The sequence below is a fragment of the Prionailurus viverrinus genome, chromosome A3, assembly GCF_022837055.1.
Source record: "Prionailurus viverrinus isolate Anna chromosome A3, UM_Priviv_1.0, whole genome shotgun sequence".
Lineage (NCBI taxonomy): Eukaryota > Metazoa > Chordata > Mammalia > Carnivora > Felidae > Prionailurus > Prionailurus viverrinus.
In genome coordinates this window covers 47,012,220-47,156,398 of record NC_062563.1, presented here as the reverse complement: position 1 = coordinate 47,156,398, position 144,179 = coordinate 47,012,220, and positions in this window count along the sequence as shown.

The following is a 144,179-nucleotide window of genomic DNA, read 5'->3' as shown; positions in this document are numbered from 1 at the left end:
ATAAAGCATGCAAAGTCACTTCAACTCAGCCTCTCTGGAAAACTCTGTGGATTGCCCAGTAATGTCATTCGTGACTCAATGAAAGCCAACCCAGAGTCCCTTCAGTGCACTGAGTATACGGCTTTTCCAGTAAGTCACTGGGGGAGCTCACCCGGGAAATGGAATCTGTAGAAATAGCAAGGCAGTGTGCAAGATCACTTTTAAAGTCTTTTGGCTACTCAGCCAATCCAGAAAAAAAATCTAATTTCCTCAAAAGTTCTTGTAACTTGTTATTGTTTTTAGTAAGTCTCTAAAACTTTATCACAATTGCTTATGTTTAAGAATTTTGACATTGGCTTCAGCAGCAGAGTAGCCGGGGGAAGTTTAAAATTGGTCTTGCATAAGACAGGTTTAGTACTTCCAAGAACCAAAGAAGGTTTTCCTTTTTTTTTTTTTTTTTTTGGTAGAAGTGTTTATGAGCCCTGCTTTGGCCTGCAGCCCATATATGATTATTAAATAAAAGTATACTAGTATTATATCTAAATATGCACTCGGGTGAAAAATATCCTAGAAAATTAAACTGTCAGGGAGTAAGGAAAAAAAAATGGTCACGAAGTATCCCAAAATGTTTGGAGAGAATTTGTTTTTAAGACTGATGTTTGATGTTGTAACCCCTTCCCCCTCAAGAGTGGTACTTTGTGGCTATTGGAACCTCTCAGGGTTTCCCAAATTCACATTTTTCTTTGTGTTATCTGAGCCTCTGCAATATTGTTCCAGTTGCCCAGGGTGCTCACTGTCTCTTCCCAGCCTGAGCACTCATCCTTTCAGACATGGACCAGAAAGCCCAACCTCCCAGACACCCCCCTCCTCCAAGGACCGGCAGTACCCTCCACAGCTAGTATAAAGGACACATTATATTAGGCACCTATGCCTTGGCTTCCTGTGGCTCTGTGCATGCATCTTTTCCCCAGCGGCCAAGTTCTCAAGGGAATGAGTTAATCTACAACTTAGTGTCCACAGTATCACTAGCACCCTGAAAAGTGCCAGGTTAAAAGGCATTTGTTAAATGAATAAAAATAAAGTAATAGTGGAAATACAGACATACATATTTATATACTATTTTTATTAGGTAAATATTTTCAAATCAGTTGCAGGAAGAGACTCAGCACACAGTTCTTAATTCACTGTGAGAAGCTCACATTTTTCATTTTTTTAATTGGAAGACCAGTGGTTTTCTCAGAAAAAAAAATTGTTTCAGAAGTAACCATTATAGTGTCAAAATTATTATTATTTTAAGTAGGCTCTACACCCAGCATAGAGCCCAATGCAAGGCTTCAATTCATGACCCTGAAATCAAGACCTGAGGTGAGATCAAGTCAGACGCTTAATTGGCTGAGACTCCCAGGCACCCCTCAAAGTTATTTTTTAAATACACGTGTTTTATCATCAATTTCCAGGCTCCATTTGATTGTTTTCTTGTACCTTTTTTACTTGGCTTACACCCTCTCTGCTGGAAAAATGTTCATTTGAACGTGTGTGTGTGTGTGTGTGTGTGTGTGTACGTGTGTGTGCATGTGTGTGTAATCATCAGCACTTCCTACATAATTTGTCCTAGCACAGATGGGTCAGATTTCTCAGAATAATTAAAAATGTGACATGGAAGTTAATACTCATGTCTCTCATTATAGAAGAAGTATAGGAAGGAGAGGGAGAAGGAGCAGGGAGAGAAGAATGAGAGCAAGAAGATGGAGGAGAAAAAAGAGGAGGAGGAGGAGGAGGAAGTGGAGCAGCAGGAGGAAGGGAAGGGGAAAGGAGGAAAAGAAAGACAGAAGTCTCCTCTGATCCCACATATAACTGCATTAAGTGCTAACATTTATTAAGCCCTTGTAAGCCAGGCACTGTTTTAAGTACTTACCATGTACTGTCTTATGCAATCCTTACACTCTGTATGGCAAGTCCTACATTGTCCTATTACTACTCATGAGATAATGGAGTCATTAATAAATGGTAGTGTCAGAATTTAAACTTGGGCTCTTGGCTCCAGTGTCTATGTCACCCCTACTCTTTTGAAAGAGTCCTCCATACTTGCTCTCTCAATGTCCTCACTCCTATGCACCATTCACCAATTCCACACTCCCTCTGACCCTATTATTAAAATGAAACAGGGGCGCCTGGGTGGCGCAGTCAGTTAAGCGTCTGACTTCAGCCAGGTCATGATCTCCCGGTCCGGGAGTTCGAGCCCCGCGTCAGGCTCTAGGCTGATGGCTCAGAGCCTGGAGCTTGTTTCCGATTCTGTGTCTCCCTCTCTCTCTGCCCCTCCCCCGTTCATGCTCTGTCTCTCTCTGTCCCAAAAATAAAATTAAAAAATAAATAAATAAAATAAAATAAAATGAAACAACCCTTGGGATCAGTTGTAACCTGGAAGTCAAAGGGGGTACTGCTCAGGCCTCATCAGAACCAATTTGTTGACCAAACTCAACACTGCTGACTTCTTTGTCCTGCTTCTATTTACTCTGGGTCATAGTTCTTTCTTGTTTTCCTCCTACTTCTCGGCCAGCTCTTTCTCTGCCTCTTTGCATACTCTTCTCAAAGCAGCCATTTAGGTGGTATAGTCCAGGGGCTCCTTTTCCTCTTCTTACTCATGTTATCACCTTAGAACCCAAGACTCAGACCATCTCATTTTCATCCAGTTTTAATTATCATGTACATGCACATAATGCACAAATATATAGTCCCAACAGAGATGTCAGACCTACATCCTGAGCTCCCTATAATATATGTCCAAATGACTACCTGATATGTCCAAGAGGATGTCATGAAGATACTGAGAACTTGCTCATCAAATTATGTATTGCTGAATCTCTAGGGCCAGCAACAATGCCTGATACATTGCACACAAGCAGCACATTTTGGCTGAATGAGTTAGTAAGTAAATGGATGAAACTCCACATGTCTAAAACTAAACTTGTAATCTCCTATCTCCCTGAATGGTACCACTTTGAAAATTCTGTTTTCTGTTATCATAACACTGACTTCTCTCAATTTTATTTCCTACAAATGTTTAAAATCAATCAATCCACTTTTGAGTTACCTGGGTGGCTCAGTCAGCTGGGGGCATCCAACTCAATTTTAGCTCAGGTCATGATCTCCAGGTTCATGGGATTGAGCCCCATGTTCTGCGTTGACAGAAGGGAGCCTGCTTGGGATTATCTCTCTCTCTCCCTCTCTGTCCCTTGCTCACTTGCACAATCTCACTCTGTCTCAAAATAAATAAATAAACTTAAAAAAATAAAATAAAACCGGTCCTTTCTCTACCTACACAACCATCTGTACATGCTACCTCCACTAAACCCACATCCACTCACACCCTTTCCAATCATCTTACCACAATGCTGTCAGAGTGGTCTCCTTAAAAGATAAATTTGATCATTTGCCAACATGTTTAGAACTCTTCAGAAGTTTTTGATTGCTCTTATAACCAGGATTAAAGATCATTAACATGAGCAACAGAACCCTGAGCTACCTGACTCTCCTGCCCAAGTCTCCAGATGCTTTTGTTACAAAAAAGTTTGTGATTCTCTATAGAAGCCAATGTTCCTTGTGCATAAGGGTCTTTACATACAGAACTGCTGTAGCCTAACACCCTGAGCATCCCCCACTACCCTACCTCAATGAGTTGATTCCCACTCATTTTTCTTTGTTTTTCCAGACTGGTACCATCCCCCTATTAAAGCTGTAAGTGATCATATTACATTTATTTGTGTGATTATTTGATGAATATCTGTCTTTCCCACTTGACTGTAAACTCCGTGAAGGTAAAGAATGTCTTTATTCTGCTTAATTTTATCCTCATTTCTTATTACAGTGTTAGTTCAATAAATAATTACTGTACTATTGAAGGAATATGTTGATGAGTAAAACCAAAACATGAGTTGAAAAGTTACTGGAGCTTGAGAGATGTGGAGAGAATACAACGATCAAACAGAAGAGATCATTTGTAAAGGGAAAAGCTTCCAGATTTGGCTCGTTAATGTCTGGAAACAGTTTACACTAGAAGATATTATAATATTTTAAGTTTTGAGGAAAAAAAATTCACCCAAAGAGATACAGTGAAGATTCCATTACATTATTAAAATATAAAAACAATAGAAAGCCTTTCTTAAATATATGAAACAGAATCATGTTTATTATTGTTCACTTTTCATGATTTATTTTGTGCCTATACTACCTAAGAGTTGGAAAAAAAAGCAGAATGGCCAAGAAAACAGAAATATACAAAAAATAAAGTAACAAATAAAATTCAGCGTGTCTTTTATGATGGTAAGTTAAAAAATAAATTGATTTAGGCAAACAATTATTCTCAAGTTGAATACAGAAACAAACCCTATTTTTCAGTCCACAGATCAGTAGCATGAAGTACATGCCACTAAATGATTAGAAAAATTTGCAAGCAAAATAAAAGAAAAAAAAAAAGATGAAAGATCCAAATGTGAAAACTAAAGCCATAAAGCTCTTAGAAGAAAACACAGGAGAACAATTTCATAAAATTGTATTTAGCATTGGTTTCTTATATATGATACCAAAAGAACAGGCAACAAAAGAAAAAAAAAAACAGAAGTCAGACTACATCAAAATTGTACATCAAAGAACACAAAGAACAGACTGAAAAGGCAACCTATGGAATGGGAAAAATATATACAAATAATATGTATGGTAAGGGATTCATATACAGAATATATAAAGAATTCCTACAACTCAACAACAGAAAACAAACAATATCATTAAAAAGTGGGCAAAGGACTTGAATTGACACTTCTCCAAAGAAGATGTACAAGTGGCCAATAAAGCACAAGAGAAGATGCTCAGCATCACTAATTATTAAGGAAATACAATTATAAACCACAAGATACCATCTCAAACCCATTAAGATGTCTAGTATCAAATAAACAGAAAAGAGCAAGTATTCATGAGGATATGGGGAATTTGGAATCCTTGTGTATTATTGGTGAGAATGTATGGTGGTACAGAGACTATGGAAAATAGTATAATAGTTCTTCAAATAATTAAAAATAGAATTACTGTGTGATCCAGTATTTCCATTTCTGGGTATAAAACCAAAAGAATTGAAAGCAGAAACTCACAGGAGTTATTTTGTACACACATGTTCATAGCAGTATTGTTCAAAATAGTCAAAAGGTAGAAGCAACCCAAGTGTCTATTGAATGAGTAAACAAATGTGGTATATACACACAAGGGAATATTATTTAGCTGTACAAAGAAAGGAAATCCTGACACCTACTACAATGGGGATGAACCTTGAGGACATTATGCTAAGTGAAATAAGTCAGTCACAAAAGGAAAAATACTGATTCCACTAATATGAAGTAACTAGAGTAGTCAAGTTCATAGAGACAAAGTAGAATAGTGGATGGATGGTGGTGATTCACAGAACAATGTGAATGTACTTTATTGCCTCATTTTAAAAAAAGTAAAAAGATATAACATGTAAATTGGAAGTAAAGAGAAAGTAAAGGTCATGAGGTGAATATCAGATAAACCCAAGGAAAACTGATTTAAATTGGAGAGAAAGGCCTGTTTTGTAATCATGATAGTAGCAGTCCTCTGCAGTGAAGAGAGAACTTGGAAATTTCTATGCACCAAGTAACCTGACTTCAAAATATATATGTAAAAGCTGCAGGAATCACAAGGAGAAAAGAAAAGAAACAGAACTTTAAACCAACAATGGGAATCTTTTTTTTTTTTTATTGTTCATTTGTTTCTGAGAGAGAGAGATACCATGAGCAGGGGAGGGGCAGAGAGAAAGGGAGACACAGGCTCCAGGCTCCAAGCTGTCAGCACAGAGCCCAATGCGGGTCTCGAACTCACAAACTGTGAGATCAAGATATGAACCAAAATCGGACACTCAACTGACTGAGCCACCCAGGTGCCCCATAAACCAATAATGGGAATCTTAAACCTTTTCTTGTTCTTGGAAGACCAAGTAGATAGAATATAAGAAAGGATAGAGAACTTGAGATTTTTTTTTAAGACAGAGAAAGAGAGAGAGCAGGAGAAGGGCAGGGAGACAGAAGAGAGAGAGAGAAGCCCAAGCAGTCTCTGCACTATCAGCACAGAGCGCAACATGGACGCAAACTCATGAACCATGAGAACTTGACCTGAACTAAAACCAAGAGTTGGACACTTAACTGACTGACCCACTGAGGAGCCCCAGAGGACTTGTTTTGTTTTGTTTTTAATTAAATTGAAGTATAGTTTGTGTACAGCAAGATATACAATAAATCATTACTGATTATATACATTTATGTAAACTCTACTCAGGTAGAGGTTACATGGAGACATTTTCACTTCCCATAATGTTTCCTTGTGTTCCTTACCAGTCAGTTTCCAAGGTAATTATATTGTGACCTTTATCACCAGAGAATAGTTTTGACTGCTATTCACTTTCATATAAATAGAATTATACAGTATGTAGTCTTGTGTATTGCTTCTTCTAGTCAACATTGTTCTGTATATAAACTATTCATTTTTATTGTTGTATGTATCAGCTGTATGAAATATAAGATTGTTTTGTGCAAGGCTTTTGTGAATGTACATTTTTTTTTCATTTCTCTTTGTGTATAGCTAAGAGCCAAATGGTTGGGTGTTCAGGTAAGTGTTTATTTGTCCTTATTAGAAATTGCCAAATAGTTTTTCAAAATGTTTGTTCCATTTTAAACTCCCAAACATCAAGTTACGAGAATTCCATCTGCTTCACATTTTTGCAAACACGTGGTATTATCTATCTTTTCCAGTAGATGCATATACTATTTCAGTGTGTTTTACTTTGCATTTCACTGATGAATATGACATTTGAACATCTTTTCATGAGTAAACTATTTGGATGTTATAGTCCTTTACCCTTTTCTTAAAAATTGGGTTATTTGTCTTTTCCTTGGTTTATATTTCTCTATTCTAGAAAAAAAATTCTTTGGTAAATATATGTATTGAGAATACTTCTTTTGGTCTGTGGCTTGCCTTTCACTTTCTTAAAGGTGTCTTTTGATGGCCAAGTATTTTCAGTTTTGATAAAATCAAATTTACCAATTTGTGGGTTTTTTAATGGTTAATGCATTTGCTTCTGTTCCAAGTAATCTCTGCATATCCCAAGGTCTTAAATATAATCTCCAGTATTTTCCTCCAGAAGCTTTATGGTTTAACCTTATATTTAGAACTATGATTCACTATTTTATTTATTATAAGCAAGTGAGCCAGGAGGTAAACATATCAAATTCTCTACTTGAAAAAAAGGGGAAATAAAGGTTTTTGTACATCAACAAAAATTTACAAAATGACCATAATTTAGACCACTAAAAATCCCTCAATGCTGAAACATGAATAACAAAACCACATTCTGCATCTTCAATGCAATAAAATAAGAAATAAGTTTTAAAATGTTTAAATCTACTTATAAATCTAAAACATGATCTCTTATTTACATTGGGTGAAAGAGAACATCAGTATTCCAAAAAGAAATGTCTAAAACATAATGACTCAAATTTTTAAAAAATCCCTGGAACAAAGTCAATTTTGTACTCAGATGAAAGTTTGTCTGAACTAAAAAAAAAAAAAAAAAAAAAAGGAAGGAAGGAAGGAAAGAAGGAAAGAAGGAAGGGAGAGAGAAAGGAAAGAAAAAGTGAAGGAATTACTAACAGTAACAACAAAAAAAAAAACCTGTGAATTTGAAACTAGAACAGCCCTCTCTAAACTTTTCTCTCACACTATGTATGAAATGTAGAGAGCTACCATAAAATACAGAGAGTTATCTGAGCATCCCTTGAAATTATAGAGAGCCACGAGACCCTACTTTGATTCATATGATGGGGTCAGAGCCTGCTAATGATGACCCTGCCCTCTTTCTTCCAGTTTCTTGCCTTGAACAGGACACAATGGCTATCCTGTCACCATGTTGAAAAAGCGAAAAGATTCAAGGTAAAAAAAAATGAACTAATGAGAGGGCATGAACAACCACCTTCTTCTTGACTCTGTACCTCTATAGTTGGCCAGAAAGCATTCTTAACTGACAAGAGTAAGCCATGAGATGAGAACTGGGGCCATATCCATGGGACAGAATGGGGTTAACAAATAGAGGCAAGTACAAATGGGGGTTTATTTTATGATAAAGCAGTTGTTTCAAATCAATGGTGTTAAATTGGGACAACTTCCTAGCCAGGTGGTGTGAAGAAAATGCTAATAATGTCATATTTTGCTTCTTACCACAGAATATAATCTAATGGATCTGCCTGGAATTTTGTCATGCAAACATTAGTAAATGTTATTTTCTCCTAAAACACATCTCTCACAACATTTAGAAGAAAATCCCTGGTTTAATGTCCATTGTTTAAACAATTGTAACTGCTTTCCAAGTATAGAAGAGGTCAATGGAGAGTATTATATTGGCTTATTATGCATTTAAAATCAGATGATTTTACTTAAACTCTATTAACCACAAAGATGACTCAGTAGTACTCTGAAGTGAAATCAGCAAGGAAATGTGCTGTTTTCTTTGTATTTATAGTTTTGAAACAAAGGCATGCATACTTGTGTTTCTCTTTTCCAATTTTCATAAGAGCATACTTCAACCTTACAAAATGACTTCTGTGGCTTCAATTTTTTTCTTTCAGAAACAGTTAAGATATAAGGAGAAATACATTTCTTGAATTTTTGCTAAAAAGTTGCTAGAAAAACCATCATAGCCTGATGTTTTTGAGATGAGATATCATGCACCACCATTTTGATAAGTATTATTATTTACTGATCATGAGCCTTCTTTGTTGTCTCCAAGACCAATCTTGTTGGGGCGCCTGGGTGGCTCAGTCGGTTAAGCGTCCGACTTCGGCTCAGGCCATGATCTTGCAGTCCGTGGGTTCGAGCCCAGTCCATGGGTTTGAGCCCTGCATCGGGCTCTGTGCTGACAGCTCAGAGCCTGGAGCCTGTTTCAGATTCTGTGTCTCCCTCTTTCTCTGACCCTCCCCTGTTCATGCTCTATCTCTGTCTCAAAAATAAATAAATGTTAAAAAAAATAAGACCAATCTTGAAATTTATACTTTCTTAGAAAATTGTTCATTTCGTGAATTTTTAATTTATTAGTATAAAGTTGCTTATATTGACCCTGCATTTAAAAAAATACACGTCAGGCTCTGGGCTGATGGCTCAGAGCCTGGAGCCTGTTTCCGATTCTGTGTCTCCCTCTCTCTCTCTGCCCCTCCCCCATTCATGCTCTGTCTCTCTCTGTCCCAAAAATAAATAAACGTTGAAAAAAATTTTTAAAAATACTTCTGCATATGTTTGTATCCATTTTTTATTACTAATATTATTTATTTGCTTACTCTCACTTTCTCCTTCTTTTTTTCTTCCTACCTCTTTCTTTCTTTCTTTCTTTCTCTCTCTCTCTCTCTCTCTGTGTGTGTGTGTGTGTGTGTGTGTGTTTCATCTCTCTTTTAAATTAATATTTGGTCTTGGGCACCTGGGTAGCTCAGTCAGTTAAGTGTCTGACCCTTTGTCATGATCCTGTGGTTCATGAGTTCAAGTCCCACATCAGGCTCTGAGCAGACAGTGCTGAGCCTGCTTAGGATTCTCTGTCTCTCCCCCTCTCTGTCTCTCTCTGTCTCTCTCTCTCTCTCTCCATCACTCTCTCTCAGAATAAATACATAAACTTAAAAAATAAATAAAACATTATATGGTCTTATCAATCAACTGTACTTTTTGTTTATTTGCTATTTAATTAACTTCTGCTTTTATTCCCTTCTTGCTATTTGATTTAAATTTTTGTGTTTTTCCTTTTTCCACCTTTTGAGTTTGAGATCCTAGTTCAGTCATTGTAAAATTTTCCTCTAAGTCCAGCTTGGTGCATATCACTTGTTTTTATATAGGGTGCTTTTGTTTTAGATATTTTATAATGTTTCTTTACATTTACTCTTTAATGAAAGATTTTTTTTTAGAAATACACCTTATAATTTCTCAAGGATATTTTTGCTATTCTTTGTTATATTCTAATTTTGTGTATTTTGTGGTCAATGTTCCCTCTCCAAAACCCCAGTCTAACCATGAGAAATGACCCCAGTCCCATCATGAGAAAACATCAGGCAAACCCAAATTGAAGGATATTATACAAAATTCTGACTCGTATGCCTTAGAACTGCCAAGGTCATCCAAAACAAGAAAAGCCTGAGAAACTGTTACAGTCCAAAGGAGGTTAAATTAAGGACACGTGACAACTATATATAATGCAGTCCTTAGATGGAATCCCAGAAAAAGGACATTAGGAGAAAACAACTGAAATTCAAAGTAAGGGTGGAGTTTGTTAGTATGACTACACTAGTGCTAGTTGCTTAGTTGTGACAAGCATACCATGGCCAGTGTAAGATGTCAACAATAAGGAAAACCAGATGAATGTTATATGGAGCTCTCTGTACTATCTTTATCACACTTGAATAGATTTAAAACTATTCTAAAATTTAAAATTTATTTTAAGAAAGCTAGACAAAACAAAACAAAACAAAAATCCTCTTGTAGTTTGCTTCCTCCATCAGTCTATAATACCCTTACATCATTAACATGGCTCTTAGGACCCCAAATGGCTTGTCCTTCTGTCTTTGACTGTATTGTCCTCCTCATACATTACCCATCCTTCAACTCATCCTACATCACCCCACCCACATGGTGGGTACCCCTTCTGCTTGTTCCTCCAGCATGCCAACCATGATCACTCTCCAGGGTGTTCACACATCCTGTCTCTTACTCCCTTGTCCACTTATAATTTTATAAAAATGTTGTCCTTGAAATGATGGCTTTCTGACCACTTTATTTAAAAATATAATTCCTTCAGGCTTCCCCCTCCTTATCTCTTTTCCCTTGTTTTTTCTCCATAATACTAATCACCTCCATCTAACACACACACAAACACACACACACACAATTTTCTTTATTGTCTGTCTCCAATCATTAGAATGCAAGCTTCATTAAGGCAGAGATCTTTTTGTGTTTTTTCCACTGATGTATCCCCAATACTTATCACACATCTGGCACACCGTAAGAACTCAGAGTATTGACTGAATACAATTAATTAGGCAGGACCCTTTGGCAGTCACCCAGTGAGAAATGGTGGTGGATTGCACTTGGTTTATAGCAGTGGAGATGAAGGGGAGCGGTCTGCTTTAGCATGTATTTTGGATGTGGAGCAAACAGGACTTCTGGATGAGTTAGACACAGGTGTTTTGGAACTGAGAAGACTAAAAGATGACCGTTGAGTGTGATAAAGGTGGCACCATTTAATGAGAGAGAAGAAATTTCCAAGAAGTATTCAGAAGTACAGAATCCAGAGCCAAGTTTGAGACATGTTGGATTTAAGATGTATCTTATACATCCAAATGGGGATATTCAGGATGAGTTTGGGGTTTGAGGAGACTGGAGATAGAAATACTGCCATGGGAGTCATTAACATGTAGATTATGGTCTTTAAAGCCATGATTCCAGGTAATATAACATAGGGATAGAACATAAAAGAGTAGAGGACCAAAGGCAATGCCCCAGGCACAGCCCACAAATTTAATTATGTGATTAGAGGAAGAGTTAACTGCAAAAATACCAGGAGGTAAGACAAAGAGAGTGGGGAAAAAAAAAACTAGATAGAAGTAGCACCATGAAGATTTTCAGATTTTTGAAGAATAAAGCAGTCAACCAGTCAAATGCAGCTAACCAGTCACTGGTATGAGGACTGGAACACTTCTCTTGGCTTGACAAGATGCAGATCACTGATGTGAATTATGAGATTTGTTTCACTGATTGGATAAGAAACCTAACTGGCACAGATCAGAAAGAAAATGAGAAAGATGCAGAAGTGCTGGCAGGGATTATATCCAGGGAGGACAGAGAAACACAGCACACCTAGAGCTTCTATGTTCTCCTATTGAAGAGGCTGGCAGATGGTATGTTTTGTGACAATGCAGTGGTCAAGTAGAGAATAGAGTCTAGGGACACAGAAGCATAAAACTTGGGAGATGTTATGGCGGAAAGTTAAAAAGCTATATTCTTGGGGTGCCTGGGTGGCTCAGTCAGTTGAGAGGCCAACTTCGGCTCCGGTCATGATCTCGTGGTCTGTGAGTTCGAGCCCCGCGATGGGCTCTGTGCTGACAGCTCAGAGCCTGGAGCCTGCTTCGGATTCTGTGTCTCCCTCTCTCTCTGCCCCTCCCCCGCACATGCTCTGTCTCTCTCTCTCTCTGTCAAAAATAAATAAATATTTTTAAAAAGCTATATTCTTTGTAGTAAGAGAAGAAACAGAGAGAAAGAAAACAAATGATTCATCAAAGAAACATTACAAAGAGATTTCAGATTAAATGAGAGACAAAATTAGTAATTTATATACAGGCCAAAGTGAGTTAAATACTTCCACTAATACAAAAGTTTCTTGGTTTGGATTTAAAAACGGCTCTACTCAGTTTTGCTGTCTATAAAGGCAATACTTTATACAAAATAATGAAGCTGTTATAAACAAAATGGTGGATAAATGATAATCAATACAAAAGCAAAGTAACAGGAAGCTGGAATGTCAACAGTGTCCTCCCCAAAATTTTACTTCTTGGTTGGAGTTTGAGACAAAGGATAACTGAAAGAAAAGTACTAACCTTGTTGGACTCCACCCCCTCAGATACAATGGAATCCACGTGGGTGGGGCATGCTAAGGCAGTGGGGGTGGAAGGACATACCCAACTTAGCTCTTGCCAATGTCAGCCCCAGCCCTTTTTGATTTGGGGTGCTATAGAACCCAAAATCAAGGCACAAAGAACACTCCCTGGGGCTCTGGGGTTATAAAATATACACGGTAAGAAATAGAGTTGGGATGTGTTTGGGAGATAGAATTTGCAAGAAATATGGATATATTGGATATATATTTGTAATATCAAACCCAGGACAAACTTTTATTTCAGTGTCCGTGAAACATTACTGAAAATTGAAAATTACAAAATTCCCAGGAAGAATGTTTATGGATTCCTAAAAGTATCAACTTATAAGCACTTGTTTATAAATGCAACCGACTCAGAAATTGATACAATCAGTAATGACAACAAAATCTAACCCCTTGGAAATTGGAAAATAAAATATCCAAATTAAAGCAAGGGTCAAAAAAGAAGTTAAAAATTCAATTATAATCCCCTTAGAAATAATAATGTTTGGAAAACAATAAATCTCAAACCATGCCATGTGGTAAAATAGTACTCAAAATAAAATTTATAGCCTTAAGTATTTTTATTAATAAAAAATAAGAAGAAAGATAAATGACATGAAAATGTACCTTAAGAAACTAGAGATCAACAGGCAAATGGAAGTTAAATGAAGGAATCAATGAAGACAGATGCTGAACTTAGTGAATTTAAAGGACAGTCAAGTTCATAAATGAGTTCAAATGTTTTGGGGAATTAGAAGAACCTGACACCAATTTAATGGGTACATGAAGATGTACGTGACTGTGGGAACCAGGGCACCCCAATGAGGGAGCTGGTGAGGTGAGCTGTATCTCATCATGGCTCCGAGACAGGCCCAGACCCCATGTGCCTCCCTACCCCTACCACAGTCCTGAGGCCATAATGGACCTCACCTCCAAGAATCTCAGGTACCATCACAAGAAGAAAGAGGAAAGTGTGGAACTTGAGTATAGAGAATTTCAAACAAGAATGGACCATGTTTACATTAGTGAATTGAAGGGAGAAATTCCTGGATTGGGCTGATTTTTAAGCCTGAAAATAAACAGAATCCTTCCATTGGGCAATAGGAACTAGGGAACTAAATTAAGCCCAGATATATATATATATATATATATATATATATATATATATACTTGGTTTTCATAGCTGGGTTAAAAGATACATGAGCATCATACCCGCCACAGTTATGAGACTAAACGTTGAACTTCTATAGTAATGAAGGAAATCCAACTTACGGTTTATGAAAGTCACAATTGTCTTCCCCACTTGCCTGTGAGCTCCATCAGGGCAGGAGCCATATATCTGTTTTGTTCAACATGGTAGGTGAGGTGTGTGGAAGATAGTGGTGCTCAGTAAGCATATGTTGAAAGAAGCAAAGAAATCAGGTAATAAAGAGGGAGAGACAGAGAGGAGGAGGCAGGGAGGGGAAGCAGAAGGAAGAAAGGAAGAGAAGGAGGAAGGAAGAAATGGAGGAAGGAAAGGAGAAGAGAGGGAGGCAAGTGAGTTGGTTGGTTCTGTGGAATACCATTTGGAAAACATGGATTGTGTTTTCTGAAGTCCTTTGCCCTATAAATATTTATGTTGGAACTCTCGCATGTGTGTAACACCCAAGGGAATTTGGGGTGGGATACAGAACTGGAGTTCAGAGTACTGGAATTCTTACTTAAGCATCTGGGGTAATGGCAGGAGTTAAAGCTTTAAACCTTGACAACCGCAAATTATGGGTTGCACCCAGATGACATTTACAGTGGTGAGGCCGTCACGAGGCGTATGTATCTGCTTCTCCTAACTTCCATATTCTCAGCCCCTTTCACAAATTTTCTTCTCTCCTTTTAAGCTTATTCATCTCCACTTCTGAAAAAAAGATTCTCTAAATCATAACCACATGTCATCACTTTATGTGCTTTCCTCATTCCTTCCCTCTCTCCCGACCTCCTTTCTCCTCTAGTCATTCTGCTTCTCCCCCTTCTTTTCTTGAACAAATATTTATAGCAAATCAACTCTGTGTCCATTCCTGTTCTGTCCCCCCTCATCTGCACATTCTTTTACTTTGTCTCCAACCATCCTAAATATGGGACTTACGGAGGTACTACTCCAGACGTGGTCAACCAGCCCATACAGTGGGGTAGTCAGATTTCTGAATTTGACTGTTAGGTCTTTATTAATTCAGGCAAAAGCACACTTGCATTGGGGCAGACCATCACATTTTTGGCTCAAGACGTGCTCACAACCAACAGAACTCTCTTGGATGTTTCCGGGACACCAGTGTTTCCATTCTGGACTCACAGGACCAACTCACTATCGCCATTATGTCCTGACAGCCTATTGATCCCTGTTACAGTTCACCTTGTAGTTTTCTGTCTTTCTGAAGTCAATGAAACCCTTTGTAATATTACAAAGTTTATTACAGTTTATAATATTACAGTTTATTTTCCAGATGACAGAATGGTGTGAGAATTGAGTTTTGTAGCCTGATAAAACCAGAGCGTAGAGGGTTGGAATATTTTATTCATATCATTCCATCATGGATGCCATTAGTTTTCTAATGCATTTGTGGTAACTCCAGGCTTTCGAAGGGGAAGCATGGGCCACTTCAAGGCAGGAGAGGCTAAAGATGCATCTTCTACTCACCTTAACAGAAACAACCTGGATCCCATTTTTGTGTACTTCAGCATTCTGCAGGAGATATGATATAGAAAAAAACAAGGACTGCACCAAGTGAATTTTACAATGCACTCCCTTATTTACACTTAAAAGTCCAAATCCCTGCTCTCTTTTCTTGCAGGGCTGGGACGAGGGCATGTCTTTTCTTTTTGATTGTCCCCTGCTCCATGCCGTCCAGCCTCTTTTGCATCTGTGATTTCTTTCTGTAAGCATCTTCTTCTCAACCACTCTGTGTCTTCACCCAAGTGCACCATATCTATTTCCCAACACTTATTTTCCTAATCCCTCTGTAGGACCTCTTAAAATATGTAAGTAATGAATCACTAAATTCATCTCCTGAAACCAACATTACACTATATGTTAATTAACTAGAATTTAAATAAAAACTTGGGAAAAAATCCAGCCACCAGCCCTGCTGCCTGCTACTAGATCTTTCTTGAAACCTCTCCTCTCCCACAACCTACATGCACATGTATTACTACAGGAGTGGCCCATGTTTCAATGTCATCACAGGTACCTGAATGCTTTACAAATTTAGGATATATCCACATAGTCTAAGCCAGCCAAACTTGTGATTTGGGGCATCTATCTATAATGTACTACATTGGAGCATGTAAAAATTACCATTATGTAGATAAAAAATGCACTATAGTTTTGTAAGATGTACAGATAAAGGGTAAAGGTATGATTAAAGTATACATATAATCTTTATTAATTCTCACAATAGCATGTTGTATAAAAATGTATATTTTTTCTATAAAAATTTTAATTAAAAATCATCAAATAATTTCACATGATCCAACCTAATAGCATCTTAAAATGTTCAAAACAAATGAATTTTTTTTCTCCTTGTGGATTGTTCCATGTGCTATAAAGTCCTAATTCAGACAGCCTGACTTTACGAACTCTAAATAATTTATAAAGATAGAGAATTTTTCTAGGAATAAGTAAACTTGATCATACAGTAATTAAGTTTAAACATTTAGTAGAAGTATGGAATTTACTCAGTGCCAAATTCTTTTTACAAAGAGCTTCCCTTAAAGGATTTTCATTTTGTTTACAGATATGTTTTTCTCATGTGTTACATAATTTGTAGGACACAGGAATCAAATGTCAATTGCATGACCCTAGCTTGGTTTTGGATAAAAGAATCTAACCAATTTGTTTTTATTGACTTATTGTTTGTAAATTTAAAGATTAAAAAATTGACTGTGGATTGGGTCAAGCCATGGATCAAATGTTCAAGGCAATTACAGGTTCTCAGTGTAAATGGGACATTAAGGTTGTATAATCTGACCACACATACCTTTCCTACAACACCTCCAGAGCATCTCAAACCATCCTTGGACACTTTCAACTGCTAGAAGTGTGCTTTATTCCTCATAATAAGGGTAGTACCTATCACCATAAAACTTTAATTCGCTATTAACTACTCCTTGAGTCAAAGAAAGTTAAGTTCAGAACTCTCTCCCTATCAGGCTTGTGAATAGTCCTACACAGCCATCCTGTTCCCTTTATTTTAACTCTTGGCCAAGTCCAGGGCTTCCTAAGTTCCTAATCATTTCTAATATGGCAGGGCATTCAGTTTCTTCTTGTTTTGCTCATTCTTCTGGGATCGGTTCCTGTCTGTGTTTGTTCAGTTAAATGCACAGCCTGGAGTCCCAGCTGTGGTCTAAGCAGTGCACTGGCCCCTCCATTTGCCTAGACACTATTTATAATTAATCAATACTGAGATGATCATACCTGATATTCTTGGCTTTAGCACTCAAATTGCAAATTAACTCTTCCAAATACAACTTTAAAACCAAGGTCACCTCCCCTTTTCCCTCCTCTCTTCCATTTTCAGGCCTGCTGTGAGTTCTTGATAGTTAAAAATGATCAATAACAAGAGGAAACAACTTGGTCCAAATTTGAATGTCACCAGTACATCTCATGCCCTTATACACTTCTAGGAATATTGCACACATAGGCAGTTACACAGAACATATCAGACCTGGACCCTCCCGTTTATCTTCTATGATTTTCAGGTTCAGATTTCTGATTAGTATAGAGGAGATCAAAAAACTCTTTGAAGAAAACAGTTTAGTCAGTGACCAGCATGATTGCAAGATGATAGAGATCATTCCTGAGCGTTTTCCATGGTGGGAGGGGAATGCCAGCCTTTCTCTCGAATTATATAGCGAGACAAACAGTTCTTATTATTTCCAGACAAACAATGAGGCAAACACTGGAACAAGTTAAGGTTCCTAAATAACTACGTTATAGAGATGAAAGGACACTAAGCAGCAAGATGATGGGCCAGGCAGTTCTGGTAGGGCCAGTGGGTGCCCGGTGCCCTGGGGCACTGCCCACCCTGACCTGCCCAGTGGGATGCTGGATGTTATGGTGGAGCCTGATCACAGCTCTGGTGCTTTCCATCCCTGAATTAGTTCCAATCTCAGGTGTTCTTAGGGGTTGAACTCCTCGGACCCATGCAGCCCTGCTCTTCTTCAGGTGCTCCCTAAGTCCTCACCCCAAGCTTCACTATCTAACCAACCCCATCTCTGGAAAGCTTAGATTTAACTTTCTGTTAAGTAACATTTGGAAGGCATCAACACACAAACCGTGTCTGGGGACTTGAATTCTAAGGAAAGCATTCCCTCTTTTTCAGCAGGTGGCACTGTTGCAGTAAGGCTGTATTCCTTCTGGTTTCCTGAGAAACCAGGGGAAGCAGCAAGTCTTAACCATATAGCATATTTAATTCAAAGATCTGATTTAAAATAAAAGTAACTGCCTTAACCAAATGATGAAATTATTTGCATCCAAAATGGGACAAACCAACTTCACGTGCCTCTGGGTAGGATGTGCTGGGGCAAGCTACCTCATGTGGTATTGTCAAAAATGCATAACTCGAACCTAATCTTAAGGAAACAGACAAACCTAAAGTAAGGAACTTTCTACTCAATAACTGGCTAGAACTCTGTAGGACGATGAAGAATCGTTAAGGTATTGTTCCAGATAAATGGAACTAAAACACATAATAACTAAATGTCATGAATGATCCCTGATTAGATCCTGGACAAAGAAAATAAAACCGCTGTGCAGGGCACTGCCAATTATTGGAACAAATGGCAAAATCTAAATGTGGATTATTCTGACCATAGGACTGTGAGCAGTAAGAGAAAACCCCTGGTTCTTAAGAAATGCACACGGAAGTAAATGGAAGAATAAGTGTCATAAAATCATGTCCTCAACTTATTCTCAAATGTGTGGGAAAAAATGTATGGTTTTGTATATTTTGTATGTACTAAGATTTTACCAAAATTTAAATTACAGGGGTGCCTGGTGATTCAGTCGGTTGGGCATCCAACTTTGGCTCAGGTCATGGCCTCAGAGTTCATGGGTTTGAGCCTTGCATCAGGCTCTGTGCTGTCAGCGTGGAACCTGGAGCCTGCTCAGATCATCTGTCCCCCTCTCTCTCCGCTCCCCCTCACTCATGTGTGCCCTCTCTCTCTCTCTTTCTCTCTCTCCCTCTCTCTCTAACATAAGTAAACATTAAAAAATTTTAAATGACAAAAAAGTCACATTTTCCCACCTCCTTACTCACTTTCTCCAACCTACTGAAACATGCATCCCCAAAATCAGTCACACTGAGAATAACTGTCATGTCAGTCTTTCAGCAAGTATGTGAATTGTTTTCCTTACTTACTGTTCCCCTTTGGTTCTCCAGGTTGTCAGTATCTTCAGAACCGGCCCCTGGGATGTGGTTTGTTCAACGATGTCATCCACTGCTAAATCTTTTACTCTTTTAAATACTTTTTGTCAATTCATTTCCAGTAATAGTTGTATGCTCAGTTTACTTAAACGTGAGATCATATTTGTAAAACATAAGCAGAGCATATCAAATCATACAAGTTATGATTAGAATGATTAGAAATTATCACTCAAATATTGTCCCATCCCACCCCACCCCCACCTTTTGGCTGATGAAGAAAAGGAAGAAAATAGAATCACAATGAATACTTACTCAAATTCCCAAGGTTGCAAATGTGCAGACCAGGTAAAATGCCCCCAATTCTACATTGTCCCTTACTTTGTTTCTCACACTTGGGAAATAAAATGATACAAAGTCAATTGCCAAGGACATGAAGCCATAGAACAATATGATGTAAGTCCTATTTAATGACATTTAAAATATTGTATTATACTAAAATTAACATACACAAAATTTACCTAAGTTTTCAAACATAAAAAGAACCATCTTGAAAGACAGTTCAAACTTGTCAGGGTAACCTGAAATTGTATGTACCCTCAGTGCCCCAGGAGTAAAAGATCATTGTCCTTCTCTGCCCTAAAAGTTCTCAGTTAGAAACACTAAAAGGCCCTGGGACCATATAACCAACAGAATGGGACTTCAACCAATGATTCAATCTGCAGAGCTCCTCTTTGGAGGGCAGCATGCTAAGCCCTCCTGAGTCTCCAGTGCACCAGCAAGAGCCCCCCATGCTACTAACAAAACAAGATTTTCAGTACTTAGAGGCACTGCCTGAGTGGCGTTTTCAGGAGTTTGTGTGACCAGGAATGGAAGGAAGGGCCTCTTCCATGACAACTAGCTTTGCGTGTAAAATGCCTGCCATCACCACACACACACACACACACACACACACACACACACACACCTGCGCTATATTTTCCCCTCTCTGGTCTGAGGTATTTGAAAACCTGGAGCTTGTCAGGCCCGGCATGTTGGAAATCCAGAGGGGCTTCCCCTGCTAATCTTTAGGCAAATATTTTCTCTGCTCTGCTGACTTCATGGTGAGTTACCAACCTTGTGCCTCCGTGACGAATTGAAGCAAGCCAACTTGGGTGGCAAGGGCACCAGTGCTTTCCATTAGCAGGGAGCCTTTCCATGGACTGTGGTGGGGTCTGCCCTGGTCTCCGTCTCCCTGCCCCAGCTTCCCAGATGGGAAAGGACAAAGAGCTCCTGCCACCTTCAGGGTAAACTAGGCAAAGACCATGGGAGAAGGGCAGTCCTGTAGAATGGATGATCTCCACTCATGCATCAGAGAAGGCTGGTGCTCAAGGCATGCTGTTCTTACTTGTTCCCTGCCTGCCTCTCAAATTTTTAATATAAGAAACAGGAAACTGCTGGCCCCTCATGGTTTCTGCAGTTACTCTTGGTCTTTATGGCTGGCCTACTCACTGAGTTAGACCAGCCAGGCTTCTGAACTGGAGAACCTCACACTTCGGCTTCTTGGGTGTTTTGATTTATCTCTCTATTTGAAATGGTCTATTATATTTCCACTATGAAGTGCCTCTATACACACAGACACACACACACACACACACACACACACACACACACACACCTGTCCTGCCTCTGCTCTCCCACCCCTGCCTGGGTTACTAACTGACAGAGACTCTCACTGCCTCCTCCACCCCCAAAATCATCCTACCTTCCAGCCATTAGGAAGCATATCTTACAATGCCAAACAAATTCTTTCAGGCGTTCTGGTAAGCAATTTTGTTGCCACCATTACCAACACTTTGCTAAATCAAAGGCATGGTTTAATCTGGCATTGGCAACCTCTGTTTCTACCATACCACTCCCACAGGTACCAGCCTGAATTCACGTTGTAATACCACAAATGGGGGTGGGGAGGGGGGTGTTGGTGGCATGTGTTTGTAAGACCCCAAAGTGGAAGAGGCTGTGTCTCAAATTGGGTAATCCCCAAAGCAGTCCTAAAGCAGGGCTTGGGGGCAGGTATTGATTTGAGAAGTGATCCCAGTTATCTGGAGTGGGAGACTTGGGAAACATGACAAGGAAGGAGACAATGCCAGTAAAGAGGGTATTAATCATAGTGCTGCTGCTGTGAGCAGTTGGGGCTCAAGCCCCTCAGGATAGGACATACCTCAGAATAAGTAGAACACAATTCAGTTGTCCCACCAGGAGGCTTCAAGGAAGCTAGGGGTGTTATCCTCAACTACCATCTGTTACTGCCTTAGTGTTGTTCCAGGGCTGAGGTGGGCCCTGCCTACAAACCAGTGGAGAACTTGCTGGTTGGCAGGGAAGAGAGATCAAGAAAGACAGAAGAGACAGAGGTCAAGAAAACAGAACAGCCTTGTCTTGGGAGCCTGAATAGGTGGCAAGACCCAGAGTTCTTCTGATTCTTTTGGCATGATATGAAATTAGCAAAACTTAAAAAGGCTTCCAATGGTATTTAGATAGATGAGCTAGTGAGACCGCCCCCCACCCCCCCACCCCCCGCCACAGAGCCTCGAAGCACCCCAGTGGTCCTGGTAAAGGCCAGTCACCACTTCTCCAGGCAGCTGAGGACATGTGGAAGTAACTGATAGAAATGAACTTTAAGAGTCCTTAAAGGCATGAAGACTAGAACAGAGCCAAACCTATGTGGCAGGAGGCTTGAAGTCATCATGAGGCCATAGGCATATTGTTGGATGCTGCTAGAAGGGATGCTGACGGTGAGGGTACAAACAGGCACTGTTGCTCAGCAACTGCAGTGGACAGGCGCTTGCCATTGGCCAGGTCCTCACATCCCGCCCCTGGGAATTGGTGCCTTGTAAGTTTCCTGGAATTTAAACACAGCCCCAGAGAGACAAGCAGAGGTGGGAGAGGAGAGGACCAAATCAATGGAGATTACCTAAAATGGGTTGAGATTAAGCGCTTGTTACTTGATAAAATGAGGTGTCAAATCAAAGTTAAACTTAGTACTAGAAAAATAAAGTTCCCTTTTTTTCAGGGAAATCCCCTGGATTTGGGGCCTGAAAAACTCATTCCTGGGGCACCTGAGTAGCTTAGTTGGTTGAGTGTCTGGTTCCTGATATCAGCTCAGGTTATGATCTCACAGTTTGTGGGATTGAGACCAGGGTCGGGCTCCGTGCTGACTGTGCTGAGCCTGCTTGGGATTTTCCCCCTTTCTCTCTCTCAGTCTCTCATAATAAATAAATTAACATTTAAAAGGTTACAAAAAATTCATCCTTACTATACCTGAAATGGTACTACTTTCTCTCTTTGGTCATGAATTTTACCAGCTCAACTACATTTGAGTTTTTTTGTTTGAATTTGGTTGGCAGTTAGGTTAGATTCCCCTACCTTGAGACAAGGTGGCAGTACTTAACTTGGGAGTGATCCCTGTAACCACTCATAAAGTAGTATGAAAATGAAACAGAAGGGAAGATAACAAATAAAGGGTGTAAATCAAACCTGCTTCTACATTAATCCTGCTGAAGACCTCTGAGAGACTGTGTCAAACGTGCCTCAGCACGGCCATATCCACCAATCACATTGGCAAATCCACTTATTCCCAGAAGTTATTGTCTGAGGGCTGCTCCTGGCAGACAAACGTGAACTCCACAGCCTTTCTGGCCTGCCCCAAGCATGGGCTAAGAAGCTCTGGTGCAGTTCCAGCACTTGAGGTAAGAAGCCAGCAATGATGCAGAAGGAGCATGTGTCAAGGGGGTGTGGATGGAGCACTGGCAGTATCAACACTAGTAAGGCAAAGCATATTCTATTAAAATGGCAGAGCACATAGAGGTCATCCCCTGGATGTCATAGCATCAGTTTACTCTAGGTGTGTTTTCTCCCCACCTTCAGATTCAATGTGGAAAAATGAGAAAAAAAAAAAAAAAAAGAAATCACCAGGGTAACAAATCCCAATCCACTCTGCATAGTCTTATATGACATTTTATTCCACCAATGAACCGTGTGGCCACAGTAAGAAATGGTTCTTGGAGCCTGATTCAGGGAACATAAGGAGGCCACTTTTGCATTCTAAGGGGTAATTCACTAGAGTTACAGAGCAAAACATTTGGAAATACACAAGGTTAATAATCGCCCACTTAAGGCTTCCCTTGACCTAGGGCACCTTCATGGCTCAGTCGGGTAAGCGTCAACTCTTGACATCGGCTCAGATCATGCTCTCACAGTTCGTGAGTTTGAGCCTCACTTTAGGCTCTGCACTGACAGTACCTGCTCTCTTTTCCTCTCTGCTCCTCCCCTCTTCTCTCTCTCTCTCTTTCTCTCTCTCTCTCTCTCAAAATAAATGAATAAATAAGCTTAAAAAAAAAAAAGACTTCCCTTGGCTGGCAGGACACAATCCACTAGAGGTATCCCTCCAATGTAAATGGAAGATTCAAGAAGTCACACTCACTGAACTTGTCCAGCTTGAAGTCTCAGGAGAGACTTTATCTGATAATTTATCTTTTGTGCTTATGACACTAAACATAGCCTCCATAAGGTCTATGTAATGCAGGGCTGTTTGTCATTGAGTCTCAAACCCAGCCCCTTTGAGGACTCCTTGTCTTGCTTGACCAATCTGCAGAATATAAAACTAGCCCCATGTGTCTTAGAGCTTTCTCTGCTCTTGCATTTGGGACTTTATTCTCTGCTGGCTTTCCTCTCTATGTGCCACCCTCTGATGGCTTTCTGAGTTTCTCCACCACCTCAGCCTGATCTTAGTACTGTCTAAGACTTTGTCCCCAAGCCTTGTTTCTTTTCACTTGACTTTTTCTCTTTGGTCTGTTTCCCTCATCTATACTCCAGATTATAACCATTGCCCATAGACTAATGACCCCCCCCCACTTTATCCTCAGCTCAGAATTATGTTCCAAACTGTCTGCCAACCTTCCTAGCATAGGCACACATCTCATTTTATTACCTTGCCCTCCACAGCTTCCCTTCCCTCCATCCTTGTCTGATCAGCAAGAATGGGGCATTGTCCCCCATGCCTCCATCTCTCCACCCAACCACTCGGGCCCTGAGCCCCATGATTCTATTGCCATGAAGTTTTTCAGTGCATCTGCCCCAACTCACTTCTCACTGTGATTACTGTGATGACCTCCAGAGCCATCTCCCTCATCTGGCTTCATCTTTGCTCCACTCCATTGTCCACACATCTCCAGGTTCTTTCTAAAATGTAAGGATAGTATGTACCTCTTCTGCTTAAAACTGTTGGTGGCTTTGGCTTTCTGGCCCCAGTCTGTCTGCCTCCTCCCCATTTACTATATAGGATTGGGAACTACCACTCTGCCATCTCTGTCTGTCGCTGCCTTTCTCTCTCACTCTCTCTCTTTTCCTGTGTCTGTCTCCTTCTCTCTCTCTGTCACAAACACACACACACACACACACACACACACACACACTCCACACCATTGTCCCTGAGGTTTTCAGTCTAATGCGCTGGTCCTTCTCTTTGCCCTTATTCTATATCCAAACCTCAAGGCTGATCTCACTTGTTGCCTCCTGGGGAAAGCATTCCCAGACAAACTCTCTAACTCTTCCAGACTTAATGAGATGCCTCTTTTCAGTGCTTCCATAAGATCCTTTACATATTTTAAGGAATCTCTATGACATGATACTGCAATTGGCTGTTTAATTGTGGTCATGTTGTGATTCCATCTCAATTTTCCCAGCCTATAGCATAGCACTGGGCACAGGGTTGGAGCCTCAAAATGTTTGATGAATAAATGAAGAAAAAAATCAATGAATGAATGCCACCCGATAGTTCCATGCATGGACATGCAGAGACTGACAAGGGGCTACATGCATGTTCCTCACCCCTTTTCATTCCTGCTAGAACCTGCTCAAAACATCTAAGACTCAGGACTGACCCAGGCCTCTGGAGTGCCTCCCAAGCCTGCTCTGAGTAAGAATCAGCAGGAATGCTGTCTGCCTCGACTATGGAAGACTTCACAAGTTCCAGAAAATTGATTTTTCCAGGCCTGCATGGCTTGGCATAAAATCCAGACAGATTTTTATTGAATCTGGCCCTAGATGGCTAGATTTTTGACCTTAGCAATGTGGCCCATAGATTCAACCATGAATACTTTGTCTTTTCTCATTTTCACCACACGGGCTGGCTTTCACAGATTGGCCAGTAGGTTCAGCCATCATTGTTTTCTTCCCCGGGCATCTGTTTCCCTGTTCCTGTGGCATCTATAATTGTGAATAAGCTGTGGGTGCATTTTTGAGGAATGGCACAGTGGCATGTGCTGCAGGAAACGAGTGCCCGCTGGTGCTGAGTTGCTGTTTATGTTTGTCAGTGGTCCCTGTAATTGGAAGGCTGCATTGCCTTGCAATTATGCGAAGGGTAATAAAAAGAAAATTAGGGAAAACATGTGAGTATAACATCAGATCTAGACCACTGATACTTTGTAATTTTACACAAATACAATACAGATTTTCACCCCCCCAAATCCACTCAACTGTAGTGAATACCAAACAGAGAGAGCTCAGAAAGCTTAAAACCAGGCACAAATGAATATCTAATCTTTCGGTCTTTGAACATGATACAGTCCACCATAAGCACCAATTCAATTAAAACAGAAACCATAGGTCGTCATTTCTTTTGATGAAAAGCATTAATTAAGAGGACTCAGAAGGCAGCATGCTTGCTACAAGGAAAACAGATACCTTTTAGTGCTGTAGGGATTCCACCACATCTTATGATTGTCTCTGCAGTATACCTCATGCGTTCAGCCTCCACTGCTCAGACACTACCTACTGTAGAAAGGAAAGAAAAGAAACTCTCTCATTCTGAGAAGATGCAAGGTTCAACTTTTTAAAAAGGAGAGAACAATCTGAACATCCATCTTATCAAAATAAAAACTGAAAATTAAGGTTTTAGCTGACAGTCTGTCCCCTGTGGATTCAGCAAAATAATATCATTGAAAGAGGTTATTTCTTGGCAAGGGCCTGAATCTTATTAGCAAATAAGATGAATTATAAATTACCTAGCATTTCTTACAGTAGGTATTTTGTGAAAATTTATTTGTTTAATTTAACTTAGCTCTCTTTTATATTATACTTTATGATATGAAATCCCATTGGAGGAAAAAGATATACCTATAAGTGTTCTATTAAAAAAAGTTGTTAGACAGCATCTCACTGCCTGCTTGTATGCTTACATACATTTCCAACATTCCTACAGAATTTTTTTTCTCTTGCTGTACAATTGTACAATTTTCAGGATAGTTCCATAGCTAAGCATAAAAAACAAAAGCTATTCATTACGGTCCTTTTCAGTGATACTGGTCAAGGTTTTAATGTTCTCATTTATTATGCTGATGGGGCAAGAAGTGCCTCTGTCATTATCTATGCATTTGTTTATACTTAAAATATTTATTTTTACTAAAATAGCAAATATTTATTTGTACTGATTTATTGCTCTGGTGGCTTTCTCTCCTCAACACTGTCTTCAAGGGTAACACATGGAACTCTGAAGAATGGCTCTGTCCTGAGATGGTGGGCTGCTTCCTCTGGCTGTGATGCTCTCCTTTCTGGAGGAGGCATTCTTAACCTCTTTAACTCCCACCCACATCTTTTCCAGAATTTTCCTTCTATGAACCAGAATAAGGAGAAGGCGCCAGCCTCACTGGGCTCAAGCCTAGTTCTTGAACTCTACAAGCAAGTTAGTTGCCTGCCCCTAGAACCAACTGGAAACTAACCTAGATGAAGTGCGACCCTAACATTTTCTTGGCAGTCTGTAGAGTTTCTGAACTCCTTTAGACTTAACGTTCTTAGCATCTGGACTGGTTTAACTTTCTCTCAGCAATGTTTTGGATACTTTAATGGATAGGAAGTGCCTTCTCATTTTCTCTCCTTTGGGGAACCAAGACTCACACACAGATTTTCCTCTCAGGTTTGAGTGAGAGGCCTCAAGTCAAAGCCAGGGTTTCTCTTCCTCTGAAGCATGCATGATGCCCAAAGTCCAGGAATGTGTCTCTGGTGAAGGTGGAGGGCAGCACTCAGCTCTGATGTATGTACAGCATTTAGGGAAATGGGCGCCCACTTTCCACTCACAAGGCCCCTGATACAGGTGTCAAGGGGAGAGGGGAGCATGAGATTAGACTTCCTGCTTCATTATAATTATTTTTAAATTTATGATTCTTGTCCCTTTCAGTTTTGAAGGGGTGTTCTTAAAAGTATTTTTCTTGGCTACCAGCTAAGGTTTGTTGAAAACCAAAGCCAAAGTTAGGGAAAAATTTAGAGGATAGGGAAGTATATGTCCTCCTGGGGCCAGTAATACTCATTTCCCGCTCTTGTGTAGAGGCTAAAGACAGAGGACATTTCAGAGTTGATTGTCTTCAGCCATCAAAGATGGCCAGCGTTGGCAGATGGATTAAAACATCTAACAATGATTTCAAAAATGGACAGAGGACCTGAACAGACATTTTTTCAAAGAATAGATACAAATAAATGGCCAACAGTGACTTAAAAAGATGCTTAACATCACTCATCATCAGAGGAATGCAAACAAAAACCATAATGAGCTATCACCTTACATCTATCAGAATGGCTAAAACCCAAAACACAAGAAACAACAGGTTTTGGCAATGTTGTGGGGCAAAATGAACCTCATGCACTGTTGGTGGGAATGCAAACTGGTGCAGCCACTCTGGGGAACAGTATGGAGGTTCCTCAAAAAGTTAAAAATAGAACTATCCTACTATCCAGCAATTGTACTACTGCTATTTACCCAAAGAAAATGAAAACACTAATTCAAAAACATATTTGCACTCCTATGTTTATTGCAGCACTAATTACAATAGCCAAGTTATGAAAGTAACCCAAGTGTCCATTGATAAATAAATGTATAGAAATGATGTAGTATAAATGTATACATAATGGAATAATATATAACATAATATAAATGTAATATATAATATATAGTGAATATTACTCAACCACAAAAAAAGAATAAAATCTTGCCATTTACACCAACATGGATGGACCTAGAGAGCATAATGCTAAGTGAAACAAGAGAAAGATGAATACCATATGATCTCACCCATATGTAGAACTTAAGATACAAAACAAACAGACAAACAAAGAAAAACATGCAAACAAAAAACAAACTCTTAAAGACAGAAGAAACTGGAGGTTGCCAGAGGGAGGGTAAGTGGGGGGATCACTGAGATTAAGAGTACACTTATTGTGATGAGCACTGAGAAATCCATAGAATTGTTGGGTCACTATATTGTACACCTGAAACTAATATACCATTGTATGTATGTTAATTATACTTCAATAAAAAATAAATAATAAAACTCAAAAAAAGAAAGAAATCTCACAATGAAATCAACTTCAACCAAATGCAAAGAGGATTCTCTCCCCTATTTTATGTGGAAATAACCCCAGAATGAGAAAGAAAGGCCGCTCAATAAGGAACATGAAATCTAGTCTCTTGAAGGAAAACAAAATCCTGAAGCCCCAGGACCAATGGTCAGTGTATGTTGGTGGGGCCTCTGATGTGGAGAGCTGACCCACAGCAAGGTCCCTTCCAGGGGAGAGCTTCAGCCTTCTGAAGCTTCTTTAACCACTTCTTTGCATAGCAGATACAGCTCAGAAACCCAACGGGACTTTTTTTTTTTGGAAAATGACTTCAGCTTTGTTCCTTAATTTGTCTGCTTCAACATCAGTAACAGAGCCAGAGAGCCCAGTGTGACAAATGCCACTGAAAGTTTCTCTCCCCAGGGGGCCACCTGTTCTACCAGATGAAAGCAAGGTCTAGTGACAAAAGGCATCCCCACTCTGGAGGACACTCAAGAAATTCAAAATACCCGGGGATTTTGACAGAGGACAGAGGAAAAAAAAAAGGAGCAGAGTGGTGGGAAATTCATTTCCAGAGTAAGTAGAATTGAATGGAAGTCATTTCAAAAAAGAATGACACATGCCTATACATTGTATAAAACAAACATAGACTGACAGAAACATGTTTGGCTTGCTTGCTGGAACACCTTTTATTAGACTCTCATGTAATAATTAATGGTTGCATACAAATTTAATCAAACAACTCATATCAATTCCCATTTCTGTTATTTTAAAGGTACAGTCTTGACCATATCCATCTAATTTTTAAAAACATTTTTCTTTGAAAAATAGATGAAATGAGTTTCATAGTTGTATTTTTATTTTTTTTTTAATTTTTTTTCCAACGTTTATTTATTTTTGGGACAGAGAGAGACAGAGCATGAACGGGGGAGGGGCAGAGAGAGAGGGAGACACAGAATTGGAAACAGGCTCCAGGCTCCGAGCTATCAGCCCAGAGCCTGACGCGGGGCTCGAACTCACGGACCGCGAGATCGTGACCTGGCTGAAGTCGGACGCCTAACCGACTGCGCCACCCAGGCGCCCCCATAGTTGTATTTTTAGATGAATTATGGGTCAACAAAATTCCATACCTGAGAAACTTCTCAATGCATGGTTATGAAATTTTATGTTTACTTTTATACAGATAAATATCTAATTTTAAAAGTATATTTAGATTAATGGAGGATGAGTTCAATTATTTGAAATTCATAGATTTTTGTAAGCTTAAGAAATACCTCCTATCTAGAGGTTGCAACTTCATTGTAACTGAAATAGAAGAGAAAGAAAAAGTGCAAAGTAGGAAAAAGAAATCTTATACTGGGGGTTGAGAGGATTTGAGGGAATTTTCTAGGTACAGGACGTGATTTGCTCCAACACAGACATACTCTGAACTCAGACTTTGTCCAACACATTGATGAACTTAGGTGTCAAATCTTTTTGTTTTGTTTTGTTTTTTGTTTTGAGGTTTTTAGGGGGGTTCTATTTATTTATTTGTTTGTTTATTTAAATTCAAATTAGTTAACATACACTGTACTATTGGTTTCAGTGATTCATCACTTACATATAACACCCAGTACTCATCCCAAGTGACCTCCTCAATGCCCATCACCCATTTAGCCTATCCCTTCACCCACCTCCCCTTCAGCAGCCCTCAGTTTGTTCTCTGTATTTAAGAGTCTCTAATGGTTTGTCTCCCTCTCTGTTTTCATCTTGTTTTTCCTTCCCTTCCCCTGTTCACCTGCTGTGTTTCTTAAATTCCACATATGAGTGAAAAGATATATCTTTCTCTGTCTGACTTATTTCACTTAGCATAATACACTCTAGTTCCATCCACATTGTTGCAAATGGCAAGATTTAATTATTTTGATCGCTGAGTAATAATCCATTGTATATATTTGTCATGTGTTATTTATCCATTCATCAGTCTATGATGGACATTTGGGATTTTTCCATAATTTTGCTATTGTTGTTAGCATTGCTATAAGCATTTGGGTGTCCAATCATGAACTGACTTTTAAATATTAAGTGAGTAGCTCAGGAAAGTGTAAAAATTTGCCATAATGGCAGTTAATGATTACAACAAAGATTTATTGATCTCAAATTCTAAATTTCAATAATACTAAATTAACTGGCAAAGGAAAATAAAAATTCCAAAGGTAAAATTTCCAAATAAACAAAGATGGACGTTATTGCTAAAAATTTCCCTTTAAAGAGGAAAAGTTATTTGGCAATATTAGTGATATTTCATCCTTGTGATGTAGTGCTTTCTTTTTAAATATATTGTTAAATTGGTTTCCATAAAACACCCAGTGCTCATCTCAACAAGTGTTCCTTCCTTGATTGGAATACTGTAAGGTATCCAACACATGAAAGAAATTAATGTGAACTGCTGTGGCTGCAGCAAGATCCCAGAGACCAGAGTCCACACCTCAAGGGCTGAGGTCCCCAAGGGACTGTATTCCAGTCACCCCCACCCCAGGAGTCAATTATGCAGGCACATCTCATTTTATTGCACTTCGCCTTATTGCACTTCACAGATACTGCATTTTCCTACCAATTGAAGGTTTGTGGCAACCTTGAATCCAGTAAGTCTTTTGGCACCTTTTTTCCAACAACATTTGCTCACTTGTATCTCTGTGTCATATTTTGGTGATTCTTGCAATATTTCAAACTTCTTCATTATTATTTTACTTGTTATGGTGACCTGCGTTCAACGATTATGATTCACTAACAGCTCAGATGATGGTTAGCAATTTTTAATCAGTAAAGTATTTTTAATTAGAGTATATACTTATTTTTAGACATAGAACTATTACATACTTAATAGACTATGGTGTAATATCAACACAACTTTGGTATAAACTGGGGAAACCAAAAAGTTTTGACTCACTTTTTTGAGATATTCACTTTATGGCAGTGTTCTGGTACCAAACCCACATCTCCGAGGTATTCCTGTATTCAGAATTATTCATGAATATGGAAGGAAAAATCAATTCCAGCAAATAAGCCATAATAAATGAAGGTTATTTCTATATATTACTATAGACTGTATTCTAGGATGTATTAATAAAAAGGAAAAAAGCAAAGTACAGAAAAAAATGTATTTCATTCTCATGATACCCAGAAAAGTAATATGAATACATGTGTACGTGGACTTTCTTTTTTAAGAAGCACTAGAAAAATAAAATGAAATAAGTTAAATGTCAATCTATGAAGAAGGAAGAGAATAAGGTGGAGGATACAGGGTTACCAATTAAACTATTCGAGGGGCGCCTGGGTGGCTCAGTCGGTTAAACGTCCGACTTCAGCTCAGGTCACAATCTCACGGTTTGTGAGTTCGAGCCCCGCGTGGGGCTCTGGGCTGATGGCTCGGAGCCTGGAGCCTGCTTCCGGTTCTGTGTCTCCCTCTCTCTCTGCCCCTCCCCCGTTCATGCTCTGTCTCTCTGTTTCAAAAATAAATAAACGTTAAAAAAATAAATAAATAAACTATTTGAATCCTTTTTTTTTGTAGATTTGATTTTGAAGCCATCTAAATATTTGTATATAATTTGAATAAAGAAATAAATGATCCCTAAAAATCAAAGGCAATTGTGTAATTAGTGGTATAAACACTCTAAGAGGAGGTATTGCTACGTTAACACATTATTTGACTGTACATCAGTAGTTGGATATCACCTAAGGACAAAAAGAACTAAAAAACAATATTAAAGAGATTTATTTCTATTCTGGTATTATTGGTGATAACGATGGTGTTGTGTGTGTGTGTTGAGGGATAAAATACATTGTTGTGTTAGTCTTGTTGAGAATAAGTCTTTCCAATATGGCCTCATGATGTATTTTACCTTAAAAAAAAAAAAAGCATTTCCTAGTTGTATAAACTGCAAAGGACCATATATAATAATATGCCTAAGAAAAATTAGCAAATCTGTCAACCAAACTATGATCTTTAGATACTGTTTCTAATTAAAACGAACAAGGACTCCTTTGGAAAATGAGTGCAGGTCTCGTAAAAGAACTGTACCAAATGAACCTGAGATACGCTATTATATTAAAAAGTAAGAATGTAATCAGAGCTTCTGGAATGACTATATGAGGACTTCTACACATTCTCCCCAGAGTGAAACTATTTAACTTGTAAAAATCATAAATCACAATCATTTAGAGTCTCTGGAAATTGACCTAAGGTCATACAGCAAATTGAAAAGCACTTATTCAATAAAAAATACTAAACCTTGGAAAGAAGACTGGGTGTCTATGGTGTTTGAGTCAGGACCTATTTCCACCAGCCACCCCCAACCCCACCTGTGTTACTGAAGCTCTACTCCTGGTAGGTGTGACCAAGAGGACGGGGTCTCCTTTTATCCTTGTCCAGCTCCCAAGTATATAGCTATGATTTCACCCCAACAGGGGTTGCCAGGATCTTCCTCCTCTCTATTCTAGGAGGGGGCAGCCAAGAAGACTGAGGTTCCCTTACCCCAGCCAACTCCCAATCCTCTGATGGAGAATGGATCCAAGCTTTTGTAGACCAAGAATACTGGAGCCCTCATCACTGCCCCTCTTCAGTTTCTGCTTGTAAGACCTAGGTTCCACTTGAGAAGGGCAAGCTGAGAATACTACTTGTCCCTCCCAACTCTCATTCCTAAAGTGAAGGTATCGTTCTGCAAGAAGTGGGACACTACCTATATATCCAGTTCTGATGCAATAATGCACCAGAGGTTCTGCCCAGGGACAGAGGCAAGATAGCTGTTGCTGGTAGTTCCACAGATCTGTTAAGGAAATTATTTTATTAGGTACAAGATCTGGAGAAACAAGTGGAGGGAACTGAGCTGTGAAATCACAGGCAGCCTACATTGGAAGAAGTATGTTTCAAGAATTCATCCAGGCAAACACTATACAAATAAAATAACAAAACCCAGAAACATCAACAAGCCTCTGGTGAGAAGAGGGCAGTAATCAGAATCCAGAATTGCTACCGTATATTATTTTAAATGTCCACTTTTCAGAATAAAAAGAGACATGCAAATAAACAGCATAGTGTGACCCTTATAAAGGAAAATGGTGGGTAATAGAAACTGCCTTTGAGAGGGTCAAAGATTTAGTGGAGCAAAATTTTTTAAAGTAGCTATTATAATAAGTTGAAAGAATGAAAGGAAACTATGTTTAGAGAATTAAGGGAAGTTGTGACACTGATGACTTATCAAGTAGAGAATGTCAATAAAGAGGAACTATTTTAAAAACAAATGGAAATTCTGACATTGGAAAGAATAATATCTGATATTGAAAATTCATAGAAGATATCAAATGATTTGAGCTGCTAGAGGAAAATAAAAGAATCAGAATACTAGAAGACTTATCATTTGAAATTATTAAGTTTGAGTAATAGAAAGAGAAAAGAATGGTTAACAAGGAATCAATCTCCTGAGAGTAATGGGAAACCTGTCAGCACACCAATACACATGTATTGAGAGCATCAGAAGAAGAAAGGTAAAAAGGGACAGAAAAAATATTTGAAGAAATAATGCCTGAAAACTTCCACATACAAAGAAAACCATTAATCTTTACAAACAAAAAGCTCAACAAATTCCAAGGAGGATGAACACAAAAGGATCCACATTCAGATATATCACAGTCAAAATGTTTCAGGACAAAGACAAAGATAAAATCTTGAAAGCAATAGGGTAAAAACATAGCTTCACTATAAGCGAACCCTAAAAATGTTAATAAGTGACTTCTAATTAGAAATTATGGAGGTATAAGGCAGTGGGGCAACATACTCAAAGTGCCGTGGTCAGGGTGCGGTGGGGGAAATTTGTCATCCAAAAATCCTACATCCAGCAAAATTATCTTTAGAAAAATAAAGGCCAGGGGAAATCAAGTTGTGGCATGACAACATAGGGAACTCTTGTGACCTGCTCCCCCAGAGAAAGTGATGAAAATTATTTTTTAAAAAAACATATAGAGTTTCTAGAAATGGCCCTAAAGGCAAATAACAAAAGAAGAAAATCTATGAAAATTCAGTAAGATATGTGAGAGTGTGTGGTGGATGAACCCTCTTTGCCCCATTCCCATTTCGGGAAGGCCAAGAATATAGAATTTCCTCTCCCCCAGCTCCCAGTCACAGGGCTTTCTTCCCAGAAGGAGCAGGACTTCATTTCTCAGCCCACCTCCAGCTTCTGATGGCCCATGCAAATGTAGTGGAGGAGTGGGGGCTCCCTTTTTGCACCCACACCCCACTTATAGAAAGAAGGCTCTGTCATAGGCACTTCATGCTGAGAATACAGGGAACCCATTCACACTTTATCTGGCTCATGAAGTGGTGGCTCCATGACAGGAGGGGCAAACTCAGAGGCTGCTGTCCCCCTCCACCTAGTGCCAACTTGCTGTAATGAAGGTGTCACTCAGAAGGAAGATTTCCATTTCTGCCTACCATCAACTTCAGACCACTGGCACAGAGAACTTGCATGGGGAGACAAGCAAACTATAAAACAGGTAGCTCCTAATCTCCTCCCAAAGTAAATGACTTCATTGGCTACAGAACATGGAGAAGCTCAAACCTAAGATCACCTACTCTCAGAACAGTGGAGGCTGTGGTGAAAACAATTAAGAGAACAATCTTGGATTTAATGTAAATACAGCCTAGACTTCAGGCCAGTTAGTTTGCTAGATAGAAACATAGAATAAGACAACTGAGGTCAGAAGTGGGGTCAGAACAAAGATCACACATGGGCACTGGAAAACATTCCTTCAAAGGAACCACAGTTGATTGGATCACTCCAATCTGTAGAGTTATTGCCCCAAGGCATTATTGAAAACAATAAAGAAATCAGCCAGCATTAGTGGAACATAACAGAGAAAGAGGGAAAGAAAACCCAATTAATACCACTGTCATCCCAGATGACTGTATACATACCCCCAAATGACACCTTCCTGAGAAGAAACAGCATTTACAGTGTGAGTGGTAAATAGACTTTCACAAAAATAGCCAGTCACTAAAACATGAACAAGTAAATAACAATGACAGGCCTGGGGTTGGGAGAGAATTACTATCCAGATTTCTTAAAATATATTATCTAAAGTGTACAGTTTCCAACAACAACAAACTGAGACAAGCAAACAGGAAAGGATGGTTCATGTACAAGAAAAAAGCAGTCAACATAAAAACTTTAAACAACAAAAAACATTAAAACAGCCATTATAAATATATCAAAGAATGAAGTAAAGAATGAAAAAAGAATTAAAGGAAGGTATGATGAGAATGTTGTATTAAAGAGAATACCAATAAAGAAGAAAAAATTCTGAAAGAGAACCAAAAGGAAATTCTGGAGTTGGAAGTACAGTTAACTGGAAATTTTAAAATTCATTGGAGGTTTCAATGGTAGATTTGAACTGGCGAAAGAAAGCATCAGCAAACTCAAAAACACATTGAGAGAGATGGAACAAACTGAAAAACAGAAAGAGGAAAGAATGAAGAAAAATGAACAGAGCCTGAGAAAAATGTGGGACAACATCCATTGCACCAACATAGGTGCACCTGAAGAAGAGGAGAGACAAAAAGGGGCAGAAAAATATTCATACAAATAATGGCAAAAGATTCCCAAAATTTATTGAAAATCAATAATCCACATATTTAGGATGTCAACTAGGATCAACAAAAAGATCCACAAAATAATATAGTATAAATGCTGAAAGTCAAGGGCAAGGAGAAAATCTTGAACACAGCAAGAAAAAAATCTCATCACTTATGATGAAACCCCAATAATATTAATGGATGAATTTTCAGCAAAAATAATGGGACACAGAAGGCAGTGGCATAATATACTCAACGTGTTTTGAAAAAAGAAGTCAACCAAGAATCCCATATCCAGCAAAGCAAATGATATCCTATATCATTCAAAAATGAAGGTGAGGTAAAGACTCCCCCTGTTTTAAAAAACAAATAAAATTGGGAGAAGTTGTTGCTATCAGACAGACATACAGGAAATGCTAAAGGAAACCCTTTATAATGAAAACAAGTGACACTGAACATGAATTTCAGCTGATATGCACACACACAAAAGAGCAGTAGTAAAGGTAATTTTGTCATTATATGAAACAGAATAAATGCATATTTTTCTAATTTATTTTTACATGGGATTTAAAAAGCAATTATATGAAGTAATATGTATATAATATAATAATGGACTTATCACATATAGAAATGTGACATGTGTATAATATATTTGCCAGTAAAACACAAAGGAGATGAGAGGGAGCAAAGCTGTACTGTGCCTAAGGAAGTGACCACAGATGATAAAGGAATAACTATAGTGTATTTTTTTTACTTTTAAAATTAAACATATAATACACGTAAAATATCACAAAAAGAGGAGATTGAATCTATACAGACTACAATAATGCAACTGTAGGGGCACCTGGGTGGCACAGTCGGTTAAGCGTCCGACTTCAGCCAGGTCACGATCTCGAGGTCCGGGAGTTCCAGCCCCGCGTCGGGGTCTGGGCTGATGGCTCAGAGCCTGGAGCCTGTTTCTGATTCTGTGTCTCCCTCTCTCTCTGCCCCTCCCCCGTTCATGCTCTGTCTCTCTCTGTCCCAAAAATAAAATAAAATAAACGTTGAAAAAAAAATTAAAAAAAAAAAATAATGCAACTGTAATCTAAAGATAATTCCAATACATTAAGATGTATAAACTAAACCTAATATAAAGTTTAGTTTTTAAAAAAAACTCCAAAAATATAATGAAAATATCACTTACTGAAACTGAAATGCTATATCAGAAAATATTCACTTAATAAATCAGTGAAGGAGAAATAGAAGAATAAAAAAATATGAGACAGAAAACAAAAACTAAGGTGGCAGATATAAACCCAACTGTATAAATCATAGAATTAAATATGAATGGGTTACATAGTCCAACAAAAAGTCAGAGCCTGTCAAACTGGATTTAAAAAAATGACCCAGCTCTATGCTGGCTACAAGAGACATAGGTTCAAAGATAAAAATAGATTTTAAAAAAAGAATAGAAAAAAGATATAAAGAGGTATAGAAGAAGATTAAAAAAATTCTTGTGTACCTTATGGGATTAAATATTATATACTTATTATTACCAATTATTATCATTAAATATTAAATAGTAAACAGTACTACCCTTTGGTTGAGCAAGAGATATCACACTTTAGAGGTCCTAAATATCACAAACAAACCAGGGCAAGCGAACATATGCCACACATTGATCCTTCCATCTTGAGATGAACAAAGTTCAGGCCCCAGGCAAATGCTTCTCTACATTTCTTGCCTTACACCCTCAAAACAAAGAATGACTGATGTAAAAGTCATGAAGGTTTGTGGGTCGTGCCATTGCCAACATCTGAGGTTGAATAGACTTCAAAGTATAAGGTGGATTTAATCAGTGGAAGCACAGAGCCAATATAAGTAAGTAAATAAGGACCAATTAATTTTCTCTCAGAAAGCATGAACGTAATAAATTCTCAGATAGCAAAGCATTATCTCCCAATGATGCCAAACACTCACTTTCTTCCTTCTGTCTGTGTTCCATTTGTTTCCAGAAGTATCCATGAATTTTCATGCTATTTGCCACACTTGCATTTTTGTTGAGGATGAGTTATAATATTAAAGAATTCATGACTTTTAAATTTATATATATAAAATGTGTATGCATAAAACATGTATGTATAAAATATATATTATACACATCTATACATATATACATGTATGTATATATGTATACATTTGTATATGTACATATTTATGTATGGATATAGCACATATGATTCTTTATATTTAGGAATTATGTGAACATTGAATGTATCTATTCTAGGAACTGAAAATAACATAATCAAAGTGGTCCAAGGATGCATATGTAATCTGCTTTTTTGCTTAATATGCTAGAATGAACATTATCTCTTACAACATGACTAATATATAACTAATTCCCTATTTCTGGACATCTATGTTTTTTTTCCAATTTTTGCTTCCATAATCAGGGTTCTGATAAATAGCATTACTGTCAAAACTTTGCAAACATTCTTGGGATAATTTTCTAAAAATTACTTGCTGAGTTAAACACAAAATTTTTAATATGGACTATGATACTTTACAGTGATTAGTACTTATTTTAGTTAAGTAAGTTTAATAGACATTTGAGTAATAGTGTCTTCATTATAAAAAGTCTTGTGTATGACACTCCATCATCTTTTTTGGATTTTTCACATAAATAACCATATTTAATTCATCACAGAAAAAAATCACAAAAGCCAGAGAATCAAATTATATCCCCCCAAAAATGTCTCTCCCAGACAATCCTAGATTCCTGGGGTGGCTCAGTTGGTTCAGTGTCTGACTTTTGATCTCAGCTGAGGTCATGGTTCCAGAGATCATGCCCCAAATCAGGCTCTGCATTGATGGCTCAGAGCCTGCTTGGAATTCTGTCTCTCCTTCTCTCTGACACTCCTCTCCTTGTGCTCTCTCTCTCTCTCTCTCTCTCTCAAAACAAATAAACTTAAAAACACATACACAAAATTATGGGGCATCTGGGTGGTTCATTCAGTTGGTTAAGTGTCTGACTTCAGTTCAGGTTATGATCTCAACATTTGTGACTTAGGATCCTGCATTGGGCTCTGTGTTGACAGCTCAGAGCCTAGAGCTTGCTTTGGATCCTGTGTCTCCCTCTCTCTCTGCCTGCCCCTTCCCTGCTCATGCTTGCTCTCTCTCTCTCTCCCTCTCTCTCTCAAAAATAAACATTAATTTAAAAAAAACAAAATTAAAAAAAGATTCTCTCTCCTACTCCTTCTGCCCCTCCCTTTTCCTCTCTCTCCCTCTCCCCCATCGCCCAAAAAAAGAAAAAGTAAAAATAAACAAATAACAATGGACAATCCTAATAAACTTGGAATCTTTTAAAAGATGTCACACACACTTGGACAGAATAAGTGTGCATATATCACATGTGCATGTATTTGTATTTGATATTGCACTGATATATTTTATCTATTCATTTAAATGACCATTACAATACATATGTCTTATAAAGACATTTGAGTGGGCAGCTACACACAGAAATGAGCTGTGACTTGGAGCATTTCTCTCATGTGAAGCTTCTGTAGTTCAAAGAGAAATTTTATGCTTTGGGTAAATATTTATTTATGAAAGGAAACTAACAACAACAAAACTTCTTACCACTTCTTTTTAAAATCAAGCTTACTTTAAGTGAAAACACAATAAATATTCAGTAATGGAGAACAGAACCTAAATTCCTGAATAAAAACTATTTAATACCAGATAACAAAACAGTCATTCAAAGGAAAGCTCATCTTAAACTATTTATAGCATAACCATCTTGGGTTGTAGGAAGGCTTTTATGTGTTATTTGGTTCTTCGGGTTATTTCCACCAACATATGTATAATCCTTTTGTGTGATTTTGAAGGGAACTATACAACGAAATAAATATATTGGCTAATTCATCTATTAAACTTTAAAGTTCATTTACACAAAAATATTATTGCCATATTGGCCAAAATATGGCTCATCATCTATAAGCATCATCTGTATTTTGCTACTATGTTTTTTAACAAGAGAACAATTAATACTTGTCTTCGTGTAACACCATACTAAAAACTAGTGAGCATTCGCTCATTAATTAGGAGTTTCAAACAAAAGCATACCTGATACAAAACTGCATTAAATAGAATTCCTGCAAAAAATGGGCACCTTTTGGGATGAGCACTGGGTGTTGTATGGAAACCAATTTGACAATAAATTTCATATATTGGGAAAAAAATGTGCTGATTTACAGGTCATATAGTTTAAATATTTGCATATGAATTTGGCACTCATCCTTCTGACTTAAGTATGATAAACATGCAGAAATGATGCATAGTAGACAAAATGAAGATGTCGTTTTTCCTCATGCCCCCACAGCTCACTCTGCTACCTCTTTTCTTCAAAAATCTCTCTGCTAAGGTCTGAATGTATGTGTCCCACTAAAATTCCTCTGTTTAAATCCTATGATGGTATTCAGAGGTAGGGCCCTTGGGAGGTGCCTTAAGCCATGAGGGTGGAGCCTTCATTAATGGGATTAGTGCTTTAGAAAAGAGACTCCCCTTCTACCATGTAAAGACACAGCAAGAAGGCACCTTCTATGAACCAGAAAAAAGGGCTCCCATCAGAATTTGACATGTTGTTGCCTTGATTGTGAACTTCTCAGCCTCTGTAACTGTGAGAAATAAAATCGTTGCTCATAAGCCACTATCAGTCGGTAGTGTTTTCTTAATGACCCAACCACACTGAGAGACTGACCCTATGCTGCTCACTGAGAAATCCTCTGGTTAAATGAAGTGGTAGTAAGTTATTGAAAGGGGACTTCCATTTGCCAGACCATGTCGTGACTTTTAGCCTCATCTTGGACTGTTTCAAAACAATGCTCATGGTGAATCTAGTCCAGGTTAGGCCACACCTCACACATCAGTAAAACCCCATGAGCTGTAACTTCAGTCAGGAAACCCTATAATCAGAACCTAACAACTAATCTAATGCAGGCACACTTGGGGTAATAATTATCAGAGTGAGGGTGAGTATGTGAGTGTGTGGCAGGGCAGGAGTCTTGATTTTAGTAAGAAAAGCTATCTGTGAATATTCTGTTCTCAGATTATTCAGGATTTTCTCTGAATTCTAAGACATTTCTCTGCTAAAGCTTTGGCTTCCCAAAACAGTGGTTGTCCTGAAAATAAAGACCCTTTATATCCTGGCTTCACTGTGACCAGAGCTACTTACACTTGTCCTTGGCCTTTTTTTTTTTTTTTTTACTCCAAGTTAATTTCATACTACACTAAAATCAGAAAAGCACACTGAGTCTAGATGCCTTCCACCCGCATTAGTGGTAGCTGGACAGAAATGTCACCACCTCAAAGAAATGGCTCTGCCAGAGCATCTAGCAAGGTTTCATATAATGTTTTAACTAGGCAGAACTGTATAAAAAAGTATTTTTTTAAAAAGCAGAGCATTAATATAAAAAGCAATATTTTTAGGAACTATAATTATTTTTTGATTAACTTCATACTATTGCATTTGAAGTAAAATGGTCCAATAATTACATCCCTAGACATTTCTAATCTATATTTTCATAAAGCACATAGTGCTTTTGTTCCCCTCCTAAAGTAAGGAAATCATACTGCAGAAAAAGTACAGATTAAAAAAAAAATGGACACATTTAGCTTCAACTTGTTACAAACTGAAAACATTTGATGCATTGTAAACTTGTCTAATAGGAAGCAAAGGTTTTTATGGCCCTCTTGACATGCTTTGAGTTTCTCTTTAGACGTGTCCTCTCATAGCTAAGAGAAGAAAACGTGTTTAAAATTTAAATGGCTATTTATTTGTTGAAACTAAGATGTGCTGTCCAGTTTCAGCAAGGATGGCAGACTGAGAATAGAAGCTGAAACACTGACTTGGTTTCATGGGGTGACTCAATCCATTTTCCTTTGCGTTGCTTTGGATTCTCTATGAAATATGGAAATAATTACATTGATCAATGTGAAAATAGTATGAGATCACATTGTCTCATCAGAAGATCAGTAGAATAAGAATGGTGATAAAAGCCTAAACTGTCCTTCCTTCCACATGACTGTAGATAGATGAGCCACTTTACAGTGAGGCATCCCTATTTTTTTCTCAGTAAAATAAAGAAGTGGAATTTAACATTGACCTTCACCCCACATTTTTCAACTGCTGGCAAAGTGTGGCAATTATGAGGTCCTGGGACAAGTCAACTTGCTTGTACTTGACCTTTACAGTCCTTCCCAGCCTAATAATTGTATAGTGTTTATGACAGCCAGCCTCTGAGATGATCCTCAGTGATCTCTACCTCTTGGAATTCATATCCTTGTGTAGTTTCCTTCCATTTCATCCCAGGATTGGTCTGTGTCAATAATGCATATGACAGAAATGATTGCCTATTATTTCTGAAATAAATAAGGTTATGAAGGATTATCCCTTCTCTCTCTTCTCTCTCTCTCTCTCTCTCTCTCTCTCTCTCTCTCTCTCTCTGTCTTTCATGGATCTCTTGCTCTGGAAAAAGTGAATGCAGCTACCAGAGCAGAGACTCACAAGTGGAAACTACCATGGGAACTACCATGGGAAACTACCAGGGATGGAGAACCTGAATTGTAACTGAAGAATTGCTGAAAGTTTAGCGCAGACAACTCTGAGAGTTAAAAACTCCAGGGGAGGGGAGGCTCACTCAGTTAAGTGTGCAACTCTTGATTTTGGCTCAGGTCATGATTTCACAGTTTGTCACGCTCTGCACTGACTGTGTGGAGTGTGTTTGGGATTCTCTCTCTCTGCCCCTCTCCCCCCCCACCAAATAAATAAATAAACTTAAAAAAAAAAGCTTCAGGGGACCTAGTCATAGAGGTGACTCACATATTATAGGATTTAACTCCACGAGTTAAACCAGGCTCCCACAAAAAATATCAGAGAAAAATCACTTGGGATTCTGGCAGGAAAAGTGAAGGAGAAAGAAATTCCTTCTCAGATAAACAAAAATTGAGGGAATTTTTTTCAAAATCTGTCTTTTTAATTTTTTAAATGTTTATTTATTTTTGAGAGAGACAGAACACGAGCAGGGGAGGGAGAGAGAGAGAGGGAGACACAGAATCCGAAGCAGAGTCCAGGCTCTGTGCTGTCAGCACAGAGCTCGACACAGGGCTCGAACTCACAGACAGCAAGATCATGAACCTGAACCGAAGTCAGCCGCTGAACTGACTAAGCCACCTAGGCACCCCAAAAGCTGTCTTTTTAAAAGATCAATAAAATTTATAAACATCAGCCAGGTTAACTAAGGAAAAAAGGGAAAGGACAGAAATGTTATGAATGAAAGAGGGGATGTTACTACAAATTCTAAAGACAATAAGAGGATAATAAAGAAATACTACAAACAACTCTATGCCCATATATTTAATAATCTACATGAGATGGAATAATTCCCTAAAAGATCCAATTTGCCAAAATTCACAGAATAGAGTATCTGAATAAGCATATATCTATTAAACAAATTGGATCAATAATTAATAATCTTCCAAACAGAAAGCAGTAAGCCCAGATGGATTTACTGGTAAATTCTACCAAACATTCAGGAAACAAATTATATCCATCCTCTACAATCTGTTTTATAGAAGAGAAGCAGAATAATAATTACTAATTCATTATATAAGGCCAAGATTATCCCCAAACCAATACCAAAGACATTACAAGAAAAGAAAACTACACGCTAATATCTCTCATAAACATAGATGCAAATATCATCAGCAAAACAGTAGCAAAATAGCAAATTTAATACAACAATATATAAAAGTAGTTATATACCACAATCAAGTGGAATTATCCCAGATATGGAAGGGTAGTTCAACATTCAAAAATTAATAATATGTAATCCATTACACCAGTAGGCTAAAAAAGAAAGCTCATGGTCATACCAATAGATGCAGAAAGAGCATTTGACAAACCCAATACTCATTAATGATACATACTCTTGGCAAAATAAAAATAGATGGGAACTTCCTCAACTTGATAAAGAATATCTACAAAAACCTATAGCTAACATCATATTAATGATGACTAATTTGAAGCTTTCCTGCTAAGATCAGGAACAAAGCAAGGATATCCCCTGTCACCACTCCTTTTCAATATCATACTGGAATTTGTAGCTAATGTAATAAGATGAGGAAACAAAAAGTATACAGATAGAGAAGGAAGAAATAAAACTCTCTTTATTCACAAATGAGAGAATTGTTAATGTAGAAAATCTGAATCAACAAAAAAGCCTGCTTCAACTAAGTGATAATAGCAAGGTTTCTGCATATAAAATTAATATATAAAAGTCGAAAGCTTCCCTAAATACCAGCAGTGAACAAGTGGAATTTGAAATAAAAAAACAGCATCACTTATATTAACATCTCCCCAAAATGATATACTTAAGTATAAATCTTGTACAAAATATGTACAAGATCTATATGAGAAAAACTGCAAAACTCTAATGAATGAAATCAAAGAATAAATAAATAGTTACTCTATGTTCATGGAAAAGAAAATGTCGGGTGGCGCCTGGGTGGCTCAGTCAGTTAAGTGTCCAACTTCAGCTCAGGTCATGGTCACATGGTTCATGGGATCGAGTCCCGTGTCAGGCTCTGTGCTGACAGCTCCAAGCCTGGAGCCTATCTCAGACTCTGTGTCTCCTCTCTCTGCCACTCCCACTCATTCTCTCTCTCTCTCTCTCTCTCTCTCTCTCAAAAAATGAATTAACATTAATTTTTTAAATAAAAAAAGAAAAAGAAAGAAAGGAAGGAAGAAAAAAGGATATCAAGATGTCAATTATTTCCAACTTGACCTATATATTGTGTTAAATTTCAATCAAAATCCCAAAAAACTATTTTATGGATATCAACAAAATGACTAGAGTTTATATAAGCCAACACAATGCTGAAGAACAAAACTGGAGGGCTGACATGATCTGACATCAAGTCTTATAATAATGCTACAATAATCAAGACAGTGTGATACTGGTGAAAGAATAAACAAATAAATAAATGGAACACAATAGAGAGCCCAGAAATAGACACATCTAAATATAGTCAGATCTTTGACAAGAGAACAAGGGCAATACAATGGAAGAAAGATAGTCTTTTCAAGACTATCTTTAAAGGTCTTGAAGCAACTGAACATCCACAAGGAAAGAAAGAAAAAGAAGAAAGAAAGAAAGAAAGAAAGAAAGAAAGAAAGAGATAGAAAAGAAATAAAAGAAAAGAAAAAAACCCAGAAATCTAAAGACAGATTTTACCCCTTCACAAAAGTTAATTCAAACTGAATCATAGACTTAAATGTAAAACACAAAACTATAAAACTTCTAAAAGATAACATAGAAGACCTAGATAACATACCTATAGCACCTATATAGGTGTTTAGATACAACACCAAAAGCATAATCTATGAAAGAAATGGTTGATAAACTGGACTTTATTAAAATTAAAAACCTTTACTCTGTGAAGGACAATGTGAAGAGAATGAGGGAAAAAAGCCACAAACAGGGAGAAAATATCTGCAAAAGACACATCTGATAGAAGATTGTTAGTCATAATATGCAAAGAACTCTTAAAAGCCAACAATCTGATTGAAAATGGGCCTATGATATTAATAGACACCTTATCAAAGAAGATATACAAATGGAAAGTAAGCATATTAAAAGATCCTCCAGACCAAATGTCATCAGGAAAGTGAAAATTGAAATGACTATAAAGTACACTAATACCCCGAGAATAGCCAAATTCTAGAACACTGATAATATCAAATACTGGTGAGGATATGGAGCAGCTATTTCCGAATGTTGGTTCAGTCATGCTTAAATTCTTCTGTCATTTTTATCAAGTCTAATCTTAAAGACAACCCCTCCAGGTAGGTAGTCCTTTATTATTTTTCAAACTGAACCATCATTCATTAAGTGCTTATAGTATGCCCTGGACAGTTCTCAGTGTCTATGTGCATTTTATAATTTAATTGTAAGCACTCAATGAAGTATATGTTCTTACTGTTCTTATTTTACAATTAACTTTATGAGAAGTAACTCTGAAAGTCACATAACTAAGAAGTGCCAGAGCTAAGTGGGCTTGTGGCCAGAGCCCATACTATTTAGTTGTATGCTAAGAAGCAACCCTCAGTGAATGTAGCCACAGAAAGGATTATGTTACTCTATGCAATGCCCAACAGTTTTGCAGAACATATGACTTTGAGTGGAAGAACTCTATCACAAGTATATAAACAACTTACAAAGGTCAACACCCAAAAAACAAATAATCCAATTAATAAATGGGCAGAAGACATGAACAGACATTTCTCCAAAGAAGAAATCCAGATGGCCGGCAGACACATGAAAAGATGTTCATCGTCACTTGCCGTCAGGGAAATGCAAATAAAAACTACAATGAGATATCACTTACATCTGTCGGAATAGCTAAACTCAACAACACAAGAAACCACAGGTGTTGGCAAGGATGTGGAGAAAAAGGAACACCTGGGCACTATTGGTGGGAATGCTAACTGGTGCAGTCGCTGTGGAAAACAGTGTGGAGATTCCTCAAAAGGTTAAAAATAGAACTGCCTACAATCTAGCAATTGCACTACTGGGTATTTACCCATAGAATACAAAAACACTAATTCAAAGGTATTCAGCATTATTTGTAATATCCAAATTATGGAACTAACACAAGTGTCCATACATTGATGAATGGATAAAGAAGATGTGGTATATATACACACAATGGAATATTATTCAGTCATAAAAAAGAATGAAATCTTGTCATTTTCAACAATATGGATGGAGCTAGAGAGTATAATGCTAAGTGAAATAAGTCAGAGAAAAATACCATATTATTTCACTCATATGTGGAATTTAAGAAACAAAACAAATGAACAAAGGGAGGGGGTAGGGAGAGAGCGAGACAGAGACAGAGACACAGAGAAATCAAGAAGCAGACTTTTAACTACAGAAAACAAATTGATGGTTACCAGAGGGGAGGTAGTGGGGGGGGGGGGTGAAATAGGTGATGGGGATTAAGGAGTGCACTTGTGATGAGCACCAGGTAATGTATGGAATTGTTGAATTACTATATTGTACATCTGAAACTAATATAGCACTGTATGTTAACTACAATTTAAGTAAGAACTTTAAAAAATAAGCCCTACCATGATCAAGCAATAAAGAGGCTTTAGTGGTGAGATTATTGAGTAGGAAGGAGGGGCACCCTGACTGGGCAGTTTTTCTCCACTAGAATCTCAGCTGGTGATACAATAAAGCTGACTGAGGATTGGAGATTTTCTGATAAATATGATCCTTCTGGTTGAAGTCCCTGGCTAAAAAAACAAACAAAAAAAAAAAACAAAAAAAAAAAACAACAAAAAAAAACCCCTAGTTAACACATAAGTAGTGACTTCAATTTATAAAAAAAGGAATTAATTTTGAATTTTTTAATTTTTTTATTTGAGTTTAATAAATAATATTACTTTAGTTTGGGTGTACAACAGAGTGATTCAGCTTCTCTGTAAGTTATGCTATGCTCACCACAAGTGTAACTACCATCTGTCACCATACAAGACTATTAGAATATTATTGACTGCATTCCTTATGCTGTGCCTTTCATCCTTATAACTTATTCTGTAACTGGAGGCCTGTATCTCCCACTCTCCATCCATGTTGCTAATGCCCCCATCCCCCACTTCTCTGGCTACCATCAGGTTGTCTTCTGTATTTACAGATCTTATTCTGCTTTTTGTTTGTTTGCTTCATTTGCTTTGTTTGTTTTTAAGATTCCACATGTGACTGAAACAATATGCTGTTTGTCTTTCGCAGTCCAACTTATTTCAGCATAATACCTCCTAGGTCCGTTCATGTCACAAATGACATAATCACATCCTTTTGTGGCTGCATAATATTCCATTTTATTTCTATTTATGTGGTATATATAACATATCTTTCTTACCTACTTGTCTATTGATGGGCACTTTGTTTTTTTTTTTTTTCAATATATGAAATTTATTGTCAGATTGGTTTCCATACAACACCCAGTTGATGGGCACTTTGTTTCCAAATCTTGGCTGTCGTCAATAATGATAATGCTGGGTTTTTTTTTGGCCATTCCGAGAGTGCCACGGCTGGAGCGTGGGCAGCGCGGAGGATCGTCCTTTGGCTGCGGTGGACGCGTTCAGGGCGCTAACGGGGCTTCGCTTTATTTACTCCTGTGGTTACGGCTCCCTGTAGCGTCAGCAGGGGGGCTGCGTGAGAGGCCCATGATTACACACTACGCTGCCACCTGGACAAGAAGCCCAGCCTCCCACCCTTCAGTGAGTCTGGGCTGCAGCTGAAGGTGAAAGATGGAATTTAGGAGCCGGTGCACGGTTTCCTGGGCCTCTTTACTGCGTCTCATCTCTAAAAGGTTTGCAGTACAGCTCAAGTCTGGTGGGTTCCGGGGGATGAACTCGGGCAGGGAGCAACTTCCTGCGAGCTAATGCAAAAAGTTGGGAAGCTGCAATAACCACGTGGAGAAGAAACGGTACAGAGAAACTGAGTAGTAAAAGGAATGTGTACCGCATCCAGAGAAAGGATCTGGAGAAAAGGAGAAATGAGACAGGAAAAGGCAGATAACGATTTGCTTGTTTTGAGCTTATGGAAAGTGGTTTCTTTTTTAATTAATGAAGGACTTGGTAGAGGGCTTTAACATATTGACCGATAGCATTAGGTCCCAGAATACTAACTCTTCAAAATCGAATAAAATTACAGAATTTGGGGGGGGGGGGGGGGTGGTCCCTGGCTGGCTCCATAGAACATGCAACTCTTGATCTGCGGGTTGTGTGTTCCAGCGCTATGTTGGGCGTAGAGAGATTACTTTAAAAATTTTACTGAGGGGTGCCTGGGTGGCTCAGTGGGTTAAGCGCCGACTTCGGCTCAGGTCGTGATCTCCCCGTCCGTGAGTTCGAGCCCCACGTCGGGCTCTGTGCTGACAGCTCAGAGCCTGGAGCCTGCTTCTGTTTCTGTGTCTCCCTCTCTCTCTCTGCCCCTCCCCCATTCGCGCTCTGTCTCTCTCTGCCTTTCAAAAATAAATAAATGTTTAAAAAAATTTTTTTTAAATAAAAATTTTACTGAATTCATGGGGCACCTGGGTGGCTCAGTCGTTAAGCGTCTGACTTTGGCTCAGGTCGTGATCTCACAGTTTGTGAGTTCGAGCCCCATGTTGGGCTCTGTGCTGACAGCTCAGAGTCTGGAGCCTGCTTGGGATTCCGTGACTCCCTACCTCTGCTCCTCCCCTGCTCACACTCTGTCTCTCAAAAAAAAGATAAAAAAAAAAAATTACTGAATTTCTTGTCTCAAGGCTGATGCTGCTACAGTATGACTACTCGACTTTTACTCTACGAGCAATGAAGTCTTAAAAAGCAAATGCGTTGTATCTTTGGGTTCCCACAATACCTACACATAATAATCCTCTATGTAAGCAGTTATTTTAAACATTTCAGAGGCTATAAAAAAAGAAGAGGCAAACTTACTGACTAGTTGAATTTTTAAAGGCATTTCCAGTAGTTAAGATTAGTTCTCAGAGACCAAAGTTTTAAGATGAAACCCCTTGCCCTGGAATCATTACGGAAGTAACAAAATGTAGTAGTTGTTTGGCAACATCCAGCACATTCTGTCAAGAAGGGTTGCAGAAGAATGTGTGTAAATGAGTTTAGTAGCAGTTATAAAAATACCTCTTTACCTGCCACTCTGATAGAAGTTTTGGGATGACGGAGGGCCTCGTGTGGTCCAGAGTCAACAACCAAGAAAGAATTCTTGAAGATGGTGATTGTATTAAAGCACAGGGGCAGGGCCTGTAGGCAGAAAGAGCTTCATTACTAGGGGGGAGGGGGCAGCCGTGACCTTTGTATGGAGTCTGGGGAAATAAAGTCCAGAGGGAGTTTCCAAAGAGTCTTTCACATGCTGAAGACTTACTGGAGTCCTAGCTATTGTCAAGCTAAGGTTTTTCCCTCTAGCAAAGCGTTAACATTAAGACCGTAGGGAGGGGCACCTGGGCTTCACCTCAGGTCATGATCTCACGGGTTGGTGGGTTCGAGCCTCTGTGCTGACAGCTTAGAGCCTGGAGCCTGCTTCGGAGTCTGTGTCTCCCTCTCTGCCCCTCCTCTGCTCACGCTCTGTCTCTCTCTCTCTTAAAAATAAATAAACATTTAAAAAAAAAATAAAAATAAAATAAAAAAAAATAATGATAATGCTGCACCAACACAGGGGTGCATATATCTTTTTGAATTAGTGTTTTTGGTTTTTTTTTTTTTTTCAATAATTTCCCAGTATGGAATTATTGGATCATATGGTATTTCTATTTTTAATTTTTTTGAGGAACTTCCATACTGTTTTCTATAGTGGCTGCACCAGTTTGCATTCCTAGCAACGCTGCACAAGAGTTCCTTTCTCTCCACATCCATGTCAATGCTTATTATTTCTTGTCTTTCTTATTTTAGCCACCCTGGAATTAATTTTTTTAAACAAAAACTTCCATGGAACACAAGATCAAAAAAAGATAAAGCAAACCTACTCTGCTCTGTTGAAACAGATACGGGAGGCTTGGAGCTTCATCTGTTAGTTTCTTCATCTCCAGTTTCCAGAAATCCTTGGGGGACTTTAACATATAAGAGAATACACAAGTTTTTATAAAGCAGGAGTTCTTCAAGCTGGCTACACGTTAAAATCTCTTGGTGAATTTGTTAAAATACAATTCAATGAGTTAAAGAAAACCAGGAGTACAATGTTGAGCAAATAGGAAATATCAATAAACAGAGATAAATTATTAAAAGGAATCAGAAATTCTGGAGCTGAAGACATGGTAACAGAAATGAAAAACTCATTAGAGGATTTCCATAGAAAGTTTGAGGAAGCAGGGGAGCCTGGGTGGCTCACTTGGTTAAGTATCTGACTCTTGGTTTTGGCTCAGGTCATGATTTCATGGTTCATGGGTTTGAGTGAGGAGCCTGCTTGGGATTCTTTCTTTTCCTCTCTCTCTGCCCCTCCTCTGCTCTCTCACTTTCTCTCAAAAACAAATAAACTTTAAAAAAAAAAGAAAATTTGAGTAAGCAGAAAAATGAATCCACTAACTTGAAGATAGATCAATTGAAATTATCCAGTTTGAAAGGAGAAAGAAAAAATGAAGAAACATTAAGAGTCTAAGAGACTTGTGAGACACAAGTATATACCATATACATGATGGCAATCATGGAGATGAGAGAGAAAAGCGGGTAGAGAGAATATCTGAAAACTAATTGCTGAAATTTTCCAAATTTTATTTAAAAAAAAAAAAAACCTGAATCTACCATTACAAAGCTCAATGAAACTCAAGAATGACAAATGAAAGAGATCTGCACCAAGGCACATTCTAATCAAATTATGAAAAGGCAAGGACAAAGAGAAAATATTAAAAGTAGCAAGAGAAAAATAACTCTTTACATAAACATAATCCTCAATGCGATAACCAGCAGATTTCTCATCAGAAATCAATATGATGAGAGGGGAGGGTAATGATATTTTTTAAATGCAAGAAAAAATCAGGGGCGCCTGGGTGGCTCAGTCAGTTCAGCAGCTGACTTCAGCTCAGGTCATGATCTCGTGGTTTGTGGGTTCAAGCCCCATGCCGGACTCTGTGCTAACAGCTCAGAGCCTGGAGCCTGCTTCAGTTCTGTGTCTCTGCCTCTCTCTGCCCCTCCCCTGCTTGCACTCTGTCTCTCTCTAAAATAAATAAACATTAATTTTTTTTAATGCAAGGGAAAAACAAAACCCTGTCAACAAAGAATTCTATATCTGTGAAAACTGTCCTTCAAAAGTGAAGGAGAAATGATAAGTGAGTAGCAAAAGAATAACTGAATGAAGGAATCATGTATCCTTTACAAAAGTTCCATTACCTTCACTGACAAATATATCAAAGTCCGAAAAGCATTTTTGATGGAAATTGGCAAACTGATTCTCAAAGTCATTTGGAAATATGAATGACTAGAAGAGTCCAAATAACTTTGAAAAGGAAGAAAATGTTTAGTGGACTAAAATTCACTAATTTTAAGACTTGTTTAAAAACTACAGGACCCAGCAGTAGCACTGCTAGGAATTTACCCCAGGGATACAGGAGTGCTGATGCATAGGGACACTTGTACCCCAATGTTTATAGCACCACTCTCAACAATAGCCAAATTATGGAAAGAGCCTAAATGTCCATCAACTGATGAATGGGTAAAGAAATTGTGGTTTATATACACAAATGAGTACTACGTGGCAATGAGAAAGAATGAAATATGGCCCTTTGTAGCAACGTGGATGGAACTGGAGAGTGTGATGCTAAGTGAAATAAGTCATACAGAGAAAGACAGATACCATATGTTTTCACTCTTATGTGGATCCTGAGAAACTTAACAGAAACCCATGGGGGAGGGGAAGGGAAAAAAAAGAGGTTAGAGTGGGAGAGCCAAAGCATAAGAGACTCTTAAAAACTGAGAACAAACTGAGGGTTGATGGGGGGTGGGAGGGAGGGGAGGGTAGGTGATGGGCATTGAAGAGGGCCTCTTTTGGGATGAGCACTGGGTGTTGTATGGAAACCAATTTGACAATAAATTTCATATATTAACAAAATAAATTAATTTAAAAAAATAAAATAAAAAAATAAAAAATAAACTACAGGAATTGGGGTACCTGAGTGGGTCAGTTGGTTAAGTATCCAACTTCAGCTCAGGTCATGATCTCACAGTTTGTGAGTTTGAGCCCTGTATCGAGCTCTGTGCTGATAGCTCAAAGCCTGTAGCCTGCTTTGGATTCTGTATCTCCCTCTCTCTCTTCCCCTCCCCCACTTCCACTCTCTTGCTCTCAAATAAATATTAAAAATAAATAAATAAAAATAAAAGCTACAGTGATCAACATAGCATAGTTGGTACAAAGACAGACAAGTAGGTCAATGAAAGAGAATAGAGAATCCAGAAATAGACCATACACTGGACAATTGATTGTCTACAAAGGTTCAAAGGCAATTCAGTGGAGAACAAATAGGTTTTTCAACAAGTGGTATGGAGCAAGTGGATAACCATATGCCAAAAAAAAAAAAAGGAACTTCAAATCCATATACAAAAATTAATTAAAAATGGATTGTAGCCTAAATGTAAAACCTAAAACTATAAACCCTCTAGAAGAAAATATCGAATAAAACCTTCATGGCCTTGAGTTACGCAAAAATTTCTTAGGTATGGCAGCAAAAGTATGGTCCATGAAGAACAAATTGGTCATTGTATTTCATCGAAATTAAAACTTTTGTTTTCTGATCCACATTGTGATATTCATAAAAGAATGAAAAGGCAAGCCACAGATTGGGAAAACATGTTTACAAAGCATGTATCTGATAATGGAGTTGTACGGAATATAGAACGTTCAAAACTCGATAACTTTAAAAAAAATTAACAAATGGACAAAACAGACACTTGACCAAAGAAGATATATGAGTGGTAATCACATGAAAAGTTTATCAACATTATTAGTCTCTAGAGAAATGCAAATTAAAACCACAGTGACATATCACTAGACATATGTTAGAATGGCTAAAATTAAAAAGGCTGATCATATCAAATGTTGGCAAGAATATGGCCCCATTCACCACTGGTGGGGATGTAAAATGATACAATCACTTTGGAAAACAGTTTGGTAGTTTCTTCAAAAGTTAAATTTACACATTCCATTTAATGCAGTAAAGATGAAACCATATATCCATTAAAGACTTGTAATAAATGTTCATGGTCACTTTATTTGTGTTAGCCTAAAACTGGAAATAAACCAAATGTCCATAAACTGGTGAATGCATAAACAAATTATGGTCTATCTATACAACAGAATATTACTCAGTAATCAAAAGGAAAAAGGAATATTGATAAATGCAACAGCATGGATAAATCTCAGAACAATTATGGTGAATGAAAGAAACCATATCAAAAAAAAAAAAGAGAGAGAGAGAGAGAATACCCTATATGGTTCTATATGTATAAAATTCTAGAAAATGCTAATTAATTTACAGATCTATAGTGTCATAATGCAGAAGGGTGGTTGCCTCTTGTGGAGTGGTGGAGAGGGGAGCAGTTGCAGGAAAAGGCAGATGGAGGAGTATACAATGGTGCACAAAAAAAACTTTTGGAGATAATAGATTTGCTCATCATCTTAATTGTGATGATGGTTTCATATGACAAAAAGAATCATTTTACACACTTTAAATAAGTATGGCTTATTATATGTCTACTAAACCTCAAGGATGCTCTTAGAAACATGTCAGAAAGAAGAATGCAAGTCTTCATTGTTCATCAAACATTTACTAAATTTCTGTTCATTTGTTTCTGGTCCTAATCTTCTCTTTGTTTCCTATTGATGCCTTGAGGGTGACAGGTTTAATACTTTATATTTTAATCCTTCATTTTGATATTTAGTTCTATTTACAAACTTAGGTTTCACTATAATATGAAGCAATAAGTAGACATATCTAAGCCTCTAAAGATTGTTAGGACCATGTCCAGCCAACATCAAGGCCAATATTCTTGATGCCTAGATCTGTATACTAAAGTGTTACTGAAAATGTATATTTCTGGACCTCAGCCTGAGCTACTAAGTCAGGATCTACAAGGGTTGGCCTCAGGGTGGGTATTTTTAAGTAAGCAACCGAGATGATCCTTAGATACAGTGAGGCTTGAGAGCATTTGAACTCCCTTTTCCTTTCACTGTGAAACTACTTAATCCAGATACTTTTCTGACCTCTACACCACAGGTAAATAAACTTCCTCTATAAAGGGCTACATAATTGCTTTAGGCTGTCACACCTCCTCAACTATGCCATAGAAGCAAGAAAGCAACCAAAAGCTAAAGTAAAAGAATATCATGCTTTCAGCCAATAAAATTTTATTTACAAAATAGCTATTTACAAAATAGCTACCTGGGTAGCTCAGTCAGTTAAGCTTCCAACTCTTGATTTTAGCTCAGGTCATGATCTCACAGTTTGTGAGTTTGAGCCTCATGTCAGGCTCTGAACTTCCTTCCAGTTAAGTCAGAACTGCTGCCAAAACCAGTAGCCGCTCCTCTGCATATTGGGACTGCACCCGCAGTCACTGCAGGGGGGATTCCTTTTTAATATTTGTTGCCTGAAATCCAGGGGAACGGGAAAGCTCCTCTAGGGCCGACCTGGACACTAACCCTTGGGAAAAAAAGGGGCTGCAGGAGCCTCCCCAGGAAACTTCCATGTCTCTGGAGGTCAGATACAGAGCTTCTGAGTTCCTGCCCTCCCTAACCCCCCAGTCCCTTCCCATTTTCTGCAACCTCTGCCCCATCTCTTGAGGTCATGTTTCTGGAGACCAGACGGACACCTGAAATAAATGTGTGCTTTAGAGTGAGGCAGACAAGGGTTCAAATTGCAGGCCTGCCACTTTTAAGCCAGGGAATTTTAATGAAAATATAAGAGATTATTCTCTCTGAACCCCAGTTTCTGCATTTTAAAAACTATGAATTGAGGATAATAATAAATATCTCAAAGAATTGTCCTAAGATTTGAACAAAATGATACAGGTGAAAGCCTGACAGAACAAGACACCCACTTGATGTCAGTTTTTATAATTATATTTCAATAACAAAGAGCATCAGAGACTAAATGGACATGATCTCTATACTTTTTAATAGACTTTTTTTATTGCAGAACAGTTCTAGATTTATACAACACTGGTGAAGATAATATAGAAAGCTCATGTATACCCCCAAACCCAGTTTCCCCTATTGGCAATATCATACAGTTGTACGGCACATTTGTCACAATTAACGAACCCATATTGGCACATCCTTATGGACTAAAGTCCACACTTGATTCAGGTTTCCTTAAGTTTCTTACTTGTGCTCCCTTTCTGTTCCAGGACCCAATCCAGGCACCACGTTCCATTCAGCTGTCATGCTGTCACCTTCACCTTCTCCAGACTGTGACCACTTCTCAGACTGTCCTTGTTTTTCATGACCTCATAGTCTTTGGGGAAGGCTGACAAGGACTTAGTAGGAATATCCTTCATATGGGTTTGTGGGGGTGTTTTCTTCATCACCAGACTGGGGTTACATAGAGTATTTTCATTTGTCTTCTCTCTGTAACTTCTACCTTCTATCATCCAGGTCTTCAGTGATAGGTCCACACTGATTTGCATAACTGCCTTAAATTACTCAGAATAATAGGATGGGGGATGAGAAAATGAGCCATCATTTAGAGAACTAGAGTAGCAACAAGAAGGCATAAGGCGAATAGCATAGTATCATTCCATGGAGCATTCATTTGCAAACAAAAATGTGGTTCTCACTTGTTACACATGTGCTTGTAGTAAAGTTAATTGGGGATTTTTGTCCTAGGAATGGGTACAACATAACAGTTCTTACTAATTCCTTAACTGGAGGCAATCAATATTAATAAAAAGTTCTAACATTCATTGTTCATCGCCATTGTGTTGCATAATTTGCAGGCAGTTTACGTCTCTGTGTCATAAAATTTAAACAACAAGCTACTCCTTCAAGGTCAGTTAGCACAAACTTGAAAGATCTGAGTCAGGCCATCAATAAAATGTGGTAAAATGAAATCCAGGTGGACAATCTGTCACGTTCAAAAGTCTGAAATGAAATATGATCACCAAAATGATACAGAAAATTTCAGCAGCTAAAATCCAGCTACATTACTTAGAAGAAGTTGCCTAAACTGGGATAACATCTGTTATAAATGCCAGAGATGCAGTCGCCATTAAACTGTATAAAATGTCCTTTAAGTGAAAACATCACACTTCTTTTCCAACTAATGTCAGGAGCCAAGGCATTTGCATATTATTGCAAAAGGCACACTGTCCAAAGGGTATATATGACAGACTTTGATGAAGCTAAAGCCAATATCAAGGATGACTAAAGAGGAAAAATCTATTCTTGGCTTCTTTCATCCACACACGTAACTCCCTATATGGGAATAGCAACTAAACATGCATCTCAAAATCTGGGTATCTGCTCAAGTTCTCAAGAGTGAAAAAAAATACAGTTTCCTCATTTGTAAAGTGAGCAAGCAATGCTAAATGATCTCCAGGGTCTCTTCCAGATTGAAAATCCTAATGTTCTGTAATTCTATTATCCCAGGCTTTGATATGGAATACTCAATGAGAAATAAGCTCAAATCAGACTTGACAGCCAAAACATAATGGGAAGAATCAGTCTTCCTACTTTTAATGCACTGAGTTAATGGTTTAGTAGTATTTGACTTTCCCTGAAAATTTCCATTCTGCATCTGGCATCAATGCCCAGTCAGAGAGAGAGGAGGCCTTCTGGAAAATAAGAGTGTGTGTCCACAATGATAATGCCATTGAGCACAGTTTAGACAGTACTAAGTTTAAGATCGACCCATATATATTTTTTTTTAAAACAAAAATACACATCAGGAGATTTTCCAGGAGATTAGGTGGCTTTTTCCACACTTGAACTTAGGGAACCTGGACATCAGCCCGAGAGCTCATAATGTGCCAACAGAGGCAAGAGGGAGCCAAGGGTTGAGGAGTCAGGGGCAGAGGGGATTTGGATCAACTTTACTTCCTTGTTTCTAACATTTTTTTCAATATCCAACATTGTTCCACTTCCTTTAACAAATCAATACACCCAAGTCCACAAACCCCAGAAAACCCATCAGTCTGTAATTCATTCTGGCCTGCTGCAGTTACTACAATGAAATGATGCCTTTGACTAGGCCCTGTCCCATCCCACTCGGCACTGAGATTTCAAATCTCATACAGCTGCCCATCAACCTGGAGACTACAGCCTGGGCATCCCACTTGGGCTTGAGAGATACCTCCTGCTTGACTCAGAAGGTCCCGAAGGTGGTCACTCAGCTTCCTTGCTTCCCGCTACTGGAATGGAGCTGAGCCTGGCATCAGCAGCTTCAGTATCTCCAGGGAGCTGGCTAGAAATGCAGAATCACATCCCACCCAGACGGCTGACTCAGGAGCTTCCTGCTAACAAGCTCCCCAAGTGATTCCCCAGAACATTGAAATTTGAGAAGTACCAGCTCAGAACCCCCACTTTTCTCTCCTATTTGGGAGAAAAAGCAATGAGCCAGCTTTAGGTAGTCAGAGCCTTCGGCTTTCTGGAAGAGTGCCGGGTCCTGAATATCATGACAGTGGCCTACTGAAGGAGTATGGAACCTTCTTTCTGATTCTTCTCCACGTAGGTGGATTAGTGTGAGATAGCCTTTTATTTTTCATTTCTCAGCCATACAGAAGCAGATGTAGAATCATCCTTTGGGGGATATAAAGACAAAGGACATCCCCTTCTCCCCAGAGAGCTGGGCTCCCACATGTGTCCCATGCACCACATGATCCTGGGAATGATTCTTGGCCATCAGACTAGGTCAGGGTACGAGAGCATCACTGTCTCTGCTACAGCATTCAGCCTACCTGAGTGCTGATCCTGCACAGCAGGGGAGTCCAGCAGGTCCCCAGGGCCTGAAGTGGAGCCAGATTCGATGTCAGAGGCAGCCCCTGGAGATAGACCTGCCCTTGCTTCTTCCTGGAGGGATCTGGTTCTACCTCCCGGCTACCACATACCTGACATCCAATCACTGGTTATGCAGTTTCTTCAGTGAATGGACCCTTACTTTCATAATGCCCCTTCTAACATACTACATTGTATGTAACTCTTGCTATTCATATTGTGGTCTCAGGATGGAGAAGCATAAGCATGCCTGGGAGCTTATTGGCCACCCAGAAGCTCAGGTCCACCTGGACCCACTGAATCGTAATGTAAATTTCAAACATTCCTAGAGGATTCATGTGCACATTAAAGTGTGAGAAACACTGATGTAAACATATCTTGAAAGCCTGTTGGACTGGGACTCAGAGGAGCCCTCCTCATCCTCATCTAGCTGCTCCCCAACTCAGAGCTGGCCATGGAAAGACATCAGTTCATGGGTGTGTCTGTTTGCTCATTTCCCTAATTTCTGTTCCTCTGACACTGTTTTGGGGGACTATTTATTGTTTGGGGTCTGTCTTTAATCATGGGCCACAGGTTAAGTAGTTGTTCATATTGTAGACTATACTCAGCTTAATTCCAGGGCACTTTTTACAAAATATCAGTCTAACTAAATATGGAATGTTATATGTAACTTGATAGTTTCTGGTAATATATCAAATTTGGTCCAAATCAGATTGTTCCTTTGGAAGATCTAGAGCTAAAAGCAAAACGCTAAGGAGAGTTAAAACAGAAACCTCACTTCTCCAGTTAGTCATACCCAGACAGTGACACACTCGATACTTGCTAAATTCTGAAATCTGAAAAAATACAGAATTGACATGCCTGAAAATTAGAAGCAATTAATAGCACCACAATCATTTACCAGGAGCTCCTTTTATCTTTTTAAATCTTTGTATGTGGATGTTAGCCTTCCAACAATATGACTAGTTTCTTGAAGGCAGGAGTCATGACTCAAAGTTATTTGCCTTCCCAGTGCCAAGGAGTACCCCATATTCAGCAATGATGGTTATGCTGGAAATAACGTGCCTATGATTATTGTGATGGAGGTTTTATTGTTCCCACAACCAACTAGACTCCTCTAGGGTGTAGATTTCTCCTTGCAGTTACTCTCTTTCTCAGGAAGAATAAAATTTAAAGACAACTATGAAGATAGAGACATAACAAAAAGGTTTCTAGGTCCTTTAGGAATGAATCTTCTACTGCAAAAAGGTTCTTCCCCTTCAGAGAGGAAAGAACCCAAGAACTTAAATTTGGCCTAATATAATCTCACCAATCATCATTTGAGAAAAGGAACCAGGTACTCCAAAAATAGAAAAAAAAATCATTCTCCAACTTGTCGCAAACTCCTGATTTTCCCTTCTCCTTTTTCTTTAAAGGTCATATTTCCCTATAGACATTTTCATATTTATGTTATCTATTTGGAAAATGAATTTTTAACTAGAAGAAGGAGACTATGCAGTGGTCACTTCAAAATAAAGCCAGAAGAAAAGGAGTTAGGGATGGAGGGAATAACACATCCATGACGAGGAAATGAGGCAAAGCATCATAAAAGGACATGAGCAATGTGGAGGAAAGAAAGAAGAGTCAACAGGAGAGAGAAAGAACCCTGAACCTACCCAGTTACTTAGCTGCAGGTAGGCATAGTTTATTCCAAGATCCACCATCCTCTTCCACCAACAAAAAGAAAAGCCTTTTAAGAAATGGAATCTGTTCTGAACCAATGTGTTAAAATAAATTCAAAAGGCAACTCTCTTTTTCCCTTCCAGCTTCAATTCTAACTGCCAGTCATAAAAAAAACTATTAAAGTTTTATGAACTTACCTGTTTGAGTCTGTCTCTGCTGCAGAGTCTGAAAAGAATAGCCTGTTTTCCTGACCCAATCTCCACTAGTGCTTGGGGCCATTCCTATCCACAGGGGATCTTTGCTGATCCTGGCATCCTGCATGACTGCACTTCTGTCATGGTACCCTGTGTTCATCCCTCTTGAAACTCATAAAACCACCTGCTTATTTGTCATCTGCCCATCTCCACTGGAAGGCCCTTAAATGTGGAGATAATCTCACTATGGTTTGGTTTTCTGGTGCTTCACATGCTGCTGGAATGTATTAGGGCACCCAACACATGTATATTGAGTGAATTAATCAATGCTCTGTGATACTCATTGATTACTCTCCTTGAATACAATTAGGCTGTCATTAGATGGCTCTTATGTAAAAATAAATTATTTCCTTTTTTTTCAATATATGAAGTTTATTGTCAAATTGGTTTCCATACAACACCCAGTGTTCATCCCCAAAGGTGCCCTCCTCAATACCCATCACCCACCCTCCTCTCCCTCCCACCCCCCATCAACCCTCAGGGTTTTTTTTCCAAAAATAAATTATTTCCTAAATTACTGTTATGTATTTTTCTTTACCTCCATCACTTATTCTTCCAACAAATTAAAGGGAGGAGAAAAAAAACCCTGTTATGGCCACAGTTTCCTGTTCACACTCATAAAATGGCCATTATACATTGCTGGTGGGACATAGGTAGTTTGTGCCAGCACTTGGAGTGAAACAGAAAAGACAGACCCAAGAAGTTTTCTCTCCTTCCCACTTCAGAAGATTCCTTCAGTACTCATTTTTTCCCTTTCTTTTCAATTTTAAGAGGGATCTCCTAGATGCTGACATAATCCATTTCTTCTCTAACAACTCTTGAGCTCTGGACATAGCCTATCAGAACTTCTCTTGGCTGCATGCCCAGAAGATCTATCGGGGAAGTACAGAATGCAACAGTGGGAGGGGTTGGTAAACACTCTTTGTGTAGCAAAGAGTTTTTTTGTTTTTTTGTTTTTGTAAAAACAACTTTGAGGAGTTTCTCTCTCCTTCCCCTAAGCTCTTACTGTCCCCACTACTGTGTCTCCCCAGCCCTGTCTACTCTTCCTTGCTGTTGAGAAAGTACTGGGCTGGTGTGGCCTCAATTCTAGAACTAGTGCCTAATAAATGAAGACATTATTATAAAGCAGTACAACCTCCAGATTAAAAATGTTGTTTAGGGTGCCTGGGTAACTCAGTTGGTTAAGCATTTGATTTCGGCTCAGGTCACAATCTTGCAGTTTGTGAGTTCAAGCCTGGAACCTGCTTCAGATCCCCTCTTCCTGCTTGCTCTCTCTCTCTCTCTCTCTCTCTCTCTCTGTGTCTAAAATAAATCAAAACATTAAAGAGTTTTTAAAATAAAAATGTTGCTTAATGTCAGATCAGTTTCTTCAAATTCATAGCATCTAAAATATACCGCAGTCTATTGCTGCTCTCTGGCCATGTCTACTCTCTCTGCAGAAATTAGATATTGTCTTTTTAAACAACAGCTGTTGAAGAAGAAGAAGAAGAAGAAGAAGAAGAAGAAGAAGAAGAAGGAAAAAGAAGCCTCCTCATGACAGTACAGTCCTCCCAAATAGAACTTGATGATCTATTGGTAGACTTAGAGCATTTTTTTTTAAATTTTTTTTTTCAACGTTTATTTATTTTTGGGACAGAGAGAGACAGAGCATGAACGGGGGAGGGGCAGAGAGAGAGGGAGACACAGAATCGGAAACAGGCTCCAGGCTCTGAGCCATCAGCCCAGAGCCTGACGCGGGGCTCGAACTCACAGACCGCGAGATCGTGACCTGGCTGAAGTCGGACGCTTAACCGACTGCGCCACCCAGGCGCCCCAAGAGCATTTTAAAGGAAAGTTAAAGATCCTTTAGATCAAACCTGCCATTTTACATATGGTTAAAGGGAGGCCCACAGAGGCTTGGTGAACTGCCCTAGGTGCCAAGACCTAAGTCACTCAACATTCCTTCTAATTTGACACTCATTACAGCAACCTCATTACCTCATTCTAGCCTAGAAACTTGGTAGAAATGGAGACTTCTCACCCTAACCAGATTGATTGGATCAGAATCTCTAAGGGTCATCCCCAGCAATTTGCATTTTCATGGGCTCCATGGGGGGTTGAGAAGCACCACAGATGCACTACACATCATCGAACTGTTGCTTTAAACTAACAGGCAAGTCTCACGGATCCAAGACTGTGATGACGAGGGAGTGGGGTAATGAGGAACGTTCTGGTAGTCAAGGGATCCCTAACAGTGATAAATTTTAAGGAGCAGTCAGCCCGCACACAGATCCTGTATATAAAACAGAGACTTTTCTCCTTCAGAAAGTAAAACTTGAGAAGACAGAGGCAGAAAAAAGACAACTGTCCCTTTTCAATCCAATTATTCCTTAAATCCTATGGTCTTTGGTTCCTATGAGATTTTACCAAGAAATAAGACATTAGGAACTGTAGTAAGTTCTACCCTCCTAACACTTATCTGACAGTGTTAGATTAGAAGCCATTAATTAGCATTTCTTACCAATTCTGCCCCTCCCCGTGTGTGTGCCTTAATCTCATCTTCCTTCATGAGGTGGACAGCATGATGTCTTTCTTACGATGGAGAATTACCAGGTTTATATCCTCATGGCTCATTTCCTAGGAGATTAAGAGAAGCTTGTGTCATAACTATTGACAATCAAAGCTTAAGGAAGAACTCTTATCGGTCCCACTTGGTCCTACAGCCACAGCTTGGGCTATGTTCTATTGACAGACGGATACACCATGATAGACCAGGCCTAATTCACTGTAAGCAAACTAGGGTTCCCCACCAGTGTTACATAATTGAAATAAGTAGAAGGATAGTGCCTCCAAAAGAAATAATGATGGAGATGGCTACCATGCTCCTCCTCTCAGAAATAGTGCTGTAGACAAATAACACCCTGATCAACTATGTATGGGTGACGGACTAACTTTTGTTGTTAAGTATTTTGAAATCACAGAACCTACCTGTGTGATGAATGGATTAGAGGAGGTATGACTTGGGGGATCAAGTGGGGTTGGGAGAGTTGGAGTTCTTCATTAAATTAAAACAGCAAATTATGGTAACACAAAGTCCAAAGACAAGTATGGTTCATGCTGATCCAGAATAGAGATTTCAAGAACTGCAGAGCCACTGTATCCTGTCTTGTTTGTATATCATCTATTGTTCTAAACTGTGAGATGATTATAAAAAGAGTATTATCATTTCCACTTTTCCAGGCAGAAATCTAACATTCAGAGGGCTTTACCAACACTATTACAAGTAACAGAGCTGGAACTTGACCACAGGACAAGATCCTAGTTCAATGCCCTTTTGACTATATCATGCTGCTTTTACAAAAGAAGAAGAGAAAGATAATCAGATTATTGAGGTAAGGCCATTCTGGGTACACATAAGCATTATGATGACCTAAGAAATAAGAAAGATGGTTGCATCTTCTTGCATCTTCTAGGAACATTTTTCATTCACGTGATGAGACTGGAGGTGGTGTGTGCCTCACACTTTCTTCCTCCAAGTGAATTTCCCATTAAGAGTTCAAGCCTGGTTCGATTGGGGGTGGAAGGCTAAAATATGGAACTTTTATGGATCTGTTGCTGTGTCTTATATTAAATTCTTGACCATATCCACAATTTTAGATCTGATTTATGGTGACTTAGGAAATTACATATAGATCTATCATTGCTAAAATATGTGGCCATGTAAAACCGAAGGTGGGGAAAGAACCTGAATTCACTCAAGGAGGTCATTTAAAATTTGCGGGGGTAAAATTCTCCTCCTCTCCATGGAGAAGAGTAGCAGTGAAATGAAACCCAGCAATGTGGGTCCTGAGTGGGAAACCAGGGGCAGAGAAGCAGCAGCTGTGCACAGTTGGAAAATTCAGTGAGTGCTCATTTCGGTGGCCAGTTTTTGAACATGTCAGTTTAATTATGATGCATCACAGTTGACAGCAATGCATATGGAACCAATTACAGCACATGTTAAAATCAATTATTGCATATTTCAGCTATCCTAAACACTGTAGCAAGCGATCTGTGCATTGCTGCAGATTTCAACTCCACTAATCATTTTTACTATCATGGTTCAACTAGAAAAGATTATATATATATATATATATATATATATATATATATATATATTCTGATAAAAGCACATTTCATAACCAATATCTAATGTAAAGCCCAGAAACAGTAGCATCATATAAGCAAAACTTGAAATATTTGCTCAGACAAAAGTCTAACCTAACATCATACCCTTTTTCAAGAGAAATAACAAAAAATTAAATTGTTTGCTATCGCTAAACCCTGTTTTCCTCAATTTAATCTGCTTCAGCCTCCTCACCAGCATTGAGGTCTGTATCCCAGCTGCAATATACTGGCTATTTTGGTCGAAAGTAAGTCTAAAATTTGCCTTAACTGTTTACCCTGCTTTTGTGGCCTTTTTCCCCCTTCAGATTTCTAGCTTAGAAAATTCTCCTCCAAATTCCACAGCATATTCATTTTCTGTTTACTTGTTTATAAACCAGCAAATAACTGGCATATTGAAAAGAAGGAGGAGGAGGGGGAGGAAGGAGAAGGATATGAAGAAGGGGAAGGGGAAGAGGAAGAAGGAGGAGGAGGACTAGGTGGAAAAGAAGAAGAAGAAGAAGGAGAAGAAGAAGAAGAAGAAGAAGAAGGAGACAGTAAAAAAGTGAACTCGGGTGGCATTTGGCTCTCCTTGGAGATTTGAATGTTTTACGGTTGCATTAAATCAGCAGTGGCCAGTATGCCTTGGTTAACTCTAAAATAGGTTTACTATGAAAAAGGGTTATATTCTACAAACTTGGATTTTTACTTCCTGTCAACTGTGCACAGAGTAAACCAGTTGCAGAAAACCCACAGTCTCTGACTGGTGTTGAGGGTTTGGAGACTCACACTGGTCCCTCATGGTGGGAATTCATCTACGCAAATCCTCCTGCCTTGGGATGAGGGGCCAGAGCTCCAAAGTGACTGAGCATTCCAAGAAAAGCCACATGCCTAACAAAACTTGGCTCTGGGGAACAGGTGGGTGTGTATCCTGGGAAAGGGATCAGTGGTATCTGAGTCAAGAAGAGCTGAGTGGTCCAAGGCAGGGCATAGGAAAACAGCCCATGTGGTTTAGTCAAGAGAGCATTGGGTTGGATGTCGGGAACCCTGACTTCTCCTCAGCAGCTTGCCAGGCTGGGATGAGGTTGTCAATGCCCCATTGTACTCCAAACATGGCACAAAGGGAAGCTAACCAAAAGGAGAATCAGACCTCTGAATCTGTTGCAGTATACCACTGGGACTACAGGAAGGAAAGCTGCTCTGTTTTAAAATTTAGAAAATCAGGGTAGGGAACCATTACCTTTGTTTGTCTTGGAGCCACAAGATGGACCCCAACTCATGCCAGCATTTATTTAAAACAAGTCCTAAAGATACCCATTCTTCTGCAGTGTAGCTAATAGATTTCCAGGAAAGAACAGCACATCAACAAGCAGCACATCAATATTAAGGGAAGAAAAGTAACCTACAACCCCTGAGCTGTGGAAGAATATGCATTATACTCTAACATGTACCTGAGACCTACCACAAAGACTAGAAAGGGGAAACAGAAGAAGTCTAATACCATACCTTTCCAAAAAGTTGTTGGGTGCTTAAGTCTACATTACAATTCCAATTCATTTAAGGACGACTTGTGTTCCTATAAGCCAAGACTTGCGCTATGTGAGTAGTGACCATTTGTGAGATAGAAGACAAGGCCCAGAAATAGTTTTGGGAGAAGGAGTTCCAGGGGCCCAAATCCCAACAGGATATAGAATTCACCCTTAAGGCTCAAATATGCAGGTTTTGATGAAGGAGGAGCAGTGTTATGAGCAGAGTGACCCAAGAGGGCTGGAGAAAAACCTCCAGAGACAAGCACAGTGGGGTGTTGGTATTCCCACTGAAGACCTGGAGCCAAGGAGGAGGGGTTGCCAGGTGATGGCCTAGCTTGGGAGGGAGGGTCAAGAGACAGCTGTTACCGGTGCTGTGGCACCAAGTCTGGGAAGAAGTAGAAGAAGAAATACCTCCACCTCTCACTGCTGATCTTGTTCAAGGGAGTCTAGTTTGGAAGTCCATACAGATCAGCTCCTTGGTCACAGAGCAGCTCAGAGAAAGGCAAAGAGAAAGGTAATCTTTATATGGCACACTGAAATAAACAGGTATGGCTGGAAATGACCAGAATAAAGGCTCCAGCATCCCTGGACCATTCCCAATTGTTTTAAGTGTTCAAGGACCATTATCTCAACATATTAGCAACCACATGAGGCACTAAACTGGGAATCTCTACAGGGAATTTACCCAAGTTAAAGGTGTACAAACAGGGCATGGAACAGAAGGCCAGTACAAAATGAGGAGATGTTATAAGCAAAGATATGGAGTATGGATGCCTCTGGCATGCTTGGGGTAGTTCTATGTGTCTGGGAAGGGAGGCTGGGGAGATAACCTAGGAAGATCACATTAATGTGTTTGTATTTGATTCTTAAACAATGGAAAGAGATGAGAGGTTTTAAAGGAGGGCTCCCTCCCTTCACCTGTCTGTCCAGAAACATGCAAGTGCTTTTGATTCCAGTGGATTCAGTAACAAGTTTGCAAGCAGCTTCTGCCAATCAAATCTCATCAGCAAAACAATCAGTAGTTTTGTGTAGTAGTTAAGAGCATGGGGTCTGATGTGGAACACCTGGCTTCTAGTCCTGGCTACCACTTGCTATGTGACCTGTAACTTTACAGACTCTTTCAGTTTCCTCATCTGTAAAATGGGAATAGAAATGGCACTGACTTCATTAAATTGGTTTGAATTAATGAGTTAATATTTTAAAAGATCTTAGAATAAGTATTAGCATTCATCTTTATAACAGCCACATGTAATGAGAAATAGTTACATATTCAAAAGGGATTATTACTGTAACACTTACCAACTTCTTTCAAAAAACCTTGAAAAGGTACCCCTGGAGAGCACCTATAGAGAGCTCTGAGTTACAATGAATCACCATGAGTAAATATATCCCCCAATGTCTTGAGGAAATATAATACAAGGAAACATTGCTGAGCATGGACTGCACGGTTCATCAAAACTACCCAGTTCTGATAACAGAGTAAAACAAAGACCTCTGAGGGGTTTCAGATGCACTCGGTTATGAACAAGAGAATGGCCACATGCTCTCTAATGGGCAATGTCCACATGTGGTGACTATTTCCAGACCTACAAAGCCTCCTAGGGGCAGGTCACAGCATTCTAAAGGCAAGCTCTCAATGTTACGATACAGCTGTTTTCCTGAGAACAGCTCAGACCCAGGAGGAATAGGCAGCTGACACCTGCCCTCAAGTTGCCTGTAACCCCCACTGTCAGGAATCACCAACAGCTTCTTTCATGGTGTCACTGACATACATCCATTCCAACAAATTATCCTTTCCATCCAATCTGACTCACTTGGCGTAACCAGCAAGTGCAAGCGCTGTGTGGTCTGATCCCTCGAATGAAATACATCAAATAAGTCATAGTGTTTTCATGATCCTCTGCCAAAATTGCAAAATCTTTTCTCTTTTCCATTTTTCTAGTCACATCCATAGCCCTACAGTTGACATTTGGTCTTCTAAAATGTCTTATGTCAAGGAACCAGAGGACAGAGGCAGCAGAGGGAATAGAGGCATGGGAGAGGTGCTTTGCAGTTTATCAAACTGTGAGTACTGATACCTCATTAATTCTTAATACTTCCTCAGTTCAAGATGAGGCAGCCATTTCCCTCTGGTAATCTTAATGACGCAAGCCCTGCCACTCATCACAGGTGTTAATGGCAAAGTAATTTTGAGGTTTCTGGAGAGAGCAAGCATTCCAAGTTTGTAGAATAAACATTGAGTGGGGTTCCAATGTCAATGTTTCCTAAGGATTTTTATTTAATGACTCAGCTGCCTGGGCTCACAGGGATGCTCTGAGGAGAAGGGCATTACTGTACTGTCAGGCCTCACTGAGCCCCCCATGCTAAATACATCTCAGACACCCACAATTGTCCTTTCTCCTTTCCAAACTCTGGTGTCAATATCTTCCCTCCACATGCTGTCCAAAAACCAACACAACAAAAGAGGAACCACAAGATACCAGGATGGACCACAGAAGTCCCAGAGCACAACAAAGGCATAAAGGCTTTATTAGGGCAAGTGTGCTCTAGAACAATTCTCAAAATGTGATCCTGCAGTTCACCCAGGAACTTGTTAGAAATGAACATTCTCAGGCACCATCTTACACCTGCTGAAACTCAGGAAAGAGACCCAGCGATCTGTGTATTAACAAGGCTACCAGTTCAAAACATAACCACCACAGACAACAAAGTAAAAATTGCACACATCAAAATGTGGTTTTGAGTAAGCAGGAAAAATAAATTATCCCCACTGTGGAACTCAACAAAACATAAGTCACATAGGTTGCTCAAACTAGAGGAAAAGGAGTTGAGAGTTAGTTGAAATAGCAGTAGAAACTCCACAGCAGGATGGTGAGGAACTGTCCCCACCACCAGATGGAGAAAGATCAAGAAAGGACTAACACTTCTTCCTTGTCTAGAAAAACCAGAAGGTATGACCTGGCCTATGATTTAGGCAGAGATGTTTAATGATTAGAAAGGGGCTACCCTCGTGGACTAAGAAGGAATGGAAAAGGTACATGCTCTGTTATGGGGGAGAAGAGAGCCACTTCGGCAGTGTGAGGCCAGATAGAGTATGGTTGTGGAGATTCTGGACAGCAGCTCTGGGACCCCCATCTTTGGAATTATGGGGCACCCCCTTAGCAGCCTGGCAGAGCACAGGGGCACAGAGGATGGAAACAGATAATACTGGACCAATTATTTGGATTCCATGACTTGCGTGGGAGGACTTAGATAAAAGCTGGAACTTCAGCCACCATGTTGTGCAGGAGAAACCATGGAAAACCAGTTTATTATTATTTTTGATTCCTGGCTGGGAAGGTGTATGACCTGCCTATTTTAGCACCATGTAAACAAAGTTTATCCTGTATATGGTCTTAGGGATGGATCTTAGACATACCTGGAATTTTATAGTCTAACAGTTTATCACAACTCCAAGAAGGGGATCTGCATGAGAACAAGAAGTTTGGAATCTGTTTCACAGACCTGCATTATGTGCCAAAGAAATAAAGTCCTCTGTATATGGTAGCCCATACTTGTCTTTACCTTTCCAGGGCCTTTTTCTTCCACTTCTCATGTGATCTCTTGGCTCAGACAGGCCAATTGCCCTCACTGTCATAGTCTCCACTGTCTGACGCTCTTTCCTGTCTTTGTGCCTTGCCTATAATGCTCCCTGGGTTAGATGCCTTCCTTTTCTCCCCTCTCAGGTTGCTTGCTCCCCAGGACTCTCTGATTCTTCTATATCTTCAATGTCCTATCTCCTGGTCTCTGGCTTTCCCCTTGTGTTTGTATGGTGTTCATAGTGTTCTTATCTGTGCTGTTTACTTGGACGTGCACATTGAGTAAGCCTCCTGGGGTCCATGCAAATCACCACGTACTCAGCTATAACCCAAAAGAGTCACAGCCAGTTACTAACATTTCAATTCCCAAATTTTATCAAAGTAAACTGATGAAAAACTAAAGTAAATATCTCTGTACAGTGACTTTTTAGAGACTTTTTCTTCAAGTATCTTCTAGGTTAGAAACTTACATCTGTGTTTCAGGAAAACTAAAAATCTACTGGTATGCCAAGAGCCTAGCAGTGCCCTGCATCTGCTCAGACTGAGAAGAGAAGTGTGCTGTTCCTGCAAGGGAATGGAGGAAGGGAGAAGGAAAGAAAAGGCAGCAGAAGGGGATCTACTCACTATATAATATTATTACATATTATAAAATTATACCACTATACTATGCTATTATTAATTATGACAGTGGTTCAGTTGCTATAAGAGCAACCAAAAAAATCCCACAAATGATGACTTAAACAACATAAAAGATTGTTTCTCTCTTACATCTGTGCTCATGCATAGGCAACTCAGGACCAATATGGTGGTTCAACAGCTTCAAGGTCCCAACCACCTTAGTTCTTTTTGCATGGATTACATCTCAGTGTGTAAGAGATCACTTCAGCTCCCAGTACTGTATGCAGAATGAAGGGACAGAGAAAAGAGAAAGGCATGACTACTCAGAGGTGGCTCTTACCACTGCCATTCACACACCTGACCAGAATTCCCTTAGATGGCCATGCCCCACCTCAAGAGTGGTTGGCACCTAGACCTGTAGATGAGGAGACATACTCTGCTTAAATGCTGAGAAAGTTATTAAGAGAAAGGGAAGAGGAGCAACATTTGATAACTAATATCTCTGCTACAATGGTTACCCTGATTTCATACCTGAAGAATTCCTGAATTATGATTGAATATATGTACAAAATCCTTTCCCTAAAAAGGCACTGAGTGTGTATGGGCTATTCACACTTTTGTGACATCTGTGTCATGCTAGCCTTCCATTGCCATGGTTACCTTGATTGTGCTGTACCCTGACACTCAATTTCAGGGTATACATTAAGTTTGTATAATGTTAGGCTTTCATTAATGTTTTTAAACTTACCTTACAAGGGTATTTTATTACAAATGTAACACAAGTCCATTGTGAAATAATTCAAAAACCCAAATAAGTACAGAGAAGGAGACAGGGAGTTGGAAAGAAAGAAGAATGTTCACCAATTCCATCCCAAGGAAATTATGGCTGTTAACTATTTCGTGCTATATCAGTGTATTCATGCACACATTTATTATTTTACCAAAGTAGATATGACTTTGTTACTAGCCATTCCCACCTCCACTTCATAGTATTGTGTAGATTTGATTCTATTTACATACAACAAGATTTCTACAGGTACATGCTAATATGTACTATGGTGTACCACTTTAAGGGTTTGTTTTTGTTTTTTGTTTTTTGTTTTTTACTTACTTTCTTATTATCAAACATGAAAGTTTTACCTTTGAAAACAAACTTTATTGACATCCATGACTGTTTCTTAAGGACAAAGTTTTGGAGGTAGAGTGGGGACATGGAGCTAAAGGAAATGGGAAAAACTATGTTATCAGCATTTACACTTTGATTTATGCTTTGAAATTTTAGATCCTCTTGGTATTCAGTGAGTAAAAATAGAACGAGAGGACTGGAATAAATCTTTTATCAACATGATCGTGTTCACAAAACTGGTTTTATGGGGCTGGAAAATAGCTGCACGTGGGGCTCATTCCATTCAAGAGAAAGGATTCAAGACAACGTTCCACTACCAATATTTGGACCTCGGTGGAGATGACCAAAAATATGTGAATTTAAAAAAAGAGAGAAAGAAAAGATTGCACTGGTGTCCCCAAACAGGGCAGACGGCTCTATTGTAGCTGATGTTTTCCCTTCTCCTATAATCAAGCTTCAAAGGCCCCAACAGACAATGGCTAAGTTGTCCCAGATGGCGGCGCACACATGGGGAAGGAACGACCAGCTAGGCACTGTGCTAATATGAATAGAGAGCACTTTCTAACTGTCCATCCCAGAGCCTGACAGTCCTGTCCACACCAGGGCTACAGACACATAGAAGGTACTGGAAGCCTGACAATGAACAATTGAACTATTGGAGCACCGGTCATGTAACCGGCATGTGCAGATTGTCTCTCGTCTACAGCTGCATCTCGTATTCATTAGCTCACTGGAGCCTGGTGCTGCTGAGGCACAATGTGAAATAAATTAAACCAATGGGGCTTTGCTTTTCAAGAATTTATGTTGTGTATTTTTTTCTTCATGGTCACATTGCCCCCCAAAGGTTTGCATTGGAGACTTCCCCCCAGACTGCATCATGGCCAGGTAACCTAACATTTGTGAAATGCCTCGCTCCCCACGTCTAGTTGGGTAGACAGACATTGAGAGCATTAGGGATGTGCTTTGCTTAGAAGCAAATCCCCATATATAAGATGTAAGCATGGTTGATTGTTCATTCTACAAAAGGTTCTGAACTTTGCAGAAGAATTTCTCAGAGAATGTTTAACTGAGTTTTCTGAATAAGAGGCAGTTTACAAAGCTCCTATTCATACTGAGCTTTTTTTCTAAGAACTCTTCCATTGTGTACAATTAAGTACAAGCACATTGTTAGAGTCAACCTAATTATATCAGTTAGTTCATATAATAAAAACCACTATTACATTGAGCCTTGTGGATGGCAAAGACTTTCATAACTGTGATCCTACAACAGTCTCCAGTGAGGTAACACTTGCTGTCCTTTCCAATTCATTAATGGGGAACTCTGAGGCTTAGATCAGAGAGGTTAAGTCCACTTGTGGAGGATCCCACAGCTGATGGATGGTAGAAATGGTGCTGGAACCAATGTGTTCTGACTTTACTATATTTTGTTCTCCTTTCAACTATTACCATATAGAACCAGAGTGAGTGTGTATCCCAATTTTACCTGGAGTTGTCTCTAAGTCTTTTTCACCAGAATAAGTTTATTATTGATATCCTCTTTTATTCTCTAAAATGACCTAGTTTGGGCAATAAATTATAGAACAATGTTTTATACACTCTGTTTGACAGGGACATAGAAGCAGAGGATGGGACAGAAAGACCAAGCTGACCCAAGGCTACTTGATTGCACTTCCGTAGAAGTGCCTCTACTTGTGCCTCTACTAGTGTATCTTTACTCCATTTAAATGGGCACTACTCTCTAAAAAGTTTGTGAAAATGGAAGTCAGTCACCATAGTGAACAATTTGTTAGTATATTCAAACCACTAAAGGTATAAAATAATGAATTCCCATACCAGCCTTGAGAGATTTATATATTCAACAAAATCTAACAAACATATACCACCACATCACTCTGGTGGTTATTTACTGAAAATCCAATTCAAACAGGTTTAAGGGGAGGGGGGGAACAAAGAAGATGAAAGAAAGTGAAGGAAACAGGAAGTTCTGTATTGACTCACAACTGAACAGCTGGGAGATAGATCCAAATGTTTCAAATTGATGTCAGGACATGGTGATTCTCTATCTTTCATCTCTGCCTTATGCTGTGTTGGGCTTATTCCAGGACTCTCAGCTGCTCCCTGGGTACAGGGTTCCTATCATACCAACCTCCTCCCTGATTCTGATGCCCCTTTCCAACTCCCCTCAAATGAGCCATGACAGCCAGGTGAAAGCAATGCTCAGATCATCCCAAACTGAGCCGAAGCCCATGTTCTGGACTAGGAGATGGGATCCACCCAAAACATGTGGCAGGAGAATTGGGGGAAATTTGTTATCCAGAGAGAATCTGGGACATGGGTTCCAAAAGAAGAAGTCATGGGATCTCCACATCCAGAGCCAAATTTCACCCTGTTCTAAGATGTCTAATTTATGTACCTAGGGTTATCCATACAATCCATTTATTCTCCTTTTCATATCTGTGTGATCTGTAATGACACCCCTCTTCAGTTCCCAGAGTTGCTAATCTGTGTCTTTTCTCTTTTTTCCTTGTCCATCTCCCTGGAAGTTTATCAGTGTGTTTGTATTTTCAAAGAACCAGTTTCTGTTTTCACATATTTTCTCTACTGCATTCTCTTTCCCATTTCATTGAGTTCTAGTCTTAAGTTTTATCTTTTCTCTGCTTATGGATTTGAAACTTTTATTTTCTAATTTAAACATTCAATTCTACCAGTTTCACTGTAAGCACCAATTTACCTGTGTCCTACAAATTTCAGTACATTGCATTATCATTTTCAGTCAGTTTAAAATATTTTTTTTACATTTTCCTGAAAATCTCTCTTTGACCCCTGGGTCTATTTAGAAGTGTGCTGTTTAATTTCCAAGGTTGGGAATATTTTCTCCATATCTTTAGGTTACTGATTTCTAATTTAATTTCATTGTGGTCACAGACATACTTTGTAAGATTTCAATCCTTTTTATTTTACTGAGGTTTGTTTTCTAGCCCAGTACATGATCTAGCTTGGTAAATGTTCCCTTAATGTCCATTTGAGAATAACGTATATCCTGCTATTTTTGGGTGGCATGCTCTATAAGTAGCAATCAGATTAAATAGGTTAATAGTGTTGTGCGAGTGTACCATACTCTTTCTGATTTGTGCCTACTTGCTCTATCAATTACTGAAATATCTGACTGACTGTACAGAGTGGCTAAAATGAACAAATCAGGAGACTATAGATGCTGGCAAGGATGTGGAGAAACGGGAACCCTCTTGCACTGTTGGTGGGAATGCAAACTGGTGCAGCTGCTCTGGAAAACAGTGTGTAGGTTCCTCAAAAAATTAAAACTAGATATACCCTATGACCAGCAATAGCACTGCTAGGAACTTACCCAAGGGATACAGAAGTGCTGATGCATAGGGGCACTTGTACTCCAATGTTTATAACAGCACTTTCAACAATAGCCAAATTATGGAAAGAGCCCCATCAACTGATGAATGGATAAAGAAATCGTGGTTTATATACACATTAGAATACTACTTGGCAATGAGAAAGAATGAAATCTGGCCTTTTGTAGCAACGTGGATGGAACTGGAGAATGTTATGCTAAGTGAAATAAGTCATACAGAGAAAGACAGATACCACATGTTTTCACTCTTATGTGGATCCTGAGAAACTTAACAGAAAACCATGGGGGAGGGGAAGGAAAAAAAAGCTAGAGAGGGAGGGAGCCAAACCATAAGAGACTCTTAAAAACTGAGAACAAACTGAGGGTTGATGGGGGGTGGGAGAGAGGGGAGGGTGAGTGATAGGTATTGAGGAGGGCACATTTTGGGACGAGCACTGGGTGTTGTATGGAAACCAATTTGACAATAAATTTCATATATTGAAAAAAAACAAAAAAAACAAAACTGAGAATAAACTGAGGGTTGATGGGGGGTGGGAGGGAGGGGAAAGTGGGTGATTGGCATTGAGGAGGGCACCTGTTGGGATGAGCACTGGGTGTTGTATGGAAACCAATTTGACAATAAATTTCATATGAAAAAAGAAATACCTGACTGTAATTGTGGATTGGCCCATTTATCATCTCAATTCTATCAGTTTTTGCTTCACATATTTTGAAGGTCTTGTTTTCAGGTGCATACACATTTAAGATTTTTATGTCTACTTGTCCATTGACCATTATTAGCATTATGTAACATCTTTCTTTATCCTTAGTAATTTTCTGAAGTGAACTTTGTGTAGCTATGGATATAGCAATTTTAGTTTTCTTTTGATTAGCATTGGATGGCATATCTACTTGCATCTTTCTAACTTATCTATATTTGAAGATATATTCTTGGAGACAGCAGATAGTTGGGTTATATGTTTTATCTATTCCAACTACAGCTCATTTTATTGGTGTGTTTCAACTACTTGTATTTCATGTAATTGCTCATATATTTTAGTTATTTTCTGTTCATCTTCTGTTTTCCATTCTTATGTTTCCCCTTTTCTGCTTACCCTTTGGGTTATCTAAACAATTTTTTAGTATACCATTTCAACTTTTCTGTGTTTTTTACTGTATATTTTTCATAAAAGTTATTGTTTGCCCTGGGGATTACAGTATGCATATGTAAGTTTTCACAGCCAACTTAAAGCCCCAAATTCAATATGTCATGTAAAATGTAGAAAGTGTATCACCATATAATGTCCTTTACTTTCTGTCCTTCACATTATAATTTTCTTACATATTACACACACATTCATTGAAGACCTATGCAGATGATATTTATATTTTTGCTTTAAATCACCCAATATATTTTAAAGAACTCAAGGGAAAAAATAGCTTGCTCTATTTACCTAGCTCTCCACTATTGCTGTCACTCTTCTTTTATTCTGAATTTCTGAATTCTATTCCTTATCATTTCCCTTCTGTACGAACGTTTCTTTTAATAGTTCTTTTAGTGCAGATATGATAGCAATGACTTCTCTTAGATTTTTATTTATCTGAGTTTATTGTTAGTTATTGTTTATTCCCAAAGGACATTTTCACTGCATCTACGGTGATGATTTCACAGTTTTTTTTCTCTTAGCATTTGAAAATTGTTGTATCACTTCCTTCTGGCCTTTGTGGTTTCTCAGGTGTCTCAATATTTAACTCATCAATTTTTACACACTATTTTAAAATTTTTCTTTCTCTTAATGTTTAGGAGTTCAATTATGATGTGTCTGGGCATGGGTTTCTTTGGGTTTATCATAGCTTGGGTTTGTTCAGTTCTTAAAACTGCAAGTTTTTCTTTCACCAAACTTAAGAAGTTTTCAGTCATTATTTCTTCAAATACTTTTTCAACACAACATTATTTCTCTTCTCTTTCTAGACTCTGATGACATGAATGTTGGACATTTGTTATTGTCCCAAAGCCCATGAGGCTTTTCTTATCTTTGATCTTAAATTTTCTGTTGTTCATATTTAATAATTTCTTTGATCTATCTTTAATTTTACATACTCTTTTCTCTTCTGTATCCTTACTGTTATTAAACTTATTAAGTTAGTGTCTTCTTTATAACTTCTATGTGTTTGCTAAGACTTTCTCCATTCATTTGAAGAATGTTAGCAATTGCTTTTTGGAGCAATTTTATGTTGACTGCTTTAAAATCTTTATCAGACAATCCCAGCATCTGTGTAAGGTTATCTGTTGATTGTCTTTACCCATGCAACCAGAGTTCATATGCTGAGGAATTTTGAAATATATCTCACCTATTTTATTTGTTGTGTTGCAAAACTCTGGATCATGCTTTAATTCCACATAAAATGTTGATGTTTTTATTTTAGCAATATTTGACCAGGTTATATTAGGCCATATATTCCAATTTGTCTCTTGCGTGTTGTGGTACTCATGTCAGTTCAGTTTTCAAAACTTTTATAGGACAATTTAATAGAGAAAGGATGGTTTTCTAACAAATAGTGCTAGAACAATCGAACATCCAGCAAAGAAAGAGAAAGAAAAAGAAGAAAAGAAGAATAATAAGAAGAAAGAGGATGAGGAGGAAGAGGAGGAAGAAGGAGAAAGGGGAAGGGAAAGGAAAAGGAGAAAGAAGAGAAGGAGAAGGAAAAGAAGAAGAATCTAGATACAAAGTTTATACCTTTAACAAAATTAACTCAAAATGGATCATAGACCTAAATGTAAAATACAAAACTACAGAATCTCCAGAAAATAAAATAGAATAAAATCTAGGTGACCTGAATTTGGCCATGAGTTTTTAGGTACAATACCAAAAGTATAACGAAAGAAATAAATGGATAAATTGGACTTCATTCAATTAAAAACTTCTGACTTTGCCAAAGACAAGCAACAAACTGAAAGAAAATATTTGTAGAACATATATCTGATAAAGGGCTCATATCCAAAATATACAAAGACTCTTAAAACTCAATAATATGAAAACAATCAATCTAAAAATGGGCAAAAGATCTGAACAAACATCTTATGAAAGAAGATATAAATATGGCAAATCAGCATAGGAAAAGTTGCTCAGCATACTATGTCATTTAAAAACCACAACTTAGGGGCACCTGAGTGGCTCATTTGGTTGAGCAACCAACTTTGGCTCACATCATGGTATTGCAGTCTGTGAGTTCAAGCCTTGTATTGGGCTCTGTGCTGACAGCTCAGAGCCTGGTGCCTGCTTTTGATTCTGTGTCTCCCTCTCTCTCTGCCCTTTCCCTGCACTCTCTCTCTCTCTCAAAAATAAATAAACAATATTTTTAAATAAATAAATAAATACTGTGAATTAAAACAACAAGGAGATACCATTATACACCCATTAGAATGAGTAAAATTGAAAAAAAAAAAAACCTGATAATACCAAATATTGGCAATGATGTAAAGTAATAGGAAGTCTTCATTTACTGCTGGTGAAAATACAAAATGGCACAGCCACTTCAGAAAAAAATGAATGGATAAACTGCGGTATGTCCATACAGTAGAATATTATTCAAAAATGAGCCCTTATGCCAAGAAAAGACTGGAAGGACTTTAAATGAATATTGCCAAGTGAAAGAAGCCAATCTGAAAAGGCTACATACTATATGATTCCAGCTATACGACACTGGAAAAAACGAAAACTATGGAAACAGTGGAAAGATCAGTCGCCAAGAGTTAGAGGGAGGGAGGAAGATGAATAAGTGGAACAGAGAAGATTTTTAGGGCAGTAAAACTATTCTGTGCCAAAACCCACAGAATGTACTACACCAAGAGTGAAACCTAATATAAACTGTGGGTTTAGTTAATAATTGTATATCAATCTGGGCTCATCAATTGTAACAGATGTGCCACACCAATGCAAGATGTTAATAACAAGAGAAAGTGAGGGAGAGGATATGAGGAATATGGGAATTCTCTGTACTGTCTGCTCAATTTTCTTTAACCTAAAACTGAACTGCTGTACCAAATATAAAGTCTCTAATTTAAAAAGAAAATCAAAATTCAGCAAAAAATGTTGGCAGTGCTTCACCACATGTACATGCCATCAGGTGATGGTCCAGCACTGGGCGACACTCTGTCAGCTCTCAGTTTCTTAGTGCTGATTACACAAGACCCACGCCAACATTACGGGTCCTTCTCCTGAGCTCCTCCCTTCCCACCATCTCCAGCATTTTCCACTCCCTGGGGGTCCCCACTTTCTGACAACAAAGCTGGGACTTTGGTTGCCCTGCTTTAACCTGCACTTCTGCCACTGTGCCTACAGCCAGGGCCAGGCAAGAGGAACAGAGATTTTCAAATAATGGTAAATTCATCTCCTGTTCAGTGGTGCTTTACGACATGGTCTCCTTCCATGATTTACTTCTCTGAGTCCTCAGAAGCTGTCCTGTGCATTTGTCCAGGTATCATGACAACATTCTGCAGGAGAGATGGAGTGGGCTCCCTCCATCTTACCTGGGATAAGAACCTCTCTCTGTTGATTGATGATACTAAAATGTTCATACCCAAATGGATAAATATTGAATCAAATGAACTGGACTATATTCCTCAAAAATGCCAACACTGAGTCACACACACACAAAACCAAGGAGATGTCCAAAATTAAAGAGACAGAGCATAGCTATAAAGGGCATTACTTTATGGAGGAACTGATAAAATGTAAATATGGTCTGTGAATTGAACAATAGTATTGTAGTGATGTTAAATCTGCTAATTTTAGTACTGTGTTATGGTTATGTAAAGAAATATCCTTTCTCTTAGTAAACATACATCAAAGTATTCAGTGGGCAAAAGGGCATGCTATCTCCAACTTACTTTCAAATGGTTCAAATATGCACATAAACACACACACTTTCTCATATACCATCTCTCACAGACACACACTGTCTCCATCTTAGTCAGCTCAGACATTATAAAATATAACAAAACCAAAGACCCCATGGCTTAAATGATAGACCTTTATTCTCATGGTTTTAGAGGCTAGGAGTTCAAGATCAAGGTGCTGGAAGATTCAGTTCTTGATGAGACCTCTCTTCCAGGATTATAGACAGTGACATTTTTACTGTGTCCTCAACAGCAGAGAGAGAGAGAGTGCACTGTCTCTTACTCTTCATTTAAGGGCACTAATCCCATCATTGGGACTCCACCTCAAGATCTCATCTAACCTAATTACCTCCCAAAAGGCCTATAACCTAATACCATCCTAGTGGGTGTTAAGCCTTCAACAGATGAATTTGGGGGGACACCAATATTCAGCCCACCAAAGGGGCTCACACACACTGACATAGTCTTACACATTGTGCACACATGCTCACACAGTCTCACACACAGTCATGCCCATACTCCATCACAAACTGTCACACTCACACTGTTTCACACACACTCTCTCTCTCTCTCTCACACACACACTGGTGCACACACACCTGCACAGCAGGTAGACAGAAGGGTGTGGAGTAAAGAGCAATGATGGGAGGACCAGGAGCCCAAGAAACCTCCTGATCCTGAGTGTGGTTCTGGGTCATCTGCCCACCTGCACATGGAGCCATTGCCTCTGAGATGCCTCGCTTTCGTCTTGATGATATGTGTAAGTGGGGGTAACTTCTAAGACCACCTCAGCCTCCAACACACTGAACAGGGTCTGTGGGGCATGAAGGAGGAGGCCTCTCTCCCCCACAGCTGGTGTAAGTATGAGGCCTGCAATGGTAAAATAACATTTCTCTTGGGACGGGTGCAAGACAGTGCTATTAACACCAAGAGTGCAGGAAAAAGGAGGCAGCTGACCTCCTGCACTTTGGCTTTCTTAGTCATTAACTTCAAGTCCAATAAATGGAAATATAACATTAGAAATAGTATAGAAATATACTTATATGCTGGGAAGTCTCTTTTGACCTCATTACAGGAAATGGTGAGCAAACACTTCCCCATGAGGGTTATAAGCCAGGACTGTGACAGACAGTCTACATGAACTCACTCTTGTTTCCTCAGAGCTGTGGTTTTCCTTGGCCCTTTTTCAGGACAAGACAACTAAAAATAGAAAGGCTAAACAATTTTCTATGATACGGTAGAGCTAGGATTTGAACCCAAGTCAGTCTCACCCCAAACCTCAGGTCTCGGGCCAGGGATAAGGGTGAAATGAAAGAGCTAGACATCTGGCATGGAACCAGGATGACTGAACCATCACATGGGGCCACTTGGTCCCTCTTCCTCCTTAAAAGCAACACTTTTTCTAATGGGAGGAGTGGGAAAAGAAGGATTTTGGTTTGACAAGCTTGAGTTCAAATTATGGCTGTGAGTGCTGGGCAAGTCACAACTGCTCTAACTCTTGGTTTCCTTTCCTGTAAAATGACAATCATAGAACCTATCTTGTAGGACTGATTGCTGAGAAGACACCATATAACCTATCTTGTATGGCTACTGCTGTATTGTAACTGGGACACCTGTCACAGTGTCTTCATCAGAGAAACAGAACCAATAGGATAAAGACACACAGAAGATGATATTTATGACAGGAATTGGCTCATTTGCTTATGGAAGCTTAGAAGTCCCACAGTCTGCCATCTGCAAGCTGGAAAACCAGGAAAGCTAATGGCATAATTTAACCCAAGATCAAATGTCTAAGAGCCAGAGGGCTGATGGCATAAGTCCTGGTGACTGATAGCCCAAGAACTGGGATCCCCCCCTTGTCTGAGGACAGAAAAAGATGGGCATTCCAGCTCAAGAAGAGAGAGAATTCACCCTTCCTCCGCTTTTTTGTCCCATTGGGGCCCCCAACCAATTGGATGATGCCACCCTAATTGATGAGGGTGAATATCTTCACCAGTCTGTTGAATTAAATGCTAATCTTTTCCAGAAAGACACTCACAGACATGCCCAGAAATAATGTTGTACCAGCTATCTGGGTATCCATTAAGTCGATCAAGTTGACACATAAAATTAACCATCACACCTGTACTTTGTAAATGCTTAATCTATGGTAATGACCTTGAGAGCATGGATGTCTCACTTTACAGCCATTGCTTGACTCTAACACCACATTCATCCTTATTCCACAAGCAAACAAAAAGCAGGAAACTTCCTCCTTCAATTTAGAGCAAATTTCTAAGAGGCTCTGTGGTGGGGACAAGGCCACCGTAGAAGCTCTGTCAGTGCCTCACAGCAAGGCAGCCTCGTGCAAGCCCTGGGGCAGCACTGTCTCAGAAATACAACACAGTGACCAAGGCAGTGTCGACTTTTCCAGTGACCACATTTATAAACAAAGAAACAGGTAAAATTAATTTATAATATATTGTGTATGATCTAATATACCTCCAATATTATCATTTCAATATGTAATCAACCCCCAAATTATTGATAGTATTTTATGTTCTAATATTCTCATTTGCATACTAAGTCTCAGAAATTTAGTAAGATTTAGTAAGATTTTTACACTTATAAAATATTTCAATTAGGATGATAGTTTCATCAGAAACATTTGGTCTGTATTAAGATTTCATAAAATTTACAGTTGAAAAGGTAGATTCACATACCCAAGTTATTCTAAAATTACTTAAAAGTTTTCCAATAAATAACCAAGCATCCATTCTTAAACTTAAATTTTAAAATAATTAAAATTAAATAAAATTACAAATTTAATTACTCGGTCACACTAACCACATGTCAGCTGCTCCAAGCCATGTGACTAATACCTGGTGTAATAGGCAGTGCAGTCTTTGACATGTAGATTCAAGGTCCTCAAAACCTGTGTGGATTTCAATGAATCCTTCTGAAGTTATCTTTAAGGGTCCATGTATGATAAACAGAAAGTCAGATATCTCTTTCATTTCTGAATAATGGACAGTGATCCATGCTGGAAATGTATCTAACCTAAGACAAAATTACCATTTATTTATTCAATATACCAACCATTCAGTAACTTATTATTTATTAATGTGGCTCTTACTAAGAGCCATTCTGTATGTACCTGGCTTTGCACTTCAGAGAGGACATCTGAGGTGTTCTTTCAAAATGAGAAAGTGGATGCCAACTCAACAAAGAGGAGTAGGGTTGAAATGAAGCATCCTGCAGGTTTAATGTGATGAGTGTGTAGGTCACCAACCTGGGGTGTCATCACTGCATAACGTAACCCCCACCCAGGAACATTTATGAGAAAAATCCCCCACCTCTAGGTATTGCCATTCCTTACCCTGGCTCCCATCCTAGGCCAGCAAACAGTACATAACGAGCATTAACCTTCAGACTGAGCATGGAAGTACTCCAGTGGCCCCAGTGACTCAGGATATGTGCAGAGGACTGGCCGGGCGAATCTCAAGGGAAGTCACATATTTGACAAACTTCCTCAAGGAAAAGTAGGGGAGATTCACAAACCGGTCCATTAACCTCCCCCAACACACACATACACAATATACATACATATAAACTCCCTACTCTATGAGTCATTATGAAGGACAAATACATCTTTGACAGCTGTAAAAGAGGGCACAGAACAATAGAGAAGTTTGATGGTGGATGCAGCATCATGTGTCAGTGATCATGTAGCATTCATTCATTCTCCATCTGTTGTTTATCCATTCATTCATTTGCCAATAAGGGGCTATGGCCATAAGTGGTATCCAGTGTCATACTCATATATGTCAATACACATTTACTAATATCTGAGAGGAGATGGGACTGGAGATGTGGTTCTGACATTGAGGAGAGAGACCATTGTTAGAAGTGTCAATCTGGACAACATCAGCAGGCAGGAGCTAAGAGTTCCCAGAAAACTTCAGAAAGGATAGAATCTGCAGATGTATGCGTCTTCTTAAGAATGGAAAAGAGAAGAGGAAGGAGGACCCAACAGAAGTAGGGAGACAGTGGATGATCTCCCAGAGCAGTATTCTGAGAGAGGAACAAAGACTCCCTTCCCTTCATCAAGGATCACTTGCCCAGTGACTTCATATTGTCACATACATTCAGCAGCAGATTCTCAGAATGGGTGCTATGACAAAATGGAATGGTTGCTCCTGTGTTCAACACCCCATCAATAAGAATATTCATGAGTTTTAGCAGGGACAATATGCTTGCAGAAGCCACATAAGCAGCAGGACCTGACTTACGATCAAATCCACATTTTCTTTCTTTTATAAACACTGGTGAAGCACAATTGTGTAGCTTTATGAAGAGAATAAAAATCACATTCTCAATTTTAATAAGGTAATCAAACATAAATAAAACAAAGATCTACAAGGGCATTTTATTACTTCCAATCAGTTCTCCAGAAGCAGATGCACAAAAATAGGTTCAGAAATTATTCTGATTGTAATGGCCACCAGAGCACATTCCAAAAATATAAACCTATGATCATATACTCATTCTTTTATAATGTTAAATAAGGAGGCCATATGTTTATGATTAAATTTGAATTTGGAATTAAGGTATTTTGGAGACTGAATTGAGTACCAAATCATTAACACAGAATTACCTTTCAAAACCATCACATAATAATATGAAACAGAGTACTAGCCATACCATCTAGCTCAAAAATCTGTATATTCATGTAGGTGAGACAGAGCTAACATTTCTTGAGGGTCTACTAGGTTCCAGGCCTTGTGCTGCTCTTTACAGAAACTATCTGTTGGATATTGGTATGGCTATTTAAAATTATAATTATGATCTATATAAGAAAACTGGGCTCACATATAAGGACAGGCAGTTGGGATTAAAACAAATAATCATGACCTTCTACACTATAGAAAAAAAATGAGACTAAGGAAAGATGTTTCTGTGGGTAAATTCACTTTCACATTTTAAGGTCAGTTTTTCCTCATATTTATTTCCACTGAAATTGCCAGAGAGACTTACTGAATGACCTTTAACTTTAATTCATTTCATTGCCCTAGTAAACCAACAGTCAACTGTCATCTCCAAGAATGAACCAGCGGTCATTAATCTTAGTGTCATGTGATATTTGGAAAACTTTCCCACCATTCTACTCAGAAAAGCATTAGAGATGAACAGAAAAGACCCACAATTGTCTTTCATAAGTTTCAAAAAGTTGTCCTGGATTTCTCTGCCTCTCATGCTTTCCTCAACTCAGATTTGTACTAAATGTTTAGTGTTAATATGCTAAATACATGGACCTGGCAGGTTTCTCTGGTAGCTTACATAGGGAGTCAATAATATTAAAACAAGTGCTTTCACTAAACTTTTTAAAGAAGAGCTGCCCTTCAGAGCTACCATGACCACCAGGAAAAATAAAATGAAATGAAGTTAGCATTTACTATGACAAATAAAGGAAAGCTCACAGAAGATGGTCATTTTAGAGATCTCAACTGTCATCTTGCCACCTGTGACAGGAACCTGGCTGCCAGCTACTGCTACCTACCATAACGGTAACTGGTAATGCCTCAATTTCTTGTTACAGAGCTCTGTAAGATCCAGGAATATCCTTCTCTGTTGCAAGTTAAGTGAAGAAAAAGTATCCTGCCAGTCTCTCTCCTGCTAATTAGCTCTGGGAAACCCTTCAAAAGCACTCCGTCCAAAGGGTTTGTCCCAACACTTTTTAAAATGCATACTAGCAAAAGGTGGTTGGCCTTCTGGGTGGCTCTGCAATAGGTAATTGCTCATGATAATTGAGTTGGCTGCTGTTGTTCAGCAGTCCCCATCCTCACATGGAAGCTGCCCAAAAAAGGAAGTTCAGCAAATTCAGTTTCCCCTGCTGGTTATTAAAAACAAAACAAAACAAAAACTCAAGCAAGGCAAAGCTTTATGTCCTTACTTTCAGAAACTGAAGGAATTTCTCTCACTACGCACTGACCTCATCAGGAGTTGTGAACACATTTTGACTTGGAGCCTTATAATAATTGTCGTACTTTAGAAACACAAACACTGAAAGCTAATCCCCTTTTCTTCCCTATTTGAAACTAGTATTTTATCTGCTGCATTTCCAGGCTTTGATCTAATAAAAGTGCTTTGTTTTGTATCCCAGAAATTGTATGTAAAATTAAAACTAATCCCATCCACTATGTTTCTTTACAAATTAAATTAATTATGTAAAATTACCCACTTCCTTCTTCTCTTCTTTCCCAGGGTTTCCCTTGCTTAGAGAGATTCAGCGTCCCTGTGCTCTTCTTGCAGAACAACACAAATCATAGCTTCTATCAACTGTCCCATTAATTCCTACCCAAACCAATACCTTCATTTAGACAGGAGAGAGAGAGAGAGAGAGAGAGAGATCTGTCTCTTATGGAAAATTAAACTGAGGATCAACCCAATACACTCTATGTTAAGTATAACAGGTCACTGAGGAATCCATTATCAAAATGGTGGAATAGGGGGTGGAATCATTAGTTACATGGTACCATTGATCACCAGTGCTTAGCATAGCAAAACATACACCCCATTGAAACACAAGAGGCCAAGTTTTAGAAATGCACTGCTCTCCCTCACCTTTGTTTGTAAGTCCTGTGTACAGCTGGCCAAACACAACTACTTAACTGAATGACATTTTTTTCAAGCCTTCAAGAATCTTGTTAAAGGGGTTCATAATATTTCCTGGATACGAAAATGAAATAATTCTTTCAAAATAACATTTTGATGAGTTGAGTGTAAATGAATTAGAAACACACGGATTAAATTTCCCTTGAAATACACATGGGTTTCAAAATTAAGGAGAATTAACTTTTCCAAATGTGTTTTCAATTTCGCCTGACCTCAAAAGTTTGATGCATGGTTTGAGATGGTTGGCCTAATGCCAGGTTTGCCTATCCTTACCATGGCCTTTACCAAAAAAAAAAAAAAAAAAAAAAAAAAAAAAAACCTTTTTATTTCCAGCTCTCCATGGCCTTCTGATGGTGAATGGTATGACTCATGTTATCTGTCAGACCTAGTCCACAGTAGCAAATACCATCGTGGTGAAAAACTGCAGTTTTGAAATTATCTCCAAGCCTAGCCAATATTCCTTTGATTTTATCCAGCATTGGGTGGTACAGAATTCCAAGGCAACCAATCAGTGACCTTAAGAAACCTCTGTGAATGGTGTAAGAAAGTGGTCTAGTTTAATTCTTCAGCATGTTGCTGTACAGTTCTCCCAACACCATTTGTTACAGAGACTGTCTTTTTTTCCATTGGATATTCTTTCCTGTTTTGTCAAAGATTAGTTGGCCATATATTTGTGGGTCCAATTCTGGAGTCTCTATTCTATTCCATTGGTCTATGTGTCTGTTTTTGTGCCAATACCATGCTGTCTTGATAATTACAGCTTTGTAGTAGAGGCTAAAGTCTGGGATTGTGATGCCTCCTGCTTTGGTCTTCTTCAATACTACCTTGGCTCTTCATGGTCTTTCGTGGTTCCATACAAAATTTAGGATTGCTTGTTCTAGCTTCGAGAAGAATGCTGGTGCAATTTTGATTGGGATTGCATTGAATATGTATATTGCTTTGGGTAGTATTGACATTTTAACAATATTTATTCTTCCAATCCATGAGCACGAAATGTTTTTCCATTTCTTTGTATCTTCTTCAATTTCCTTCATAAGCTTTCTATAGTTTTCAGCATACAGATCTTTTACATCTTTGGTTAGGTTTATTCCTAAGTATTTTATGATTCTTGGTGCAGTTTTGTATGGGATCAGTTTCTTTATTTCTCTTTCTGTTGCTTCGTTATTAGTGTATAAGAATGCAACTGATTTCTGTACATTAATTTTGTATCCTGCGACATTGCTGAATTCATGTATCATGGTGCCGGGAAAAGTGGACAGCAATATGCAGTGGTCTATTTAGACCACTTTCTCACACCATTCACAAAAACAAACTCAAAATGGATAAAGGACCTGAATGTGAGACAGGAAATCATCAAAACCCTAGAGGAGAAAGCAGGAAAAAACCTCTCTGACCTCAGCCGCAGCAATTTCTTACTTGACACATCTCCAAAGGCAATGGAATTAAAAGCAAAAATGAACTATTGGAACCTCATGAAGATAAAAAGCTTCTGCACTGCAAAGGAAACAATCAACAAAACTAAAAAGCAACCAATGGAATGGGAAAAGATATTTGCAAATGACATATCAGACAAAGGGCTAGTATCCGAAATCTATAAAGAGCTCACCAAATTCCACACCCAAAAAAACAAATAATCCAGTGAAGAAATGGGCAGAAAACATGAATAGACACTTCTCTAAAGAAGACATCCAGATGGCCAACAGGCACATGAAAACATTCTCAATTTCATTCCTCATCAGGGAAATACAAATGAAAACCACACTGAGATATCACCTCACCCAAGTCAGAGTGACTAAAATGAACAAATCAGGAGACTATAGATGCTGGCGAGGATGTGGAGAAACGGGAACCCTCTTGCACTTTTGGTGGGAATGCAAACTAGTGCAGCCGCTCTGGAAAAAAGTGTTCCTCAAAAAATTAAAACTAGATCTACCCTATGACCCAGCAATAGCACTGCTAGGGATTTACCCAAAGGATACAGGAGTGCTGATGCATAGGGGCATTTGTACCCCAATGTTTATAGCAGCACTTTCAACAATAGCCAAATTATGGAAAGAGCCTAAATGTCCATCAACTGATGAATGGATAAAGAAATTGTGGTTTATATACTCAATGGAGTACTACGTGGCAATGAAAGAATGAAATATGGCCCTTTGTAGCAACATGGATGGAACTGGAGAGTTTTATGCTAAGTGAAATAAGCCATACAGAGAAAGACAGATACCATATGGTTTCACTCTTATGTGGATCCTGAGAAACTTAACAGAAACCCATGGGGGAAGGGAAGGAAAAAAAAAAGAGGTTAGAGTAGAAGAGAGCCAAAGCATAAGAGACTCTTAAAAACAGAACAAACTGAGGGTTGATGGGGAGTGGGAGGGTGGGGAGGGTGGGTGATGGGTATTGAGGAAGGCACCTTTTGGGATGAGCACTGGGTGTTGTATGGAAACCAATTTGACAATAAACTTCATATATTGAAAAAAATAAAATAAAATCAATATTAAGAAAAAAAAGAAATTATGGTTTATATACACATTGGAATACTACTTGGCAATGAGAAAGAATGAAATCTGGCTTTTTGTAGCAACGTGGATGGAACTGGAGAGTGTTATACTAAGTGAAATAAGTCATACAGAGAAAGACAGATACCACATGTTTTCACTCTTATGTGGATCCTGAGAAACTTAACAGAAGACCATGGGGGAGGGGAAGGAAAAAAAAGTTAGAGAGGGAGGGAGCCAAACCATAAGAGACTCTTAAAAACTGAAAATAAACTGAGGGTTGATGGGGTGTGGGAGGGAAGGAAAAGTGGGTGATGGGTATTGAGAAGGGCACCTGTTGGGATGAGCACTGGGTGTTGTATGGAAACCAATTTGACAATAAATTTCATATGAAAAAAAACTCTGAAAATATTTTGGGAATTTTAATTTGGGTACCAAATTAAATTAAGAAGGTCTTCATTGACAAATCAACTTGGCAATCATGAAAATTTGTATGATTTTTAATCATTCTCCTCAACACCTCTAAAATTCTTGTATTATGCTTATTAAGCAAATGTTAATGATTCTTTTCTAACAGGAGAAAATAGACAAAGTACCTACAGAGTCATTTCCATGAAGCATTATAATGACCATCTTCCTTTGTTGTTAAGCAGATTTTCCTCTTGTGCAAGGCACTGTGGTATAGAACATCAAGAGCAGATGCTCTTGGGTCCAATCAGTTCCTTGAGCTTGTTGTTGGAACAACTTTTCCAAGTTCCAGAAAAGTAAATCTGGTCTTGGGTTCAGGGCCTTCTCTACCTTGTAGCCTCTGCTTTCAAGACAGAAACTGATAATAATCATGTTGCCTGCAACCACCACAACAAAAGAATTTTTGAGGCCTCTCTTTTATAATCCCAGGCTCAGCCTGCATAGAGACAGAGAGCAGAAAGAAAGGACAGGATATTAATGACATTGTAAAGAAGTGAAACAGAAGGTGAGATAGCCAGGGGGCACCTAGAACTTAAACCTTTCCCCAAGGTGAGGGAACTGAGGTATGTATACCCCGAGCTCTTGTCAGTTATTGGCTGAGGCTACTATAGGGGCCGGAAGTGGGGAGCTGTTACTTATCAGCTTTCTCACAGCTCTGCCAGACAGAAAGAGGACTCAGGCCAAGACAGGGAGTGCTGGAGTTTCAGGTTTTGACTGAGAACATTGAAACTGTTACTGATGTTAAAATAAATTTCTAAGCCCAAACTGGAGCCACTCCTGCCCTACATGCCACATAAGCAAGCCAAAACTTAGGTAACTTTCATGTCCTCGTAAATGTTCCACTTGACTAGAAGTATGTGGTGTATCCAGTCAGCCAATCTCCGAACGCCAAGCCCAACCCTGAGCACTAGACTGACTTATTCGTTCCTTATTCCTTTCCTATTTTTCTCTTCCTTGTTCCTGATTCTTCATCTTATTAAAGCTTCCTGGCTTCTCACCCATTTTGCAGTTCTCTGGACCCTGGAGAAACAAGAGACTGAAGTATTAAAGTTTAACACAAATTTTCTTCTTTAATCATCGTTAACTCTGCTAATGGGTTTTGAGTAGGACCCTGATGGTGTTTGCTGTAGGTAGCTTTTAGGAATTCACTACTCACGTGCAAGTTTTTCCTAACAGAGGCCTCTGGCCACTCTGAACCTGGGGAAAGCAGCCAGAAGAAACTGTGTGACTCTTCTATTCCTACTAATCTTTGTTCCCTTGTATTGTTGAGGAAACATCACTCTTGTCTTTTCAAATGTTTCTAAAATAATAGTTCTTCTTAAAAACCGAGAACAATCTGAGGGTTGATGGGGGTGGGAGGGAGGGGAGGATGGGTGATGGGTATTGAGAAGGTCACCTGTTGTGATGAGCACTGGGTATTGTATGGAAACCAATTTGACAATAAATTTCATATTAAAATAAAATAAAATAAAATAAAATGTCTTTTTTATTTCTAGATCCATTTGAATTGATCATTTAAAAGACGTGACTTTGATTTTGCCAGTTGTTTGAAGACCTCATCCTAGACTGGTTCCTAAATTATCCTGTAAGTTATACCAGTCTCACTCTTTATCTCAATTACATAAATAAGGATGTTCCAGAGGTAGTGGGGTTACAGTGTGGTTGTGGTTTTTGGGTTGACCTCTGGGGATTGTGACCAATCATTCCCCAGCATGTCATGACTTACTGTCGAGTCCTAGACTATCTACCAGCTTGTTGGAAAACCCAAATTCTTCAGGGGTAGAAACACCTCATTTGTTTCCCTATCTCCTAAAAAGTGGAGGGCAAACAAAATAAATACTCATGAGACCAAACTGTAAGAGTGGACCAGGAAAAAATCAAGACCTCTTTATTTTTTTCCCATCTTAGAGCCCCAGGTCACTTCTGTGTATCCCCTAAGATGGATGTGTCCCATGGCTGATGCAGGCTCATGGTCTATCCTGGACCACAGCTCAGTCTGTCTGTGTAGGATCACATATGGCAAGAAAGTCTTTTAAATTAGAAACAGAAGGTAAATAACTGCAGAGGGAGTCTGAGGAGAGCTGCACTGCCTGGCTCCTGCCCCCATCTGTGGGCTTCCAGTGCCTTACAACTAGAGAAGACAGCCAGCTAGTCAGGTATAGACAAGTGCAAGAGAAAAAGTCAATGGCGATTTAAATAGAGAGAGACAAAGATTTTACCCGCTACCACCACTGGCTACTAGTTTGCTAATTCTTTAGGGCAGTGGGCCTCAAAATGTTGGTCCTGAATAAATTGCATCTGCTCCATCTGTGAGTTTGTTCAAAATGGAAATCCTTGGGCCTCATCTGTGGAGCACCAGACCTATGGAACAGAATTCTGGGAATGGAATCCAGAAATCTCTGCGTTAACAAGCCTCCCAGGGAAATCTGATGCTTTCTCAGGCTGGAGAATCATTGCTTAAAGGAAAAAGACAAGTGATATAATAAAATCAAAGCTATGTGTTGTATTTAGTGATATATGCACTTAAATTAACAAGTACATAAAGTTCATATACAGTACCATGATGTTTCTTTTAAATTAATTCCTTTGTTTCCAGAGATCTGAGTTATATTCAGGTAATCTAAACCAGATGTGGCTCAACCCAGATGGACCCCATCCATCACTCAGAAGCTTGGGCAGGGGGTTATCCTGGAGGAGTCTAAACAGCCACCCATTATCACACCATTGGGCCCTAGATAACAGCTTTTCCCATTTCAGGATTAGCACAGACTACTTTTCTGTACTTCCCAATGGGGGATCTGTGCCAGTTTATGGACCTGCCCAAAGAAGATCTTTCTCTCAGTAACTAAATGGGAATTAACTATGACAAGCCAATGATCAGCTTGAATAAGGATCACAAATCGGTGGCCATTATCTATTTCTGTGATGGTTTCTGGAAATACAGGTAATATCTGCTTATTGAAGTTTGCTTCCTCATCTAGTTACAGGCTAATTGACTATTCATACAATTATTATTTCTGTGGAAAGTTACAAAGATTGAGTCCCTACCCTCCAGGATTCTTTAGCTAACACATTGCTTCTCTATATGCAAAGTGCCCGTGAATCTCCTAGTCATCTTGTTAAAAGGTAGATTCTGACTCAGTAGGTCTTGAATGGATCCTAAGTTTCTACTTTTCTCACAAGATCCTAAGGATGCTGATGCTACTGGTCCACAAACCACATTCTGTATACTGATGTTCTAATAGAACCATCTAGATGGTACAGGCACAAACACTTTCACTTCTTTTCCTTGAATAAAATATGATGTTTTGGCTCTTAGCAGCTTAGAAGTGAAGAGGTTAAAAATATATCTAGGTATGTGTAGTTTGCTAAGAAAAACTGGGAAATTTTAACTGTGTTAATTAAGATTAAGAGGAGAAAAAAAAAGGTAATTCTTCAATAGTGCAATGGTGCAAAGCAAGCTATAACTAAGACTGAAAGTAAGAGACAGGATCTTCTTACAATCTTCAATTCCAATTGCTGCCTATCTTGGTCTCTCCTTGCCCTTTAGCATGACAAGACAATCTCCAAAAATGTCCTAAAAATATGCTTTTCTCAAACTCTTGTGCCAAAGCTCTTTATTTGTTCATAAGTACTTTTACAAAGCTTTACCATTCTTTAAGAATTTCAAATGTTTAATTTTTACTTTTCATCGTATAATCAATCACAATTCTCTTCCTAGCTTTTCTCATGATCTTTGCCTTCCTAAATAATTCCCTCACTGAACTCCTTTGGCTCACTTCTCAGTCTGTCTCCATGCCTTCCTGCATCCCTACAGAAGCTGGTTTTTGGAAGTTAAACTCTAGAGTTATAATGGCTTCAGTTATGGTCTCCTACAGTTGGCTGCAGGATTTTGGGAAAATGTGTTGAACTTTCTAACCCTCTACTTGCTCATTTGTGAAATGGGGACAATAATGGTACCTATCACAATTGATCTTATTTGGCACCAATATGCATGTGCAAAGCACTAATGCCAAGTCAGGTACCTGATAAATACACAGTAAATTTAATATGATTGCTATCTTCATTCACCAACCATCTCTACATGCACAAGGAAGTGACAGATACTCTTTAGACATGGAAGAAATTGTTTCCAACTATATCTGGAAAAGAGACATTTGTCATCAGTGCAAACCAGTCTATGTGCATGGACGTGGTGACTGATGACAAAGTTGCCTGCCCAATGCAAACTGTTCATCCTTCTCCCTTCTCTCTATCCTTCCAAAACTGCTAACCAATTCACAAGGTTAGCTCCATGATCCAGCAGCTACAGCTTGCTTAGCCACTAACCTCTTGGTGCCCTGGTTGGATGCTTGAAAATAGATGCAATCACATATATAAAGCAGGGTTGAGTTTATAAAACAGGTCATATTGTAAATATTAACATTTGCAACCAAAATTATAGTGTGTTTCACTCATACTTGATTACAAGAACAGTTAACATGTTTATTTATCTTATCTGTAGCTATTTCTCAAGTTATTTATATTAAATGGGCCTACCCTATACACATGCAGCTTTGACATTCACATCCTGACTGATAACCTTTAAAATGTGGTCCTCATCTACCTGTGTATTTGCTAGTTTCATTGGAAATAAATAAGGACATAACAAATAGGTCTACTTTTCCAATTAAACACACTAGTGTTTTTACCTACCACATATCATATGCTGGAGTTAGAATGGATATAAAATCAATTGACTACATCTCAAAATATAAGGTAGGCTTCATGACTCAGGGATCCTATAACTAGAATTTGGATGAGCAAGACTGATGCCAACACAACACAGGGCCATGTCTGCTTTTTTGAAATAATTACCTCCATTGGCTTTCAATTCTTTGTAAAATGTGATCATTTCAACAGAGCTCAACTGAGATAAAATTTTCTTTTCAATTGTTCACTACTTACCAGTTTGCCAAACTCTGGGAGTAAAATTGATCCAAAACAATTCAAAAACTGGCAATTTTACAGCAAGATACTCGCCTACCCTATGACTTAGCAATTCCACTCTTAGGTATTTATGAAACAAAATATGTACATATTTCAACAAAAGACACATATAAGAGGGTTTATTTCAATTATTTGAGTTAGACCCAAGATGGATCAACTGTAAATGAATAAATACATTGTGGTACAGTAATATAACTGAATACTAGGTGGCCAGAAACAAGAATGAACTCCAACTACATAAAGTGAAGTGAATGAAACTCACACACTTTTGTATAAAACAAGCCATATCACAGACTATGTGGCATATAAATTGGAGAAGAAATCCATGGCATTAGAAGTCAGGATAATTGTTGCTTTTTGGAAGGCTCTGCCTAGAAGGTGATAAGGGCAATAGTGTTTATGGGAGCTGGTAATGTTCCATTTCTTAATTTGGGTGCTGGTTATGCAATAGTATTCAATTTGTGAAAAATCCATTGAGTTGCATACTCATGGTTTGTACACTTTTCCTAAAAAAATTCCATTTGAAAATTTTCACCAAAGTACTTACTAGTATCATGGTCTCAGGGTTGATCTGATTTATTTTGTTCTCTGAACTATTCAGCTGACCAAGTCATATAGCATTGTTTACTCACTAACAGTCTCAGGGATCAATATGGTGACCTTGACTTTTGACCATCTTCCATCCCGGCCTAAGAAGCATCAAAGCAAATACCCCACCAAGACACACTCATGCAGTTTCTTTGGTATTAGAAAACTCTAGAGGAGGACAATTTTTGCAAGCTTTATAAATGATTTGATGGCTTTGCAGGAAGTAATTTTTTCTTGTCTCCTCCATGCAGTTCTCACTGTCTTTTTTCTATTAGTATCTTGGAAACAGGAAGTAATTTGTGCAGATGTCAGTCAAATGCTAGTTGGCAAAGCAATGGGGCATTGCCGTGACAAAAAGCAGCACCCTTAGCAAAGCTCTGCACATGCCTATCTAAATTTTGTTGTTGTTGCTGTTTTTGCTACTGCTGCTGCTGTTCAAACACCTTTTGAAACAGAAACATGAGTTTTTGTTCACCTTTTAGAAAGATGTTGAGCAAGATTATCTGACATACACAGCTTTCATAAGCAGCCACAAAGGTCACCATCATCCAAATGCTCTTTTTCTTGTTTGCTATTCCCTGAATGTTCTGTAGCACCGTATTGAAACACTATGGGACATCTTTGTTTTAGCTGAGTCAACAAAGTTTTGTTTCAGCATCTGTCATGAGTTTCTTCTTTTGTATTTCTCCTTGTCATTGTGTCACTGTGTTTCCCTGAGTGTCATAGAGTTTCCTGTTGCCCATCCTCATTGCAGCTAAAATCTATGGAGATAGTCAGATGTGGCAATATAAAAGAAGAAAGATGGGGGGGGGGGGGTGCGCGCCTGGGTGGCTCAGTCAGTTGAGTGTCCAAGTCTTGGTTTTTGCCCAGGTCATGATCTCACAGCTCATGGGTTCAAGCCTTGCACTGGACTTTGCAGTGACAGTGCGGAGACTGCTTGGGATTCTCTCTCCCTCCCTCTCTGCCCCTCCCCTGCTTGTGTTCTCTGTTTCTCTTTCAATAAATAAATAAATAAATAAATAAACTTTAAAAAATAAAATAAGAAAGATGAGAGAACTTAAATCTGAATCTACAAATGTACACAGCATAATCAATAGCCATTGTCCATGGTAAGCATTTTTACCTATGTTATTTATAATCCAGTGGAGGACACTGATTTGGGCCTACAGGTCCATAATTTACCTATACATCATGACTCTATAAGTTAAATATATTTGTCTTCCATTATCCTGATTTTATGAAAACATGTAGTTCACTGTCAGATACTTGGAACATTCTAATGTCAGCTACGGAACACTCCTACAAAAAAAAATCTAGAAGTGGAATTAATGTCATTATTATCTACTCAGCGAATATTTATGTAGTGCCTGGTATGTATCAGGTACCATTCCCTATAAATACAAGAGGAAAGAAAGAACAGAAGGAAGGAAGGAAGGAAGGAAGGAAGGAAGGAAAGAATAGAGGAAGGAAAAAAGAAAAGCAATTATCACCTGGTTCCAACATATGGCTTATGAGAGAACATGAGGCCTTCTTTCTGAGGGGGTTACCATCTTGGACTCAATTTGCAAATCAACAGAGAAAGTCATGGGTTATCAGTCCAGCCAGCTGGCCTAGGCAAATTAGATTGGAGCCAGATAGAACAATCAGATGACCTCATATCTTTTCCCCTAAGCACTTGAAACAAAAGGTGGCAGCACCCAAATGCCACACAGGTTTTTGGATCTTGTGACTGCCAGAATCAGAAACACACACTGCTAGGGAGCGGAGAGAATTTGAATAGCAGAAGCACTTGGCTCAAGGTGGGGGAAAAAAATCAATCCATGAATCTGTGGAATGGCTCCTCAGACAGAAGGAATACAATGGTACAAGCATCTGTTTCCTTGCCTCTTTTTGCTTTCCAGATGCTGGCTCCAGAGGTGCATGTGAATTAGAATCACGACAGTTGTACGTGGCTGCTGAGGAATACTTGCAGTGTTTAAAGAAAAAAAAAATCTTATGACACTTAAAGTAGTATATACGAAAATACTATTAAGTGATCATCATATCAGATGCTGGCATTGGGACTGGTTATATTTTATAAAACAATATATTCAAAAGATTTGGCTACATTTTTATAAAATTGAATTTTAAATGTCAGCTTTATTCAAACAATTTGAAAGATTGTAAAGGGCAAATCTATGATAATGGTGCTGACATGGTTGGTAAAGTAAAAGACGTAAGGCCACAAATTTGGCTGAAAACCAGAAGAGTTCCTTGTGCCATGCATGGCACATGTTTTGAATTTGTTACTATGAGACATGGTTTCAGCTGGGCCAATAGCAATGACATTCTTTGGAACAATTCAAAATTGTATATGACATTTTCTGGACTTGCCCCAAAATAGAACATCTTGATGAAACACTATCAATTTTGACTTTATGACTCCTCTTGGTCACACAAGGGGTATGCTGACTGAATGCAGATAAAGAAATCAGATTTAATTTAGACAAGACACAAAATGCATCAGAGAAGCTAAGTGAAAAGCAGAAGATGCCCAAATAAAGACTGAAACATGGTCTTTGGAAGAAAATGAAATTAATTTTGAATTTCCACTATCCAGAGTCAGTTGGTATGAACTGCGGTTACTATTAATGTTAGTAATAGTTTACAAAAACAGATCCAAGTTTGGCTATTTCACTTTAAAAGGATTTTTTTTTTAATTTTAGATAAAATCAAAGTGCATGTAAACTATGCAACAAAATAGCCATCTAGAAAAAAAATGGAAAAATTAGAAAAAAGGAATAAAATATCCGCAATTATGAAAAAGATTTGTGTACAAAAATTTTAAAACAAATTTCTACAAAGAGTGTTTGATGGACACTCTAGTGCTGGTTAACAAAAGATTTCAATAAGTTTAACAATAGACAGCTTTTTTTTGTTTTGTTTTCTTTAGAATATCCTAACACTGAAAATCTGACAGAAGAATCTGAGAACCATATATCTTCCATGCATGGACCTAGATATTGCTCTAAAAGAAACAACCATTTTGCTATACATGATAGCAGTCTACATGGTAATGTTAATATATTTTATTTAATTATTTTAATATTTATTTTTGAGAGAGAGAAAACACAAGTTGGTGAGGGGAAGAGAGAGAGAGGGAGACAGAGGATCGGAAGAAGCAGGCTCTGCACTGAGCCGCCCAGGCACCCCAGTAACATTAACATATTTTAACAATGACAGTAGCATCTCATGTGTGACAGCATTACAATATTTGGACACAACATGCCATTTCCCGACCAAATATCACCTGCAGAATGTATTGAAAATCCATTTGAGTGGCTTTAGCAGAGGAAAGTCTCTCAAAACTGGACTTATTTTTAGGAACGACAGTGACTGGAGAATGTTTGCAAATTAAACACTGTTTTCTATAAAACACACGTTTTAGAAAAATTTTAACTGTACATAAATAGAATCAACAATTTTGCTGAAATAGAAGCGAGAAAATCTTAAGAGCAAGTAACGTACAATTTATGAACTGTGCATGTCTTTGTTTTACTGCACATTTAAATATCACTGGAAGGTGCATAATAATAATTAAATTCAATAATCTTTGATATTTTGCTGACTTTCTGTCACATAAAATCCACAGCTTACATATATTTTTCATTTGATCGTTATGAAAGTCGATTTGTCAATCTGGAAGAATAGACATTTTATTTCACAGCTCGCCCTCTTGATTTGTAACTTCTAAACATTGTGCCCATGGGCTGTGGGCTTCCACATGTACCCCTCCCCACTAGCCCCATACGTATTAGGAATAAGCATAGTAAATATGGAAGTAAATGAAAGGGAATTCTTGTCATCAACGACTTTAATTCTTTATATTAGAAATGTAAGAAATAGCAAATCAACTTTCTAGAAGGATCCACAAACACGCAACAATACATAAAAGACCAACTAGTAAGCCCATTTACAAATATCATTAGAGATGGAAAAGGAAGATTCTTGAGTTAAGCCACATTAGCCTTAGAAATATCCTGTCTGTATCCCTTGGATAAATACCTAGTAGTGCAATTGCTAGGTCATAGGGTAGTTGTATTTTTAATTTTTTTAGGAACCTTCATACTGTTTTCCAGAGTGGTTGCAGCAGCTTGCATTCCCACCAACAATGCAAAAGAGATCCTCTTTCTCCACATGCTCGCCAACATCTGTTGTTGCCTGAGTTGTTAATTTTAACCATACTTACAGGTGTGAGGTGGCATCTCATTGTGGTTTTGATTTGTATATTTATATTTCCCTGATGATGAGTGATGTTGAGCATTTTTTATGTGTCAGTTGGCCATCTGAATGTCTTCTTTGGAGAAAGGTCTATTCATGTCTTTTGCCCATTTTTTCACTGGATTATTTGGTTTTTTGGGTGCTGAGTTTGATAAGTTCTTTATAGATTGTTGATACTAACCCTTTATCTGATATGTCATTTGCAAATATCTTCTCCCACTCCGTCGGTTGCCTTTTAGTTTTGATGATTGTTTCCTTTGCTGTGCAGAAGCTTCTTATTTTGATGAGGTCCCAATAGTTCATTTTTGCTTTTGTTTCTTTTGCCCACAGAGACACCTTGAGTAAGAAGTTGCTGTGGCCAAGGTCAAAGAGGTTTTTGCCTGCTTTCTCCTCAAGGATTTTGATGGCTTCCTGTTTTACATTTAGGTCTTTTATCCCCCACTTTGAGTTTATTTTTGTGTATGTGTAAGAAAGCAATCCAGATACATGCACCCCCATGTTTATAGCAGCACAATCAACAATAGCCAAAGTATGGAAAGAGCCCAAATTTCCATCAATGAATGAATGGATAAAGATGTGGTGTATACACACATATACATATAGTGGAGTATTCCTCGGCAATCAAAAAGAATGAAATCTTGCCATTTGCAACTATGTGGATGGAACTAGAGGGTATTATGCTAAGCAAAATTAGTCAGAAAAAGACAAAAAAAGACTTCACTCATATGAAGACTTTAAGATACAAAACAAATGAACATAAGGGAAGGGAGGCAAAAATAATATAAAAACAGGGAGAGGGACAAACATAAGAGACTCTTAAATATGGAGAACAAACTGAGGGTTGCTGGAGGGGTTGTGGGAGGGGGGATGGGCTAAATGGGTAAGGGGCACTAGGGAATCTACTCCTGAAATCACTGTTGCACTATATGCTAACTAACTTGGATATAAAATTTTAAAAAATAAATTAAATAAACTTAAAAAACAAAGAAACATCCTGCCTGGCTGGCCCCCAACCGATCCCTAAATTCCTAGTTGTGGCTGCCCTGCCCTCTTCCCAAGGCTCCCATTGGCCTCCCACAACAGCATTTCCAGGTTCTTCCATGCTCCATGTCCTTTTCTCTTCCAACCCCCACCCTGCCAAAAATGAGCTCACTTTTGCCCAATTCCCCAAGACCTCCTACCCCCTGGCGCCTCAGACCCTCATATCCTCCAAGTTTCTGGATGCAGTTCACTCCTCAAAGGTGACATAGATCTGCTCTATGCATTTACCTACCCAGATAATGTTCCTGCCCCCATGTCTCTTTAAAATGTTTCTATTCTTTCAAGAGTGTTTAACACGGAGGAATAAAAAGCAAAGGGAATTTCAGGAGCCCCCAAAGAGTGGCTTTCAGATCTCCTAAGTCTGATATGAGCAGCACTCTAAGGCAGGGGTGGTTAACCCAGCACTGCAGCACTCAGGGATCCTGACTGTAAATAAGTGGAGGTGAGCTGAGCAAGAGTCCCAAATCAGAGTAAACCTGGCTTACTGACTTACTGGAATTGTCCATCTGGCGCACATTTGGCAAGAAAGGCAAGAAAGTGGAGAGGACAAGTGGGAGAGAGGTGGGTCCTCCAGAAGTTCAAGGTCCTGGTGGTCCAGCCGGGCATAGCTGATCTTTCATTGTTACCTTTCCCAGAAACCCATTGTTCTGTCTTCAAGAATCTTTGAAGCACACAGATCCCAAACTGGCACCATGCAAGGTTTAAGCTAGGTTCAAAACTTCAAAACCCATAAAGTCGGGCTGAGCTCTGAACCCCACAAAACTCACATTCCTTCAGAAAGGTCATTTGAGTTCATTGCCAAATATGCTGATCTTACCACAGAGTTCCTGGTAATTGTTTTACATCAAAGATCATGTAATGTTTGTTTTTTGGAATTACACAGTCCCAATTCATTTCACGCATTCATATTTTACTGCTTATTCACCCCATTCTATAGATGAGAAGATTTCTTTTTTCTTTATTACTCCATCCTGCATTTTGGCTCACTCTCATTTTCAGAGGTCATTCCAAACTTGAGGGGATGAAGTTATGCAATCCTTACTAATCCTGGCGGTGTACTTCCAACCCACGAACATGGTTCTTATTATCAACCCCAAATCATTGGCGAGCACCAGTGTCACTGGAATAAAAATAACTTGGACTAAGAATAATTATTAAGACAAGCAAAAATCTTTGTTAGTAAGGCTGTAGCCAGCAAGATCACGATTTCCCTTTGTTTCTGGATCAAACAGTCCGGATATCAGCATCAGAACATTTTCTTGAAATGCTTTGCAGTTGTCTAATTTCCTGCAGCTGCCTTGCCTGTTAATGGTAATGAATTTAGAACAAACTGCTATAATGTGACCTCTGTATAGTGTTGACTTACATTGGTAAATTACCTGAGTCTGAAAATACTCCCATCCATATTGCAAATGTCCATAATGTCTCTACAAACTGATAAGGGTGTATCCCAGGAGCATCAGTGAAGTTCAAAGGCTTTGGAGCCTGATGTTGAGCCACATTTCCCTTTATTCAGGTTCTGACTTGCGGTATGGGAGCAGCAACTCTTAGGGAACACCGTGTTGTTCAATAAAAAGGAAATGCATCTAAATCCTCACGCTGAGGGTGGGCTGTGAACATTTGTGTTCTGATGTCCTGAAGGCATTGTCATTTTTGGGGCACACTAATTGTGAGGCTGGGTTAGCTCTGAAATGGTCACCAGCATGCATAGTAGTTCTTTCCTCACACAAAAGCTGAGAGAAACTCATCTTGGGAGAATTTTAAATTAACTCTTTAAGTATTGTGTGACCCGGGACAAACATTTTGCTTGAGTGGGGCAAGAAATGAAAAGGACACTCCCACGTTTACTGGCCAGAACATCATTGGGCATGAAGCTGGGGATGAAGACCAGAGGCAAGTGAGGGAACAGAAAAAGAACCAGGGTCTGAAACGCCGGAGTTTGGGAGCCAAAATCTGGGGAAGTTTGTGAAGAGCAGACTTCAGGAGTTAGTGGACAAACCTGTTGGCTGGAACCTGCTGCCCAGAAGGGAAAGCTTTCATCTCCTATGGGAATCTTGGGGCATAAGATAATGCTGTATCCACCATGTTTCCTTTTCTTGAAATTTATCTTTAGAATTTCTTTTTTTTTTTAATGTGAAATTTATTGTCAAATTGGTTTCCATACAACACCCAGTGCTCACGTAACTTCACAGTAAAACACAGCTGTCAAGGAGTCTGCTCCTTTCTCCCAAGCTCAGAATCCCTTCCTGTTTAGGTTTGTGCAATTCTTTCAGTTAAATGCTGCCCAAGTTCCCCCCCACTCCAAGGCCCTCAGACACGTAAAGATGGACTCCTCTTCAAGTGAAGGAGAGAAAAAAATCATGATCAGGGCCCCTGTCTGCCCTTCTTGGCCTTCCATCCTGGAATGCCAACTTAACAAAAGCCACAGTGTTAGAAGGTGTCCTGTTTCACACGGCTCTGGGTCAGCTCCCAAGCCTCTCACCTTCCAAATGAAAGCAGCTCTTTCCCATTCCCGCTCACTCCCACATCCAGAAATCTGCTCCCTATTTTCTGGGCAAATTGCCTGCTGAGGATATGTCTGCAAATGTGGTGTTCTCGCTGATATTAAATGAGGGGATTGCAGTGACTTCGACAGGTCCCTGTTGCCAGGAGACCTTTGTGACTTGCAGCCAATAAAATCATATTTGCAATTTCTCTCCTCGTCAGCTGGGTTGCAAGCAGCTTGCGGCATGGCAGCCCAGCGGTTGGGAAGTAGCCTCTGAAAATAGAAGGCGTGACTTTAGATCCAGACTCTGGCACACGTTAACTATGCGTTAACACTGGCGGGTCCCCTCAATTCTCAGTGCCTGAATTTCCTCATGCGCAAAGTAAAAGTAATAAGAGGCCCGACATCAGAAAGTTGTGTGTGGGCAAAAGTGGGTTTTACGCACAAATGCTTAGAGCAGTGCCAGGCACAGGTAAACTCTCAAAAAATATTATCACCTGCCTTTGCCACAGGGCCACGTGATCCAGGGTGTGGTCGTGGCACTCCTGCAGAAAGGCAGTCAGTATGACAACTAAGGGGTAATGGAGGGCCTTGGCACAGAGCATGCCCTTGCTTCGTGGAGATTCTGGTCCCTCATCATGTCACCTTGTGCCAGAGCTCAGCTGGGGAAATGACTTTGTTAATCTCCAGTTGAGACCTGTGGTGTCACCTTCGTTATATCTACTTCCGATTTACTCTTTAAAGAGTGATCGACTACACAATGAGGGGATTAAGAATGTACCCAGAGCAGCAGAAAATCAAAAACACTAAAAACTAAAAAAACTTTAAAATTGTTTTTTAATATTTATTTATTTTTGAGAGAGACAGAAACAGAGCTTGAGCGGGGGAGGGGCAGAGAGAGAGGGAGACACAGAATCTGAAGCATGCTCCAGGCTCGAGCTGTCAGCACAGAGCCCCATACGGGTCTCAAACCCATAGACGGTGAGGTCATGACCTTAGCCAAAGTCGGATGCCCAACGGACTGAGCCACCCAGGAGCCCCAAAACTAAAAAAACTTTTAAAAACCAAGGAGGGGAAGGAGGTGGAAATGCAAGAAGGTTTAGCTTCGATGAACATACCCAGAAATGTGCAATCAGAAAATACAGAAAAGCTATCTGAATTTCTGCAGGTGTCTAATTAATATTGTTGTTTGCATTTCCATATGCCTCAGAGGCACCAATAGCTTGAGGATCTTGGAAGGTCTGGGAGCTAATGCTCTGTCTCCTTGCCTTACCCTCCAAAGCACCTCCCAGCCTCCGCCAGGACCTGCCTTCCTTGCATTACCTAAGGCTTTCTAACCATTGGGTGGATAGATACCCAGCTCCCTCACCCCTTGAGTGGGGTAAACCTGAGGTGCAGGCTCCCAGTTTCCCAAAGACATTGAATCCAGCTCAGTCATAACTGGCTTCATGATGCTCCTTTGATGGGTGGACTTCTTTTTTGTCCCCCTGGGTCACTTCCTTACTCCCCTGCCGTATTTCCTTTACAACCCAAATGAACAATTTACACTCAAATCCTTGTCACAGCATTTACTTCTGGAGCATCCCAAACTAAGGCAGATCAGGAGTCCACCCTGATCTGTTTGGACTCTGCTCCATCTGCAGCCCTTGGGTGTTAATGCCTGGTATGGGCTCCCACTGGCATGAGGGGCCAGTCTCCACATCCCACTCACTCGAGGCTGATGTTACCCACCAGCTACCACCATGGGCACTCACCACACAGGGACACTTAGTTCACATTCCCCAGACTGCACCTGGCCCCTCCAATATATACTTTCATTTCTATTTTGGACTCAACAAAATCTTTGCACAGTACTCAGGAGCCCAGGATGGACTGGTGGCATGCCTGTAAGAAGTACATTAAAAAGGATATAAAAGGGTGTGTTTATAGCATCCACAGCCATTAGTCCAAAGCATGCCTGTCACAAGCTTATCATCTCTCAATTAATCAAGTGCAGCCACACAGGCACAGGTGATGCCAGTCTTTAATTAAAGTCCCAGAGAGAAATGTAAGCACATCTGTCAAGAGTTTCTTTACCAATCTTTGGCATAGTGAAGTTTCCTCAGAAATCCAGTTATCATTGTCTCTCAAAATAGTGCTTCTAGTGTGAATGGATATCCCAAAGAAAGTTATATCCAAGTGTATCTGAAAGAACAGAATTAATTAAACACGTATTGATTCCCCAAGGAGGTGTGCTCAAAATTGTGTACTGTCACTTTGATTCTAACATGAAATATCTCAAGTGATATATTTAAAGCCATGTGGGTGTTTAAACTAAAAAAAATAAACAAAAAAACAAAAAACTTGCATTTCACTGGATGACTCAGAACTTTGAGGAAGATGTCGCAAAACTAACAACATTCTGTTTCTCAGAATGTTCCTCCAAGGACCCCCTGCAGGGAAAGGAGAATAATTACCCAAGTTTTTCAGTGCCCGGACTGAATCTACCACCTCAGCTATAACCTTGACACTTATTTGTAGTCTAATGTATCTTAAGAGTATCTGGACATTACATTTCACTATTTGCTTCATCAGACATTTCCCTATTTGTGTATCAAATTGTTTTGAGTTACCTTCAAATAAGTTGACACTCCAACATTTCATGGAAATTGCTGGAATATGTTTCACCATTAGAAACCTCAAGAGAGTTTTCAGAGGTCACATACAAGCTGCCTATCCATGTGTGTGTATGTGCGTTTGGCCTAACACTGGATTTTTTCATGATTTAAATTAGTAGATAGCTAGTAATAGTTGAGCAATTAGGAGCTTTCAAATAAAGAGTTAGAATTTCTGTTTCATCTTGTTTTGTTTGAAAATCAGAAGATTTATCTGGAATTGAGTGTTACCTTTTCTGAATGGGCATTGTTCTCTAGTTCACCACAATATCCATCATACCCTGCTACCCCTACATCCCTCTATGATTCATGAGAAATCTCTAGAAGCCACAGGGTTCATAAGTCCTGGCTCTGTCCTATCTATATACAAAGCACCCTGAGTAGATGATGTACAGAAGAGAGCAGGTCTCTGTCCCTCACTAACTGCCTCCATGACCGTTTGTTCTCTTAGCTCTTTATAAACACTCACCTGGTTTACCATAGGTCAGATAATTCCCTACTGTCCTAAACTCAATCACTACTCGTACTGAAAACCAAATGAATAAACCTTCCTAAAATGCCACTTTGAATATGGCATCCCCTCACCAGTAACATTTGGGGATTCCCCCTATACTTTCCCCCAGTGCTTCTGGTACATCAAGCAGGTGGCAAGTTGTCCAGTGCTGCTGCTCAGAGTATGGTTGGTGCCTGACCACTGCCAAGATGTTAACTGACTGCTACTGGCTTAAAACAAGGTAAGCAACTGAGAACAAATGTACTTAAAATTTTTAATGCAGGTTGACCTTGTCACAACATCCCAGTGCATTATCAGTGGACTCTATTGAAATGAAAAAACCCATGTGGATGCTGTGAACTTATGGAGAATGCCATGTGATGCAAGCAGGACCCTAGTTATGTGCACTAGGACCACACATCAATACACATATTTAAAAGGGGGGGAGCCCTTGGGGTGCCTGGGTGGCACAGTCGGTTGGGCATCCGACTTCATCTCAAGTCATGATCTCATGGTTCATGAGTTCAGGCCCTGTGTTGGGCTCTGTGCTGACAGCTCAGAGCCTGGAGCCTACCTTGGATTCTGTGTCTTCCTCTCTCTGTGCCCCTCCCCCACTCACACTCTGTCTGTCTGTCTCTCTCTCTCTCAAAAATAAAGATCAAAAAAATTTTTAATAAAAATAAAAAGGGGGGAGCCCCAAATGGAGTAATTTTTTGCCCACAGGAGCAAAACAAGACTGACTTACAGTTTCAACCTATCCCAGTAATATGACCTTTCAAAAGTCAATGTGAAATTTCTTGATCAGCACCAGTGAGGTCATCTGCATGGTAAAAATCCTGTCTTCCCTTCCCCTCAAAAAGTTGTCCCAGCCGGAAACAATCCTTTCTTTTCTTTTGCTAATAACTTCCCTGTCCCACCTTCCTCCTTATAAAAACATTCCACTTTGTACAACTCCTTGATGCATCCCTCTACGTGCTGGATGGGATACAACAGGATTCATGATTCACTTAATAAGGCCAATTAGATCTTCAAAAGTACCAAGTTGAATTTTGTTTTTAAACACATGATAGGTTAGAAATGTTCAAAAACTGGTCCCTCGCCACTTTGAGAAGCACTGGATTAGTAGAGTCTCAAAACTCAATGGTGACTGCTAGTGAGCATTAAATCAGAACATACGTACACAATGGTATAAACATGACAAACATGTTTAGATTAGATGTACTTATGCTACAATTGTGATATAACTTTGATTTAAAAAAAAAACCTGCCGTTGAAAACAATTTCACTCCATTTCATAAGTTATTTATTTATTTATTTATTTATGTAAGTAGTCTCTACCCCCAGCATGGGGATCGAACTCACAAGAGCAGGAGTCACATGCTCTTCTTCCAACTGAGCCAGCCAGGCGTCCCTCATTCCATTTTTAAGCCACTGGATTCCCAAACAATCCTCCAGGTAGAACTCCACAGGGACTCATTTCTTCGGCATATTCATGTGCCATGGCACAGGAAGAACCTGCCTGAAGAATTATGAAGTTCATCTTGTCTTTCACCTAAGTAATGAATTCCTCCAGTATTTTCTAAGTAGGATTAAGGGAGCTGGCCCCTTTTATTGCCACAAGACAATTACGTGTTTTTTTATTTCCATTATTAATGATTTATGTGTTTAGAAACCACATCTGGCTCCCCTGACTACAAAGTGCATCAGAACAAGGCCTTCTGGGTAATACAGGTGGAGTCTGAGCTATCAGGTGGACAGGAAGGTGTCCCCTGCATTGTTCCCATGTGGACAAATCCCAGATGATGACCACAGCACAGGGATGGCTTCTGATGAGAGAAAATACTCTCTAGAGCCCTGAGATATAAGAGAAACCATTTTAGATTTCTTTCTAAGTCAGGATGACTGTACATAAACTTTGTTTAAACCAAAAGCCTGATTCACAGCTCACCACACATGCTTTGTGAATGAGAAGCCTAAAGGAAAACCATTTTGTGCTTAAGATATCAATTGATGCTCCTATTCCCTGCATTCCTTGACATTAAAACTTGTGATTCCTAGGGCTTCTGGGTGGCTCAGTCAGTTGGACCTCAGGCTTGGGCTCAGGTCACGATCTTACTGTTTCATAAGTTCAAGTCTCGCGTCAGACTCTATACTGACAGCTCAGAGCCTGGAGTCTGCTTAGGATTCTGTGTCACCCTCTCTCTCTGCTCCTCTCCTGCTCTCACTCTGACTCTCTCTCTTATTCCAAAATAAATAAATGTTTACAAAAACCACTTGTGATTTCTGCCTGTATGCTAATCAATAATCTTTTGAACTTTTACAAGATGCAAAAAAGTATATAACCTTGTGGAGACTGTTCATTTGTGGGAGCACTGTCTTCCCTGTGAAGAGTGTGTTTCCCAGGCAGCTGTCCTCACTTGGGCTCCAATAAAGCTTTCTTACTTCTAGAGATGCTAAAAGGTTTGAGGGCACCTGGGTGGCTCAGTCAGTTTAGTGTCCGCATCTTGATTTTGACTCAGATCATGATCTCATGGTTCATGAGATTGAGCCCCATGTATGGCTCTGTGCTAACAGCACAGAGACTGCTTGGGATTCTCTCTGCCCCTTCTCCTCTTGCCTGCCCACTCTCTCCCTCTCAAAATAAATAAACATTTTTATAAAAATAAATGAATAAATAAAAGTTTTACTCATTTTGTGCTGACACCACAGCTTGCCAAAGTGACAGCTGCATGTGTACTCCTAATGCTTCATCTTCCAACTCAGTCAAATAAATAGCAAACAAGTGCTTTTGACAATCCTTACAGGAAACAAATGTGCCATGTACATTAAGACTGCAGCAGGGGTGCCTGGGTGGCTCAATCAATAAAGTGTCCACCTTTGGTTCAGGTCATGATCTCACAGTTCGTGAGCTTAAGCCACGTAGGGCTCTGTGCTGATAGCTCAGAGACTGGAGCCTGCTTCGGATTTTGTGCCTCTCTCTCTCTCTCTCTGCCCCTTCCCCACTCGTGCACGGGCTGTCTCTCTCTCTCTCTCTCTCTCTCTCTCTCTCAAAAAATATATAAATATACATTAAAATAAAAAAAAAAAGACTTCAGCAAACATTCCCAACTCCCAGTAATAGAAAGGGCCAATTACATTGGTCCTCCAGGAGCAATGTTAGGTTTATAACTGTCCACCCACTCAGGCTCCCTCAACTGTTGTGAGCAAGGACACACTTCCCCTGGCAGTGACAGGGATGTTGCTGGTGACAAGGACTTTTACTCTATGACTACATGAGTCCATGGGGGAAGTAGACCTGTGACCTTGACCTCAGTAGTAGAATGGCCAGCTGGGTTAGTTGGCCAACTGAGTATACCAGGTGTGGGTAAACATGGTGACATTTAAAAGTCAGCTACCTCTGCAGGTAGAGGAGAGAAATGTGGGCAGTGCTCCTTTCATGAAAAGCCTGTAACAGGCCAGAGCTTTGGAACTTCAGAAACATCAGTCACAAATTTGAATTCACCATAAATGCAGCAATATAACTGCCATGTCAACTTCTTGATATGAGCCAAACATGTAGATTAATTATAAATATTATATGTTCTAGAAGTAACACATACTAATTTTTTAGCCAAGAGACCACTTACCCTTGTTGTTATGCTGACACACACACTGAAAAATGTGGATACATTCCACAGTCATAATGATTACATGTGATGGCTATAATACTTAGTTACAAAGAGGTACACATTTTTTCCTCCCTTGCCTATTGATACGCTGACATATTTGGAAAGTTTTTGTGAATAAGTGACTTTCATTTCCAAGAAATACATTCCCCAAAATGTATATTTTAAATGAAAAGCATTAAGAGCATGATTAAGAACATGAAAGCATTAACTTTCATGATTTGTACCAGCAAGAACAAAGCAGTATTTTTGTCTTCATGTAATAAACTTGTAAAATTGTTTACATTGAAGCCATGGCTCTATGTCCGAATAAGTGGCACTACTTGGCAATTGTTCTGTTTTAGTATAATTTTTAACACATATTTATGTCTGCTTCAATCATGGTGAATATGAATGACACATTTATAACAGCAGAAAACCATGTTGACTTATTTCATCACATCGGTTTGGTGGTAGACAATGTGCTACTTCTCCTTGGGAAAAAAGGACACCTACATACCAATACCCTATTAATCCCTCATCAACCCATAAGGATCAACTGCTTTAGGTTAGCTTTAATCTTATTTGTCAAATTTATGTCAGTTTGTGGTATTAGAAGTCTTTTTGTTTTTCTTGCAACACAGAAGTTAACTAGAAGGATCTAAGAGGTTGGCTTGTTGGTTTTTCCCACCTATTGTTTTATTATTTATTATTAATTTAGTTTACCCTCTCAAAGGGCACAAGAAAGCTAGAAAAATAGCCTCTGTAAGTTGGCCTGACCTTTTAATGCTACCCTGATGTTTCTAGTTGCTGCTCACAAGCTTTCAAATACCAGGAAGCTGGAAATGCTATTGGTTGGACAACACATCTGGCCTTAGCCTCACAGTGTTCATCCATATCACCACCCTTTCAAACAGGCATATGTCCTCCTGGCTCTTCTCCATCCTGAGGATGAAGTAACACCATCAAGGGTGAAGAGAAACTCCATCCAGGCTCACATACTCACAGGGCTGCAACTGTGGCTTTGGAAAGCCCAACTACAATGTCTGAAAATGACATGAGCTCATGCGTGCAAACGGGTGGCTCACAGATGCACTGACCTAAGGAGAAATCAATTCAGAAAGCACAGAAGGAGGGACTTGCAGTCTTCAAAGAGGAAATATCAATGCGTAACTGAGGATTGCAGATGCCCTAAGCCTGGTGCACTGATGCCAGAGAGCAGCACGGAAGAGACCAGGACATATCAATCTCAACATCCAAAAAACACCAAGAAATCCAGTCTCCAAATGAAGCAATGAGGATTCCACTGCATCAAGGAATACAGTAAGTCTAAGTTTACTTGTGTTCTGAGTCTGTGGTCCGGGATAGAGGTCCCTTCTGCCCATCCATCCATTTTCCCACCTATTCCAATTTATTTGAAACACTTGAAATTTTATTAAGCACCTACTACTATGTGCCAAATAATGTCAAGGTTTCATTCAATGAGTGTGTATTGAGCACTTATTATGTGATAGGCACTCTAATAGGCTCTGGAATATGAAGATACACACAGTCCTTGCTCCCTCTGAGGATAGGGAAAGAGGTGTAATGTATCTAACGAAACTGATTGATATTTTTTTTAAGTAGGGTTCACACCCAGCATGGAGCCCAACACAGGGCTTGAATTCATGGCACTGAGATCAAGAGCCATACATTTAACTGACTGAGCTGCCCAGGTGCCCCTGAAATTGATTGATATTCTTGTTGAAGTGACAATCAACCTGTTATTTGGGTGATGAGTTGGCACAAAATCATGACTTCATGGCAAATCACTCTGACAAAGAAGCGTTCTCCTCACTTGTATTGCACCCCTGCAACACTTATATGTACCAACCTTGGACTTTAAGTGAAGAATTGCATCATTCAAGGAAACCTTTAAAATTTTCTCATTCAAATACATCACTTTGCAGTTGAAGAAACAGGTCTAGAGAGGTCTAGTGGACTGTCCAAGAGCACCAGGTGTGCATCTCAAAATGACCTGCCTGCAAGTTCTTTGAAGGAGTGTTCCAATTCTAATAGAAACAACACTCCTCTATGCGACCATTTTCTGAGTGTTCTTTGTACACAGAGGAAAGACGCAGGACAATTTTTGAAGTTAGAACGGTGGCAAAAGACAGTAGAATTACAATTGGGGAGGTTATTTTATTTCATATTAGAAATTGAATTCATCCACTCATTTTCTAGCAATTGCAATTTTATCTTACCGTTATAAAAAAAAAAAAAGACTTTTATCCAAAGGAAAACACAAGCAAACTAACAAAAATGTCAAGAAAATAGTCCACAGCAAGTGTGCAGTCCGCTATTTTCCCACTGACAGTTTCCCATTTATCACAAAGAAATGCTGTTTCCCTCCGTGGCTTTACACGTGGCATCATCGGCTATCTTGGGAGGTGAGGGAGGGAAGGAAGTATGTGTGGATTGTGCAAATAGCTATGGATAATGCAATGCAGTGAAGATATTTCTCAATTATATGCTTCTATACATTTCTAAACCCATATTATAAGTTGGTCTAAAACATTTTCCCTGCCCTCTGCTGCTTGTCCAATAGGCTTGTGTTCCCTGACATACAAAGATAAAGAGTGTGTGGACAGAAAGCCCAGGATGTTAACTGTCAGGAAGTCGGTAGTCTCGGCACCTCATTCAGACACACAGCCTCACATTTCCTCCTCTTAGAAATCGTGCCTAAAAGCCTTCTGGAAAGCTGAAGACTGGCGTCGTGCCATTATCTTCACCTTGTCACTCCATCACTCACATTTGCTGCCGCTGGCCTTATTAAATCAGCGAACCACAGCAGCTTCGGCAAAACACGAGTGATGGAGAGAGACAAGGCCCTGTCACGCTATCTTCCCTCCTGTATGAGGAGACCGCGGACTTAGAAATCAAGCAGATCCGGGTCTGAATTCTCAAGCTCCGCCTTCCCTCAAGATGAGCAACTCTAGGCAAATTATTGAAAGTTCCTGAGATTCCAGTTCCTTTATCCGTAAAGCAAGGATAGCAGAGCTACTGAGATTGTCATGAATATCAAATGAGCTAATCAGTGAAAGGCACTTTAGCACGGTTTTGGCACAGAGAAAGCCAGATAAAGGATAGTGATGATGACAGAGATGACAATGAGGAGGAGGGGAAGAAGGAAGAGGACGTGTGGTACAGGGCAGCTTAATCCTAGAAATTGGTGCTGTGCTCCAATCCCCATGCTATCCCACTTGGAGCTGAGGGGCACAGAAAGGCAGAAGGCCATTCATGTCAAGGAGTCATTGAGTGACACCCCAAGAAGTATCCCTGGAGCCTGGCCTATTTCTTGGATATACTCTAATTTATGGCTTTTCCAAGTCAAGGCAGGATAAAGAAGGATAAGGACAGGCCAGTGACTTTGCTGCTCCAATCCACTCTGAGATTTGACTCCGTGTCATTGTTACTTCAGTCAGTAAGACTTCCAGATTCCAGAGGAAAGCCAACAAATCTGTATTCATGGATCAAGCCTGGGATTAGTTTTTGGTTTCCAGTCCACCCACCCGTGCTCAGAGAACTGTCCAGCAAAGCAGGATAATGTGGTGATACATGCACTAGATGTGGAGCCAGGAGATCAAGCCTCCTCATCATCATCCTTGAAATGGGCTCAATGGCAATGGTTCCACCAGCCTTGCAGAATTGTTGAAAATACTAATAGCTAATAAACAGGTAATAATGATTTTGCTGTGTGTTTATCAAAGAAAAAACCCAGAGCCCTTTCCTGGTGCTTTCTCCTTACTCGCTTCTGCTGGTGCTGCAGTGCAGGACCTGTGCTGGGAGGAAGGTGAAGCTCCTGGAAACCACCCACCTCAGCCATCCAGAGCTAAGCCTCTCCTGCCTCATCCCCACGTGTACCCCAGGTTCCAGTTACACTGAATTTCTTACACCTCAAAACATTCTCCCTCGCCTAAGGGGCAATATGCAGTCCCTTCTGCCTGGAAATGCATCTAACTGTAGTTGCCTGGGCAGTCCCCTCCTCTATTGAGCCTTCTAGACACTCCTGGAAACTTTAACCACCCCCTCCTTCATGTGTCAGAAACCCCTGGTATATATTTCCATCAGAGCACATACTGTATGGATGTATTTATGTGAGCCATCTGTGTCTTCACCCTGGCCTTTGACTCACTTGGGGGCAAGAATGTAGCTCTGTAGCCCAGTGTAAATTACCCAGCACAGTTGGCCTCCACAGAGACCTCATCGTGTGCCAGCCACAGTGCTAAGTTGTTTACATGCTCTATCAGTTAATACTCATCTATGAAGTAGGGCCGAATAAAATGTGACTAAAAGTAATATATTTGTGACAAAAAGTGACTGAGAATCTGCTTTAGTTTGGATGGTTAGGAAATGAGTCTCCAAGGAAGTAATGTTTAGAGACCTGAGCGAGAAGAATCTGCTATGCCAAGATCTGGACAAGAGCATTTCAGGCAGGAGGAATTGCAAGTGCAAAGGCCCTGAGGCAGAGGCATGATCCTGATATGATCAAGGAATGGAAAGAGTGCAGAGTGACTGGTGACCTAAGAAGAGGCAATAAGGTCAGGTGGGAAACCCAAACTAGCTCATGTAGAGTCTTGTGGCACCTTAGCTAAATTTTGACACAGAGGTAAAGAATTCGGGAAGACATTATTGAGTTTTTATCTGGAGGGAAACAGGCTATGACTTCCATTTCTTAAAAGATTGCATTGGCTTCTGTAAGAAAGGAATTTAGAGGGGCAATTATAGAGGAAAAAAGATAGTATGGAGGTAGAACTGAACACAGAGTCATATAGTGATGAAAAGCTTGGGTATTTTAGACAAAAGTGATAGTGATTAATGTAGATAACCATTTATGGAATGCTCAAAACATGTGTTAAATGCTGTTTTAAGTACTTTACAGTTATGAAGTGTTTATTCTCCCATGGCCACAATGAAATGGGCCCTATTTTGATGCCCATGGATGAAAAGCTGAGATGTGGAGGTCAATAATGTGAAGAAGGCCACATGAATATATGGTGGAGTCAAAATTTCCACCAAAGCAAAGTCTTCCCTATAATAGACTGCAGGCAGTAAAATAGAAGAAGAGAAAATGGTTTCATTATTAATAGTGGCAAGATCAAAAGTATGAACCAAGGGCTGGGAGAAATGTTCATTAAGGTAGATAGATAGACAGATATAGATAGATGATAGATAATTAACATACATTTCCCTAAGACCTGTTTTACTTTGCACATATTATCTCATTTAATTCTTATAGCCATGCTAATTGGGGATATTAACCACTTCTTATAGACAAGAAAAATGAGACAGAAAGATCAAGTAGCCCACCCAAATTCTGCATAGTCACTGTCAAAAGTAAAGAAGTGCAAAGTGCCCAGTAAATAGTAGGTATCCAATAAATAGATATTCTCATGCATTTGTTAGAGAGATGTTTATGAAAGGCTTGTTGTATGCCTTTGCTCATACTGGTCTTTTCCTTTAAAAAATTCCTAATAACAGTAAATAAAAATATTCAATATTTCACACCCTCTTCAACAAATTATTCTCAGTATATGATCCCATTTCATTCTTACTAAAACCCCAAAATGCAGTTTCCATTTTTCAACTGGGGAAATTAAAGGGCAAAGAAATTGAATGATTTGAACAAGGACACACAGATGGTAATTGGCAGAGCTATAAATAAACCTGGATGTTTTTTTTAAATTTATGCTTTTACTCCTAGTCCAGTGTTTTTCTTATTTCACCAGCACTATCTGCCCATTGTTTGCCTCTCAAAGTCCCACCTGTTCCATTTTTCAAAGTCTTGTGAAAATCTCAACTCCTCCATGCAGTCCCTCCAGATTGGACAGAAAACTCCAATCTTATGTTTTTTAATGTTTTATTTATTTTTGAGAGAGCACAAGTGAGAAGGGGCAGAGAGAGAGGGAAACAGAGGATCTGAAGTGGGCTCTGCACTGACAGTCCGGAGCCAGATATGGGGCTCCAACTCACAAACTATGAGATCATGACCTGAGCCAAAGCCGGACATTCAACAGACTGAACCATCCAGGTGCCCCCAAACTTATTCTTTTTTTTTTAACCCCACTTGCACTTTGCTTGGATTTCAGTGATTACTTGAGTCAGCTTCTTTCTCCCTGCTACATCCTAAGTGTTTCAAGGACAGGGATTTTTCTTATTCATCTTTTTAGTTTCCTACATTTCTGAGTGTTAGAATTTCCATACGTCCAGAACACTTTCTGATGGTGAAAAGTAGATGTAACTGTGAAACATAGGGACTCTAGGATAGATAGATAGTTTACGTTATCATTCAACAAAGTACAATTGAGACTATGATGGTAACAATGGACACGGAGAAGCTGAGGATGTACAGCAGTCCCCTTTTCACTCAATCCCACCTGATGTTCACTGATAGCTGCATTATAACCAACCATCCACTCCGAAGGACTATGACAACATTTGGACATAAACTTACAGATGTCTTCATAATTTCAGCAGGCTGTATAATGGGTAAGAAGGTGGACTCTGGAATCAGTCTTTCTGGGTTTGAATCCATTGCTGTTGCAAATCCTGTGATCTTGGACATGTTACTTAATTATCTGATGCCTCAGTTTAAAATAGGGATAATAGGGGCACCTGGGTGGCTGAATCGGTCGAGTATCTGACCCTGCTTGGAATTCTCTTTCTTCCTCTGCCCCACTCACATGTGTCCTCTTTTTTTTCTCTCTCTCCCCCCAAAATAAATAAAAATAAAGAAGTAAATAGAAAAATAGGGATAATATTACTACTTCCATTACAGGGATATAATGATTAAATAGGATAATCCCTACAGAGTACCGAGTTTACTTGCCCGTACTTGTACTACACTATTCAGGCTTAGAAATATGGCAGAGTCTGCAGCAGTTTAATGTTAACATGTGATGTTATTGGAAGTTTGGGGAGGGCATTGGAAGTTATTTTAAGAAAGGAAAACTACAGCTGCTCCCACATTGGTTAACACTAATGATGCACCCTGTCTGCTTTGGCCTCAAAGAAGCACAATTGAACTCCTTCAAATCTCTGGTCTGAATGCCATATGACAGCATCACAAATACCCCATGTACAGCATTTCCCAGAGAGACTCAGGCTTTCCTTGTGTTGCAGGAGAGGGATTCTTTCCACTGAGCCTGTCTGTACCCACACGTGGTACAGAGGGAAGTTCAACAGTATCACAGACCAGGATTTGTTAGCAATTCGCTGCAAAAAGATATTTCCCCCAGGTGTCTATTTCAGTTTTGCCTGAAGCTCAGACTCTCAAGCTACCAAATGGCTGAATTATAATGAGAAGCCAAACTCAATGAAATTCTAACCCTAGTGCCAGTCATTCAATAAAGCACTTGTATTGACATCTCACTCTTGAATTCTATCCTCCCTTAACTCAATTAAATCAGTCATTTCACTTCTCTGTCTTGTAGAATCTTTATCAAAAAACCGAATGGAAAATTATACAACACAATGTAATGTTTTGGGAAATTCTATAGTTTCTAATGAGGCAGGAAGTTGGAAATTTTGATTATAAAACTTGTTATGTTGTGGATAAGATAGTTTAGAATTAATTCAGAGAAACAAACAATAAGCTCTAGCTGGGCATCAGGCGTGTGTCTTGTAATGTTACTGTGATGAACGGTCACTAAAAGGGCCATGGATCTCCCCGATGACACTTCAGTGAAAGCGGAAAGAGTGACTTCCTAAACTGCCTGTACATGAGGTGTGGCTTCAGGAGGAATTTTGACAGCTGGATACCTTGATAACCATAATAGAGTATTCCATTGTACTAGCTTTTATTAAAAACCCCCTTTTTTTTACATAGAGGAGAAATTGAATCTTGACCTTCAGGAACAAGAGAAATATATCCAATGAAATTACCTTTTCAGGGCTGTTACCTGAGCATCCTCTGATCTGAGTAGAGAAAAAAACTTAAAACAAAATTTATGATATCCTCTCACAACTCTTATTAATTTGAGAAGCATCCAAAGTTTTGTAAGTTTCTGTCATAGAGCAGTCTTCCTCAGCATGCTCTGTTGACTTATTTTCTATGAATCTAGGAAGAAAGCTATTAAAAAGGAATCTAAGGTTATCTTAATCATTTACTTTTGCATTTATATGCTATTTAAAATATTATTTAATTAACAAAAAATAGAATTTAAAATTATAAATAATGTTTGCCCTGATGTATATTCTTATAAAAAGATATAAAAATCTTCCCACTCAATGAAAATTAGAGCACATTAAAAAAAAATGTTTCATGCATTGGATAATAACAAATAACTAACGCATGTTTGAAAAATAAGAAAAAGCCTTCAGGAAAGTCTGCACTTTATTATTTCATTCTCCCCAGAGAGCCACAACTTTTTATGGGTCATCTGGGGTCTGAACCCAAAACAAACATGAAGACAGTAAATTACCCCAGCAGGTACTAGATGTCTTTATCAGATTTGCCGAGTGTTAAGGAAGGAAAAACAAAGTCGCTTGGACTTCAAGGGATCGGTTCTCCCAATCTGTCAATTTTCTATTAAAACATTTTGTATTAATAACCAAACATGCTCCTCCTTTTGTATCTAATTATCTCAGGGGCGGGGAACATTCACAGGTGGTTCAGACAAAATCGGGATGACACTTAAGAGGACAAAAGAGGGCATGTGACAATGGCGGAACAAAATGAGCTTTGAAATTCTTTTCTTTAATATTAATGATTCCATCTGTAACTTATATATCTGGTTTCTAGCTGCACCTTTTGCATTTTTTTTTTGCATTATTGGCAATATGTAGTAGTTACTCCAGAGATTAAAATACACACCTTAACTTCTCACTGTTGATTAGAGTTAACATCATACCACTTTGTGTAGATTGTGAGAGCCTTGCAACCATATAGCTCCATATGGTGGTCATATGTGTTAGATCTACATATGCTATAAGCCCTCAGTGTTACAATCTTTGCTTTAAGCCAGCGGTTAACAAACTTTTTCTAAAGGCCAGATCATAAATATTTTAGGCTCTGGGATGATACAATTTATGTCACAATGACTCAGCTAAGCTGTTGTATCACAGAAGCAAGCCATAGACAATAAATAAAGGAATGGGCATGGCCATGTTCCAATAAAACTTTATTTACAAAAATAAGCAATGAGCTGAATTTGGCCCACAGGCTATACACTTTACTAACCCCTGCTTTAGACAGTAATACATATTTTGAATAAATTAAGAAAAATAGGCTTTTATATTAACCCACATATTTGTTATTTATAGAGCTATTCCTTTCTTCTTGCAGATGTGAGCTTCCATCTGGTATTATTTCCCGTCAGTCTGCAGACTGCCTTTTAGTATAGGTCAGCTGGTGTTTGATTCTTTTATCTTAAAATGTGTTTACTTCACCTTCATTCTTGAAGGATGTTTTCACTGGATATAAAATTCTGCTTTGATAGTTTTTTCTTCCTTTCGGCACCTTAAAGATATCTCATTGTCTTCTGGCCTCCATTGTTTCCGATAAGTCAGCACTTATTTGAATCATCATTCCTCTGTCTGATCTTTAATATTACATTGTTTTAGTTACCTTTATTGCCATATTTGATTCCTAGATTCTAGGTATGCTGAGGTTATCTCGATTAACTTGTTGCTGGCACACAGTAGGAGTTTAATGTATAGTGAATAAGTGAAATTCAGATAAGTTCTGGGAATCAGCTATGAAGTGGACTCAAGTCATTCCTGGAAATAATGAGCCTGTCCTCAGTGCTAGCCCATCTTCCCATGGAGATTCCTGGGAGGCAGATGTGGGAATGACAGGTATGGGAAATGTGCTTCTTCCTCTTCATCACTTTGGGAAGTGTGGGCAGAGCCCACTCCTGCCTCCTGCACCTGCCCCATCAAGACAGCCACCCTCAAAAGATACAGAGCAGTACAGCCTCCAACTTAATAGCCTGAACCAGTATGCCTTCAATGCCAGACTCAAGTGGTGCCTCCCATGGTGGGGGATCCACCAAGATTTCCTCCCTCACTTCTTATGAAAAAGCTGAGACCCATGTACCATTTCTTCTGTTGACCCCACCTAGGGCCACTTTATGGTATACTACCTATTCAATTCAATAAGTCAGCCCTGATCCCACCCAATGCAATTTTGTTGATAGACTCAGGCCCCGAAGCAAACCTGCAGTCAGGTCACATTTGTATCACTTAGGACTCTTCTGGGTATAAGTGACAGAAACCAAACTCAAACAGGTTTCAATGGGAATGAAAGGGGATTTCCCTTTCATTGTCTCCTTGGGAAGTTCTAAAAAGTCCTAAGGAAGAGCCTTCATCTGATGTGGCTGAATCCCAGGTCCCAAAGATGCCCTGGAAACCCACCCTCTCATTTCTACTCATGCTCTCTCTCTCTGCTTGTCTATCTGCCAGCCTCATTCCCAGGGAACCTCTCCTCTGGAGGGCCTAAGTGGCTGCAGGAAACTCCATGCCCAGATCCACACAACCAGGTAGCACCAGAAGATTTGAGCAAAGATTCCACTTGTCCAGAGCTGAAACCAATCACTGAGGCCAAAGAACATATGTGCTCCAGCCCTCAAGGATGCTCTCTCCTGGACATGGGCTCATACAGTCTGACAAGATGGACTTTGAGCAAGGTTAAGATGCTGTTGTGATCAGAATAAAGTAAAATGATACTGGGCAAGCAGAAACAACCCACAACTACTCCAAAGTCCACAAATTCTTGCATCCTCGCATCCTTTTAACCAGACCTTTTCCCAGAAATTTTGACCCTTGTTTACAACCCTTCCTTTCATTTGGGTTCTGAGAGAAGCTGACTCCAAGGCAAGGAGAAAGGTCAAGCAGTTCACATGGAATTAAGAAGACATCCCAGGAAGCACTACATGGAGAGGAGATGTGAGAGAGGGAAAGAAACCGCTATAGAGTATGTCTGTAGTTCACAGGGGGCAGTTTACAACAGCAAGAAAGGAAGCTTAGTGCCATGGACCCCTCTGAACAATTGTGTAGAGCATCCCTCAGGGTTGTCCAACCCAGGGGGCCAGGAGACTGGGGTATGGTGTTTGCCATAGCTTCCTATTACTTCTGTGACAAATTAGCACAAACATAGTACTTAAAATTATATAAATTTATCTTACAGTCTGAAGGCCAGAAATCCAAAAGGATCTTCCTGAGCTTAAATTAAAGTGTCAGTAGAGCTTCCTTCCTCCTGAGGACTCTAGGAGACAGAGAATCTGTTTCCTAGCCTTTTCCAATGTCCAGAGGCTGCCCACATGTCTTGGTTTGTGGACCCCTTCCTTCTTCAAACCAGTAATAACCAGCCAGATTTTTCTCCTTTTCTTCATTTTCACAATGATTCTTCTGATTTTCTCCTCCGCACTTAGGGACTCTTGAAATTACATGGAGCTCACCCAGATAATTCAAGACCATCTCCTTACCGCACAGTCCCCTGTGAACTTAATTTCCCTTACCACATTATATAACCTATTGATAGGTTCCAGGGATTGGAATGTGTACATGTTGGAGGGTCATTATTCTGCTGACCACAGAATTTAATCACCAGCTCCCATCCATCATCAGCCAAGGGTTTCTCCCATTATAGTTAAATCCCCAGAACTTCTGCCTGCTCCATGCAAAGACCCACTATGTTCCTGTGGTCAAAGAAAGCCCGAGGGCAGAAGTCATCCCACTTACAGGGAAGTAGAGAGTATTGAGGCCACATGTGCAGAAGCCTGAGGGTCTGCATCATCCCTATGCTCACCAGCTCAACCCTGATGCACCTCCACTTGACTGCTTGGGCTGAACTCCTTGGCTTTCCCAATCCATGGGGCCTGACTCTCTTTTCTACCTTGGGAATATGTCAAAAGGCCTTGGATTGGCCTCCCTTATGGTAATCACTTCAAACCCCCTGTTGACTGAACTTCTGGTTCTTGTCTTACATTGTTTCTTTTTTGTTAAGTTTATTATTTTTTTGAGAGAGAGAGAAAAAGGGAGGGTGAGAGTGCACATATGTGTGAGCAGGAACAGGGAGGGGCAGAAAGAGAGGTAGAGAGAGAGAATCCCAAGCAGGTTCCATGCTGTCGTGCAGAGTCGGAAGCAGGGCTTGATCTCAGGAACTGTGAGATCATGACCTGAGCCAAAATCAAGAGTAAGAAGCTCAAATGACTGAGCCACCCAAGTGCCCCTTATCTTACATTTTTTTCCAATTCTTGTCACACACATGTGTGCTGACTTAATTGCCCACTGCTTGGACCCTTTCCCCTGTTGCAAGAAACTCCCTTCAACACCTTTCTTTGCAACTTTCCAAGGCCTTGGCTGAAGATTACCTAAGGTGCTGAGAGTGGGCATAGCCTCATCATTGTGTCTCTGGATGTCTGCACATGCTGACATGACATGCTGATAAGAAACACAAGCTTGGGAAGAAGATGATGCTCATCACCCAGTCAAGAGAGGATCTTCAACTCTTCAGGTCTCTTGTTTTTGAATCTATGCAGACTAAAATTCTTCAAATGCAATCCAAATATATATATAAGCCTCACCAGCCTATAAGGTACACCCTAGATCACACTGACAATGATAATTAACATTCATGAGCTTTAAGCCCCCATGTGTTTATTGGCATTGGCAGTCACTGTCCCTTAAATATATTAACAAATTGGTCCTTATTATCCCTAAAATGTTCCCTTCTGCAATATAGATACCTAAGGTAAATATGACCACCAACCACTTCGGAAACCTGGCACTGTAATGGCTCAGTAGCATCTTACACAGCAGAAAAAGAAATGTGTTATACTCTGGGGTCCCACTGCAGGATCACTTGGGGCCCATATTGTTGCAAAAATGAATGAACTTGCTTTGCCAGTTTGTATATACAGTCTCTTTATCCCCAGAACACATACATGCCACCTGTGTCACTGGATTGGGTCAGATCCACATATCAGCCATGACCAAGTTCTTGGAACAGATATACCACTTTAATACCACATCTTATACATGACTCTGGCTGAACTTGTCAAGCTCCTTCCCATTGGTGCATATTATTTCAGAGTTCTTAACATCCCTTCATAACACTTGGCTTGTTTGGAGCCTCCTACTCATCAACCAGACATGTGAATATAGCTGAACTCCAAATGGAGATATGAATAATTTTCTCCAAACTCCAAATTCTCCAGCACATATAGAAAAACAAATTGCCTTTAAGCACAGAAAATTTTGAGTAGAAAAGTGTATGCATTCATTATAAGCATCATCATTTTCAAGCTGTGGAAAGCATTTCTCAAATTCTTGAGTAAAATACTCAAGGCTTTTAACAGGTTCTTCAGTACTTTACTATAATACTCATTATTTCTTCTCTGTGGATTCTGATTATTCACATGTACAAAATTTTAAGAGAAAACAAGGACATATTCTGCTCTTGAAATATATCTATCTCTTGAAAGCTGTTTTCAGACAGGTACAGTATAATTCCTGTTGACTTATGAACAAAAACAGGCTGGTTAGCAGAGATATGTCCTCATTTGCAATAAAATAATACACACACACACACACACACACACACACACACACACATTGTGCTTTAAGGTTTACCCAAACATTTGTACTCATTGTGCATTCATCCATTTAATTCTCAGAGAAATTCTCTTGGTGTTGTTTGTTCTCTTTTACCAATGTGGAAACCAAGCTTCTGAAGAGATGTGGGTCTTGCCAGGGTACCAATATTTGTAATTGGCATACCAAAACTTGAATGCAAGTCTTTGGAATTAGAATTCCATTGTACCTCCATTATACATTCACTTGAGACCCTGGAAACACTTTTTCCTAAGACTAATGACAGTAGAGGTAGCCTTCATTTCTACCTGGCACCTGGACATACCCCGACTCCTGTTCTGTACTTATTTCAGGTCAGCATTGGATCTAAACTTTTTTCACTCGATTGGCTTATGCACATAATTGGCACATGGACACAATATGGATAACATTTTTTAAAAACAACAGGTGCAAAAATACTTTGGTAGAAATGAAATGGACATGACCTAGTTTCATTCTGTTATGAAATTAATATTCTCTACAACTTCATGAGATCTGTGACAGCCTACAAAAGTTAAGCTGTTGGGACCCTGTGACCTCCACCAGAAGTGGCCATTGATCTGAGATGGATCTTTCCTGCCCACAGCTCCCAAAAGAAGTGTTCTACAAATCACAGGACCCCAGATACTCACCTCTTAGTAGATTATTGCAATGACCAGTATGGTCATCTGATCCTAAAAGGAACAATCAATGAACTGAGTTGAGCCAAAACTGTGTCTGTCTCCTGCAAGAAGAAAGGGACCATGGCAGCAGGGCCAGTCAGTTGTAGACCTTGACTCTTGTAGACTTGGGATTGTTCTACTGGGCCTCACATGTGAGTAAAGGAAACTGATCACACACAAGAGGAAAGAAGTGAGCAGAGAGGCAGGTAAGTGCCTATATGAAAGAAGAGAGAAAATAAAAGACAGGATCATCCTTGGTTTCTGATGGCTCTGCTGTCCCCATTTCCTCTTATCAGCTTCCCATGAGTTTTCTGGATCACCTTTCAACCACCGCTCCATGTAATCCTGAATGGACCCAAAAGTGTTTTTTTTTCTTGCAACCAAAACATTCTAGATTAGAATAAATGGGCCTCAGTGATATTCATAAAATGAATTCCACATCTATTTTAAGTTAGCTCACTCATTTCTCACTTTCTGCCTCTTCTACCCTTCAAAGAGCTTTTCTGTAAATTTCCTGATTAGCTGCAAGTGCATGGTTATTTTACTGTTGTTGTTCTCTCTAAAATCAGTGCACTCACCTCCCATTCATTACCTCATATTTGTTCTTTTTTCTTTTTTAAAGATTTATTTGTTTATTTAAGCAATCTCTACACCCAATGTGGGGCGCAAACTCTCAACCCCAAGATTGAGAGTCACACACTCCACTGACTGAGCCAGCCAGGTTCCCCTTATTTGTTCTCCTTCTACTTATACTTCTAATACACTTCACACTAAACTTTAAACACATTTTACTCACTCATTCAGCAAATTACCCATCAAGCAGGGCACTGCTGCCTGTGCTTTCCTATCACAGCAAGAAAATAGATGCAGTGAGAAAAGAAATTATACATAGTCACAGCCAGCAAATTGAGCAACATACCTGTATCCTTGCTCATGTGGCCAGGCTGTCTTCCTGCTCTGTCCAAAACAGCATTTCTCCAGACCTTCCTTTCTCTTTATTTTCCTTTTTTTAATGTTTATTTATTTATTTTTGGCAGAGAGAGTGAGAGAGAGAGAAAAAAAGAGGGATTTTTGGCAGAGACATTGAGAGAGAGAGAGAGAAAGAGACAGGGAGAGAAAAAATCCCAAACAGGCTCCTCGCTGTCAGCAAAGAGCCCAACATGAAGCAGTGAGATCGTAACCTGAGCCAAAATCAAGAGTAGGTCGCTCCACCAACTGAGCCACCCAAGTGTCCCTCTTTATTTTCCTTTTAACTGCAATATGTTTATATATGCATATGTGTAGTGTGTGTGTGTGTGTGTGTTTCCCCATCTCTCCCAGGAGAATAGAAGCTCCATGAGAGCAAGGATTTTGTGTATCACTTCCTAGGACAGTGCTTGGAACTCGGAAATGCTCAAAAGAGTTTTGTTGAGTGAAGGAAGTAACTGTATTTAGCAATGCAGTGGTTGGATAAGACAGGTGATTCTGTGCCTTCATGGGGTCTGGAGGGAGGGCAGGACACAGCAGGACAAGTTCTTTACTGGAGCATGGCTGAGTGGCACTACTTGAGGTAGGGCTACAGATAGATCCAGGAAGGCTCCCTAGAAGAAGTGAGAAGTTCCAGTTATGATCTAAAGTCTAAGCTGGCATTGGCCAACATATCCACTAGCTTTGACTGTATAATGTGATGCCACAAAACTCAGTGGCTTTAACGTATCAGTTATTTATTATTGTTCATGTGTCTTCAAAGTAGCTGGGGGGTCAACTGGTCAGCTGAAGTAGTCTGGATTCTGCTGGGCAACACTGCTTTAAGCTATGGCTATACCTGGTGTTGGCTCCTTGCTGAGGGACTCAGAGCTGCTCCACAGGGGCTCATTCTGGGTCCCAGGCTGCAAGGGCAGCTGCCACCTGAAAGAAATTCTGCTCATGGTGATGCTGAGGCATTAGAGTGCAGGTGGAAACTGGCATGGTCCCTGAAGGCCTATGTGCAGATATCATCATCTCTACCCATGTACAATTGGCCAAAGCAAGTCATCCAATCAAGACTAAATTCTTGACCACTCTGATCATGATGAGACCATTGTAAGCATGTGGATGACAAACGGGATGAAAAATGGGACCAGCAAAGCAATCTGCCATCACCAAGGTCAAGAGTAAGAGTGCTAAGTTCCAATGGGAAGGCAGAAGTCCAAGGAACAGAAAGTCATTTAGAATGGCTGGCTCACATAGGGTAAGGACAGAGTAGTGCTAAATGAAGCTGGAGTTGAAGACATTGGCTGGATCCCACAGACCCTTGGGAGTTATGGCAAAGAGCTTAGGCCTGATCCCCATATCAACGGGGAACCAATGATGGGTAAAAAAGCCAGAGAAAAAGTTGATCATATTCTTATTTCAGAAAGATGCTTCTAGCTACAAGAAAATAGTATATTAGAGAAGGTAAGACAGGATGTAGGAAGGCAGGTAGGGACCCCAGTGCTATGATGCAGAGAAGAGGAAAATAAACCACCCATTGATTCATCATGGGCCAATCCAGCACCAAGAACAGGTGGACATGTGCTCTTAATTCAAACAAACAAACAAACAAAAAAAAAGGAAGAAAGGAAGGATGGAAGGGGGAAAAGAAAGAAGTTGTTGATATAAGAGGTCACCAAATGTTCAACCAACAAATTGTTACATTTGTTCCCAATTACAAAAATTAAAATTAAAATTAATGGGTGCTATTTGCACATAATTTTCCAAGGCCCAAATGTACAGAACTTTCACTCTTACAATTTCCCATGAAACTTTTGTTTTCTTGTACTCTCTGGAAAATATTATAAGTGGTCTTCCTAGCCCCAGAAAAGTTGTTATACTAAAGTAGTCCCTACAGAACCCTGAGTCACTGACTCCAAATAACCCCACCCCAACACAGGCAAGTGCCGAGTGAAGAAAGGATCTACACCCAAGTGCTGTCCAAAGCCAGAGTAAACAGTGCAATCGCCCAGTGACCCAAAGGTCAGCATTTCTAGACTTTCTCATCTGAGCAGCTGGAGGAGAATTTTATTAGTAACTGTTGCCCACACAGAGCTCCCTGGAACCATTGGGAGAAAATGCATTTAGAAAAAGATATTCATTTTGATGTATGTTTCCTTTGGTATCCAGAAATATAAAAAGTGAATGCTTTAACATAGGAATTCATATCTGACTATGAATGTGCCTCTGGGCTGAAATCTAAAGAAGTAAAGGTGGCATATTCTAGTCCTAGCCATGTGACAGAGAGGGAAGGATTCTGGAACAGGGCTTGGGGAGCTGGGCTTGGCCCTGCATTTGTTGTGAGACTTTGTAAGAGTCACTTCATTTCTCTGGGCTTCAGCCTTTCCTCAAGATGACTGTATGCAGTGGTTCCCAACCTTTCTTAGTCCAAAGCACACAGATCTTAGAGAAATAACACAGTGTTATTAGAAACTGCCTCAGTTTAGTGGCTATTCCCAACCAAGTGAAGTGCAGAGGGGCAAGTAAGTGAAAATTTGGGGAACAGTGACTTAGGAAAAGTCTACACAGGACTCTGATCCTCCTTACTCCATCCCCTTCCCTAACACACACACACATACACACAAGCATACACATCACACACATATGTCTATACACACCACACATATATATATATATACACACACATATATATACATAGACACACAGACACATCACTCACAAATATATACACATATATATACACATTACACACATGTATACACACATACACATCACACACACACACACACACACACACACACACACACACATATTCCCACATGCATACCTGAGGGGAAATGTGTGCAATCTCCTTTAAATCTCTAGAATTACTTTGGATCCACATCCTTGGATTTTAGTACTCTCCACTTCAAATCCAGAGCTTTCTTCCAAACCAGTTTAGGCCTTACTCAAATTCAGACCTATGTAGACCATGCCATTCTAAAACTGGAGATATTAAATCAATGCCTTGCTGAATCAAATGAACATTCTCATAAGCTGGCCACACAAACATAGTCATACCTGGGAAGAAGCAGTTCTCTGAGAATCTACCCCTGGCATCCTCTGGGGCTCCTCATCTCTTAGAAAGGGGAAGGGGCCGGTGCAAGTGGGGAAGGGGGGATCAAAGGATTTAAAAAGAAGGGCTCTTCAAGGCCCTTCTCTTTTCCCAAGGTCCCGTAAAAAGGGAACAGGTTCTAAGAACAAGTTCTATCATTTGAAAGAGGTTTGTCTGGTTTCAAGTTACTGTCTACATTTATTTCCCTTTTGCTATCCCCTAAACACAAGGGTCCTGCTTAAGTATATCAACCAGGCTCAGCATTTCTTCAAAGTATCAATGTAGAGGTGAGAAGTTCACAGTGGGTCCATTTTTAAAAGGGAAACAGCTTCCCTTCCTTTTACAAAGAAAACACAAGACAGTTGAGGTTGCTACTTTCAGCTGCCTTTCTCAATAAGGATATTCATCCAAGCTTGGAAGAGCTGGGTTGCACATTAATTAAGGCAGAAATCTTCTCCAATTAACATGAAATAATAAAGCCTACAGGGGGCAGACCCATTGGGATCTCTTATGCGATTTCTCAGAGGGTGTTGATTGAGAGATTCCTGTTTCAGAAAGCCTATGGAGAAATGCAAACAAATGACTGGCATTTGTGTGTACCTTACCCCAACATTCCATGGTAATTCCCCAATCATAGATTAATCTATTTGGGCCAAAAGTAGCCAATAATATGTAAATTACACACATTTTTCTGCTTGTATGCCCTATTTCCTTTTATATTTTAATGCACACTGGTTAAGGATGCACTCAGGAGAAGAGAAAGAAGGAGACATTTTTTTAACCATGTTCAAGTTAATATTTGCTGCAATTATATGCCATAAATCCATGCAAAATATTCAGATTTGAAATAAACCTCACCATTTTAATTAGCTTAATATAATATTTTCTTATCTTTAGAGCCAAATGCCATAGCTTATATATGATTCATAGAGTCTACAGATCAAAGAGAAAACAGTGTTGGACAACTACACACCCAACTAGAGGATCCCAAATTTTGCCCAAGAACTTGGTAATGGAAAGTGGCCACAGTAACGTGATTCACACTATTAGACATTCAACTCACATGCCTGAATTTGTCCTTAATTGGTGCTTTATAAAAGGTCTTTTAAAATTTCTAAAAGTGCATACTAGTAATTGCAGTGCCATATACAGAGCCGTAGGTGGGTTCAGACTGCTTAGGAAATCTTTCCATTCCTATCGTGCTCACATCCTTTGAGTAAATCAAGAGGAGAAACTTGGGGAGGCTTAAATAGTAGACAGAAAAAGCAGTAAAACCCTGTCTTTCACCATCCTCAGTCTTTTAGCAGAAACAAGATTTGTAAGTTAACTCTACCAGCCACAGAAAATCTACACTTGGGGGGACTCACAAATCCATCAATAAGTAACTTCCCGGGTTCTCTCATTGCAAGAACAAAGGGCATCTTCTTTGAGTTCTTTCTCAAGCCCTGTCTAGATGCATTACCACCCTGTTGCTATTGATCTTCTACTCAGAGGTTCAAGGGATTTGTTTTGAAGACACTGGAGAAGACCGTTTAGGAAACATTCACTTTCTCCAGCTTGCTCCACCTCAGTGGCCAATGCACTGTGGCAAAGAGGAAAACCAGGGAGCTGGAGTTGGTTGTAGAATTAATTTTGATTTCACTGTAAGGCACGCAGGGGTTTTTTGTTTTTTTTGTTTTTTGTTTGTTTGTTTCTCCCCTGACAGGTGATCTCAAGTTACAAAACAAACAAAGTCTACAGGTTGTGGCCACTCTGCCAGAAGAAGCAAAGAAGGACTTTCAAGGAGATCAAGATTCCTTTTAATTCCTATGTGAAGAGCACTGCTGGCTTGGAGCAATCACTCTGAAGAATTCCTCTCTGTGCTGAATGCTCTGTGGCTTTCATGTTGGGATGTTGACATCCTACACCCCCACCTCATGCACTGGACTAGCTGAGGGTGGAAGGGCAAATGTGATGTTTACACTCCGTGAACATAACACTCAAAATAAGAGGAAGATCCAACCTAGAGAAATGGATTGGAAAGACAACTGTGCAGGTCACATTCTGCAGCTAAGCCTTGCAATAGGAGCTAAACTGTAACATCTTTTAAAGTGTCCTCATGGGATCCATATGTGCAGACTGCTAAAACTGTTAACGTACCCAATTAGGTTTTAATTTATCTTAGTTTCCTCAGTCCTGCCATTAAAAGGCACACCACAGACCCATCAAACCTAGCATTACCAGCCTCAGTTTTGTCAGGTGCTGCCCAGTGAGTCGAACTATATGCAAACTGCAGAAGCTGGACCTTCATCCAAGCTAAGAAATGTTTAAATGGGTCAGAAGCATTTACCCTGGACATCTGTTTGACACATAACCTAAGGATATTTAAACATCTCTTAACAAAACAAATAAAGGTTTCCACATTCCCAAGGACAGAACCCATTTAATCTACTTACACATCTCTTTCGAGGCTGTAATATTTTGGCAGGGCATATACGTCAGTAAAGCAACATGCAACGAGATTTATAGAGGCTGATTTATGTTTGAGTCTGTGAAGACATATTCTGGGTAGTCACGCTTGCTATGGGTAGTCTTCTCCCTTCCACATTTTTGTATTGTTTCAGTGTATTGCAGTGGCATGCTTCATGAGATCATTGATTGCTTAGCATAAGCGAACGGCTGATCCATTTATTATGGAGGGAATCAACACCTCCACTGAGGTCACTTATTTCCCTTTGGATGCTCACACTGTAGGTGATGAAATCATGTATTTATCTACAACTTATTAGATTCATTTGATTGACTAGGGATCAATTTTTGTTTAACCAACTGTGCAGATTACTGGGTCGGAAGTTTCTCGGTGCACCACTGCAGTGTTTCAAAACAGCAGTGAAAATAATTATCTTAATATGGGACCACTGGGTCTCTCTCAAACACATGTTGGAGAAGTGCTGAAGACAGTGCTTAGAACTAAAAATACCAGACACATGGAAAAGTCGTTGGACACTAAAGGCACTGTGGTTTCTTTATGAATTAGGAATGGTACAGTGAACGTGTGGGATCGCTCAAGCCACCAGTGGGCCCTTCCTGCCATCAGTGAACTTGCGACCTTATTTCCTCGGAGGGCTGTTAAAGTGAAGTCAGAGGGCAGAAGAGTTATTTGCAAGTACCCTTTCACTTGTGTGGTCTGAAGAACTAACAGATTTATCCAAAAGATGGACAGTATGAGCAGGGTTGAAGAAGCAGCTGGTTAATTCAACATTCAGCTCAAAAACACAAACCCCAAAGACAAGGGCCAGAGTTGCCATTTGGCTTTGCAAGAGCAAGTCCTTTCTGAAAATCAATCTTGCCCCCACCGCATAGACTGACAGCCCAAGAAGACCCTAGACCTCCTTACAAGGTGACAATCTCCAAGATAAAAGATGGGGTCCCACAGGAGCCCTGCATTTGCTCCTGCTAAGAAGACAGAGGGCAGAGTGGTACCCAGAGCACTCAATTGCTATAGCAAATTCTCTGACCATCTGGGGCATTTGGCACTGATGGATTTGAAAGATTTGTCTAGATTTCTTTACCAAACAGAAAAGAAGACCAGTTTGAGGCAAAGGCCTGGGGATAAAGAGGAAGGGTGTCAAGGAATTGAATGGAAGGTGGGGGATTCAGGGGAAGGCAAGACCGTTGTGGGTAGAGCCTTCTGCCTCCACAGATTCAGTGCACATTACACAGCACTCCAACTGAATTCCTCACAACAACTACCTTTTCTAACCCCAAATGAGTTGATGAGGACATCATATTCATTATGACCTGAGAGATAATACTCTCATGATGGAAAAAATTGGGACAGGCTCGTTGGCCCTTTTACCATTAAAGAGATGTTTCTCAAGATGCGGAATTCTAAAGTGGAATACAAAACCTAAAAAGGTGGGTTTCATATAATCACCTGTGAGGTGACAGTCTTTATGGTTTCTGACCTGAGTTTGATTTAATCCCCAAGAACTCAAAAAGGTCATATTTTCCAGTCTTTTTTAATTGGCAGTTTGCAAACTACTAATAAGTTGTGGGGTTGATTTGTGGGTCACAACAAACCATTTTTTTTTTATTTTAGAGAGGGAGAGAGTGCACGAGTGGTGGGGAGGGGCAGAGAGAGAGAGAGAGAATCCCAAGCAGGCTCCATGTTCAGCACTGAGCCTAAAGCGGGGCTCCATCTCACAACCCTGAGATCCTGACCTGAGCCAAAATCTAGAGCCAGGCACTCAACCAACTGAGCACCCCCAGGTGCCTCCAAACAATTTTTAAAGAACATATAATAAATAATAAAGTTAGACATATCAGAGAGCACTGCCCATCACAAAAGGTAGATATTGTTTGTGATATTTTTGTTTCACTTACAAAGATGTGTACTAGACCTCAGAGTAAAATGGATTTCTTAGTGTGGGTCTTAGATGAAATGTATTTGAAAACTACTAGTTCAGTCCAAAGGTTTCCAAACCCTAGAGGAGGGTGTAGGGAGCACTCAGAGGCTCCTGTAGCTACTCACAAAATGCATACTCCCCATGTCTGACTCAAGTCTAATGCATCAGACTGCCTGGTGGTAGAGCCCTGAAGCTTCCTGTGGGATTCTGATGCAGCTAATTCATACACCAGGAGATGGAGCAGCAGAGGACAGCTGACAAAGACACCTGAAGCCTAGAGAGGTGGTGTGAGTTCCCCTCCAAACCACCCAACAGATCAAGGGGACAGCCCTGTTGCCCCATGCTGCCTCACCTTTCATCAGCTGCCACACAGCAGGACAACATTGTTGGCATTGTTTTGAGTTTCCATGTCAGAGAAGTATATCTTGGGTAGGGAGGATTTTTAAAACATGTTCTCTGTACTCAATTTGGTTGGTCAATTAGTTCTTGTTCTTGTGAAAAAATAGAGAAAGGAAAGCTGAGCAGAGATTCAGGACTCATTGAAGGTGAGATTCAGGACTCACTGAAGGCCACTAGGAAGTTACCAGACTGACTGGTTGTCACCCAGTGGGACCCTTCAGGCAGAGAATGGATTTTTGTGCATACACACTCAACAAGATTTTCAGAATCTCAGTGCGAAATATTTTTCAAGTTAGGGAGCAATGCTTTGTGTCACATGTGTTAGAGCACAGGAGCAATATTTTCTTTATGGAATGGTCAGGTGTTTTCTACTTTGGAGCATGCTACACTAACACAGAGCTTTGCAGCCCCTGCCTCTGGCACATAAGAGCACACAGACCATCAGTAAATGTGAATTAACAGCTGAAAAATGTACTCAAGAGTTCCTGAATTCATTTAAGACATGTAAAATACAAACAAGCAAAAACATCACCTTATAGGATCCAGAGTGCTAAATAAACCTATAAATTTACCCCTCAATAAACTCTGGGATTTTAGAGATAATTCTATTTAATTTCTGTTTTCTCTTGAGAACTTTCATTAAAACTCAAACTTGCTCACTAAGATGTTTTAATTTTCCAAACTTTATGTAGACAATATAAGCTAATAATTTATGTCCATCTAACCCATTTTTCTTCCTACTGGAGATGCTAGGGCATCACTGCCCATGCATATAGAAATATAATGTGAGCTACATATGTAATTAAAATTTTTTATACACATTCAAAAAACATTTTTAAAACAAGTAAAATAATATTAATAATATATTGTGTTTAATTCTATATATCCAAACTGTTGTGATTTATACAAGTAGCATAAAAACTATTGTGATTTATACAAGTAGTGAAATACATATATATTTATATTAAGTCTTTGAAATCTTGTATTTATGTTATAGCTACAACACAACTCAATTCCTATGAGCCAAGCTTCAAATGCTCAGTAATAGCATGTGTCTCATCATTACTGTATTGAACAGCATGATCTAAGATTTAAGGCTAGCTGAAGATGGAAGACAATGACTCTTAAAATCACCTATGGAATAAATAGTTGAGCAACAATAATGCTAGTCCCATCTTACAGAGAAAATCCTAGGATTGTTTATGACAAAGCTAGACCCAATATTCTTGACAAATTCATCATCACCTCAAATACTTGAGTCTACTGGTCAACCCACTCCTTTTGAAAGGCTGCTGTTCTAAGAGTCCAGAATGTAGACACTAGCATTGAGCCATCTGAGCTTGAACCCTGGTAATTATTGTTCGTCTTTGGCAAGTATGTCTCATTTCCTTGTCTATAAAATATGCATAATAATACCAACCTCATATGGTGGTTTAGAGGATTCACTGAGGTTATATTATAAAGCAATTAGGATAGTGATTGGACGTACTTTGAAAGGAAGAGCTATTATTATCTAGAATTCAAATAAAAGCTGTCTATGGTAGTTCTAAAAAGCCATTCACCAAGCATTTCCATCTTTCTTCCTTCCAAGCACAAGGTAGGATTGTGTTTCTTTGCCCTGATAAAGTTAGATGTGGCCATTGACTTATTTTAGCCAATGAAATGTGAGTGGAAGTTATAACGTGTCACTCCCAGGTGAAAACTTTAAGAGCAAGTACTTGATTGGCAACAAGCTCTGCCACAGCTACCAGCCATGCTCCAGATGATACCTTCTCCATCCAGTCTGTGTCCCAGAGAAAAAGCCCCAGCACATCGGTGATGGACACATAGCATCAGAAAGAATTAGAATTTATTATTGCAAACCATGAAGTTTGGGGAAGTATTTCTTACTCTAGAATTATTTAGCCCATTGTATTCCATCTTAACTACTACTTCCTTGAGGGATTCACCAAGTTAATGCTCCCCATTTTCTCTAAATATACTGACTGATGCCCATAGATACCAAATACTCAATCCTATCAAGCATAGCTTATCACCCAACATCCCATATACCCATCAATATATTCCTATGCCTCATAAGTATTGGTTGTATTTATTTCCAAATAGTTTATGCCAGTTGTAGTCATTATTAAATTTAAGTAAGAATTGTACACTCCAATAAAATTTGAGTATGTAAAGAGAGGACTATAGCTATAAATACTCAATTAACTGTTTTGAAAAGACTGTGAGTTGTTAAAATGTTTTCAATTAAGCATGTCTGAAACAATTAATGCTGGGGTAGGTTATGCACTATACAAAATATGAAATGGTCCTGCATATATCTTTTAATTCTTCATTCCTTTTTAGGGAAATCCAAACCAGAAATTATAAAAGATATATTTATGGGTATGGTTTTGCAAAAAAGGCAAAGCGGAACTCTAACTTAAACTACCATATACTCACAGTATAGTTTGGCCCTACATCAAAAAAAAAAAAAACCTGGTAAATGAGTACATGGTTGTATGCTTTAAGTTAAACAAAATGCTAAAGATATGTATGTATTATTTTTATGACCACCCTCCCCCCAAAATAAAATATTTGGATTAACCAACCAACTGATTCATTATGTGAAATGGGTTTTCTCCCTGAGTGTTACTTAGGTTTTTATGGAATTCAACAACAGTAGTCTCTCACATAGGCACAGTACAGTATTTCTCTTTCGTTTTGAATGACCTTTTGCATGATATTATATGTTTGGAAAGACCTAATCTGAAAAAACAATTGCTGGGCACCTAAATAGTTCAGTCGGTTAAGTGTCCGACTCTTAGTTTCAGCTCAGGTCATGATCTCACGGCTTCGTGGGTTCGAGCCCCATGTCAGGCTCTGTGCTGGCAGCATGGAGCCTGCTTGAGATTCTCTCTCTCTCTCTCTCTCTCTCTCTCCTCTCTCTCTCCTTTATCTGCCCCTCCCCTCTAGTGCTATCTTTGTCTCTGTCCCAAAATAAATAAAAACAATTGCTGATGCATGATGCTTTAGGTAATAAAGGGACCCTTGGAAAACCACAATGGTATAGGATGGCCCCATGAAAATTGTATCTGTCTTCACCATCCACCCCAAGCCTTACTTTTTGGGAATAAAATTACCTGGAGCTTAACAATTAAAATCATGCAACCAAGCTCAAAAATAAGAGGAAGTGCAAGCATATCTCCTCACGGTCCCATAAGCCCCAGACACATGTTCCTCTTCTGACCATACTTACAACACCTAACATGGATCACACAAAGCACAATCAACTACTTTCAGCTGTTCCCCAGTGATGAAATGTTTCAGACATATGGTCACAGAGATTAATATCTGTGCAGACCACTTTGAAACAGCCCAGGAATCATTTGGGAACATGTGGCATTAAACAAATATAAATTCCAAGCCTAGCTCTTTCCTCCCTGTGCCTTTCCCTTCCACACCTGGACTGCAGAATGAGTCACACAGTAGTCTCTGAGAATGAGGACAAAGCACCAGGTATTAGCACATGTTTAAATTCAGAGCCACCAGACAAAATTCTCTGGAGGGGTTGTTAATCTTAGAAAATCGCAAAAATGATGTGGGCTCCAGAAGAGAGTTCTGCTTTTGGTGGTCTCCTCAAAATGAAAACCCTCCTAGACAGTTTGGGGGTCTGGGTTTTAGGGGTTGTCTCATGGAATTGGAGTAATATAAAAGCTTTTTCCAGTTTCTTCCACCCTCAGAAGACTGCACCATATGAGTTGGTGTCTGGCATTTCTCTTAGCTATTTCACTATCTCTCAAGTGATGAATTGTCCCAATCTTCTATGACATAATCCTAAAGGTGATCCTTGTGAAGAAAGCAGACAGAACCTAATACATATAATGTTGAGAGTTTTCACGGCTGTTTCTACAAATAGCTTGGAGAAGTTTCCCACAGATTAACTGCTCCAAAAATGCTATTTTGAAATGGTTTCAGTTGTGGGTAGAAGATACGTGCTTTGTATTTTGTTGAAGCACAGGCCAGAAACAATTGATAAGTCAGGCGTGGCATTTCCAGTTAGGCTTGGAAGTTAAATATTTATTACCTTGAGTTACAAGTTACAGAAGGGACATATGGTCTTCAGGCAGAATGTGAAGACAGACAAGCACACATAGTCTATCTCTCTCTCTCTCTCTCTCTCTCCCCTCTCTTCACACACACACACACACACACACAAATACACACTATACAAATGGCTTGAACTGAAGAGAAAATTATAAATAAATGATAATTTATAATAAAATATACTTACTACTGCTGATTTAACAAAAAAAACTTTAACTACTTCATATAGTTTTTGCAAGACTAGAACTATAGTATTATGTGCTTTAAGCTGTACAAAGTAGAGAATTTTAGTAAATTGAAGCTCCAATGTCCCAAAACAAACATGAGGATTTATATCCAGAGAAAGGAACAGCAAAGAAGGTGTCCTCCTGACCATTTTCTCAACCACGATGAGTTATTTAAACGATTCACCCTTGCTAGGATGATTGCAATATGTCCTTAGTCCATCACTGTATAAAAGGTTGTAATGCACGCTAAGTTAAGAGTGTCGGGAGAAGAAAGCAGTGGAATTGGATCACATGTAGTCTCTGGAGTAGGAAATTGATAGCTTTCTCCACTTCAGTCCTCAGATACTTCTAGTCTTTTTTAAGAGGAGTGACATACAAGGAAAGGAGTCCTTTTCCTTTTTGCTTGAATTCTTCCAACAAATGGTGAATTTCTCAAGATACACTTTTTTATTCACCTTGCAATGGTGCAAGGACTCAGCTGGATGGGCAACCAGAAACCTAATCGATGAAGCATAAGGTAAAGTTCTTCAATTTCCTTAGAAAAGATTTGTAACAGAAGCGACTCCAAACCTAAGAGTATCCATAAATATTATTAACTCACGTTAATTGTCCAGATTCTCTCATTTGCCAAATTCCACACCCAGGGTATAGAAAATACTGTCCTGCTCTCAGGCAACTAACCCAAACTTTTTATTTAGAAAGTAGACTTTAAGGTAATACCTTTTGAGGAAATCACATGGGTCTTTATAATCTCAAGAAGCAACTTTTGGCTAGAACACAGGAATTGACATGAGTCAACAAAGAGCAGCAAGTGAGATGGTGCTTGATGGTGAGTAGGATTTCTTATTTAAGTCTTTCTGCTTTTTCATTCATAACAGAACACCCAGAAGGACGAGAAAGATTTAAGGTTTGGAGCAATGTTGGTCACAGTCCTTTGACAATAGTTTATTCATAAATGTTTTCCGAACAAGCTTGACCAAGTCTATTCCCTTATGGTTTTTATTTATCCTTTATAATCACATCAGTATTATTGGTTTTATTCAACAAAAGGAAAATTTGGATTTTTTAAAGACTTGATCTTTACCAAGAAATTCATCAGATTGTTTCAGAAAAATAATTCACTTAACTGGAAAACAAATCAGCTGCTCTGACAATTAGATTTATCTATTGTGTTTATTATGTGATATTTCACAGACTGAATCTAACCCCAGAGAACTTGGAATCTCTGAATGAAATAATAAAATATTCTTGCTAGTCTCTTTTGTTTAAAAAAAAAGCACCATTCTTTTCCCATCTTGCCAAAAGTATATGTTTATCGTAGAAAACTTAAAAAAATAGATAAGTCAGAAAAAATCATTAACATCATAAACTCACATTCAATCTTACCAGAAAATATGATCAATATATAAATTTAAAATTGGAAAGTGTAAAGCTGTTTTGTAACCTGTCCTACATTTTCCTTCATATTTCATACAGTTTCCATTCTTCTATAGCACAATTTTAATTATTTTACAATATCTGTTGCACGTCTGTAATTCCCTACTGTTAGACACATAACTTGTTTGAGAGGTTTTTTTCCCTATTTACACACAGAACTATGATAAACATCCTATAGCAACATCGTCCTGCAGATTATTTCCACACACCAAATTTCCAAAAGAGAATGATTGGCACCCAGAACTTCTTCTAAGATTTTGATATTTGTTGTCAAATTGCTTTCCAAAAAGTGATGTGAGAAATGCCCTCTCGGCAGCATGTGAGAAGTGTCATTTTCTTGGACTTTGTTGATACTGGATGCTACACACGTAGTCTGACCTTTACCAAGTCAATAGGAAGAGAGACCCTTTATTGTTGTTCTGCTTGGTCACTTTTAATTTTTTTTCTTTCGTAATTGCTCCTTCAGGCTACCCACATCTTTCCTGTGGTCGGTATCCACAAAAGCTTTTGAATACCATTGTGAAAATTAGTGATGCAAAAATACACCCTGATGACACAGATACAGCTTACTTGCTAGACCACCCACATGATTTCAAGGTACTTAATTTAATTGCCATCTTAAGAATGTCAGGAGGGTGTTATAAGAACAGCGGTCAGAAAACTATGGTATGGCATCAGTGTCTATACCTGCTTCTGCAGTGGGGAAGAATTGAAGCTTATTGGTATAATAGATACTTTAAAACTCTGTTAGTTACTCTCCCTCATTGATCGCTGGGTTCCAAATTGGGCAACCCAAACAGTTTTCCCCAGAACTTTGTGAAATAGGAAGTTATCAGGAGAGACTAGCAGTGCTAAAGAAAAATTCACACTTACAACCCAGCATTAATAGTTTTTAGTTTAAGTCCATCACCTCAGGATGCTCTGGAGATGTATCTTGGAATCAGGAAAAAGAGTGACTCCTCTTTCTCCAGGCTTTGTATCCATCCTGGAGCTGCTGCTAACTATAATGGGGCAAGCACAACCTTTAAGCATGTAAATATCCCTACAGCCTCCATTTCTTCTGAATTGTATATACTGGATAAATAAAGTCATACAGAGAGAGAGGAAGATAGACCCAGAAACAGACAGAGGCATGCATACATTTAAGAAAAATTAAGAGAAGGATGAAGAATACCCTAATTTCTTAATATCAGAAAAAAAAACTATTTTAGCATCATTAGAACCATACAGTTGGTAATGTGCGCTCTACAGACAAAAGATTATTCTTTACTGCAACATATGAGTGTTACGTGAGTCTTAAAAGTTATTTTTATTCAGGTGATATGGCACACTGGAGATAACCAATTATGTGTACATTAAGGTAATGAACACAATCAAGTGGTAATTATATGTCCACTGCTTTACATTATTAGAGGAAAATCTTCACAATAACCTTATTAGAAAAGTGCCTTTATTATTTTTCTCATTTATAGATTTTTAAAACAAACAAACAAACAAAATGGAGACTGGAAAGGGAAATTTAGTAGATCCAGACCTTGGGACTACATTCGGCTGTTCCATATTCCTCAGTGCTCAAGTTAGTGGTGTCAACAGAGAGAAAACACAATGTCAAGAAGCTCTTATACCTTTATAAGCTGATCTTCAAAATGAAAAACAGCTGAGCAATAAAGAACTGGATGTCTGAAAAATAATCTCAATTGCAAATAATGAAGTATGTGTACCTACGTAAGAGCCATTCTTCCTCTTCATCTCTTGCGTTGGACTCTAAAATATCACCTAAAAGATGTACAAATCCTGCAAATACTGTACCTCTAAATCTCTGAAGTCAGCAAGACAGGAAAAATATTAGAAGGTGATCAGGATTATCCATCTTGCTTCCTCTCTGCTAAATCAGTCATTGGGCTATTATGAGTAGGATGGAAAAAACCTTGTAATCCTCAGGTGTGCCATTAAACTCGTAAATTGCAAGACTTCTAGGACATTTTATATTACAGTTGACACCGCTCCATGGTATGTTCAAGGATGTTTTCCAAGAGAAGCCACTCTATGAAAACATTAAAATGGCCTTTTCACGCTCTTATATAGAAAAAAAAACATTCAGCTTCTTAGTTACGAAGCTAAGTTGTACGCAAGTTTCAGTCAACACTATTGCTTTCCACAAAACTACCATTATCTCTTCAGGGAACCAGAGGTCAGTAACCTACAATGGCCAGTTATTTCTATTCAGGCTGTCCAACCTTTATACCTTATAGGCCATGAAAGTCAAACTTCAGTTTTTCGATTCTATTAAGCTGAATAAAAACAGGAAGGGAAAAAGTATGGTTTGAATTTGCAAGGTTTATTTATCAACCTAGAAATCATAGAGGTTTTTTTTTTTTAATTGAGCAATTAGGGGTGCCTGGGTGGCTCAGTCGGTTGAGTGACTGACTCTTCATTTGGCTCAGGTCATGATCTCACAGCTTGTGGATTGGAGCCCCACATCAGGCTCTGCACTGATGGCACAGAGCCTGCTGAGGATTCCATCTCTCCTTCTCTCTGCCCTTCACCTTCTTGTGCTGTCTCTCTCTCTCTCTCTCTCTTTTTCTCTATCTCTCAAATAAACTTTAAAAAAATAAATAAAATAAAATAGAGCAATGAAATTCAAAATGTATTTTTTAAGTGAGGCAAAATATGACACTTATTAGTCCTGGTACACAATACCTAAAGATAATCCTTTAATAAAGCTTGAAATTAAAATGAAGCCTATTTTTCAGTGTACAAATCAAAATTCTCTGAACTATTAGAATTTCAGATGCTTCTTTCTTCTGGGGATTCTCATGTTGTATTTAGACAATGACATATCCAACAGGTCCTGTTTAAATACAGCTGGATAATTTTTCTAAGCAATAGGGATTTTCTCTCTCCAACTAGACTACATGTACTTCTAAAATTAAAGATTATGTTTCCTAGTGTTGTAATATACCCAGAGTGCCTACCTCCCTTTCCAGCACACAGGGTGTTCCCCATACTTGTGGACTATCAAATGAGGTAGGGCAGAGAAGTTGCACATACAGGCATGCTTCACTTTATTGCACTTCACAGATAAGGTTTGGTTTTTTTTTTTAACAAATTAAATGCTTACAGCTATCCTGAGTCGAGCAAGTCTATCAACACAATTTTTCCAAAAGCATTTGCTTACTTCATATCTTTATGCCACATTTTGGTGATTCTCACGATACTTCAAACTTTCTCAGTGTTACTAGTATATTTGTTATGGTGATCTGTGATCGGTGATTATGACTGGCTGAAAGCTCACATGATAGCATTTTTTAGTAATAAAACATTTTTTTAAATTAAGGGATGTACATTTTTTAGACATAATGCTATTGCACACTTAGTACACCATGGTATAGTATAAACATAACTATTATATGCACTGGGAAACCAAAAATTTCATTGATTCACTTTATTATGATTTTCACTTTATTACAATGATCTGGAATGAAATCTGCAATATCTCCAAAGTATACCTATATCAAATCTGCAACTGTTTTGCAGTATGATCATCTCCCACCTTCCTGGCAAAAGTAATCATTACTATATATGCGTTTTTTACTGGATTTTAGATAGAAATCTGCTAATTAAAAGCTTCTTAAAGCAAAGGTCAGCAAACTTCCTCTATAAAGAGCCAAACAGTAACTATTTTAAGCTTTGGAAGCCACACAGTCTGGATGGCAACTACTCAACTCTGCTGTTATAGCAGGAAGTAGGATTCTATGAAGGGAACAACATAGAACGTCATGTATTGATAAAAAGATGGAATTTACAAGATGTTACAATCATGAATCATATACTTAGTCACATGTCAATAAAATATATAAGGCAAAGTGGACATAAATTAAAAAATTGACAATTTCATAATCACAGAAGAAAACTTTTAAATACTATTTTATGTATCAACAATTTAAAAACTCCCAGAATTGTGTAAAGCTAAAGCCTATATGAATTACATATTATATGAAGATGTACACAGCACCTTGAATGTGGCAAGGAAAGGACATGCATTATTTTAAAACACACAAGAAATTGTCACAAATTTGAGCTTCTGTTAGGGCATAAATAAAATTTCAATGAATTCCCCCCAAAATAGGAGTTACAAGTTTCACATCTACTGAACATTGTGCCATCAAATAAAAAATCCACAATATAAAAACTTTTTAAAAATCAAACTTGAGAGGGTCAATTGAAATTATCCAGCCTGAGTAAGAGAGAGAAAAAAGAATGAAAAATAAATTAACAGACCTCAGAGAACTGTGGGACATCATCCATCATGATAGCATCATGTAACAGGAATCTCAGAAGAAAAGAAAGTGTTAGAAAGATTGTCTGAAGAAGGGCACCTGTCTGGCTCAGTCAATAGAGCATGAGACTCTTGATCTAGGGGTTGTAAGTTCAAACCCCACACTGGATTGTAAGAGATTACTTAAAAATAAAAACCATAAATAAGTAAATAAACAAATATAGGAAAGATTATCTGAAGAAATAATGGTACAATCTTCTCAAATTTCATGAAAACATTCATCTATACATCTGAAAAGCCCAGTAAAATTCAAGTAGGATGAATCAAAAAGATTCAACCTAGGCAAACCAAAGTAGACTGTTGAAAGCTAAACATGAAGAAAAAAACCTTGAAAGCAGCAAAAGAGAAGGATTCTCCCCACGTACAATGGGTCTTCAATAACAGCCAACTTCTCACAGCAACTATGGAGACCAGAAGGCAGTCAGATGACACAGTCAAAATGCTGAAAGACAAATATTGTCAATTAAGAATTTCATATCAGTTGAGGTAGGCAAACCATAAGAGACTCTTAAGTATAAAGAACAATCTGAGGGTTTCTGGAGGGGAGGTGAGTGGGGGGACAGGTTAAGGGGTGATGACCATTAAAGAGGGCACTTACTGGGATGAACACTGGGTGTTATATATAAGTGATGAATCACTAAATTCTACTGAACCAAATACCACACTATATGTTAACTAACTTGAATCTAAATTAAAAAAAAACAAAAACAAGAATTTTGTATCTGTCAAAACTGTCCTTCAAAAATGAAGGAGAAATCAAAGCTTTCCCAGGTTAAAAACAAACAAAAACAATCTAAGAGAGTTTGTCACTAGTAGGCCTACCCTAAAAGTCCCTCAGGTTGAAAAGAAAGATCACTAAGGGTGCCTGGGTGGCTCAGATGGTTAAGCCTCTGACTTTAGATCAAGTCATGATCTCACAGTTTGTGAGTTCGAGCCCTACATCAGGCTAAGTGCAGAGCCTGCTTTGGATCCTCTGTCTCCATCTCTCTGCCTCTCCATCTCTCTTTCTAAATAAATAAATAAATAAATAAATAAAGTCACTAGACTATAATTCAAATCTTCATGAAAAAATAAAGAACCCCCTCTCTGTCTGTCCTCTCTCTTTCTCTCTGAAATAAACATTTTAAAAGATCTTTAAAAAATAAAATAATGAAAACTATTTTTGTTTTTAATCCATTTTTCCCATATGATTTAAAATACAATTTCATAAAAAATAATATAAATGTATAATAATGGACACAAATGTATAAAAATGGCATTTGTGATACTAGATATATAAAGGAGGGGGAATGGATCTATATGGGAAAAAAGTTTTTGCACAGTATAAAATTAAGTTGGTATTAACATGAAATAAATTTTTAAATATTTTTTAATGTTTTATTCTTGAGAGAGACAGACAGACAGATCATGAGTGGGGGAGGGGTGGAGAGAGAGAGAGGGAGACACAGAATCTGAAACAGGCTCCAGGCTCTGAGCTGTCAGCACA